We start from the raw sequence: 144,179 nt of genomic DNA, 5'->3' as shown, positions 1-144,179 counted from the left end.
AACCATATGCAAGCTCCTCCTCCTCCTCGTCGCTTATAACCTCACCACTGTATTTTTCTTGTTGCATGATTTGCTGAAGACATCTACTAGAACTAAATTCTGGAAGTTGAGAAAATGAATCTGGGTATGGCAATGCTCTAGTTGTTCGACTCTTTCTAAAATTCAAACGATCTCGGTCTCTTTCCTTCTTTGCGACCCTATATCTCTCGATCCATTTCTGCATAGCACTTAAGTTGAGGATGCAAAATTTTTTAATCTTCTTTCGCAATGCCATATCCATTGTTCTCTAAAGCCCTTGTCCCCTTGAGGATCTTCCCCAACAAGCTGATCATCCTCTTCTTGTGTCCACAAACATGGCATATCAGGGTTTGACGTACTAAGAAATTATGTTATGTATACAAGAGATTCAAGCCATCCCACTGAACAAAACCTTTCAATGTCATCATAAATCTCTTGAGGAAAAACATCCATCGACTATGAACAACACCTCCTATAGCAACCTTGTTAACCACATGAACAAGTAGGTACAATTGAATGGTCAAGAAACTTGTTGGAAAGAATTTCTTCGCCATTGTAAATGCTTCAATGGAGTTTAGACGAGTTGCTTCCAACGTATTTCTTATAATCTCCTTCTTTGATATCCATCGTACCACTGCAGTAATCTTACATATTGTCGCTCTTATGTCTTCACCAAGGCAATCCTTAATGGCTATTGGCAGCACAAACTATAAGATTTGTGCCAGTCATGAGACTTCAAGCCACTAAGCTCTTCATCCTTTGTGAATGATCCCTTGAAGCAATGCATACAACTAGTGGGGGTACGAAACTCACTTATGCACTTCTTTACATGCCGCTACTCTTCTTTGGTTAAGACCCAAGGTACTCTAGGGAGAATCACTTTCCCATCAGGTCTGCGCCGTGCCCATAAGTGTTGCACATGCGATCCACCTCTTGTAGATCATCCCTTTGTGCCTTACTCTCTTTAGCACCTGTGATGGTTTTCCAAAGCATATCGGCTATGTTCTTGAAAATGTGCATAGGGTCAAGATGATGATTGACTAAAAGATCAATCCAGTATGGGAGTAGATGCAAGATGGATAGCCTTTTCATTCTGGGGGTGAACAACTTGGATCCACTTCCCATTCCCTCCTCCAATCACTTGGCTTTAGCACACGAGGAGGCCTCCCTAGAAATCTCTCTCTCGCAACTCATGGTTGTCGGGGAGATACTTTTTGTGGCCTTCGTAGACAACCTTCTTCAAAGCTATTGAGTACCAAGTCTCTAATCTAGGCCCACATAACCAGATATTGAAAGCCTTGCTAAACATGCTAATCATTATGATGAGATATGCAAATATTACAAAATGATTAAAATTGTAAAATTAAATCAGATCAAGAAATCTTAGAATAATTAACTTACCAAAGCACTCTCCATAGAGCTCAGCCAATCATGCATGGTCCAGATAAGTATTCCTCACACTGTTGCATCCCTATATCCAAAACCCTTAGATGCATAATGAACTTGGATACCATCCATAACGTCTGTAGCTCATCAACTAATGGAGTCAAGTAGATGTCCATGTTCTTAACCTTGTACTTCCCTAGAACTATGAAGGAAAGTAAAATGTGCCTAGTAACAGCTTTGTATAAGGGGGTAGTTAACTTTATTGTTAGAGACAAGAACTAAAGAAAGATAGGTCATAATAAGAGGAACAAAGTCTGTGTTCAGACCATCTGGAGATTCCTCATGGTTTGGCCGATATTTTGTAAAACAAATTCGACACCACTTTCGAGTGTTTTTTTTACATATCATCTCTATTTTGGTTAAAGAATGTGTTTTTAGAAAAAAAAAACTATCTTTATCTTTTTCGTACATGTTAATCAAACAAAATTTTTGTGGGCTATATTTTTAAAGCCTTGGTGTGGTTCTATGCAGGAAGAGAGAGAGAGAGGGAGATTTTGCTTAGAGACTTTTTGCAATTTGGGCCGACTGGTACTATTTACCAGCCAGATAGAGAACAAGATTGAAGCCCTCTAGAAACCATGTGGTAGAACCCAGAGAGTACGAGATCGAGAAGGAGGCATACCCGAGATAGCTGTGACATTAAGTGTGGAGGTTGGGTGGATGAGCATCAGAGAAAGCCCTAATTAGTGATTAACTCTCTAGATTTGCATAATTGTACTAGCGATTATTATTATTTTTGGATTGATTAGACTTCGAAACAATCATAGATATTGGATAAATCTCTTCTTTCTTATAAAGTGTGAAGTAATTTGTTAGATCTGGTCAGGTGCTATTATTTTGAATATTTGATAAATATTATGAATTTTTATGATTAACTAAATGGAACAAAATATGGGATATATTACATCTTAGCCCATTAAATACCAAAGGTAGAAGAAGAATCTAGAGTGGATAATATTACGGTGATATGTAGCTTTTCCAACATTGACTATGCTGCTCATTCATTTGCTCCTTAGGCTCCAAACGTTGAGAAGAAGGAGATAACTGAAATGAATGATGCGCTTTTCTATATATATGCAATGATGCTATGGTGAGCCAAGCTTATGCTGTCTACATGCATGTCTAGATCTTCACAACTTCATATATGCCCCATAGCTGTTGGCTGATTGGTTCCCCATGCCCTAACCTAATGTGATGCATGTCCTAAATGTTGTTGATTCCTTGTGTATTGTAGTAGGTGCTGTAACAATAGCACCATACAATGTTGCACATGCTATAACTACTGTGATTTAAGCTTGTTAACATTAATTTAACTGCTTGGTAAATGTTGGATTAATGCTTGAATGCCTAGAATGCCATGTCACCTATAAAGTCAATATTAGATAAAATGGGAAAAATCCCTCAAAATGGGAATGTATTTAAAAAATTTGTTTTGGCCATAACTTGCACATGCAAACTCCAAATTTGTTGGACAAAGTAGATCTAGATTCTACTTTTCAAGCTCTTTCCAATGATATGTCACATGAATATGTTTTGACAAACTTTTGGATGAGTTTACCATACCCCCACTTTTCTCATGGGAATGGGATTTTTCCAGCTTTATCTAATATTGACTTTATACACCAACTAGGTGTGCACGTGACATTGACTAGGTCTGGTCGGCTAGCAAAAAAACAGGCGCTCTTGGCTAGCAATCTACTACAACCAACCAGGGAAAAGACTATAGAACCCCCACATGGAGCAAAACTAGGAAAAATGGACAATGAGGAAAAAATGAAGAAACTCCTACACGAGTAGGCACACCCACAATAATGGCCACCACTCCCTACTACAACTGAGTAATATGTATAGACAAGAGATAACTGCTAACATCCCCTCTTAGCTCATGGATGTGGAACCAATCCTAGTGAGCTGGAGTGCTGATAGAGAATCCGCTGAGGTAGAAGCTTCATGAAGAGGTCCGCCATATTGTCCTTCATTGAACAAAAGACTAGCAAGATGTCACCAACAAAAATCTTCTCTCTAAAGGTATAGTTTCGGTAAGAAGATTTTGACTGAGGCAGAGCAATATTAGAGCCTTGTAGTTGTTGATGCCTTCATGTATCTTGCATATGAATTGATTATGACCTAGAATAAGGTAGTGTAACTTAGACAAAGTTGTGATTTGGAATGCAATACCACCATCAAGGTTGTTGAGTGGCAAAGACAGCCAAGTGAGGTTACTGATCCTAGCTATGGTATCGAGCAAAGGCCCAGTGGGTGCATTTGCCCCTAGATCTAGTGCTTGCAATAAGGTCAATGAGCCCAAGGTGCTTGGTATAGTGCTAGTCAAGTTGTTTTGTTATAAGTACAAGGATTCGAGGCTTTCGCAAGCTCCAATCTCAATGGGAATGCTTCCAATTATGCGGTTTCCAAAAGCAAAAAATAGGCCAAGATCTTGAATACTATCATATCCTGCAATAAGGTGCCATTAAGCTGATTCACTTGAAGCTGTAGTGTCACAAGGTTGGTGGAGTTGTACAGGGAGGTGGGAATGGGGCCATTTAGCGAGTTCAAGAAGAGCCTTAGATCGGTGAGAAGTTTCACATTCCCAATTTCTAAGGAGATATAGCCTTCTAGCTTGTTTTGATCAAGGTAGAGGGCAGAGAGACTGCAGCAATTTCTAAGTGGGGGGAATGGTGGTTGTTAGATTGTTGTCATTCATAAGTAGATCTATAAGGTTAGTGAACTTTCCCAACTCTGGGGGTATGGGATTGCTAAGATCATTACGAGAGAGAAGAATGTGAGGGACAAAGGACGACAGGACCAAATGTATGAGAGATCATAGCAAAACAACACAGCATGAAATGGGTGAGTGAGTGTATATATGATGGTGAGTGAAAATGTGTACAAGAGGTCCTCTAATGTGAGGAGACTCTGAGTAGAAGACCATTGCAGAAGCAGAGATGATGTCAGAGTTGAAGCACGGTCAATGAACGAAGGCTCGCATTGATGTGAGGCAAAGGCACTCCGTGAGATGGTCGGCGTCGAAGGCTCGCATCGGTGGATGTAGAGGAATTTCAAGGTGGTAGTGGGCAGAGGAAGATGAAGTGAGGATGATATAGATGTTGATGCAAACTCTAGTGATAAGGGTGCTAAACTCTAGTGATAAGGTGTTCTGGTACCTAAAAAGAGCTGAGAGGGCTGCCATCCCGAGTGGTGCAAGCTTTGGTGACAAGGGTGCTACAATACCTGAGGGGTGGTATGTGAGATGGTGAGCAGAGATGGTTGCTATCCCGAGAGGTAAACTGTTTAAGAAAAATGATGATATGTTGTAGAAGAGAGTGGGATGTTGTCCCAAGATGTGTACTGATGCTAAAACGTTGATGTGTTGTACAACAGCATAGAGTGGGTTGTTGTTCCAAAAGAGTGAACTGAAGATAAAATGCTAATGTGCTGAAGTGTAGCTATATAGGATATCCTCATCATTCATCACATTGTACCGCTCCATTGACCATATCAGGTACCATGTGATTATCTGTTGCTATGTTGTCGGTGCCTACATATCATCTGCTTCATCATCATTGGCTACTATCAGCTCTAGCACACCAGTGTTTCACATCATCTCATGGGATAGTAGCCTTCTTTGCTACATAGAGCATACTATCATTTCATATCAGTTCATGGGACAAGATCCCTCTGCCTACATATCATCTGCTTCATCATCATCGGCTACTATCAGTTCTAGCACACCAGTGTTTCACATCATCTCATGGGATAGTAGCCCTCTCTGCTACATAGAGCATACCATCATTTCATATCAGTTCATGGGACAACATCTCATGGGATAGTAGCCCTCTCTGCTACATAGAGCATACCATCATTTCATATCAGTTCATGGGACAACATCTCATGGGATAGTAGCCCTCTCATGGGATAGTAGCCCTCTCTGCTACATAGAGCATACCATCATTTCATATCAGTTCATGGGACAACATCCCTCTCTACTACATAGAGCATACTATTGTTTTACATTAGCTCATGGGACAACATCCCTCTCTGCTACACTTCAGCACATTAGCATTTTATCTTCAGTTCACTCTTTTGGAACAACAACCCACTCTATGCTATTGTACAACACATCAGCGTTTTAGCATCAGTACACATCTTGGGACAACATCCCACTCTCTTCTACAACATATCATCATTTTTCTTAAACAATTTACCTCTCGGGATAGCAGCCATCTCTGCTCACCATCTCACATCATCGGGACAGTAGCCATCTCTGCTCCTTACCACCCCTTAGGTATTATAGCACCCTTGTCACCAAAGCTTGCACCACTCGAGATGGCAGCCCTCTCTACTCTTTTTAGGTACCACAACACCCTTATCACTAGAGTTTAGCACCCTTATCACTAGAGGTTGCATCAACATATGTATCTCATCACTTCATCTTCCTCTGCCCACTACCACCTTGAAATTCCTCTGCATCCACTGACGCGAGCCTTTGACACCGACCACCTCACGGAGTGCCTTTGCCTCACATCAATGCGAGCCTTCATTCATTGACCGTGCTTGAACTCTGACATCATCTCTGCTTCCGCATTGGTCTTCTACTCAGAGTCTCCTCACATTAGAGGACCTCTTGTACATATTTTCACTCACCATCATATATACACTCACTCACCCATTTCATACTGTAAGTCAATATTAGATAAAGTGGGAAAAATCCCATTCCCATGAATAAAGTGGGGGTATGGTAAACTCATTCAAAAGTTTGTCAAAACATATTCATGTGACATATCATTGGGAAGAGCTTGAAAAGTAGAATCTAGATCTGCTTTGTCCGACAAATTTAGAGTTTGCATGTTCAAGTTATGGCCAAAATAAATTTTTTAAATACATTCCCATTTTGAAGGATTTTTCCCATTTTATCTAATATTGACTTCTGTGTTGTTTTGCTATGATCTCTCATACATTTGGTCCTTCATCCTTTTTCTGTCACATTCTCCTCTCTCGTAATGATCTTAGCAATCCCATACCCCCAGAGTTGGGAAAGCTCACTAACCTTATAGATCTACTTATGAATGACAACAATCTAACAACCACCATTCCCCCCACTTAGAAATTGTTGCAGTCTCTCTGTCCTCTACCTTGATCAAAACAAGCTAGAAGGCTATATCTCCTTAGAAATTGGGAACACGAAACTTCTCACCGATCTAAGGCTCTTCTTGAACTCTCTAAATGGCCCCATTCCCACCTCCCTGTACAACTCCACCAACCTTGTGACACTATAGCTTCAAGTGAATCAGCTTAATGGCACCTTATTGCTGGATATCATAGTATTCAAGAGCTTGGCTTATTTTTTTTTCTTTTGGAAACCGCATAATTGGAAGCAGTCCCATTGAGATTGGAGCTTGCGAAAGCCTCTGATCCTTGTACTTATAACAAAACAACTTGACTAGCACTATACCAAGCACCTTGGGCTCATTGGCCTTATTGTTGCAAGCACTAGATCTAGGGGCAAATGCACTCAATGGGCCTTTGCTCGATACCATAGCTAGGATCAGTAACCTCACTTGGCTGTCTTTGCCACTCAACAACCTTGATGGTGGTATTGCATTCCAAATCACAACTTTGTTAAGTTACAATACCTTATTCTAGGTCATAATCAATTCATAGGCAGGATACATGAAGGCATCAACAACTACAAGGCTCTAATATTGCTCCGCCTCAGCCAAAATCTTCTTACCGAAACTATACCTTTAGAGAGAACATTTTGGTTGGTGACATCTTGCTAGTCTTTTGTTCAATGAAGGACAATACGACAGACCTCTTCATGAAGCTTCTACCTCAGCGGATTCTCTGTCAGCACTCTAGCTCACTAGGATTCGTTCCACATCCACGAGCTAAGAGGGGATGTTAGTAGTTATCTCTTGTCTGTACATATTACTCAGTTGTAGTAGGGAGTGACGGCCATTATTGTGGGTGTGCCTGCCCGTGTAGGAGTTTCTTCATTTTTTCCTCATTGTCCATTTTTCCCAGTTTTGCTCCACGAGGGGGTTCTGTAGTCTTTTCCATGGTTGGTTGTAGTAGCTTGCTAGCCAAGAGGGCCTATTTTTTTGCTAGCCGACCAGACCTGGTCAATGTCACGTGCACACCTAGTTGGTGTATAGGTGACATGGCATTCTAGGCATTCAAGCATTAATCCAACATTTACCAAGTAGTTAAATTAATGTTAACAAGCTTAGATCAGAGTAGTTATAGCATGTGCAACATTGTATGGTGCTATTGTTGCAGCACCTACAACAATACACAAGGCATCAACAACATTTAGGACATGCATCACATTAGGTTAGGGCATGGGGAACCAATCAGCCAACAGCTATGGGGCATATATGAAGTTGTGAAGATCTAGACATGCATGTAGACACCATAAGCTTGGCTCACCAACATCATTCCATATATGTAGAAAAGCGCATCATTCATTTCAGTTATCTCCTTCTCAACGTTTCGAGCCTAAGGAGCAAGGGAATGAGCAGCATAGTCAGCATACGGTCAACATTCAACATTCAATTCATCTCTTGCGTCCTATATAAAGGAAAACCAACATCCAAAGGGTGGACCTCATCATTGGAGAAAGGAACAGTCAGCTATCATCATCATTCAGCATATCTCTCTCTTCTCAAGAAGGATACTCATTTAGGACATGCATAGATCTATTCATAGATTTCATTGTAACCATCGCATTGAATATAGCTACATTTTATTTGCATTGAAACCATTCTCTTTCTCTTAAGTGTTTCTAAGTGAAGTTTAGTTAAGCCTAAGGTTGTTTTACTACGATCAATCCCTCACATGTCACGTTGGTGTCAGAGCGTTACAGAGGGTAACCAACCTTAGTTCTTCCCTTAAGTCATTCAGTAAAGTATCATGACAGTTGCCTCCCCTTAGTTAAATCCATTTCTTAAGATCTTGCAGGCCATCCTTAGGGTTTTCCCCTTAAGCATGCATGAGTAACCCGTTCATTTACATTCTTCCATAGCATATAGGGTAGCACATGGCTTGCATCAGCATAGTAGTCATCCTAGCAGTCTAGTAAAGATAGTCAGTATAAAGTCTCTTGTTTCTGCAAGGCATACATGATTTACCCATGAGTTTTCTAGGGAAGAATGACATCCATCATCAAAGGAGTAAATGGAGTTTTGGGCTTCAAATGGCATCAATAGTGGGTTCTCTTCCATATAGGAAGACGGAAGTGGCTCCAACATCGCCTGAGGAGGTTCAGAGGTCCATGTGAAAGGATTCCACAGACAGGTGAGTGTGGTGATTCATGTTTTTCCAAGCAAATTTATCAGCATTTTCCATGTAGTTCCCGTAGTGGAGAAGCATTTGGCTCAAAGGATTCAACTCCTACAGTGGAACTCAATCCCGACAGAAGAGGACAAAATGGGGCAGTGGTTTCAGTGGGGGAGGATCAATAGAGGAGTCAAAGGGTTGTTAGGTGTACCACCTGGCAGTTTAGCCTTTCCAAAAAAAGGAAAAATATCCACTATTGTGATGAATGTTCATTCTCAAGTCATTCTTTAGGTTGAACTCCTAAAAGGTAAGAGGTGTGGTTTGTTGGATTTAAGGATGTCACCATTGTGATGAACATTCATCCTCAACTCCTCCTTTAAGTTAACCTCCTTAAAAGCATGAGGTGTGGATTATTAGATTTAGGGATGTCACCAAACTCTCATGATTGGAAGCCAACACCCTAACATATGTTTTAGCCATGTCTTTGTTTCTACCAAATCTTTATTGGTGATAGGCATACCACTTTTGTTACAATCTATCCCCAATATCTGTGACTCTTATCAATGACCGTTGTTGTTAAGAATTATTGAACACTCTCCTTCTCTAAGTTTTTATGCTTGAAGTTAGTTCTCATATCGAAATTTTTGTTGGGTTAGTTATCTTGTATTGGTTCTACAAAGCATCACAAATTTCTAAAGCAAAGAAAAGGTATTTTGCCATGGTTAGCAAGGTATTCTCATTAATGCCACTAATGATTGAGAGCGTATATAACACATATGCATGTCTACACTTTCAAGCCTCTAGAATAGTATGGTTTTACATGGCATCATTTGTTTGCATATCTTTTGCTACCAACTTTGGGTTTATCTCTGAAACTACTATCTGTAAAATAGGTCAAAATTTCACATGTGAACATCCCTACTAGTTTCATTCATCCTTGTCTTTAATCATGAGTGTTAGGGACCCACCTACCCCTTTTTAAAATCAAGGGTTGGACTCATCTTCAACATGTAGAGAGTGTAATTTATGCCCTCTACCTTAGTTTTCTCATCGATTTGTGGTGGGTTTGGTTTATTGGAAACCATTTCTCAAAAAAATTGTTTGTTAATAAAACGTACAAAAAAGTTGTGTTTAGAACCTAATGTTGTTATACCATATGTAAGTAAATCTATAATAATGGTGTAAACACAAAACCCTCACAAAATGAAAGATCAGTTTTTTAACATAGGTTAAGCACCATAGAAGACAAAGAAAACAAGTGAAGAAGTGTATGTAAAAGCTAACATGATGGTTGTGATTAGAGAGATAAAATGATGGTTGTGTTTAGAGAGGGAGAGAGAGAGAGAGACGGGGAGCACGGGTGGGTTATTTCTCGGCAGTGAAATCAATAATCAACGAAATGACCTTACTTGAATATTTATTTATTCGTCGCCTATACACTACTTTACAAAAAAGAAAACCCTGGATTACTGCATTGTATGCCATCCTAGAGACAGAACTCAACACTTCTCTGTTGTGGGCAGGCCTACAACAGAGATGCTCGAGCAGGTCTCCTCCCTCGCACAGCTCCATCACCACGTGAACGCACTCCTCGTCCTTGAAGCTCTCTTCCAGCCGAACCACGTTGGGATGACCCTTGAGCCTTTCCAGCGTCGCAACTTCCGTGCGCACATGGCGAAGCGCGCTCCCTGATTTGCGCACGGACTTGCAGGCGTACTGCTGGCCCGTGCGCTTGTGCGTGCACAGCCTCACAATGCCATCCACGCCCTCGCCCAACTGGCGGCCCAGCGCATAGGAGGAGCAGCTGCTGCTGCTGCTGTTACTTTCCATGTACGTACCTAAACTGTGCAAGATGATGAGAGAGAGCGTATGAGAAAGAAGTACACGATTATAGAAGGCAAAGAAAGGTGAAGAATCGCAAAGGATAAGATGGCAGAGACACAGTCGAGGTACTTTATATGTAGACAGACAGCAGTCGGACTTTCGTCGACGAGTCAAGCGGCCCGCATGGGCGACTCGGCGGACCGACAACATCATCCCTCCCTGATCGTCAACGTTCAAAAATTACACACTTTCTCCAAGGCCTTGTAAATTGTAACCAAACTAACAAACCTTCGACTCCAAACAAAAACTCTCGAGAGAAGTGCTTGTAGATTGTAAACAAACTAATAAAGCTTCGACCCCAAACAAAAGTTCAAACACAAACTCTCGAGAAGTAGTAAGCAGAGGGACCCCTCTCCGTGAGGGACTTTGTATTTCTCAAAACCACCCAAAAATCCAAGTGGCTTTCCCCTAAATCTAACCCTCTTCCTCATCCATCACTACCCCGATGATGCAATTCTCTGATCTTCGAAGCCCCAAAACCACCTTTGTTTTACTCCTCTGCTTTGCTTCACCTCTCTTCTTGCGTCGGGCGCACAAAACTCATCCTTGACTACTTTTTCGTAGCTGCGCAATTTGGCCACCTAACGGTCTTTATTGAAGCTTTAGTATATAAACCTTTCAAGGCTTTAAAACCTTAAAGCTTTTAAGCTCTTCTAAAGGCTTTCAATGCCCTCGACCCCCGACTCAGTTTTTGTAAATTTTCCCTTTCTCAGAAATTTTTGAGAAATTCCAAATTGCTTTTAGCTGTCCAAAAATACTTCTTTTTGCCTAAAATTCCCTTTTTAGCCTAAAAATTACACAAAAATAACCATTAAAATTTCCCCATAGCTTTTACGACAAAGCGACCATGTTATCGACCACTTATGCATGCTCCCGGGATTAAATCAAGGTAACATTATTTATTATTTCTTTTCGAGACTAACATATTTGTAAATTTCTTTTCGTCATAATATTTAGTACACAATCACAAAACGACTCTTCCATCCCCTCACAATCCACATCAACCATCCGAACATCTATAACTCATGGTAGAATGTATGCGACTCACTTATATATCCACACGCAACGCACACTTGCTTGAGGCATTGCTAAACATCTTTAATGAACAAACCTGAAGACGAATGGTCAAAGATCTCAACGAACGATCATGATGCATGTTTTGTCGTGATCCCCATTAGCAACGCTCAATATTTCCTCCCAATATTTAGTTTTGTCAACTCATGGAGCAACACGAAATCATATTTGGATAGAGAATCAAAGACGACATCGCCATAGCCCAAAGATCTCAACGAATGATCATGATGCATGTTTTGTCGTGATCCCCATTAGCAACACTCAATATTTCCTCCCAATATTTAGTTTTGTCAACTCATGGAGCAACACGAAATCATATTCGAATAGAGAATCAAAGACGACATCGCCATAGCCCATGAACACTTTTTATCTCACTTACATTTCCTTCAATCATCACACTTTACCCCTAAAAAGATATTTATCACGATGCATACACATGTCTTTCGAGGATTATAGAATCACACTTTTATTTTGTAGCACATCAACCACACTTGGAGATGACAACTCTTTTACTCCAATTTTCTATTCACATATCATTATAGCATCAAACTAATTCATAATACTTAGACATCCCTTTCTTGAATATATTTTTGAATTATTAACCTTTTTCGTCAAAACGTTAGACAATAATAACAAGCAAAGGTAATATTTATCGTAGATATTTAATCAAGTATGAAGGCCACCCCATCAAAGATTCTTGATGGCTACCAGGTCATACCCTCGCCACCTATCCATTGTGATTGCATCTTATGTTCATACTAGCTCATGATAATTATTTATGATTTTATGAGCAATTGAGAACAATTACTTGTTACCCCCGGGGCATGTTGTAGGGAGTTAATTCATGGAATATATATTCTCACATTTATCATTATTTATAAATTGGAGTTAATATATGAAATATGTATTCTCACGTTTTCCATTTTTATATATTCTCTTGGGATGCCTTTCTAAATCTACGATGATCGTAGTTTACTTGATGCATACGTAGGTGAATTTGTACATGTGTACATTGTCGTGATATTATAAGTGTAACCACTATGTGGATGGCATTATTTTGCTTTGGGATATTTTATTTTGGATGCGCCTTTTTATATCATCTACCAGGATTAATGTGCTTGATCAAGCTATGTGCACTGGTACAATGTCTACCAGGATTAATGTATTTAATTAGCTGTGTGCACTGGTATGATATAATCAAAATTAATGTGCTTAATAGGCTGTGTGCAGTGATGATGACTAATATTATTTTGGATGAAGGTAATGATTGAGTGACTGATTATGTGTTAATGGTGGAACATGTGTTGGACCACTATGAGATATTTTGGAAGACATGTGAACACCTTTTATGGTTTCATATTTTGTTATCAATATTTTTGTAAGGCTAAGGCTTCATACCTTTGTACATACCAAATAGTATTTTATGCCCAAGACTTTATATCATTGCTTGCTATATTTTTGTAGAGCTGGCATGCTCATAAACTCATAAGCACTTGTGCTTCCAATAGGCCTAAAATTACACAAAAATAACCAACAAAAGTTCTAAAAATTCCCCATAGCTCTTGCGACAAATTGGCCATGTTATAGACCACTTACACATGTTGGGTTAAATTCAAGTAACTATTTTTCATTATTTCTTTTTAAGCCTTACATATTTGTAACTTTATTTTTGCCAAAATATTTAGTACATAATCGCAATGACTCTTCCGTCGCCTCACAATCTATGACAACCATCCGAACTTCTACAACTCATGGCAGAATGTATGTGACTCACTTATATATCCGCATGCAATGCACACTTAATCAAGGTATTGTTACACATATTTAATGACAGACCTGAAGACAAATGGTCAAAGATCTAGACGAACGATCATGAAGCATGTTTTGTCATAATCGCCATTGGAAACACTCACATATTTCCTCCTAATATTCAATTTTGTCAAGTCATGGAACAACACGGAATTATTCATGGATACAGAATCAAAGACGACACCACCATAGCCCATGAACCCTTTTTTTCTCACTTACATTTCCTTCAATCTCACTTACCCCCCCACCCCCTAAAAAGATATTTATCGCGATGCATACACATGTCTTTCGAAGATTATAGAATCACACTTTATTTTGTAGCACATCGAGATGATAACTCTTTTACTCCAATTTTCTTTTCACATATCATTATAGCATCAAACTAATTCATAATACTTATACATTCTTTTCTTGAATACATTTTTGAATTATTAACCTTTTTTTTAATAACTTTCAACAACAATAATAAAGGTAATATTTACCATTAGATATTTAATCAAGTATAAAGGCCACCCCATCAAAGATTCTTAACGGTTACCTCATCATGCCCTCGTCGCCACCTATCCATCCTTGATTCCATCTTATGTTCATACTAGCCCACACTACTACAAAAGATGACTCATTTTCGACACTTGGTATTTGACGATTTACGCGCCGTCGATATGTGCATCGATATAAACATCAAAATGAGCGTCGAAATGAATGTCCAAATAAGCGTCGAAATAGGTATCGAAATTTTAAATTTTCTTATTTTTAATTTCTTAAAAATTTGATTGTGCAAAAAAAGAAAACATTGACAAAAACCAAGTATTTGTTAGTAAATAACATTGAGATAAAATGTTATAGCTCATCATCGACTCTCTCATCCTCAGCTAGATCCATGGCTTCAAATACATCTATTTCTAAAAATACCTCTCCATGTGCATCTTCATCAATAGGTGTAGCCTCCGAATCGTCCTCTTCTATTTCAAGCATTAGAGATGGTTGTGTTGAAAGTTGTTCTTAGTTCTCTTCTTCGAATTCTGGATTAGTTATTGTGTTTGCTTCTGTTCAAGTGCTAGTAATTGTTGAATTACTATACCTTCATTTGATCCTTCTTCTAGTTGTTCAACTCGATCAATATCTATTTCTTGTGCTTCTTGAGTGGGTTCCTCAACCTCTACTTCATCTGAAATTTCCATATCTTCAAATATTATTTACTTTGTGGATCAATTTGGATTACAAACAACCACGTATGATCTCTCGGGTCCACCTTGAAGATAACCTACTGTGACAATGCTTTGGTAGCACAAATGTGTCCCTTTGGTTTGTCCATATCTTTGTGGAGTCTACTTGAATAAATCCGCTCGTATCTCTGTGCATGGTTGCTTGTGGTCCTTAAGTCACTACCTTGAACCACTTCACATAAAAAATGAACATAGAAAACTTTCTGAACCCAGTTCCTTGATAACGTCTTGTATCGTTCCACAGTAATCAAGCATGCCAACTTCACAACTTAGATCACTTGCACTAGAACGACTTTCTTGCATGAAATTTGTGTTGACACTGCAATCAAATGTTATTCTCTTCTTATCTATTTGCTCCACTCAAAAGACACGACCGCATGACCAAAGTGCACCAATTTGTGATATTGCAAGCAAAAGAAGATCATGAAATTATATCAAGAACAAAAACTTATACAAGACTATGTCTTACGGTTTCTTGTGTACATATAAAAACTCACTTACATGGTAATCACAACCATATGCAAGCTCCTCCTCCTCCTCGTCGCTTATAACCTCACCACTCTGTTTTTCTTGTTGCATGATTTGTTGAAGACATCTACTAGAACGAAATTCTGGAAGTTGAGAAAATGAATCTGGGTATGGCAATGCTCTAGTTGTTCGACTATTTCTAAAATTCAAACGATCTCGGTCTCTTTCCTTCTTTGCAACCCTATATCTCTCCATCCGTTTCTGCATAGCACTTAAGTTGAGGATGCAAAATTTATTAATCTTCTCTCACAATGCCATATCCATTGTTCTCTAAAGCCCTTGTCCCCTTGAGGATCTTCCCCAACAAGTTGATCATCCTCTTCTTGTGTCCACAATCGTGGCATATCAGGGTTTGACGTACTAAGAAATTATGTTATGTATACGAGAGATTCAAGCCATCCCATTGAACAAAACCTTTCAATGTCTTCATAATCACTCGAGGAAAAACATCCATCGACTATGAACAACACCTCCTATAGCAACCTTGTTAACCACATGAACAAGTAGGTACAATTGAATGGTTAAGAAGCTTGTTGGAAAGAATTTCTTCGCCATTGTAAATGCTTCAATGGAGTTTAGACGAGCTGCTTCCAACGTATTTCTTATAATCTCCTTCTTTGATATCCATCGTACCACTGCGCTAATCTTGTATATTGTCGCTCTTAGGTCTTCACCAAGGCAATCCTTAATGGCTATTGGCAGCACAAATTATAAGATTTGTGCCAGTCATGAGACTTCAAGCCACTAAGCTCTTCATCCTTTGTGAATGATCCCTTCAAGCAATGCATACAACTAGTGGGAGTACAAAACTCACTTATGCACTTCTTTACATGCCGCTGCTCTTCTTTCGTTAAGACCCAAGGTGCTCTAGGGAGAATCACTTTCCCATCAGGTCTGCTCCGCGGCCATAAGTGTTGCACATGCGATCCACCTCTTGTAGATCATCCCTTTGTGCCTTGCTCTCTTTAGCACCATTGATGGTTTTCCAAAGCATATCGGCTATGTTCTTGAAAATGTGCATAGGGTCAAGATGATGATTGACTAAAAGATCAATCCAGTGATGCAAGATGGATAGCCTTTTCATTTTGGGGGTGAACAACTTGGATCCACTTCCCATTCCCTCCTCCAATCACTTGGCTTTAGCACACGAGGAGGCCTCCCTAGAAATCTCTCTCTCGCAACTCATGGTTGTCGAGGAGATGCTTTTTGTGGCCTTCGTAGACAACCTTCTTCAAAGCTATTGAGTATCAAGCCTCTAATCTAGGCCCACATAACCAGATATTGAAAGCCTTGCCAAACATGCTAATCATTATGATGAGATATGCAAATAATACAAAATGATTAAAATTGTAAAATTAAATCAGATCAAGAAATCTAAAAAAAAATTAACTTACCAAAGCACTCTCCATAGAGCTTAGCCAATCATGCATGGTCCACATAAGTATTCCTCGCACTATTGCATCCCTGTATCCAAAACCCTTAGATGCATCATGAACTTGGATACCATCCATAACGTCTGTAGCTCATCAACTAATGGAGTCAAGTAGACGTCCATGTTCTTAACCTTGTACTTCATTAGAACTATGAAGGAAAGTAAAATGTGCCTAGTAATAGATTTGTATAAGGGGGTAGTTAACTTTATTGTTAGAGACAAGAACTAAAGAAAGATAGATCATAATAAGAGGAACAAAGTCTGTGTTCAGATCATTTGGAGATTCCTCATGGTTTGGTCGATATTTTGCAAAACAAATCTGACACCACTTTCGAGTGTTTTTTTTACATATCATCTCTATTTTGGTTAAAGAATGTGTTTTTAGAAAAAAAAACTATCTTTATCTTTTTCGTACATGGTAATCAAACAAAATTTTTGTGGGCTATATTTTCAAAGCCTTGATGTGGTTCTATGCAGGAAGAGAGAGAGAGAGGGAGATTTTGCTCAGAGACTTTTTGCGATTCGAGCCGACCGGTACTGTTTACCCGTCGGATAGAGAACAAGATTGAAGCCCTCTAGAAACCATGTGGTAGAACCTAGAGAGTACGAGATCAAGAAGGAGGCATTCCCGAGATAGCTGTGACATTAAGTGTGGACAAGCATCGGAGAAAGCCCTAGATTGGCTAGATTTTTTGTTGGTGATTAACTCTCTAGATTTGCATAATTGTATTAGCGATTATTATTATTTTTGGATTGATTAGACTTCGAAACAATCATAGATATTGGATAAATCTCTTCTTTCTTATAAAGTATGAAGTAATTTGTTAGATCTGGTCAGGTGCTATTATTTTTGAATATTTGATAAATATTATGAATTTTTATGATTAACTAAATGGAACAAAATATGGGATGTATTACATCTCAGCCCATTAAATACCAAAGGTAGAAGAAGAATCTAGAGTGGATAATATTACGGTGATATGTAGCTTTTCCATCATTGTTGAAATGAGTTAGAAAAGGTGTTCGGCTTCCCGCTCTCCTCTAATTGTGATAAATATAGAAATCATGTCATTTCCATTATAGGACCTACCTTGTAGAAGAAACGCCTAGAATCAAAGATGATTTTCTTAGATGTTCATAATCCACCACTGCTTTTACCACTCTTTTGCTTCTTAACCGTGAGTCGGCAGGTCCATACACACAAGAAGAGAATTCAAATAGGACAGGATTGTCCATTAATATGAGCATGGAAAGATGAAGAAATCCCATCATGTCGAGAATAAGAAACCATGGAATGGATAGGCAAAGCCCCATCATGTATAAAAACATCATGAAGATCGTCATGGACCATAATGGCATCATCAAGAAATATATCATGAAAATCAGCAACATGTGAATCATCAATATCGCATAAAAGAGCAGCATGTCAATGCTCATTGTGAGGTGAAAAAAAGAAAGAAAACCGGGCCTCTATAGCTCTTCCACCTTGCAAACTTGGAATAACACACATGAACGGGGGCACCACCAGCCACCGGCTCGAACACTCCTCACTCTTCACCACCCAACCCATGCCAGACAGACAGCACCAAACAGGGGCACAATAGACAAAGATAAACACCCAGCAATATATTTCCAGAAAACACTTCATACAAGCTTCTCCCGACACAGAAGCCTTACTCACACAACTCACAAGCACTTACTCAGACCTGTCAGCCGAGGATACACCACATCCCCAATCACCACAAACCTCTCGCCTGCCTGCTGTACCAATCACACCAGAATGAACCCAGCCACTCACTCTAGAAGGCGCCCACACTAGCTACCTGTCAACTCTCTGCAGCCCATCTACTCTGCATGTGTCGTCAGCAGCAGCTCGACCATCATCTCTCTCTCTCTCTGTGCTGATCCTCTGTCAGCTCGCAACAAACCCACTTCCTCTTGCAGCTTATCTGCCCTGCTACTACCGGCCCACCACCAAGCAGCAACACTGTCCCCTCTGTGCTTTACTCGGCACCCTGCTCTGTCCACAACCCTGTCTTCAGCACCTACCTGTGCTTTCGCATCCCGCTTCACCCATGCGGCCCTCTCTGCCTCTGCGTTGAAACCCTCTTCACTTACGCGGCCCACACCAGCCCCCGTAGATCACTTGTCCACAACCACACTTCCAGCTCATTCTCATCACCTCCAAGGCCTCCCAGTAGCTCTACGCCAAGCCACCCACTTACATGTCCTCTCTACTGTAGCCTGGCCCCTTAGTGCTCGCCAGCAGCCATACACAAAAGCCTCCTGTCCTCTGGCAACTCTCCCCGTGTCAGTCAGCTGCGCTACCCACTTCTCTTCTGCGCATCCAACTGCTGTTCTGCCCATAGTTTCCTTTGCTACCACAGACGACGCCCTCTGCAACTGACGTACCCAGCCGCCGCCCTGCAGCACCTCCTAGCCTGCTAAATCCAGGGCTCTAGTCAGCAGAAGCCGACGGCTCTCCACACTACCTCTTCTCTTGCGCTGGCAGCCACGCCATCCTCTGCAATTGTGAGCTCTCCAAGACCTAACACCTTCACCAGCCCACGCTCAGTTTCTCTGCGCACTCACTACAGTCACCTAGATGCCACCTTTCCCCTTCATCTCTGCGCCACCACAGACGCTAACCAGCCTTGCCTTCTCCTCTCGCACCTGCAGCAACTGTGCTGCTTTTTGACGTGCCAGCCGCCAGCCGCACCTTTCTCTGTCAGCAGCTACGCTGCTCTTCACACGGGAGGTCTCCAGCTGCTACATGACGGACACACACCCCAGCTGCGCCTGCTCTGCAACACCTGCAGTTGCGCCCAAGAGAGCCTCTTTTGCTCTGTCTTCCAGCCGCGCCCCAGAGCAGACCAAACAAGGCGACTTTTTATTTTCTGTCTTCGCCAGCTTTCCGCCAACTTCCAGAAGGTGCGCTGGCGGCCACTCTTTCCTCCACGTAGCTTTTCAATAATTAGCTATATTGATTTTTTTTTTTTTTTGTAAGGCCTAATGGATGGCCACCCTCACTCTCTTCACACCAATGCTAATGGTTGCATACACTGTTTCAAATGCAACTTAGTGCCCGCGGCCCTTGGACGCATACACATTTCAAGGCAACATTAATCCCCCATGCTTCCACATTTTCAAACACAACCAGGTGCCCATTGTATTTTGACGTGCCCACACATATCAAGCGGCCAAACAGCTGAAACCATCTCCATCGAACCATGTTCCGGATAGGCCTGTAACAAGCCCAAGACAGATCCGTCCACCCTGTACACCTGGCAACCCCCTCCAAATCAAACTCTCCACACAAGCCATGCACACGTATGTACACAAGCCATTAAAACCACTCAGAAAAACGCCTGACATACTTTGCCACCCCCCCATCTGCTAGAGCATTCATGCTGAGCAGCAAAAGCATATGTCCAGTAGCTATCCACCAGGATCAAAAGGGAACATCTGCTCACCATCCCATTCCCCAGCATCTCTGAAACACCATGGCTTTTTCACTGTATACCATACATCAACCATAGCCACAAAATCATTTCCATTCATCATCATCAGCATTTACAGACTCTGACCACATCAAGCCTTTGCTCTTCACCCACAACCAACCTCCTCGTTTTCAAAACCTGTGGCATTCAAGCATCTAGCATCCCATCCATCAATACCAATGAAGGCCAGGTTCCAGCATCTTGACCTTTCTGCACACTAAAATCCACATCCTCTCCAATGGGAGTGTCCACCAGCACTTCCAGCTCCTGAAATTCAGGTATCTCTTCACAACCATACAGCTTAGCTGGTTCAGAATCCTTATCCTCCATGGACTTTGCTTTTAGCATCTCAGCAACCCGCAAAGAAGCCTTTGTCACACTCTCGACCATATTTGCATCCATCTCCACCTCTGGCTCCTGTTCATCAAGGCTAGCAACTTCCCAGATATCATCCTCAGGCACAATACTTTCCTCACAACGCCCTTCATCAGTCAAATCCACATGCATACCTTCTTGAGTGCTGCCAACCCCCCTGGTATCATCGTCCAAAGACTCCCCAGCACGTAATGCATCCACCATCCATTCCAGCTGTCCAAGAAAATCCATAATGATAGGATCTTCCTCCACGCTCTCCACATCTGCATCACAAGCCATCTTCACTTCATCAGAAGTCTGTACCCGGCCTTTGAGGTTCCTGTCTAATCAGACTTTGCATAGGACTCTTATCCACCTCAACCAAATTTACCTGCATATCCCTTGCAGCAAACACAACACCTTCATACGGATAAATACCCATCTCCATCTACTTCATACGGATAAATACCCATCTTCATCTACTTCAAAATCTTGCCTTCCTTTTCCCTAGCAACCCTAACTGCATCATCAAATGATCTGGGATTCTTTAACTCAACCCTGACCCTCAAATGAGGTAGCAGACCATCAATAAACAAGCTCTTCTTTAGAAACATAGGAGGAACTTCCTGCTTTAATGTCATACACCACTTATCCCACAAACATATAAATACCTTCACAAAATCATCCAGTGATTCAAGATGCTCAGCTCCTGCCAAAGCACACTAGGATCCTCCGCTTGCTGAAAATGCTCCAAAAGGCCTTCCTTCAATCTCTCCAAGGTCAAAACACCAGCATCCTGTGCTTCAAAATCCTTAAGCCAGCTTTGGGCATCTCCCTTCAAGAAAATCCTTATTAACTTCAGAACCTGCTCTTCATCTGTCATGTGGTTGCTAATGCATGCCAACTCCATCTGTTCCAAAAAGTCACACACATATTCAGCCTCCCTGCCATGAAACTCCGGATAGGACCACATCATGACAACCTGTAACAATCCCTGAGCTCAGTGGAACACACGCCCTTCTTGGCAAAGAACAATGCCAGAGCAACTCCTCAGTAGGGGCACCAGAAGGATGTGAAGTGAAAAAAAGAAAGAAAACCAGGCCTCTACAGTTCTTCCACCTCGCAAACTTGGAATAACACACACGAACGGGGGCACCACCAGCCACCGGCTGGAACACTCCTCACTCTTCACCACCCAACCCACGCCAGACAGACAGCACCAAACAGGGGCACCATAGACAAAGATAAACACCCAGCAATATATTTTGAGAAAACACTTTATACAAGCTTCTCCCGACACAGAAGCCTTACTCACACAATTCACAAACACTTACTCAGACCTGTCAGCCAAGGATACACCACATCCCCAATCACCACAAACCTCTCGCCTGCCTGCTGTACCAATCACACCAGAATCAACCCGGCCACTCACTCTAGAAGGCGCCCACACCAGCTACCTGAACTCTCTGCAGCCCATCTACTCTGCATGTGTCGTCAGCAGCAGCTCGACCATCATCTCTCTCACAAACACTTACTCAGACCTGTCAGCCGAGGATACACCACATCCCCAATCACCACAAACCTCTCGCCTGCCTGCTGTACCAATCACACCAGAATGAACCCGGCCACTCACTCTAGAAGGTGCCCACACCAGCTACCTGTCAACTCTCTGCAGCCCATCTACTCTGCATGTGTCGTCAGCAGCAGCTCGACCATCATCTCTCTCTCTCTCTCTATGCTGATCCTCTATCAGCTCGCAACAAACCCACTTCCTCTTGCAACTTATCTGCCCTGCTACCGGCCCACCACCAAGCAGCAACACTGTCCCCTCTGTGCTTCACTCGGCACCCTGCTCTGTCCACAACCCTGTCTTCAGCACCTACCTGTGCTTTCGCATCCGGCTTCACCCATGCGGCCCTCTCTGCCTCTGCGTTGAAACCCTCTTCACTTACGCGGCCCACACCAGCCCTCGTAGATCACCTGTCCACAACCACACTTCCAGCTCATTCTCATCACCTCCAAGGCCTCCCAGTAGCTCTACGCCAGGCCACCCACTTACATGTCCTCTCTACTGTCACCTAGCCCCTTAGTGCTCGCGAGCAGCCATACACAAAAGCCTCCTGTCCTCTGGCAGCTCTCCCCGTGTCAGTCAGCTGCGCTACCCACTTCTCTTCTGCGCATCCAATTGTTGTTCTGCCCACAATTGCCTTTGCTACCACACAGACGACGCCCTCTGCAAACAACTGACGTACCCAGCCGCTGCAGCACCTCCTAGCCTGCTAAATCCAGGGCTCTAGTCACCAGCCGCGACGGCTCTCCACACTACCTCCTCTCTTGCGCTGGCAGCCACGCCATCCTCTGCAATTGTGAGCGCTCCAAGACCTAACACCTTCACCAGCCCACGCTCAGCTTCTCTGCGCACTCACTACAGTCACCTAGACGCCACCTTTCCCCTTCATCTATTGGCCACCACACAGACGCTAACCAGCCTTGCCTTCTCCTCTCGCACCTGCAGCAGCTGTGCTGCTTTTTGATGTGCCAGCCGCCAGCCGCACCTTTCTCTGTCAGCAGCTATGCTGCTCTTCACACAGGAGGTCTCCAGCTGCTACACGACGGCCACACACCCCAGCTGCGCCTGCTCTGCAACACCTGCAGGTGCGCCCAAGAGAGCCTCTTTTGCTCTGTCTTCCAGCCGCGCCCGAGAGCAGACTAAACAAGGCGACTTTTTATTTTCTGTCTTCGCCAGCTTTCCGCCAACTTCCAGAAGGTGCGCTGGCAGCCACTCTTTCCTCCACGTAGCTTTTCAATAATTAGCTATATTGATTATTTTATTATTATTTTTTTGTAAGGCCTAATGGATGGCCACCCTCACTCTCTTCACACCAATGCTAATGGTTGCATACACTGTTTCAAATGCAACTTAGTGCCCGTGGCCCTTGGACGCATACACATTTCAAGGCAACATTAATCCCCCATGCTTCCACATCTTCAAACACAACCAAGTGCCCATTGTATTTTGACGTGCCCACACATATCAAGCGGCCGAACAGCTGAAACCATCTCCATCGAACCATGTTCCGGATAGGCCTGCAACAAGCCCAAGACAAATCCGTCCACCCTATACACCTGGCAATGCCCTCCAAATCAAACTCTCCACACAAGCCATGCACACGTATGTACACAAGCCATAAAAACCACTCAAAAAAACGCCTGACACTCATCATCAATAGAAGTATCATTTTCACCACCACGATTATGAAGAGTATCATCAATAGAAGTATCATATTCACCACCATGATTATGAAGAGAATCCAAGAACTGCATAATCGTTGCATCATCATCTCACAAAAAAAAAGAGCATCATGACAATGGTCATCATCAATAAGATATCATATTCACTAGTGATTATATCAAGAGAAGCTAAGAATTTCATAATCATCATGACAAAAAGAATCATCACAAGTAAGCACGTCATCCATGCACAATTCATGGTCTAGAAGAACACCATCAATATGATTAATATCATGAGAACCTAAAGAACCATCAAATAAGATCACACCAATGTGATCACCACCATCATGCATAGTAGGCTCACAACAACAAATGGAACCTCCAAATCTTGATCACAAGTAACTAGAACATCTACAAGACTCGTATATCTGCATCAATGCTAGCCAAAACTAGCTTCTTGAGATCATCATCAAGAGCTTAATGAAATCTTCTACGGCATCATAACACTTCTCACTATACATGATCTCCTCATGTGTAAAAGCATCATTGTAAATATGAGAAGAAACATGGCTATCATCAACCACATCTAAAATACATCATGTGATGAAGTAGACTCAATCACATATGAGTCACACATAGCCTACTCCTCTCCGTGTAAATAATGTCACAAAGAGCTCTCCCACAAAAGACATGTGTGCTACCACAGTTTTGCACATCCATAAATTGGTTAAATTGAAACATGGATATGCCCTCCAATATGGACTCATGATACATGTCCTCATGTCCATGTGACATAGCATCATCACTCCCAACATAGGAAGTAAAGCCATGCATGCTCATATCTGGACCATCCGCCAAACCTTGAGAATCAACTATTGCAAAGAGAGAGACATCGGAAAACTCTTCTTCCCTCTTGGTTCTCCCATGCACCCTCAACCTCCATCGTATCCATACCAACCGTATGGTAAGCAAGGTCAACATCGTTGTCTAACTTTGAGTCACTCCCATAAGTCTCCTCTAGTTCCTCTAGAGCTAATTGCAATATAGCTACCAAGGTCAACATCAATGTCTCAACTTTGAGTCACTCTCGTAAGTCTCCTCTAGTTCCTCTATAGCTAACTCCAATATAGCTATCCTCTTAAAATAGCTAGAATATAATTTGTGTCCACCCCCCTCATAATAGTCATAGGCATCATCTAGGGTATCTCAAAAACCCACCAATTTCTCTCTAGCTTTCTCCAATTTCTTGGATGATGAGGGTCTCTTTAGGGATTTGATAATGCTAATAAATCCACCATGCAAAAAATACTCACACTTGTCACCCTTTCAACAAGGCTCACACAAATATGAGCACACTTTTGTTTTACGATCCCTCTCTAAGAAAATGACACACCTCCTCCTCTTCTTCTTTCCCATCACACAAGACATTGAGATGCAAGGCTGTCACATCAATGCACCATGCTAACAAAAGACCAAGCATGCACATGACAAGGAGTGCTTGGCGCTATGCCAAGATCAATGCCATGCACAGATATCCAAGAATTAAAATGATGTAGCATGCTTATACACATCACTCCCATCTCTCCTCCCTTTAAAAAATTTAGCACTTGTCTATCTCCAACACATTAACCAAATAACTCTCTCTTTTTCATGTAAACTTTAGAAATTAAAGTATAAATTTGAAAGAACCTACAGAGCTCGTGCTACTGGATGATCTGCTTGACAAAGAAGTCCAAGGAAATCTACATCCAGCTAATCAAGCAAGACATGTTGCTCTATAAATGAGAATTCTACATTAGATAGTCTAGACCCCTTTCTCTATAGTCCTTCCAGTTATGGATGGATCCGGACAGCAAAATCATGATACCACCACCTTTTATTTTTGTTTCTTCGCTTTTTTTGCTACTGCGTGGCAATTTCTTGCTTCTACAAGCAGGCATGCTTCATAATCTTTAGAGAAATTGCATAGCATCTTCATCAACCATATAGTGCCAAGACAAAACCATCGTGCTAGGAATCAATGAAGCACGATTGTCGTGTTGACATAGAATTGTCAACATGAAGGATGCATATACACACGCTCAAAAAATTGTCAACATGAAGGATGCATATACACACACGATTGCTCCAAAAATTTTCATATCTTCTTGTATTACATGAGAGATAAATATTATATTACTTACCTCATCCTGAGAAGATGAGAGGTAGCTCATAGGTACACAGAGGTACCTGTGCTCTAAAAAAACACAATCAAAGGGTACATCTTCCTAAGGCTAAAACACTATACAAATGTGAATAGAATAAGATCAATGATGTCTTTAATAATATCTATGCTAATGTGCATGTGCATCCACTAACATATGGGTATTCTGCAAAACGACTTCCATTTTCCATGTTCAAGCCTTTTATCTTACTCCTGTGTTGGCTATCTACCGATGGCATTTCCAGTGAGTGTTCTTTGTAACTTCTTCTACAGGTGGAGCACAACAACAATGACTCTTATTAAGCCCAACAATTGGTGTTTTAAACTTCATTTATGGCAACTAAGAGCGAGGTTCTTCTAGAGGTGGAGCACAACAATGACTCTTATTAAGCCAATGATTTGTGTTTTAAACTTCCTTTATGGTAGACTGAGAGTGAGGTTATAACACTCACCATGGGCATTGATGCCGTGCCACAGAAATGACTCACATTGGGAGCCATGTTTAGAGAATTTGTGGGAGGATGAGCTCATGAAAGAGGAATATCAAGGTGCTAAAGAAGAATATGAGCTAGAAGAAGAAGAGGATGAACTCATAGAAGATAAAGTCAGTGAGCATACCGAGGATAACTACCTACAGTCGGAGCCACCTTTAATTTCCTCGAAAGCAACTAGGAATCTCTTGTTTTTCAGCCTTCTAATTTTTGGATTAGGTGCATATTTTCCTTTGCCACATCATGTAGCAGTGTTTGGCTTAGCCGGTCATGCAGCGATGCTCATCTACCAGCATCTTCAAGTCCAGTTGGCCTTACGAGTGTGTCATTACCTCAATAGTTATATCGATCGTATCCCTCAAGTACCCAAAGTTTCATGGTAAAAGGAAGAAGGATTTAAATACACGTCACAAATTTTGAAAACATCTGGCCTAGAAAATGGCATGTGTTAGCTACCCTTTAAGTTATATTTTCACATTAATGAACCATGGGAGATGTAATAAGACATACAGTATACATGTGCAAGGAACTCATATTGTAATAGAATATAACTACAGTTCTATAGTAATATAAACTATTCTAGAATCAAACAACTATATCTTGGTTTTACAGTTCTACAGTAATACAGACTATTTCTAGAATCAAACAACTATATCTTGATGTTCTTTTGTGTAATGAGCTTTATCTTTGTTTTATGTGCAAACCTTAGTATATGTGTTGGATGACCCCCAACACTTTTGGTGATCTTGTTATTACTTTCATTCTTCATAGTGGGCAATAATGTGGCTGCCCTCCTTATGATACAATGTTTCTATTTTTGGCTAATGGTAGTCATATCCCTGACACCCGCATCAATGCACCCTGATGAGGGAGGCACATGCCCCCTTCCATGCCTCCATGCATGTTTCCTATCTCCACTTTGCAAATCCCCAAGGTCACGTGGGGTGTGATGATGTAAACAATTCTACCAGTCTCACCACTCACTAATAACTATAAAGAAAAGGAAGAGGAGGAGATGAAGAGGGAGTTGGGGTTCTCTCTAGGAAGTATACATGATCCCTACCTAGAATTACAAGCCTTTTGTTCACTGTCACTATCTGCTGAGCTATTTGACTACCTTTCACTACATAAGTCTTCAAGTCAGCCACACTCACCTCACACCATAATACTCCAGCAACTCATTGTAAAAACATAAACAAGATGTGAGCCATGCCAACCATATGTTCATTCGTCTCATGAGATTCTACAATACATGAACTATCATCCTCCTAGCTCAAAGAGGAGATTCTACAATACATAAACTATCATCCTCCCAGCTCAAAGAGCAAATTCTACAATACATAAACTATCATCCTCCTAGCTCAAAGAGGAGATATAAACCACACAATATGCTAGGCCTATCTCTAGGGGTGGAGTCATTCGATAATACACACATTGTGCACTCTATAGCTACAACCTCATGGTAATTGCAATTGGTTGGCTCCTTGATGATCATTCAGTTCTTCATGGGCTGGGTTATTAGAATAGGCATAGATTGGGTGATTGCCATCTTTTGAGGGGCAATCAAAGGCTTGCCACCATGATGTACTACCTTTTTGTACTATATGAATATACAGAAACTCAACTATCTCACTCTCTTGTCTCCATCAGTCTTGCTTGTGCTTCGCAGAGCAAGTTGTTCTAGGATGGTGTTTAGGGTTGAAACAAGACTCCCAGAGCTTCCACATGTAACATCTTTCCAGGTGCGCCAAGAAGGCTTGCTTGTAGAGCAGATCCCTAAACCATCTACGTGCCTAGTGGGCTACCCACAATATTGCATATTAAGGGGTAGGCCTCCAAAGAAGCAAATATCAAATGAGGAGCTAGAGGTCTACTTCTAAAAAAGAGAGGCCAAGGGATGGCAGCCCCAATCAGGGATGATGGAGCGGCTACCATGGAGTCCTCTTGGGGGTTCAAGACTAGAAGATGCCAAGTCTTGCCACATAGAAAATTTCCCAAAATCTACTGGGGAAGAGGGCAAGGAGGAGGGGAAGCAAATGGGAGTGTGGCTTCAAGATGTCTACATATTTTTGGGATTCCAAGGCCCTGAATCCCCCTCTAGATCCCCCTCTAATGCATGTACTCTATCAATGAGACCAACTCATAAGGTGTAATGATGTCCCAACCATCTCCATGGGTACCCCAATATCTTGTAATCTCTTTATCAGGACCATGTCAAAAGCTTTGCAAAAATCCACAAAGTAATAATAGATCCTCTGTCCATGGGCTTTTCCCTCCTTTATAATAGCCTAGAGTCTAAATATATCCTCTGTCCATGGGCTTTTCCCTCCTTTATAATAGCCTAGAGTCTAAATATATGATCTAAGGTGGTGGAGTGCCCCATCTAAAGCCAACCTATCCTGGTGCTCTAAGCCTTTTCTCCTTAGCCCATCTACTGCTAACTTTATGCTCCAAGATAGATCTATAGATCTTGGCCAAAGTATGGCCAGTCTCATGATGTTCTTGTAATTACTGGGATCCATGGGGTCTCTCATTTTCAAAACGCACACTATAGTACTAGAGGACCAATTTGTGGGTAAGCCCTCACCTAGTGCTCCAAGATGCTATAATCTTGAACAAACCCTATTTGTGTATCATGCACTATCCTAGGAAGAAGTGGCTGCACTTAATCATTGATCACTATAACAAACCCCCCCTTAGTGAGACGCGGCCAAAATGACACATTTTTCCAAACGCGTAGCTTAAGCGATGACAAACATCACTTAAGCGACGCATTTTAAATGTCAAAAAATGGCATCACATAGCCTGTCTCAATATGGGTTGCATAAAAAACAAATAATAATGCCTCATATAAGCGATGCTAGCAAACTGCATTACGTCGTGTAAGCGACGTCATTTATAGAGGTCCATCGCACTTACATGACACTCTGGGATTTTTTATTTTTATTTTAACCCAAAAGAGATGGCTCCTATGAATTCACAGGAGCCATCTCCTTTGTCTACATTGCTTCCCTCCACCTGCATCCAGATGTTTGCCAAGCCCATCACCGATGCCCTTCTCCACCCATCCACACCCCCGGTTGCTTCGTCTATCCAGGTATGTCAATACTAAATATAGACATTCTCTCCTACTATTGGAGTTGAAAATGAGCATCTTGTTCCCATGTTGTCCCCTTGCTTGCATATCCCTCTCCCTTAACACAATGATGACTTCTTACTAGGGTTGATCAAGGCACCTAACTGAAGCTGCACATCCTATTCCCAAGAAGCCACTGAGGTACTCCTTTGAGGACCTAACTTTCATGGGTTAAAAGCTAAGGATTTACCTAATGCATGCTTGAACTTCCTAATGCTTCCTAAATTTGCAATTGTCTTGCTTCAATGCCCTTGTGGTGCAAGTATGATGCCCCTAATGTTGAGGATTCACCTAATCCATGCTTGACCTTCCTAATGCTTGTGTTTACCTTGCTTCAATGCCCTTGTGGTGCAAGTACGATGCCCCTAGGGTGGAGGTTGATCCTCATGCAATGAAGTAGGGTGGGTGCTGTGGCTACTAGTCCTTGTAGGGCTACTAGTCAAGGGTATTTGGGAACATCATTTTTTGATATATGCTTTATGGGACATGCAGTGCTCGTCACGTGGCTACACCTGCTGCTCTGATACCAATGTGACATGGCAGAAGTCTTTGTGCCTTAATCGCAGCCCTTAAGCACCCTATAGGTGTTGGAATGGGCAGCGAAAAATGAGAAACACCTAAGAGAAATGAAACACATAAGTGTTGAGAGAGAAACATTGTATAAACTCTACTATGTACACTGTATATTGGGTACAAAACTAGTGTGGGGGGTGATGTGCTGTATATACATGTAGGAGCAACCAGTCAGCCAATAGGAACTAGGCTAACAGCCCTTGAATAGGCCCACGATTGGATAATATCGAGTCGGCCAGCAAAAGCCAGGCAGCTAGCCCACCATGAGCACCACCTAGTCGGCCCCATGACTGTGACATGCGAGGGATTGATCATAGTAAAACAATCTTAGGCTTCACTTAGAAACACTTAAGAGAAAGAAAATGGTTTCAACGCAAATGCAATATAGCTATATTAAATGTGATGTTTACAATAAGATCTATGTATAAATCTATCCTAAATGAGTATCCTTCTTAAGAAGAGAGAGATATGATAAATGGTGATGATGACTGACTGTTCCTTTCTCCAATGTTGAGGTCCACCCTTTTGATGTTGGTTTTCCTCTATGTAGGAGGCAAGAGATGAACTGAATGCCAAATGCTAACTATATGCTGACTATGCCTGATTCTCTTGCTCCTTAGGCTGGAAACGGTGAGGAGAAGGAGATAATTGAAATGAATAATTCACTTTTCTATTTATATGGAATGATGCTTCTGGTTGGCCAGGCTTATGCCATCGACCTGCATGTCTGGATCTTCACGACCTCATATAAGCCCCATCGATGTTGTTGATTGGTTTCCCATGCCCCATCTATTGTCGACTGGTTCATCATGCCCCGACGTGATCTGATGCATGTCCTAAATTTTGTTGATGCCTTGTGTACTGATGTAGGTGCTATAAAAAATAGGGCCATACAATGCTACACACTGTAACTACTATGATCTAAGCTTGTTAACATTGATTTAACTGCTTAGTAAATGTTGGATTAATGCTTGAATGCCTAGAATTCCATATCACATGTACACCAACTAGGTGTGCACGTGACATTCCCCTTTGGCTAAACTGCCAGGTGGTACACCTAACAACCCTTTGACTCCTGTATTGATCCTCCCCCACTGAAACCACTACCCCATTTTGTCCTCTTTTGTCCGGATTGAGTTCGACTATAGGAGTTGAATCCTTTGAGCCAAATGCTTCTCCACTACACAGGAACTACATGGAAAATACTGATAAGTCTGCTTGGAAAAACGTGAATCACCATTGACCTGTCTGTGGAATCCTTTCACATGGACCTCTGAACCTCCTCAGGCAATGTTGGAGCCACTTCCGTCTTCTTATATGGAAGAGAACCCCTATTGATGCCATTTGAAGCCCAAAACTCCATTTACTCCTTTGATGATGGATGTCATTCTTCCCTAGAAAACTCATGGGTAAATCATGTATGCCTTGCAGAAACAAGATACTTAGACTGATTATCTTTATTGGACTGTTAGGATTACTATGCTGATGCAAGCCATGTGCTACCCTATATGCTATGGAAGAATGTAAATGAATGGGTTACTCATGCATGCTTAAGGGGAAAACCCTAAGGATGGCCTGCAAGATCTTAAGAAATGGATTTAACTAAGGGGAAGCAACTGTCGTGATACTTTACTGAATGACTTAAGAGAAGAACTAAGGTTGGTTACCCTCTGTAATGCTCTGACACCAATGTGACATGCGAGGGATTGATCGTAGTAAAACAACCTTAGGCTTAACTAAACTTCACTTAGAAACACTTAAGAGAAAGAGAATGGTTTCAATGCAAAAAAAAATGCAGCTATATTCAATGCGATGGTTACAATGAAATCTATGAATACATCTATGCATGTCCTAAATGAGTATCCTTCTTGAGAAGAGATAGATATGCCGAATGATGATGATAGCTGACTGTTCCTTTCTCCAATGATGAGGTCCACCCTTTGGATGTTGGTTTTCCTTTATATAGGATGCAAGAGATGAATTGAATGTTGAATGTTGACCGTATGCTGACTATGCTGCTCATTCCCTTGCTCCTTAGGCTTGAAACGTTGAGAAGAAGGAGATAACTGAAATGAATGATGCGCTCTTCTATATATATGGAATGATGCTGGTGAGCCAAGCTTATGGTGTCTACATGCATGTCTAGATCTTCACAACTTCATATATGCCCCACAGCTGTTGGCTGATTGGTTCCCCATGCCCTAACCTAATGTGATGCATGTCCTAAATGTTGTTGATGCCTTGTGTATTGTTGTAGGTGCTGTAACAATAGCACCATACAATGTTGCACATGCTATAACTACTGTGATCTAAGCTTGTTAACATTAATTTAACTGCTTGGTAAATGTTGGATTAATGCTTGAATGCCTAGAATGCCATGTCACCTATACACCAACTAGGTGTGCACGTGACATTGACCAGCTCTGGTCGGCTAGCAAAAAAATAGGCCCTCTTGGCTAGCAAGCTACTACAACCAACCAGGGAAAAGACTACAGAACCCCCACATGGAGCAAAAGTGGGAAAAATGGACAATGAGGAAAAAATGAAGAAACTCCTACACGGGCAAGCACACCCACAATAATGGCCGTCACTCCCTACTACAACTGAGTAATATGTACAGAAAAGAGATAACTGCTAACATCCCCTCTTAGCTCGTGGGGGGATGTGGAACCAATCCTAGTGAGCTGCTGGAGTGCTGACAGAGAATCCGCTGAGGTAGAAGCTTCATGAAGAGGTCCACCATATTGTCCTTCATTGAACAAAAGACTAGCAAGATGTCACCAACCAAAATCTTCTCTCTAAAGGTATAGTTTCGGTAAGAAGATTTTGACTGAGGCGGAGCAATATTAGAGTCTTGTAGTTGTTGATGCCTTCATGTATCCTGCCTATGAATTGATTATGAGTCATGACCTAGAATAAGGTAGTGTAACTTAGACAAAGTTGTGATTTGGAATGCAATACCACCATCAAGGTTGTTGAGTGGCAAAGACAGCCAAGTGAGGTTACTGATCCTAGCTATGGTATCGAGCAAAGGCCCACTGAGTGCATTTTCCCCTAGATCTAGTGCTTGCAATAAGGTCAATGAGCCCAAGGTTCTTGGTATAGTGTTAGTCAAGTTGTTTTGTTATAAGTACAAGGATCGAAGGCTTTCGCAAGGTCCAATCTCAATGGGAATGCTTCCAATTATGCGATTTCCAAAAGCAAAAAAAAAAAGCCAAGCTCTTGAATACTATGATATCCAGCAATAAGGTGCCATTAAGATGTATCATTTGAAGCTGTAGTGTCACAAGGTTGGTGGAGTTGTACAGGGAGGTGGGAATGGGGCCATTTAGAGAGTTCAAGAAGAGCCTTAGATTGGTGAGAAGTTTCACGTTCCCAATTTCTAAGGAGATATAGCCTTCTAGCTTGTTTTGATCAAGGTAGAGGGCAGAGAGACTGCAGCAATTTCTAAGTGGGGGGAATGGTGGTTGTTAGATTGTTGTCATTCATAAGTAGATCTATAAGGTTAGTGAGCTTTCCCAACTCTAGGGGTATGGGAGTGCTAAGATCATTACGAGAGAGGAGAATGTGAGGGAAAAAGGACGAAAGGACCAAATGTATGAGAGATCATAGCAAAACAACACAGAATGAAATGGGTGAGTGAGTGTATATATGATGGTGAGTGAAAATATGTAAAAGAGGTCCTCTAATGTGAGGAGACTCTGAGTAGAAGACCAATGCAGAAGCAGAGATGATGTCAGAGTTGAAGCACGGTCAATGAACGAAGGCTCGCATTGATGTGAGGCAAAGGCACTCCGTGAGGTGGTCGGTGTTGAAGGCTCGATGCAGAGGAATTTCAAGGTGGTAGTGGGCAGAGGAAGATGAAGTGATGATACAAATGCGGATGCAAACTCTAGTGATAAGGGTGCTAAACTCTAGTGATAACGGTGTTGTGGTACCTAAAAAGAGTAGAGAGGGCTGCCATCCCGAGTGGTGCAAGCTTTGGTGACAAGGGTGCTACAATACCTGAGGGGTGGTAAGGAGTAGAGATGGCTACTGTCCCGATGATGTGAGATGGCTGATATCCCGAGAGGTAAGCTGTTTAAGAAAAATGATGATATATTGTAGAAGAGAGTGGGATGTTGTCCCAAGATGTGTACTGATGCTAAAACGCTGATGTGTTGTACAACAGCATAGAGTGGGTTGTCGTTCCAAAAGAGTGAACTGAAGATAAAATGCTAATGTGCTGAAGTGTAGCAGAGAGGACTGTTGTCCCATGAGCTAATGTAAAACAATGGTATAGAGAGGGATGTTGTCCCATGAACTGATATGAAATGATGGTATGCTCTATGTAGCAGAGAGGGCTACTATCCCATGAGATGATGTGAAACACTGGTGTGCTAGAGCTGATAGTAGCCGATGATGATGAAGCAGATGATATGTAGGCACCGGGGCAACATAGCGGGCAACATAGCAACAGATAACCACATGGTACCTGATATGGTCAATGGAGCGGTACAATGTGATGAATGATGAGGATATCCTATATATAGTAAGTGGGGCTGTTGTGGTCAGCTAGAGGCCAGGGGCTGTTGGCCACAATAAGACCCACAAAAGAAATAATAAAACCAAAAAATTCCAAAAAACTTTCCTTTTTAGGGCTAGATAAATACCATTTTCACACAGAGAAGAGTGTCAAGGCTGGTATAGTTTGTGAGTGTAGTTGGGATATGGCCGATGAGCTTGTTACGAGCTAGGAAGAGAGATTGGAGGCTTGTGAATGAGCTAAACTCATATGGTATGGGGCCTGTAAAATAGTTGCAATATACAAAAAGATAAACTAAGCTACAACAGTTTACAAGGCTTGATAGTTCTCTGCCACTAAGACTGTTTGGGCCCAAGAGAAGGTATTTTAAGGTTGGAATTATGTAAAGGTCAAGAGGAACATGCCCTATTAGAGCATTGCTATCAAGACATAATGCTTGTATGGTTGTAGAGTTGCCAAGAGCTTTGGGGATAGACCTAGTCAATTGATTCTGAGAGAGATCTATGAGAGAAATCTGAGGCACTGTGACATGAAGTGGATTGATCGTAGTAAAACAACCTTATCCTTAACTAAACTGCACTTAGAAATACTTAAGAGATAGAGAATGGTTTTAATGCAATGCAATGCAGCTATATTAAATGCAATGGTTACAACTGCAATGCAACTATATTAAATGAAATGGTTACAACTGAGATCTAAAAAGATCTATGATGATGATGATGCTAACTTTGACTGAATGGTTCTGAATGCTGACTTAAAATGTTATATTGTTGAATGTTGAATGAAGAATTGAATGTTATGACTGCTTCTTCTCTTAGTGGGCTCTATGGCTAGATACTGAAGAGAAAGAGAGGATGGTGACTATGAATGATTCCCCTGCTTCTTAGGCTAGAAACGTTGAGAAGAAGGAGATGATTGGAATGAATGATGTGTTTTCTTTATATATGGATTTGTGCTGTTGGTCGGCCAAGATAATGTTGTTGGCATGTTTGTCTCGATCCTCCACGACCTCATAAATTCCCAAAAGCCTCTTTCTATTCTATTAGATGGTTCTACAATCCTTGACATGCTGTGATGCATGCCCTAAATGCTTTTAATGCCTTATGTACTGTTATAGATGTTGTAGAAGCCCCACACACAATGCTGCACATGCTACAAATATTGTGATCTATGCTTGGGTACATGATTTAACTATTGTAAATGCTTGGCTAGGCTATGGTACATGCTGGAGATGCTCTTTATTCTTGAATGCCATGCTTAATGCTCATGAGTGTTACAAGACACTAAGCAAACATAAATGAGCAAGCCCTAAACTCGAGTGACTGCAAAAACTATACAGTGCTCTACGTGATATGGTCTAGACCTCGATGTCAATGTCGTGTTGGAGATATGGTGTTTTGGTTATGGTGGTTATGATGTCCCTAGTCAATGACCTCCACTAGGACAAGATCAGCTAAGGGTCAATAGTGGTCAGTTCGTGTCAGCTAAGTGTCACGATAAGTCAGCTGAAAGTGTAGAAGGGTAGAAATAAGACTTTTGGGCCATTTAGGGTCAAATCTAATAGCCAGAAGTCTATGAGAGTCAGACAGAGTTTTGTGAGCTGGAGGATGTCAAATAGAGTTTTGTGAGCTAGAGGATGTCAAACAGGGTCAGTTGGAGATCAACTGATGTTAGATAAGGGACTGAAAGATAAAAATAGATTATTACTGAAAGAAACATACAAATCCATAATTACTGCGAAAAGAAATGTTCAAACCAATCTTCCTCCTTGTTGAAAGGGTAACTCGCTCTGATACCATGTTGACAGATATGAGAAAGAGCAAGAGAGAAAGAGAGGTACACAAGACATCACTCCCAAAGTAGTGTGTATTATTGATAGTGTAGAGGTATATATATGTGTGAGATCTATGTCAAGCTAGGATGAACTATATATAGTCCAACAGAGATAATATTGATAATGACAGCATGCATGGTTTTACTTCTTATATTAGGAGTGACGATGATGTGTCACATGAACATGAGGGCGTGCATTATGAATCCCTCTAAAATAGTTGTTGGACTAAAGATAGGCCCTATTTTTTTGCCTTGATGTGGCAATGGAGAGCTCCGTTTGTGTTATGGAAGGCTCACTATTGGCAGCACTATTGGTAGACTCATTACTTGCTAAAGTGCCACTTTTAGCATCTTCATGAACTCTTTAACTATTTTTCGCTTCTTGTCATAATTTTGTTAAATTTAAAAGAGGATGTCAAGTCTTTACCTAAATTTCCTTTTTCCAAAAAAAGGAAAAATATCCACTATTGTGATGAATGTTCATTCTCAAGTCATTCGTTAGGTTGAACTCCTAACAGGTAAGAGGTGTGCTTTGTTGGATTTAAGGATGTCACCATTGTGATGAACATTTATCCTCAACTCCTCCTTTAAGTTAACCTCCTTAAAAGCACGAGGTGTGGATTATTAGATTTAGGGATGTCACCAAACTATCATGATTGGAAGCCAACACCCTAACATATGTTTTAGCCATGTCTTTGTTTCTACCAAATCTTTATTGATAGGCATACCAATTTTGTTGGCATCTATCCCCAATATCTGTGACTCTTATCAATGACCGTTGTTGTTGAACACTCTCCTACTCTAAGTTTTTATGCTTGAAGTTAGTTCTCATATAGAAATTTTTGTTGGGTTAGTTATCTCTAATCATATGAGTGTTAGGGACCCTCCTACCCCTTTTTAAAATCAAGGGTTGGACTCATCTTCAACATGTAGAGAGTGTAATTTATGCCCTCTACCTTAGTTTTCTCATCGATTTGTGGTGGGTTTGGTTTATTGGAAACCATTTCTCAAAAAAATTGTTTGTTAATAAAACGTGCAAAGAAGTTGTGTTTAGAACCTAATGTTGTTATACCATATGTAAGTAAATCTATAATAATGGCGTAAACACAAAACCCTCACAAAATGAAAGATCAGTTTTTTAACATAGGTTAAGCACCATAGAAGACAAAGAAAACAAGTGAAGAAGTGTATGTAAAAGCTAACATGATGGTTGTGATTAGAGAGATAAAATGATGGTTGTGTTTAGAGGGGGAGAGAGAGAGAGAGAGACGGGGAGCACGGGTGGGTTATTTCTCGGCAGTGAAATCAATAATCAACGAAATGACCTTACTTGAATATTTATTTATTCGTCGCCTATACACTACTTTACAAAAAAGAAAACCCTGGATTACTGCATTGTTCTCCTCAACCATATATCTGAATTAGGGCCTAGAGACAGAACTCAACACTTCTCTGTTGTGGGCAGGCCTACACATCAAAACTTGTGCAAGGTGAACTCTAAAAGGGTTTATCCCCCCCAAAAAAAAGAATGGTTCTCCCTTCCCATATTGCACCACAAGAAGCTCCTAATAACTGTGCTCAGTGTCCAGCCCCTAATTCCTTCGTTAACTAACAGCTTAGAGTTAAGCATTCCTGTTGCAGGCTGTTGCCGGCGTTTTTAGTTGGACTTGTACTCTGGGTATGATGCTGTTGCACATGATCTTGTAGCCAAGGGTGAGCCAGCTGCTGCAGGTCCCTGAGTCTCATCCGTCTGTAGGGGTTCCGCTGCAGCATTCCCTTGATAAGCTCCTTGGCTGGGGCTGAGATGGACGGCCAGGGCTCCCTCTTCAGATCCAGCCTCCCTCGCTTCACGGCCTCGAAGATGTCCGCGGTGGTATCCCCGTCGAAGCCGCACAGCAACATGTGGAGTAGCACGCCCAAGCTCCACACGTCCACCTTCTGGTCGTGGGTGCCGGTGAGCAGGATCTCGGGAGCGAGGTAGCATGGCGTGCCCTCCACGTCGTCGAAGACTCGACGGTGGGAGAAGTCAGCAGAGGCGCCGAAGTCCGCGAGCTTGAGGTGGGAGTAACTTCTTCCTCGATCAGCGAAGAGCACGTTCTCTAGCTTGAGGTCCCTGTGCATGACACCTTGGTCGTGGCAGAAGGACACCCCTCTCACGATGGCCGCGAAAGCCTCAGCTGCCTGGGACTCCGGCAGGCGCCCATTGCTGGTGTTGTCCCTGAGATGCTCGAGCAGGTCTCCTCCCTCGCACAGCTCCATCACCACGTGAACGCACTCCTCGTCCTCGAAGCTCTCTTCCAGCCGAACCACGTTGGGATGACCCTTGAGCCTTTCCAGCGTCGCAACTTCCGTGCGCACATGGCGAAGGGCGCTCCCTGATTTGCGCACGGACTTGCAGGCGTACTGCTGGCCCGTGTGCTTGTGCGTGCACAGCCTCACAATGCCATCCACGCCCTCGCCCAACTGGCGGCCCAGCGCATAGGAGGAGCAGCTGCTGCTGCTGCTGTTACTTTCCATGTACGTACCTAAACTGTGCAAGATGATGAGAGAGAGCGTATGAGAAAGAAGTACACGATTATAGAAGGCAAAGAAAGGTGAAGAATCGCAAAGGATAAGATGGCAGAGACACAGTCGAGGTACTTTATATGTAGACAGACAGCAGTCGGACTTTCGTCGACGAGTCAAGCGGCCCGCATGGGCGACTCGGCGGACCGACAACATCATCCCTCCCTGATCGTCAACGTTCAAAAATTACACACTTTCTCCAAGGCCTTGTAAATTGTAACCAAACTAACAAACCTTCGACTCCAAACAAAAACTCTCGAGAGAAGTGCTTGTAGATTGTAAACAAACTAATAAAGCTTCGACCCCAAACAAAAGTTCAAACACAAACTCTCGAGAAGTAGTAAGCAGAGGGACCCCTCTCCGTGAGGGACTTTGTATTTCTCAAAACCACCCAAAAATCCAAGTGGCTTTCCCCTAAATCTAACCCTCTTCCTCATCCATCACTACCCCGATGATGCAATTCTCTGATCTTCGAAGCCCCAAAACCACCTTTGTTTTACTCCTCTGCTTTGCTTCACCTCTCTTCTTGCGTCGGGCGCACAAAACTCATCCTTGACTACTTTTTCGTAGCTACGCAATTTGGCCACCTAACGGTCTTTATTGAAGCTTTAGTATATAAACCTTTCAAGGCTTTAAAACCTTAAAGCTTTTAAGCTTTTCTAAAGGCTTTCAATGCCCTCGACCCCCGACTCAGTTTTTGTAAATTTTCCCTTTCTCAGAAATTTTTGAGAAATTCCAAATTGCTTTTAGCTTTCCAAAAATACTTCTTTTTGCCTAAAATTCCCTTTTTAGCCTAAAAATTACACAAAAATAACCATTAAAATTTCCCCATAGCTTTTACGACAAAGCGACCATGTTATCGACCACTTATGCATGCTCCCGGGATTAAATCAAGGTAACATTATTTATTATTTCTTTTCGAGACTAACATATTTGCAAATTTCTTTTCGTCATAATATTTAGTACACAATCACAAAATGACTCTTCCATCCCCTCACAATCCACATCAACCATCCGAACATCTACAACTCATGGTAGAATGTATGCGACTCACTTATATATCCACACGCAACGCACACTTGCTTGAGGCATTGCTAAACATCTTTAATGAACAAACCTGAAGACGAATGGTGAAAGATCTCAACGAACGATCATGATGCATGTTTTGTCGTGATCCCCATTAGCAACGCTCAATATTTCCTCCCAATATTTAGTTTTGTCAACTCATGGAGCAACACGAAATCATATTCGGATAGAGAATCAAAGACGACATCGCCATAGCCCAAAGATCTCAACGAATGATCATGATGCATGTTTTGTCGTGATCCCCATTAGCAACACTCAATATTTCCTCCCAATATTTAGTTTTGTCAACTCATGGAGCAACACGAAATCATATTCGAATAGAGAATCAAAGACGACATCGCCATAGCCCATGAACACTTTTTATCTCACTTACATTTCCTTCAATCATCACACTTTACCCCTGAAAAGATATTTATCACGATGCATACACATGTCTTTCGAGGATTATAGAATCACACTTTTATTTTGTAGCACATCAGCCACACTTGGAGATGACAACTCTTTTACTCCAATTTTCTATTCACATATCATTATAGCATCAAACTAATTCATAATACTTAGACATCCCTTTCTTGAATATATTTTTGAATTATTAACCTTTTTCGTCAAAACGTTAGACAATAATAACAAGCAAAGGTAATATTTATCGTAGATATTTAATCAAGTATGAAGGCCACCCCATCAAAGATTCTTGATGGCTACCAGGTCATACCCTCGCCACCTATCCATTGTGATTGCATCTTATGTTCATACTAGCTCATGATAATTATTTATCATTTTATGAGCAATTGAGAACAATTACTTGTTACCCCCGGGGCATGTTGTAGGGAGTTAATTCATGGAATATATATTCTCACATTTATCATTATTTATAAATTGGAGTTAATATATGAAATATGTATTCTCACGTTTTCCATTTTTATAAATTCTCTTGGGATGCCTTTCTAAATCTACGATGATCATAGTTTACTTGATGCATACGTAGGTGAATTTGTACATGTGTACATTGTCGTGATATTATAAGTGTAACCACTATGTGGATGGCATTATTTTGCTTTGGGATATTTTATTTTGGATGCGCCTTTTTATATCATCTACCAGGATTAATGTGCTTGATCAAGCTATGTGCACTGGTACAATGTCTACCAGGATTAATGTATTTAATTAGCTGTGTGCACTGGTAAGATATAATCAAAATTAATGTGCTTAATAGGCTGTGTGCAGTGATGATGACTAATATTATTTTGGATGAAGGTAATGATTGAGTGACTGATTATGTGTTAATGGTGGAACATGTGTTGGACCACTATGAGATATTTTGGAAGACATGTGAACACCTTTTATGGTTTCATATTTTGTTATCAATATTTTTGTAAGGCTAAGGCTTCATACCTTTGTACATACCAAATAGTATTTTATGCCCAAGACTTTATATCATTGCTTGCTATATTTTTGTAGAGCTGGCATGCTCATAAACTCATAAGCACTTGTGCTTCCAATAGGCCTAAAATTACACAAAAATAACCAACAAAAGTTCTAAAAATTCCCCATAGCTCTTGCGACAAATTGGCCATGTTATAGACCACTTACACATGTTGGGTTAAATTCAAGTAACTATTTTTCATTATTTCTTTTTAAGCCTTACATATTTGTAACTTTATTTTTGCCAAAATATTTAGTACATAATCGCAATGACTCTTCCGTCGCCTCACAATCTATGACAACCATCCGAACTTCTACAACTCATGGCAGAATGTATGTGACTCGCTTATATATCCGCATGCAATGCACACTTATTCAAGGTATTGTTACACATATTTAACGACAGACCTGAAGACAAGCGATCATGAAGCATGTTTTGTCATAATCGCCATTGGAAACACTCACATATTTCCTCCTAATATTCAATTTTGTCAAGTCATGGAACAACACGGAATTATTCACGGATACAGAATCAAAGACGACACCACCATAGCCCATGAACCCTTTTTTTCTCACTTACATTTCCTTCAATCTCACTTACCCCCCCACCCCCTAAAAAGATATTTATCGCGATGCATACACATGTCTTTCGAAGATTATAGAATCACACTTTATTTTGTAGCACATCAACCACACATTTGAGATGATAACTCTTTTACTCCAATTTTCTTTTCACATATCATTATAGCATCAAACTAATTCATAATACTTATACATTCTTTTCTTGAATACATTTTTGAATTATTAACCTTTTTTTTACACTACAAGAGCTTGAGGACATACCGACGCCAAAATACCGACGCAAATGTCGAACGTCGGTATGTCCGTCGCGTCATGTTGGAGGAGACAAGCATGGCGGGGCTTTTTTAAATTTTCGTGTCCCGTCGCGTATACCGACGCTTATTCCGACGTCTATACCGACGCATATTCCGTAGCATATACCGACGTATATTCCGACGCATATTCCGTAGCATATACCGGCGCTCGTAAGTTTTTCACAGCCGAGAGCCTATTTTCTGGTTTTTTCGCAGAAGAAGCGCAAGTGGAAGCGAATTAAGGTGCTTTCTCTCCCTCTTCTCTTTCTCTCTCTCTCCTCTTTTTTCCTCTCTCCTCTTTTCTCCTTCTTTCTTCTTTTCTCCTCTTCTCCTTCTCCTAACATGTTATTGCAATTGCTTTTAGTTTTTAATTCAAGAATTAGGACGTTTAGGGTTTTGTGTTTTTTTGGCTCTCTATGCATGTTGAGAGCTCTCTATGTATGCATAGATCTCCTAATGCATGCATAGAGATTTTAGGGTTTTGTATTAGTTCTTTTTCTTGTGTTTAATTTACTAATTAGTTTGTTTAATATTTTGTTTTGCAGCTCTTTCACCTCACCAATCTTTCACCAATCCTCTCCTTCAGCTTTGCAAAAAAGAGGTAGATCCTCTTTCGATTTTTCTTGTTTATGCTATTTTTTATGAATTTTTGCATCTCTGTTTTATGGTTTAGGGTTAGTTTTGGGTTCTTGTAAGCTTACACATAGGATTAATTTAATATCTATGCATAAAACCTATAATAAGCTTGCAATCTCTATTATTCATGTACGTAAAACAAGATCATGTTTATTACACCATTGGGTGATGGGATTAAGGGTTAGCATAGTGCATAAGGCATATAGCATAGAGCTTATGCATAGAGCTTATGCATAAGTCTTGCATAGAGCGTATGCAAGAGACTTATGCATAGAGCGTATGCATAAGACTTATGCATAGAGTTTATGCATATGGCTTATGCATAGAGCGTACGCATAAGACTTATGCATATGGCTTATGCATAGAGCTTATGCATAAGGCTTATGCATAGAGCGTGTGCATAAGGCTTATGCATAGAGCGTAATTGCATAGAGCGTGTGCATAAGGCTTATAGCATAGAGCTTATGCATAGAGCTTATGCATAAGTCTTGCATAGAGCGTATGCATAAGACTTATGCATAGAGCGTATGCATAAGACTTATGCATATGGCTTATGCATATGGCTTATGCATAGAGCTTATGCATAAGGCTTATGCATAGAGCGTGTGCATAAGGCTTATGCATAGAGCGTAATTGCATAGAGCGTAATTGCATAGAGCATGTGCATAAGGCTTATGTGAAAGGGATTGTTGAAATGCAATTGCAAATGCCTTGATTGTGGTTAACAAATGCTTATGCAAATGCCATGGTGAGGGCATTGTGAATTGTTGGTTTGTGTTGGAGCTTTTGGATGATGGATTGAGGCATGAGTCCATGCTTTATTGATGAGTTCTAAATTGTAAAAGGGCATGAGTCATGCTCAATACTTGTAAGCCAACAAACTTGTTCTATCATTTGATATTATCCACATCATTTTGTACCTACACTCACCATTGCAACCACTTCAAGTTTCTATAGAATCTAGCAATGTGTGAGGGTACCTTGGCATTGGTTGGAGAGGCCAAGGGGAGAATGGCTTGAACTCTTTGTGCCGTGATTGCTTGGTAAAGCGGTACAAAGGGGGATTAGGTACACCGGTGTGAAGAAATGGCCTCAACCTTCACCTTGGAGGAAAACTCGGTGAAGGGGTGAGAAGAGCTTGGCCGAGAGATCGGCAAGCTTCAACGCACGTCCTCAACAATCCTCACCATCGACTTTGTGGATGCATTTGGGCAATGGGGCCCCTTTTCCGTCATATTGTGTGGATATTGCAAATGCATATGATCTTTCATGACATTGTGGGATACAAAGAGTATTGCGTACAAGTTTTAAGAAGTTTAGGGTTTAGGGTGAGATTTGGTTCCAATTACAAAGGAGACTCTGGCGAAATTTACAAAACCGTAATTCAGTCCTAGGGCTTTTGGGATTAGGTCCGAGCTTATGGCTTATGCATAAGACTTGTGCATAGAGCGTGTGCATATGGCTTATGCATAAGACTTATGCATAGAGCGTGTGCATAAGGCTCATGCATATGGCTTATGCATAGCATAGAGCTTATGCATAAGACTTATGCATAAGGCTTATGCATAGAGCTTATGCATAAGTCTTGTAGCCTTATTATGCAAGCTTATACTTATAATATGGGCGTAGATTATTGCATAAGGCCTTTATAAACAGCTATTTATGAATAGAGATAGCTTCTCTCTCCATCCTTGTTCAAATTCTATTTAATTTTGTATGGAGAGGAGATAAGCTGATTTGTGTTTAATGAGCTGCATGTACATGTTATCCTGCTAGATGGAGCCTCTCAATCTTGAAGAGAGAATAGCGTGTCCATGCATGCGATGTAAGTACCAAATCTTTCGAAAACGAAGGATTTGCAACGAGCATGTTCATGACGCTGGCATATTTCCAATGGAGCGCTTGCAAAATTTACGGTTTCAATCGTACAACCAAGCAAGTGTGCAGCCGCATCTTGATAACATTACGCCTGTGAATTCTCGTCCCCAACAAAGGATGAGGATATCGCAGGAGGGAGTGACAGATGGAGCTCAATTAACAGCACCCGAGGGAATGGAAGAAGGTCAGGAAATGGAAGAAGGTCCAATGGAAGAAATGTTGGATGCCTTCATCGAGCAACAAGAAGCTCTCTTCGAGGAGCATGAACATGAAGATCATCAACCACGACATTCTCAACGGTCAAATTATGAACCAGAGGAAGAGGCCATGCGTAAACTTGGCATGTCCTGGGATGAAGAGGCTCTCTATCTTTCACCAACTCCTCTATTGGGGTGATCTCCTTATAAACCATTTGCTTGACCCGATGCATATTTTCAAGAATGTAGCTGACATTCTGTGAAAGACCATGACAGGAAAAAAGGATACTAAAGGCCAAAGGGATGACTTGGAAGAGATTGGTTGTATGCAAGAGTTGTGGGCTCGCACTAGACCCAATGGAGCATTGTGAGCAGGTTGTCTTTAAAGCGGATCCAAAAGATCCACGCTGGCTGTTTGTGGTTCAAGTCGCCCCCCGCAGTAAGCAAATTTTTGAAGAATTTGAGCTACAACAAGGTGATGTGGATGCACATGGTAATAGAGAGCAGCAAGAACAAGCCGAGATCAACAATGAAGAGGAGCAAGCAAAGGAAGAGGAGCAACTAGAGCAAGATCCAAATGAAGAGGTGCAAACCAAGGAAGCTGAAAAACAAGTTGAGGAAGAAGACATAGATGATGAAGACATCCTTCATCAAGGGACTTTTAATGATGAGGATGCTGAAATGTACATAGACATAGATCTCTTTGGGGCTACTGATCTTAATGAGGATGATAGAATAGATAACGATTTTTAAAATGATGTATCTCAATGATTATGCAAATAGTTATGACATATTTGTAATGGGTTTATGACATTGAAGGTCCATTCATTGTTTACCATTGTTAATGTTTACCATCATAATCACTACTGTAGGAGAAAGTTGATATAGTTTTACCAATGTTGTTTATCATTGTTAATGTTTATCTTATGGTTCTTTCATTCATTGTTTACCGTGTAATTTTCATTTCGTACAAGTTTGTCATATGGTTTTTTGTCCAACAGGCCATGGGTGACTCACCGGCCTACGACTACAGTCCAGATTTCTCATTTAATCCTACACCGCAGGGCATGAGTCCCCAGCAGTTATATGGTTTTCTTTCGTCCATGACTCCAGAGCAGAGAGCCATGGCTCAGAGTTATTGGGGTTCTGGAGCAGGGACATCTGCCTCACCATCTGGCTTCCCGACGCCAGTTCCCACACCCGTGGGTACGACAGCAGCTCCCACACCTCATACCACACAGCCTTCCACTCCTCTTACAGCTCGATCTACCACCTCTTCACATAGACGGCGCTCACGTAGTAGGTCTTCAGGGGGAGGTTGTTGTGGTGGTAGTGCCACAGATGCTGTGACACCACCACCACGTGAGCGTCGTCCTTCGCTCTCATCTGTTGATAGCACACCCATAGGGTCACCTTCCACTCCCTGGGGTGCACATGACCATGACAACAGCAAGATTTACACAATTAGGGATGGGGCACCAATAATGGATAGTGCAGGGAAAGCAATGAAGACACGCATTCGACAATTGTGCACTATACAGTTTCATGACTCTGTCATGACTAAATGGGATCAGCAAGACAAGGGGAAGAAAAATTATATAAACACAAAGATAAAGCAAGAGTTCCAGCCATTTGACCCTATGAATGTCGTCTCTAATGAGTGGATACAGTATACAGCTCGCATTTTGATGGGGCATCGTAGGTCAGAGGCGAGGGACGCATTTAGAGAGGGGAAGGAGAAACCTGTTTGGCTAGATGACAGGGAGTGGGCAGCCATTGCTCAGGAGCTCACCGAGACACCAGACAGGTTTCAACAACAAAGAGAGGCGGCAAGGGCAAGACTCCAAACAATAGGGGCTTCTCATCTCGGGAGTGGTGGTTACGAAACCATGCGCCATGAATTCGTAAGTGTTTGTAGCAATTTTATTTATTTAAATGTATGTTTGTGGACTAAATGTTGATTTCTAAAAGTTATAATTGTTAATCGTGTGTGCAGGAGTTGGCCATGAATCGCCCACCAAGTAGGCGAGAGGAGAAGTACGCTCACAAACATGGCCTTGTGGCCTTGTTTGAGATGCTTGAAGAAGAAGGAGAGACCGTCAATTGGGAGGCATTACCATGATGTAAGATGACCTTCAAACTAATGAAATATGATCAAAACATTCTTGAGTATTAATGTTTAATTTAATTTCTTGTTTGTCGATCAGGAGAATATGCAAACGAGCACGGTTGTTTGTGTGCTCTATTGTAGACAGAATGGTGCTGTCTGTTGCTGTTGTTGATCCTGCACATTGCAGGCAGCTAGGCAACAGCCAGGCAACACTATTCTGTCCAAAAAAAAATTTCTGCTACAGCGTCGGTATATGCCCCGGTACCGACGTCGCTATATTCATTGGTATTTTCGTCGGTATTAACGTCGGTACAGATGTTGGTATAAGCGCCGGTATAGACACCGGTATAGACGTCGGTATAGGTGCCGGGTGTATTACCCGACAGTTATACCGACGCTGTGGTTCCGGCGCATATACCGGCGCTTATACCGATGACGTGGCTTTTTTACACCCCGTTAAATAGCACCGGTACAAGCCCCGGTATTAGGCTAACATGTAGTAGTGTTAATAACTTTCAACAACAATAATAAAGGTAATATTTACCATTGGATATTTAATCAAGTATAAAGGCCACCCCATCAAAGATTCTTAATGGTTACCTCATCATGCCCTCGTCGCCACCTATCCATCCTTGATTCCATCTTATGTTCATACTAGCCCACACTACTACAAAAGATGACTCATTTTCGACACTTGGTATTTGACGATTTACGCGCCGTCGATATGTGCATCGATATAAACGTCAAAATGAGCGTCGAAATGAATGTCCGAATAAGCGTCGAAATAGGTATCGAAATTTTAAATTTTCTTATTTTTAATTTCTTAAAAATTTGATTGTGCAAAAAAAGAAAACATTGACAAAAACCAAGTATTTGTTAGTAAATAACATTGAGATAAAATGTTATAGCTCATCATCGACTCTCTCATCCTCAGCTAGATCCATGGCTTCAAATACATCTATTTCTAAAAATACCTCTCCATGTGCATCTTCATCAATAGGTGTAGCCTCCGAATCGTCCTCTTCTATTTCAAGCATTAGAGATGGTTGTGTTGAAAGTTGTTCTTAGTTCTCTTCTTCGAATTCTGGATTAGTTATTGTGTTTGCTTCTGGTTCAAGTGCTAGAAATTGTTGAATTACTACACCTTCATATGATCCTTCTTCTAGTTGTTCAACTCGATCAATATCTATTTCTTGTGCTTCTTGAGTGGGTTCCTCAACCTCTACTTCATCTGAAATTTCCATATCTTCAAATATTATTTACTTTGTGGATCGATTTGGATTACAAACAACCACGTATGATCTCTCGGGTCCACCTTGAAGATAACCTACTGTGACAATGCTTTGGTAGCACAAATGTGTCCCTTTGGTTTGTCCATATCTTTGTGGAGTCTACTTGAATAAATCCGCTCTTATCTCTGTGCATGGTTGCTTGTGGTCCTTAAGTCACGACCTTGAACCACTTCACATAAAAAATGAACATAGACAACTTTCTGAACCCAGTTCCTTGATAACGTCTTGTGTCGTTCCATAGTAATCAAGCATGCCAACTTCACAACTTAGATCACTTGCACTAGAACGACTTTCTTGCATGAAATTTGTGTTGACACTGCAATCAAATGTTGTTCTCTTCTTATCTATTTGCTCCACTCAAAAGACACGACCGCATGACCAAAGTGCACTTATTTGTGATATTGCAAGCAAAAGAAGATCATGAGATTATATCAAGAACAAAAACTTATACAAGACTATGTCTTACGGTTTCTTGTGTACATATAAAAACTCACTTACATGGTAATCACAACCATATGCAAGCTCCTCCTCCTCCTCGTTGCTTATAACCTCACCACTCTGTTTTTCTTGTTGCATGATTTGTTGAAGACATCTACTAGAACGAAATTCTGGAAGTTGAGAAAATGAATCTGGGTATGGCAATGCTCTAGTTGTTCGACTATTTCTAAAATTCAAACGATCTCGGTCTCTTTCCTTCTTTGCAACCCTATATCTCTCGATCCGTTTCTGCATAGCACTTAAGTTGAGGATGCAAAATTTATTAATCTTCTCTCGCAATGCCATATCCATTGTTCTCTAAAGCCCTTGTCCCCTTGAGGATCTTCCCCAACAAGCTGATCATCCTCTTCTTGTGTCCACAATCGTGGCATATCAGGGTTTGACGTACTAAGAAATTATGTTATGTATACGAGAGATTCAAGCCATCCCATTGAACAAAACCTTTCAATGTCTTCATAATCTCTCGAGGAAAAACATCCATCGACTATGAACAACACCTCCTATAGCAACCTTGTTAACCACATGAACAAGTAGGTACAATTGAATGGTCAAGAAGCTTGTTGGAAAGAATTTCTTCGCCATTGTAAATGCTTCAATGGAGTTTAGACGAGCTACTTCCAACGTATTTCTTATAATCTCCTTCTTTGATATCCATCGTACCACTGCACTAATCTTGTATATTGTCGCTCTTAGGTCTTCACCAAGGCAATCCTTAATGGCTATTGGCAGCACAAACTATAAGATATGTGCCAGTCATGAGACTTCAAGCCACTAAGCTCTTCATCCTTTGTGAATGATCCCTTCAAGCAATGCATACAACTAGTGGGAGTACAAAACTCACTTATGCACTTCTTTACATGCCGCTGCTCTTCTTTCGTTAAGACCCAAGGTGCTCTAGGGAGAATCACTTTCCCATCAGGTCTGCTCCGCGGCCATAAGTGTTGCACATGCGATCCACCTCTTGTAGATCATCCTTTTGTGCCTTGCTCTCTTTAGCACCATTGATGGTTTTTCAAAGCATATCGGCTATGTTCTTGAAAATGTGCATAGGGTCAAGATGATGATTGACTAAAAGATCAATCCAGTGATGCAAGATGGATAGCCTTTTCATTCTGGGGGTGAACAACTTGGATCCACTTCCCATTCCCTCCTCCAATCACTTGGCTTTAGCACACGAGGAGGCCTCCCTAGAAATCTCTCTCTCGCAACTCATGGTTGTCGGGGAGATACTTTTTGTGGCCTTCGTAGACAACCTTCTTCAAAGCTATTGAGTATCAAGCCTCTAATCTAGGCCCACATAACCAGATATTGAAAGCCTTGCCAAACATGCTAATCATTATGATGAGATATGTAAATAATACAAAATGATTAAAATTGTAAAATTAAATCAGATCAAGAAATCTAAAAAAAATTTAACTTACCAAAGCACTCTCCATAGAGCTCAGCCAATCATGCATGGTCCACATAAGTATTCCTCGCACTGTTGCATCCCTGTATCCAAAACCCTTAGATGCATCATGAACTTGGATACCATCCATAACGTCTGTAGCTCATCAACTAATGGAGTCAAGTAGACGTCCATGTTCTTAACCTTGTACTTCACTAGAACTATGAAGGAAAGTAAAATGTGCCTAGTAATAGATTTGTATAAGGGGGTAGTTAACTTTATTGTTAGAGACAAGAACTAAAGAAAGATAGATCATAATAAGAGGAACAAAGTCTGTGTTCAGATCATTTGGAGATTCCTCATGGTTTGGTCGATATTTTGCAAAACAAATCTGACACCACTTTCGAGTGTTTTTTTTACATATCATCTCTATTTTGGTTAAAGAATGTGTTTTTAGAAAAAAAAACTATCTTTATCTTTTTCGTACATGGTAATCAAACAAAATTTTTGTGGGCTATATTTTCAAAGCCTTGATGTGGTTCTATGCAGGAAGAGAGAGAGAGAGGGAGATTTTGCTCAGAGACTTTTTGCGATTCGGGCCGACCGGTACTGTTTACCCGTCGGATAGAGAACAAGATTGAAGCCCTCTAGAAACCATGTGGTAGAACCCAGAGAGTACGAGATCGAGAAGGAGGCATACCCGAGATAGCTGTGACATTAAGTGTGGACAAGCATCGGAGAAAGCCCTAGATTGGCTAGATTTTTTGTTGGTGATTAACTCTCTAGATTTGCATAATTGTATTAGCGATTATTATTATTTTTGGATTGATTAGACTTCGAAACAATCATAGATATTGGATACTTCTTTCTTATAAAGTATGAAGTAATTTGTTAGATTTGGTCAGGTGCTATTATTTTTGAATATTTGATAAATATTATGAATTTTTATGATTAACTAAATGGAACAAAATATGGGATGTATTACATCTCAGCCCATTAAATACCAAAGGTAGAAGAAGAATCTAGAGTGGATAATATTACGGTGATATGTAGCTTTTCCACCATTGTTGAAATGAGTTAGAAAAGGTGTTCGGCTTCCCGCTCTCCTCTAATTGTGATAAATATAGAAATCATGTCATTTCCATTATAGGACCTACCTTGTAGAAGAAACGCCTAGAATCAAAGATGATTTTCTTAGATGTTCATAATCCACCACTGCTTTTACCACTCTTTTGCTTCTTAACCGTGAGTCGGCAGGTCCATACACACAAGAAGAGAATTCAAATAGGACAGGATTGTCCATTAATATGAGCATGGAAAGATGAAGAAATCCCATCATGTCGAGAATAAGAAACCATGGAATGGATAGGCAAAGCCCCATCATGTATAAAAACATCATGAAGATCATCATGGACCATAATGGCATCATCAAGAAATATATCATGAAAAGCAGCAACATGTGAATCATCAATATCGCATAAAAGAGCAGCATGTCAATGCTCATTGTGAGGTGAAAAAAAGAAAGAAAACCGGGCCTCTACAGCTCTTCCACCTCGCAAACTTGGAATAACACACATGAACGGGGGCACCACCAGCCACCGGCTGGAACACTCCTCACTTTTCACCACCCAACCCATGCCAGACAGACAGCACCAAACAGGGGCACAATAGACAAAGATAAACACCTAGCAATATATTTCCAGAAAACACTTCATACAAGCTTCTCGCGACACAGAAGCCTTACTCACACAACTCACAAACACTTACTTAGACCTGTCAGCCGAGGATACACCACATCCCCAATCACCACAAACCTCTCGCCTGCCTGCTGTACCAATCACACCAGAATGAACCCGGCCACTCACTCTAGAAGGCGCCCACACCAGCTACCTGTCAACTCTCTGCAGCCCATCTACTCTGCATGTGTCGTCAGCAGCAGCTCGACCATCATCTCTCTCTCTCTCTGTGCTGATCCTCTGTCAGCTCGCAACAAACCCACTTCCTCTTGCAGCTTATCTGCCCTTCTACTACCGGCCCACCACCAAGCAGCAACACTGTCCCCTCTATGCTTCACTCGGCACCCTGCTCTGTCCACAACCCTGTCTTCAGCACCTACCTGTGCTTTCGCATCACCCATGCGGCCCTCTCTGCCTCTGCGTTGAAACCCTCTTCACTTACGCGGCCCACACCAGCCCTCGTAGATCACCTATCCACAACCACACTTCCAGCTCATTCGCATCACCTCCAAGGCCTCCCAGTAGCTCTACGCCAGGCCACTCACTTACATGTCCTCTCTACTGTCGCCTAGCCCCTTAGTGCTCGCCAGCAACCATACACAAAAGCCTCCTATCCTCTGGTAGCTCTCCCCGTGTCAGTCAGCTGCGCTACCCACTTCTCTTCTGCGCATCCAACTGCTGTTCTGCCCACAGTTTCCTTTGCTACCACAGACGACGCCCTCTGCAACTGACGTACCCAGCCGCTGCAGCACCTCCTAGCCTGCTAAATCCAGGACTCTAGTCACCAGCCGACGACTCTCCACACTACCTCTTCTCTTGCGCTGGCAGCCACGCCATCCTCTGCAATTGTGACCTCTCCAAGACCTAACACCTTCACCAGCCCACGCTCAGCTTCTCTGCGCACTCACTACAGTCACCTAGATGCCACCTTTCCCCTTCATCTCTGTGCCACCACAGACGCTAACCAGCCTTGCCTTCTCCTCTTGCACCTGCAGCAACTGTGCTGCTTTTTGACGTGCCAGCTGCCAGCCGCACCTTTCTCTGTCAGTAGCTACGCTGCTCTTCACACAGGAGGTCTCCAGCTGCTACACGACGGACACACACCCCAGCTGCGCCTGCTCTGCAACACCTGCAGTTGCGCCCAAGAGAGCCTCTTTTGCTCCGTCTTCCCGGGCTGCACCCGAGAGCAGACCAAACAAGGCGACTTTTTATTTTCTGTCTTCGCCAGCTTTCCGCCAACTTCCAGAAGGTGCGCTGGCGGCCACTCTTTCCTCCACGTAGCTTTTCAATAATTAGCTATATTGATTATTTTATTATTATTTTTTTGTAAGGCCTAATGGATGGCCACCCTCACTCTCTTCACACCAATGCTAATGGTTGCATACACTGTTTCAAATGCAACTTAGTGCCCGCGGCCCTTGGACGCATACACATTTCAAGGCAACATTAATCCCCCATGCTTCCACATCTTCAAACACAACCAGGTGCCCATTGTATTTTGACGTGCCCACACATATCAAGCGGCCGAACAGCTGAAACCATCTCCATCGAACCATGTTCCGGATAGGCCTGCAACAAGCCCAAGACAAATCCGTCCACTCTGTACACCTGGCAACGCCCTCCAAATCAAACTCTCCACACAAGCCATGCACACGTATGTACACAAGCCATTAAAACCACTCAGAAAAACGCCTGACATACTTTGCCACCCCCCCATCTGCTAGAGCATTCATGCTGAGCAGCAAAAGCATATGTCCAGTAGCTATCCACCAGGATCAAAAGGGAACATCTGCTCACCATCCCATTCCCCAGCATCTCTGAAACACCATGGCTTTTTCACTGTATACCATACATCAACCATAGCCACAAAATCATTTCCATTCATCATCATCAGCATTTACAGACTCTGACCACATCAAGCCTTTGCTCTTCACCCACAACCAACCTCCTCGTTTTCAAAACCTGTGGCATTCCTGCATCTAGCATCCCATCCATCAATACCAATGAAGGCCAGGTTCCAGCATCTTGACCTTTCTGCACACTAAAATCCACATCCTCTCCAATGGGAGTGTCCACCAGCACTTCCAGCTCCTGAAATTCAGGTATCTCTTCACAACCATACAGCTCAGCTGGTTCAGAATCCTTATCCTCCATGGACTTTGCTTTTAGCATCTCAGCAACCCGCAAAGAAGCCTTTGTCACACTCTCGACCATATTTGCATCCATCTCCACCTCTGGCTCCTCTTCATCAAGGCTAGCAACTTCCCAGATATCATCCTCAGGCACAATACTTTCCTCACAACGCCCTTCAGCAGTCAAATCCACATGCATACCTTCTTGAGTGCTGCCAACCCCCCTGGTATCATCGTCCAAAGACTCCCGAGCACGTAATGCATCCACATCATCCATTCCAGCTGTCCAAGAAAATCCATAATGATAGGATCTTCCTCCACGCTGTCGTGACGTGTGCGGTCTAGCCGGGAACACACTGGGTGTCTGGCTGTGAGAGTAGTGGTTGAACTTCAAGGGGCATCACCAGCAAAAGCTAGAACCATCATAAATTTAAGACTCAGCCATACATGGGTAGTCAAAGCAAACGAAAGCCTCATGATCCAAGCCAAAAACTGGCTTTAACATAGCTTGATTCATAAAGCTCAACACATCAAACCCAGAAAAACATCTCATAGGTATATACATCCAAGATTCACGGCCAGCATTGGCACCATAGTTCATATCAAAGACAAGGCTGACATCATCATAACATGTCATAAACATAGGACCTCAACTTTATGAACCATCACATCATATTCACAATACTGAGCCTTCAAGGCTTATGCATTCACTTTGCATTCCCTCTGATCATAGACACATCAACAATATTTGCCACATGGAGGACCCGCATCAACCTCACAACTTTGCACCACTGTGGCTTTGACATCTGCAAAGTGAATGCATAAGCCTTCAAGGCTTATGCATTCACTTTGCATTCCCTCTGATCATAGACACATCAACAATATTTGCCACGTGGAGGACCCGCATCAACCTCACAACTTTGCACCACTGTGGCTTTGACATCTGCATATAAGAACATTCCAATAATTCTAATGTACTCCTTCAAGCTAGGGATAAGGAAGCCTGTACAGTCAAAGGAACAAGGAGAAGAACGACCATTTCAACTCTGCATTCGGGTAGACCAAAGCACAGAAAAGAAGAGTGATTTTGTTGCCAAATAGCTCGGACTCCGACATGTAATTTCCATCCTTTCCCAATATCTGCAGATCACTCGGTCCGCATCAACCTCCGCACGCCTTTGTACTTCGCGCTGCAGACGACGACCACTTTATTCTCCACAGCGGCCCCCCAGAGAGTCTCCCAGCTCTTTGTTCTTCCCAGCTCTTTGTTCTTCTGCAGTGCCTGTGGTTGCAGCTCGCCACTCAAACACCAGACACGAGGCTCTCTCCCTGTTGCGCCAGTGTGACTGCCCCAGGCGACTCTCTCTACAGTCCTTCAGAGCAGAATCGTGCAAAATGAGCTCCCTTCTACAGCGCCAGCCCATCAGCCACACCGCAGCAAAGCTGCTCCTTCCTCTCTTTAACCTTTGCGCTCCCCGCTTCTTTACAGGCCAGTCACCCTCTTTCTTCGCTTCCTCTCTGCCTGCGTGCTACAGGGGGCTGGCAGCTCTGCTCTTCTCTTCGTCTGCACCAACCACCGCCTACACTACCCCAGTGCACCTCTCGTGCCTTCACACAGTCGCCAGTCCTCACAACGGTGGCCTATCCACGTTTGTACTCTGTCGCCTCCTATCCACACCTACGCACCCAAGGCCTCTGGCCCCCGACGACTGCCTCTCTCTCCTCTTTTTTCTTCCTGCAGAATCCCCCCCCCGCCAACCTTCTGGAGGCCTTCACCCTTCGAGATGTCTGTGCTGGCCGCCTCCAGAACCTCCACGTCCCCCCTTGCCACTTAATATTATATATATATATATATATTATTTTGCCTAAGATGGCCACCTTATTCTCCTTTTCACACCATGTCAAGGCATATTGGCCTCATCATCTTTAATTGCCCATGCCTCATGCCTTCGAATACTGACTCACGAGTGCCCATTGTATTTGGACGCGCCCACAAATTCAGACGACGGAGCAGCTGAAACCATCCCGAGCTGACCTCTCACCGGACAGGCTTGTAACAAGTTCAAAATAAAAGCCATCTACCCTGTACACCTGGCAACGCCCTCAAAAGCAAAACCTTCACACACGCCATACATCCCATATGTACACAGGCACTTAATCCCATGCATCTGGATTTGCATTTAATAGCCTCACATGCATGGTTTCACACCATAGACGTGCTGTGGCACGACATCCACCCCCTCTAAACCTGCACATCCTCTGGTATGTGCCACACAGGTCCTGTATCTGAGCAATCACATCTGAATGATTCTGCTTTCCCACCTGGATCAAATACCAATCGCTTTTGGCATATGTGCCATATCCTTTGCTCATATGAAGCCCTATCCTCACTTAGATTCTCTGCATATGCATAATTATCCTCATCATTCAAAGTGGGATGCTCTTCAAAATGATTTGCTTCAAAATTTTCCTCAGGCCATGTTTGAAGCCTTTGCACCACATATTGTATGGCCACACCAAGTAACAACTGCATTAACAGCATGGAACACACACTTGGTAACATCCCATCCAAATCTACCGTGCCCGGATCCAGCTCACCCACTGACAAACATTCATTCTTCTCATCCAAAGACGGAAAAGCATCAACACATACAAAGTCCAACAAGGCATCATCGAGAATAGCCTCCAGATCTAAATCAATCTCATCACAATCATTTGGCTTACATAACACCTGCTCATCCTCACTTGCAACCAACAGTTGACTAGCATCAAGCATAGAAGAGCCCAAAGCTGATGGGGATCTATTATATACCATGAAATCATCCAATGCATCATCTAAGATAGCATCCAATCCAGGATCAATCGCATTGAAGCCATTATCATCTTGCAATCCCACATGTTGATTATCATGAACATTCATACCCCCATAGCTATATCCATTTGGTTGCTCATATGCAGCCTCATGAGGCTCTGTGACCACACTTTGCATATCCTGCATGTTATCTCCCAGTATTTCTTGATACCTGTCTGCAGATGGGCTTAGAATTATGGGTCCCTCACCCGTGTACCCTTGAATCTGTATATCATTGAACCCTGTATGATCCAAAAAGACAGATTCAATTTCCCTCTCCAAATCATCATCATAAACAGGCTTCCAAGCTCGAGATTGTTGCTCACAAATGTGGTTGCAAGGTAACCCTGACACTGATGACATAGCATCACCCTGTTTATTGTTGGAACACCCTGTTAGCATTCCAGAATAACCCAAATCCAAAGAACCTTGGCAACCAGCTTCAGAAGCAACATCACTGTTGGAATCACCCATATCACTCACCCCCTCTAAATCAATCACACATACTTGTGGCCCGTCTGCATATTCATGTACATCATCCTGCTTATAAGCATCATAACCAGATAAGAATGCAGTAATGATAGCATCTTCTTCTTGTCTTAGATCTTCAAACTCTGCAATCATGCTTTCAGCAAGAAGCATTGGTTCCTGCTGTTCTTCACACATATGATACGACACCTGAGGAATACCCTTCAAATGAGCACTTTCGTCATGAGAATCCTCAAGTTTACACAGCTTACATGCTTCACAGCCCAAGAGGAAACTATTAGTGATGTCCTCTTCCCCGTGTATTGGGTCTGGAGCACCTGTCCTGAAGCTCTCTGAATCAAGTGTCTCCTCAAGCATAGGCATACACACATCATTTGGTATGATCATAGGACCCTATATGTCTGCACCCTCAAACAAGGAAGACAGATTATACTTGCAGAGTTCACCCATTGCATCTTTATGAGGCTATAGCAAAGCATCCCTTTTTGCATTGTGAAGGCCTTGTTGCTCACTAATGGCTTTTTGCAGTCCCAATTTAGCATAAACAGCCTCCACAATCTCTGTATCAACCTTGAATAGCAATTGATTGTCTTCCATAAGACATGCATCGACAATCGCTTCTAAATTGGCTCGAATTGTTGCTGGAACACTATCACAGCTCACATTATACCTGGAACTCGCATAAATAAGTGCATCTGCAAAATCACTCCATCGTTTGGAGTGATACTCTGCTAGTTCCAGCACTTCATCTTTTAAATCAGGACTTACAAGGTATGCAAAAGATGCAATCATCATGTTTTCTGGAACCCCTTGATTCTTCATCTCTGTCTCATAACACCTTAGATAGCTTTCTGGATCGTAACCATCAAATATATTGACCCTGTCATATACCAATTGCACCGCAATTTCCACCGCTTCTTCCTGAATTCGCTTTTCTTCTTCAATCTTCCTGAACCGCTCTTCAAGCTCTTTCATCTTTGCATATAAATGCTCCATTTTGCTAGCCATCTCTACATACTCTCACCCCAGTGGTTTCACGTCGGGTTCACCAAAGCTGTCGTGACGTGTGCGGTCTAGCCGGGAACACACTGGGTGTCTGGCTGTGAGAGTAGTGGTTGAACTTCAAGGGGCATCACCAGCAAAAGCTAGAACCATCATAAATTTAAGACTCAGCCATACATGGGTAGTCAAAGCAAACGAAAGCCTCATGATCCAAGCCAAAAACTGGCTTTAACATAGCTTGATTCATAAAGCTCAACACATCAAACCCAGAAAAACATCTCATAGGTATATACATCCAAGATTCACGGCCAGCATTGGCACCATAGTTCATATCAAAGACAAGGCTGACATCATCATAACATGTCATAAACATAGGACCTCAACTTTATGAACCATCACATCATATTCACAATACTGAGCCTTCAAGGCTTATGCATTCACTTTGCATTCCCTCTGATCATAGACACATCAACAATATTTGCCACATGGAGGACCCGCATCAACCTCACAACTTTGCACCACTGTGGCTTTGACATCTGCATATAAGAACATTCCAATAATTCTAATGTACTCCTTCAAGCTAGGGATAAGGAAGCCTGTACAGTCAAAGGAACAAGGAGAAGAACGACCATTTCAACTCTGCATTCGGGCAGACCAAAGCACAGAAAAGAAGAGTGATTTTGTTGCCAAATAGCTCGGACTCCGGCATGTAATTTCCATCCTTTCCCAATATCTGCAGATCACTCGGTCCGCATCAACCTCAGCACGCCTTTGTACTTCGCGCTGCAGACGACGACCACTTTATTCTCCACAGCGGCCCCCCAGAGAGTCTCCCAGCTCTTTGTTCTTCCCAGCTCTTTGTTCTTCTGCAGTGCCTGTGGCTGCAGCTCGCCACTCAAACACCAGACACGGGGCTCTCTCCCTGTTGCGCCAGTGACTGCCCCAAGCGACTCTCTCTACAGTCCTTCAGAGCAGAATCGTGCAAAATGAGCTCCCTTCTACAGCGCCAGCCCATCAGCCACACCGCAGCAAAGCTGCTCCTTCCTCTCTTTAACCTTTGCGCTCCCCGCTTCTTTACATGCCAGTCACCCTCTTTCTTCGCTTCCTCTCTACCTGCGTGCTACAGGGGGCTGGCAGCTCTGCTCTTCTCTTCGTCTGCACCAACCACCGCCTACACGACCCCAGTGCACCTCTCGTGCCTTCACACAGTCGCCAGTCCTCACAACGGTGGCCTATCCACGTTTGTACTCTGTCGCCTCCTATCCACACCTACGCACCCAAGGCCTCTGGCCCCCGACGGCTGCCTCTCTCTCCTCTTTTTTCTTCCTGCAGAATCCCCCCCCCCACCAACCTTCTGGAGGCCTTCACCCTTCGAGATGTCTGTGCTGGCCGCCTCCAGAACCTCCACGTCCCCCCTTGCCACTTAATATTATATATATATATATATATTATTTTGCCTAAGATGGCCACCTTATTCTCCTTTTCACACCATGTCAAGGCATATTGGCCTCATCATCTTTAATTGCCCATGCCTCATGCCTTCGAATACTGACTCACGAGTGCCCATTGTATTTGGACGCGCCCACAAATTCAGACGACGGAGCAGCTGAAACCATCCCCAGCTGACCTCTCACCGGACAGGCTTGTAACAAGTTCAAAATAAAAGCCATCTACCCTGTACACCTGGCAACGCCCTCAAAAGCAAAACCTTCACACACGCCATACATCCCATATGTACACAGGAACTTAATCCCATGCATCTGGATTTGCATTTAATAGCCTCACATGCATGGTTTCACACCATAGACGTGCTGTGGCACGACAACGCTCTCCACATCTGCATCACAAGCCATCTTCACTTCATCAGAAGTATGTACCCCATCCTCCTCCCTTGCAGAATCTAGCAAAAAATCATACTCTAGGCATCCTGTATCCAGCTCCTTTTCCTTCTCATCATCAGCCAATCCCAAGGCATCATCCCCTTTGCTTCCCTGTGCATACATATCATCCAAGTCCAAATGCAAATGATCTTCAATAGAACCTTTCAAATCACTGTCCTGTACAGCTATGACCTCCCTATCCAGAGAAGAATCCACTGGCAACTTCTCATCTGTACTTTGCTCCTTCACCTGCTTTTCATCCACCTTCTTTTCATCCACCTGCACATGCTTAAAAAACTTTGGGAAAAAATCAGAAGGCACATAAAACATCCCCCTTTGCACCTGTATCAGCCTTTGAGGTTCCTGTCTAATCAGACTTTGCATAGGACTCTTATCCACCTCAACCAAATTTACCTGCATATCCCTTGCAAAGCAGACACAACACCTTCATACGGATAAATACCCATCTCCATCTACTTCATACGGATAAATACCCATCTTCATCTACTTCAAAATCTTGCCTTCCTTTTCCCTAGCAACCCTAACTGCATCATCAAATGACCTGGGATTCTTTAACTCAACCCTGACCCTCAAATGAGGTAGCAGACCATCAATAAACAAGCTCTTCTTTAGAAACATAGGAGGAACTTCCTACTTTAATGTCATACACCACTTATCCCACAAACATATAAATACCTTCACAAAATCATCCAGTGATTGCCCACGAACCTGCTTCAAGATGCTCAGCTCCTGCCAAAGCACACTAGGATCCTCCGCTTGCTGAAAACGCCCCAAAAGGCCTTCCTTCAATCTCTCCAAGGTCAAAACACCAGCATCCTGTGCTTCAAAATCCTTAAGCCAGCTTCGGGCATCTCCCTTCAAGAAAATCCTTATTAACTTCAGAACCTGCTCTTCATCTGTCACGTGGTTGCTAATGCATGCCAACTCCATCTGCTCCAAAAAGTCACACACATCTTCACCCTCCCTGCCATGAAACTCCGGATAGGACCACATCATGACAACCTGTAACAATCCCTGAACTCTCCTCAGTGGAATACATGCCCTTCTTGGCAAAGAACAATGCCAGAGCAACTCCTCAGTGGGGGCACCAGAAGGATGTGAGGTGAAAAAAAGAAAGAAAACCAGGCCTCTACAGCTCTTCCACCTCGCAAACTTGGAATAACACACACGAACGGGGGCACCACCAACCACCGGCTGGAACACTCCTCACTCTTCACCACCCAGACAGACAGCACCAAACAGGGGCACCATAGACAAAGATAAACACCCAGCAATATATTTCCAGAAAACACTTCATACAAGCTTCTCCCGACACAGAAGCCTTACTCACACAACTCACAAACACTTACTCAGACCTGTCAGCCGAGGATACACCACATCCCCAATCACCACAAACCTCTCGCCTGCCTGCTGTACCAATCACACCAGAATGAACCCGGCCACTCACTCTAGAAGGCGCCCACACCAGCTACCTATCAACTCTCTGCAGCCCATCTACTCTGCATGTGTCGTCAGCAGCAGCTCGACCATCATCTCTCTCACAAACACTTACTCAGACCTGTCAGCCGAGGATACACCACATCCCCAATCACCACAAACCTCTCGCCTGCCTGCTGTACCAATCACACCAGAATGAACCCGGCCACTCACTCTAGAAGGTGCCCACACCAGCTACCTGTCAACTCTCTGCAGCCCATCTACTCTGCATGTGTCGTCAGCAGAGCAGCTCGACCATCATCTCTCTCTCTCTCTCTGCTGATCCTCTATCAGCTCGCAACAAACCCACTTTCTCTTGCAGCTTATCTGCCCTGCTACCGGCCCACCACCAAGCAGCAACACTGTCCCCTCTGTGCTTCACTCGGCACCCTGCTCTGTCCACAACCCTGTCTTCAGCACCTACCTGTGCTTTTGCATCCGGTTTCACCCATGCGGCCCTCTCTGCCTCTGCGTTGAAACCCTCTTCACTTACGCGGCCCACACCAGCCCTCGTAGATCACCTGTCCACAACCACACTTCCAGCTCATTCTCATCACCTCCAAGGCCTCCCAGTAGCTCTACGCCAGGCCACCCACTTACATGTCCTCTCTACTGTCGCCTAGCCCCTTAGTGCTCGCCAGCAGCCATACACAAAAGCCTCCTGTCCTCTGGCAGCTCTCCCCGTGTCAGTCAGCTGCACTACCCACTTCTCTTCTACGCATCCAATTGCTGTTCTGCCCACAGTTGCCTTTGCTACCACACAGACGACGCCCTCTGCAAACAACTCACGTACCCAGCCGCTGCAGCACCTCCTAGCCTGCTAAATCCAGGGCTCTAGTCACCAGCCGCGACGGCTCTCCACACTACCTCTTCTCTTGCGCTGGCAGCCACGCCATCCTCTGCAATTGTGAGCTCTCCAAGACCTAACACCTTCACCAGCCCACGCTCAGCTTCTCTGCGCACTCACTACAGTCACCTAGACGCCACCTTTCCCCTTCATCTATGCGCCACCACAGACGCTAACCAGCCTTGCCTTCTCCTCTCGCACCTGCAAGCAGTTGTGCTGCTTTTTGACGTGCCAGCCGCCAGCCGCACCTTTCTCTGTCAGCAGCTACGCTGCTCTTCACACGGGAGGTCTCCAGCTGCTACACGACGACCACACACCCCAGCCTGCTCTGCAACACCTGCAGTTGCGCCCAAGAGAGCCTCTTTTGCTCTGTCTTCCAGCCGCGCCCGAGAGCAGACCAAACAAGGCGACTTTTTATTTTCTGTCTTCGCCAGCTTTCTGCCAACTTCCAGAAGGTGCGCTGGCAGCCACTCTTTCCTCCACGTAGCTTTTCAATAATTAGCTATATTGATTATTTTATTATTATTTTTTTGTAAGGCCTAATGGATGGCCACCCTCACTCTCTTCACACCAATGCTAATGGTTGCATACAGTGTTTCAAATGCAACTTAGTGCCCGCGGCCCTTGGACGCATACACATTTCAAGGCAACATTAATCCCCCATGCTTCCACATCTTCAAACACAACGAGGTGCCCATTGCCTGCAACAAGCCCAAGACAAATCCGTCCACCCTGTACACCTGGCAATGCCCTCCAAATCAAACTCTCCACACAAGCCATGCACACGTATGTACACAAGCCATAAAAACCACTCAGAAAAACGCCTGACACTCATCATCAATAGAAGTATCATTTTCACCACCACGATTATGAAGAGTATCATCAATAGAAGTATCATATTCACCACCACGATTATGAAGAGAATCCAAGAACTGCATAATCGTTGCATCATCATCTCACAAAAAAAAAGAGCATCATGACAATGGTCATCATCAATAAGATATCATATTCACTAGTGATTATATCAAGAGAAGCTAAGAATTTCATAATCATCATGACAAAAAGAATCATCATAAGTAAGCACGTCATCCATGCACAATGCATGGTCCAGAAGAACACCATCAGTATGATTAATATCATGAGAACCTAAAGAACCATCAAATAAGATCACACCAATGTGATCACCACCATCATGCATAGTAGGCTCACAACAACAAATGGAACCTCCAAATCTTGATCACAAGTAACTAGAACATCTACAAGACTCGTATATCTGCATCAATGCTAGCCAAAACTAGCTTCTTGAGATCATCATCAAGAAGCTTAATGAAATCTTCTACGGCATCATAACACTTCTCACTATACATGATCTCCTCATGTGTAAAAGCATCATTGTAAATATGAGAAGAAACATGGATATCATCAACCACATCTAAAATACATCATGTGATGAAGTAGACTCAATCACATATGAGTCACACATAGCCTACTCCTCTCCATGTAAATAATGTCACAAAGAGCTCTCCCACAAAAGACATGTATGCTACCACAGTTTTGCACATCCATAAATTGGTTAAATTGAAACATGGATATGCCCTCCAATATGGACTCATGATACATGTCCTCATGTCCATGTGACATAGCATCATCACTCCCAACATAGGAAGTAAAGCCATGCATGCTCATATCTGGACCATCCGCCAAACCTTGAGAATCAACTATTGCAAAGAGAGAGACATCGGAGAACTCTTCTTCCCTCTTGGTTCTCCCATGCACCCTCCATCGTATCCATACCAACCGTATGGTAAGCAAGGTCAACATCGTTGTCTAACTTTGAGTCACTCCCATAAGTCTCCTCTAGTTCCTCTAGAGCTAATTGCAATATAGCTACCAAGGTCAACATCAATGTCTCAACTTTGAGTCACTCTCGTAAGTCTCCTCTAGTTCCTCTATAGCTAACTCCAATATAGCTATCCTCTTAAAATAGCTAGAATATAATTTGTGTCCACCCCCCTCATAATAGTCATAGGCATCATCTAGGGTATCTCAAAAACCCACCAATTTCTCTCTAGCTTTCTCCAATTTCTTGGATGATGAGGGTCTCTTTAGGGATTTGATAATGCTAATAAATCCACCATGCAAAAAATACTCACACTTGTCACCCTTTCAACAAGGCTCACACAAATATGAGCACACTTTTGTTTTATGATCCCTCTCTAAGAAAATGACACACCTCCTCTTCTTCTTCTTTCCCATCACACAAGACATTGAGATGCAAGGCTGTCACATCAATGCACCATGCTAACAAAAGACCAAGCATGCACATGACAAGGAGTGCTTGGCGCTATGCCAAGATCAATGCCATGCGCAGATATCCAAAAATTAAAATGATGTAGCATATACACATCACTCCCATCTCTCCTCCCTTTAAAAAATTTAGCACTTGTCTATCTCCAACACATTAACCAAATAACCCTCTCTTTTTCATGTAAACTTTAGAAATTAAAGTATAAATTGGTGCATATTTTCCTTTGCCACATCATGTAGCAGTGTTTGGCTTAGCCGGTCATGCAGCGATGCTCATCTACCAGCATCTTCAAGTCCAGTTGGCCTTACGAGTGTGTCATTACCTCAATAGTTATATCGATCGTATCCCTCAAGTACCCAAAGTTTCATGGTAAAAGGAAGAAGGATTTAAGTACACGTCACAAATTTTGAAAACATCTGGCCTAGAAAATGGCATGTGTTAGCTACCCTTTAAGTTATATTTTCACATTAATGAACCATGGGAGATGTAATAAGACATACAGTATACATGTGCAAGGAACTCATATTGTAATAGAATATAACTACAGTTCTATAGTAATATAAACTATTTCTAGAATCAAACAACTATATCTTGGTTTTACAGTTCTACGGTAATACAGACTATTTCTAGAATCAAACAACTATATCTTGATGTTCTTTTGTGTAATGAGCTTTATCTTTGTTTTATGTGCAAACCTTAGTATATGTGTTGGCTGACCCCCAACACTTTTGGTGATCTTGTTATTACTTTCATTCTTCATAGTGGGCAATAATGTGGCTGCCCTCCTTATGATACAATGTTTCTATTTTTGGCTAATGGTAGTCATATCCCTGACACCCGCATCAATGCACCCTGATGAGGGAGGCACATGCCCCCTTCCATGCCTCCATGCATGTTTCCTATCTCCACTTTGCAAATCCCCAAGGTCACGTGGGGTGTGAGGATGTAAACAATTCTACCAGTCTCACCACTCACTAATAACTATAAAGAAAAGGAAGAGGAGGAGATGAAGAGGGAGTTGGGGTTCTCTCTAGGAAGTATACATGATCCCTACCTAGAATTACAAGCCTTTTGTTCACTGTCACTATCTGCTGAGCTATTTGACTACCTTTCACTACATAAATCTTCAAGTCAGCCACACTCACCTCACACCATAATACTCCAGCAACTCATTGTAAAAACATAAACAAGATGTGAGCCATGCCAACCATATGTTCATTCGTCTCATGAGATTCTACAATACATGAACTATCATCCTCCTAGCTCAAAGAGGAGATTCTACAATACATAAACTATCATCCTCCCAGCTCAAAGAGCAGATTCTACAATACATAAACTATCATCCTCCTAGCTCAAAGAGGAGATATAAACCACACAATATGCTAGGCCTATCTCTAGGGGTGGAGTCATTCGATAATACACACATTGTGCACTATATAGCTACAACCTCATGGTAATTGCAATTGGTTGGCTCCTTGATGATCATTCAGTTCTTCATGGGCTGGGTTATTAGAATAGGCATAGATTGGGTGATTGCCATCTTTTGAGGGGCAATCAAAGGCTTGCCACCATGATGTACTACCTTTTTGTACTATATGAATATACAGAAACTCAACTATCTCACTCTCTTGTCTCCATCAGTCTTGCTTGTGCTTCGCAGAGCAAGTTGTTCTAGGATGGTGTTTAGGGTTGAAAGAAGACTCCCAGAGCTTCCACATGTAACATCTTTCCAGGTGCGCCAAGAAGGCTTGCTTGTAGAGCAGATCCCTAAACCATCTACGTGCCTAGTGGGCTACCCACAATATTGCATATTAAGGGGTAGGCCTCCAAAGAAGCAAATATCAAACGAGGAGCTAGAGGTCTACTTCTAAAAAAGAGAGGCCAAGGGATGGCAGCCCCAATCAGGGATGATGGAGCGGCTACCATGGAGTCCTCTTGGGGGTTCAAGACTAGAAGATGCCAAGTCTTGCCACATAGAAAATTTCCCAAGTCTTGCCACATAGAGGTCTACTTCTAAAAAAGAGAGGCCAAGGGATGGCAGCCCCAATCAGGGATGATGGAGCGGCTACCATGGAGTCCTCTTGGGGGTTCAAGACTAGAAGATGCCAAGTCTTGCCACATAGAAAATTTCCCAAAATCTAAAAGCACCTATTGGGGAAGAGGGCAAGGAGGAGGGGAAGCAGATGGGAGTGTGGCTTCAAGATGTCTACATATTTTTGGGATTCCAAGGCCTTGAATCCCCCTCTAATGCATGTACTCTATCAATGAGACCAACTCATAAGGTGTAATGATGTCCCAACCATCTCCATGGGTACCCCAATATCTTGTAATCTCTTTATCAGGACCATGTCAAAAGCTTTGCAAAAATCCACAAAGTAATAATAGATCCTCTGTCCATGGGCTTTTCCCTCCTTTATAATAGCCTAGAGTCTAAATATATCCTTTGTCCATGGGCTTTTCCCTCCTTTATAATAGCCTAGAGTCTAAATATATGATCTAAGGTGGTGGAGTGCCCCATCTAAAGCCAACCTATCCTGGTCCTCTAAGCCTTTTCTCCTTAGCCCATCTACTGCTAACTTTATGCTCCAAGATAGATCTATAGATCTTGGCCAAAGTATGGCCAGTCTCATGATGTTCTTCTCACCTAGTGCTCCAAGATGCTATAATCTTGAACAAACCCTATTTGTGTATCATGCACTATCCTAGGAAGAAGGGGCTGCACTTAATCATTGATCACTATAACAAACCCCCCCTTAGTGAGACGCGGCCAAAATGACACATTTTTCCAAACGCGTAGCTTAAGCGATGACAAACATCACTTAAGCGACACATTTTAAATGTCAAAAAATGGCATCACATAGCCTGTCACAATATGGATTGCATAAACAACAAATAATAATGCCTCATATAAGCGATGCTAGCAAACTGCATTACGTCGTGTAAGCGACGTCATTTATAGAGGTCCATCGCACTTACATGACACTCTGGGATTTTTTATTTTTATTTTAACCCAAAAGAGATGGCTCCTATGAATTCACAGGAGCCATCTCCTTTGTCTACATTGCTTCCCTCCACCTGCATCCAGACGTTTGCCAAGCCCATCGCCGATGCCCTTCTCCACCCATCCACACCCCCGGTTGCTTCGTCTATCCAGGTATGTCAATACTAAATATAGACATTCTCTCCTACTATTGGAGTTGAAAATGAGCATCTTGTTCCCATGTTGTCCCCTTGCTTGCATATCCCTCTCCCTTAACACAATGATGACTTCTTACTAGGGTTGATCAAGGCACCTAACTGAAGCTGCACATCCTATTCCCAAGAAGCCACTGAGGTACTCCTTTGAGGACCTAACTTTCATGGGTTAAAAGCTAAGGATTTACCTAATGCATGCTTGAACTTCCTAATGCTTCCTAAATTTGCAATTGTCTTGCTTCAATGCCCTTGTGGTGCAAGTATGATGCCCCTAATGTTGAGGATTCACCTAATCCATGCTTGACCTTCCTAATGCTTGTGTTTACCTTGCTTCAATGCCCTTGTGGTGCAAGTACGATGCCCCTAGGGTGGAGGTTGATCCTCATGCAATGAAGTAGGGTGGGTGCTGTGGCTACTAGTCCTTGTAGGGCTACTAGTCAAGGGTATTTGGGAACATCATTTTTTGATATATGCTTTATGGGACATGCAGTGCTCGTCACGTGGCTACACCAGCTGCTCTGATACCAATGTGACATGGCAGAAGTCTTTGTGCCTTAATCGCAGCCCTTAAGCACCCTATAGGTGTTGGAATGGGCAGCGAAAAATGAGAAACACCTAAGAGAAATGAAACACAGAAGTGTTGAGAGAGAAACATTGTATAAACTCTACTATGTACACTGTATATTGGGTACAAAACTAGTGTGGGGGGATGATGTGCTGTATATACATGTAGGAGCAACCAGTCAGCCAATAGGAACTAGGCTGACAGCCCTTGAATAGGCCCACGATTGGATAATATCGAGTCGGCTAGCAAAAGCCAGGCAGCTAGCCCACCATGAGCACCACCTAGTCGGCCCCATGACTGTGACATGCGAGGGATTGATCATAGTAAAACAATCTTAGGCTTCACTTAGAAACACTTAAGAGAAAGAAAATGGTTTCAACGCAAATGCAATACAGCTATATTAAATGTGATGTTTACAATAAGATCTATGTATAAATCTATCCTAAATGAGTATCCTTCTTAAGAAGAGAGAGATATGATAAATGGTGATGATGACTGATTGTTCCTTTCTCCAATGTTGAGGTCCACCCTTTTGATGTTGGTTTTCCTCTATGTAGGAGGCAAGAGATGAACTGAATGCCAAATGCTAACTATATGCTGACTATGCCTGATTCTCTTGCTCCTTAGGCTGGAAACGGTGAGGAGAAGGAGATAATTGAAATGAATAATTCACTTTTCTATTTATATGGAATGATGCTTCTGGTTGGCCAGGCTTATGCCATCGACCTGCATGTCTGGATCTTCACGACCTCATATAAGCCCCATCGATGTTGTCGATTGGTTTCCCATGCCCCATCTATTTGTCGACTGGTTCATCATGCCCCGACGTGATCTGATGCATGTCCTAAATTTTGTTGATGCCTTGTGTACTGATGTAGGTGCTATAAAAAATAGGGCCATACAATGCTACACACTGTAACTACTATGATCTAAGCTTGTTAACATTGATTTAACTGCTTAGTAAATGTTGGATTAATGCTTGAATACCTAGAATTCCGTATCACATGTACACCAACTGGGTGTGCACGTGACATTCCCCTTTGGCTAAACTGCCAGGTGGTACACCTAACAACCCTTTGACTCCTGCATTGATCCTCCCCCACTGAAACCACTACCCCATTTTGTCCTCTTTTGTCCGGATTGAGTTCGACTATAGGAGTTGAATCCTTTGAGCCAAATGCTTCTCCACTACACGGGAACTACATGGAAAATGCTGATAAGTCTGCTTGGAAAAACGTGAATCACCACTGACCTGTCTGTGGAATCCTTTCACATGGACCTCTGAACCTCCTCAGGCAATGTTGGAGCCACTTCCGTCTTCTTATATGGAAGAGAACCCCTATTGATGCCATTTGAAGCCTAAAACTCCATTTACTCCTTTGATGATGGATGTCATTCTTCCCTAGAAAACTCATGGGTAAATCATGTATGCCTTGCAGAAACAAGATACTTAGACTGATTATCTTTATTGGACTGCTAGGATTACTATGCTGATGCAAGCCATGTGCTACCCTATATGCTATGGAAGAATGTAAATGAATGGGTTACTCATGCATGCTTAAGGGGAAAACCCTAAGGATGGCCTGCAAGATCTTAAGAAATGGATTTAACTAAGGGGAAGCAACTGTCATGATACTTTACTGAATGACTTAAGAGAAGAACTAAGGTTGGTTACCCTCTATAATGCTCTGACACCAATGTGACATGCGAGGGATTGATCGTAGTAAAACAACCTTAGGCTTAACTAAACTTCACTTAGAAACACTTAAGAGAAAGAGAATGGTTTCAATGCAAAAAAAAATGCAGCTATATTCAATGCGATGGTTACAATGAAATCTATGAATAGATCTATGCATGTCCTAAATGAGTATCCTTCTTGAGAAGAGATAGATATGCCGAATGATGATGATAGCTGACTGTTCCTTTCTCCAATGATGAGGTCCACCCTTTGGATGTTGGTTTTCCTTTATATAGGATGCAAGAGATGAATTGAATGTTGAATGTTGACCGTATGCTGACTATGCTGCTCATTCCCTTGCTCCTTAGGCTTGAAACGTTGAGAAGAAGGAGATAACTGAAATGAATGATGCGCTCTTCTATATATATGGAATGATGCTGGTGAGCCAAGCTTATGGTGTCTACATGCATGTCTAGATCTTCACAACTTCATATATGCCCCATAGCTGTTGGCTGATATGTTCCCCATGCCCTAACCTAATGTGATGCATGTCCTAAATGTTGTTGATGCCTTGTGTATTGTTGTAGGTGCTGTAACAATAGCACCATACAATGTTGCACATGCTATAACTACTGTGATCTAAGCTTGTTAACATTAATTTAACTGCTTGGTAAATGTTGGATTAATGCTTGAATGCCTAGAATGCCATGTCACCTATACACCAACTAGGTGTGCACGTGACATTGACCAGGTCTGGTCGGCTAGCAAAAAAATAGGCCCTCTTGGCTAGCAAGCTACTACAACCAACCAGGGAAAAGACTACAGAACCCCCACATGGAGCAAAACTGGGAAAAATGGACAATGAGGAAAAAATGAAGAAACTCCTACACGGGCAGGCACACCCACAATAATGGCCGTCACTCCCTACTACAACTGAGTAATATGTACAGAAAAGAGATAACTGCTAACATTCCCTCTTAGCTCGTGGGGGGATGTGGAACCAATCCTAGTGAGCTGCTGGAGTGCTCACAGAGAATCCGCTGAGGTAGAAGCTTCATGAAGAGGTCCACCATATTGTCCTTCATTGAACAAAAGACTAGCAAGATGTCACCAACCAAAATCTTCTCTCTAAAGGTATAGTTTCGGTAAGAAGATTTTGACTGAGGCGGAGAAAAATTAGAGTCTTGTAATTGTTGATGCCTTCATGTATCCTGCCTATGAATTGATTATGAGTCATGACCTAGAATAAGGTAGTGTAACTTAGACAAAGTTGTGATTTGGAATGCAATACCACCATCAAGGTTGTTGAGTGGCAAAGACAGCCAAGTGAGGTTACTGATCCTAGCTATGGTATCAAGCAAAGGCCCACTGAGTGCATTTTCCCCTAGATCTAGTGCTTGCAATAAGGTCAATGAGCCCAAGGTGCTTGGTATAGTGTTAGTCAAGTTGTTTTGTTATAAGTACAAGGATCGAAGGCTTTCGCAAGGTCCAATCTCAATGGGAATGCTTCCAATTATGCGATTTCCAAAAGCAAAAAAAAAAAGCCAAGCTCTTGAATACTATGATATCCAGCAATAAGGTGCCATTAAGATGAATCATTTGAAGCTGTAGTGTCACAAGGTTGGTGGAGTTGTACAGGGAGGTGGGAATGGGGCCATTTAGAGAGTTCCAGAAGAGCCTTAGATTGGTGAGAAGTTTCACGTTCCCAATTTCTAAGGAGATATAGCCTTCTAGCTTGTTTTGATCAGGGTAGAGGGCAGAGAGACTGCAGCAATTTCTAAGTGGGGGGAATGGTGGTTGTTAGATTGTTGTCATTCATAAGTAGATCTATAAGGTTAGTGAGCTTTCCCAACTCTAGGGGTATGGGAGTGCTAAGATCATTACGAGAGAGGAGAATGTGAGGGAAAAAGGACGAAAGGACCAAATGTATGAGAGATCATAGCAAAACAACACAGAATGAAATGGGTGAGTGAGTGTATATATGATGGTGAGTGAAAATATGTACAAGAGGTCCTCTAATGTGAGGAGACTCTGAGTAGAAGACCAATGCAGAAGCAGAGATGATGTTAGAGTTGAAGCACGGTCAATGAACGAAGGCTCGCATTGATGTGAGGCAAAGGCACTCCATGAGGTGGTTGGTGTTGAAGGCTCGATGCAGAGGAATTTCAAGGTGGTAGTGGGCAGAGGAAGATGAAGTGATGATGATACAGATGAATTTCAAGGTGGTAGTGGGCAGAGGAAGATGAAGTGATGATGATGCAGAGGAATTTCAAGGTGGTAGTGGGCAGAGGAAGATGAAGTGATGATGATACAGATGCGGATGCAAACTCTAGTGATAAGGGTGCTAAACTCTAGTGATAAGGGTGTTGTGGTACCTAAAAAGAGTAGAGAGGGCTGCCATCCCGAGTGGTGCAAGCTTTGGTGACAAGGGTGCTACAATACCTCAGGGGTGGTAAGGAGTAGAGATGGCTACTGTCCCGATGATGTGAGATGGCTGATATCCCGAGAGGTAAGCTGTTTAATAAAAATGATGATATATTGTAGAAGAGAGTGAGATGTTGTCCCAAGATGTGTACTGATGCTAAAAGCTGATGTGTTGTACAACAGCATAGAGTGGGTTGTCGTTCCAAAAGAGTGAACTGAAGATAAAATGCTAATGTGCTGAAGTGTAGCAGAGAGGGCTGTTGTCCCATGAGCTAATGTAAAACAATGGTATAGAGAGGGATGTTGTCCCATGAACTGATATGAAATGATGGTATGCTCTATGTAGCAGAGAGGGCTACTATCCCATGAGATGATGTGAAACACTGGTGTGCTAGAGCTGATAGTAGCCGATGATGATGAAGCAGATGATATGTAGGCACCGGGGCAACATTGCGGGCAACATAGCAACAGATAACCACATGGTACCTGATATGGTCAATGGAGCGGTACAATGTGATGAATGATGAGGATATCCTATATATAGTAAGTGGGGCTGTTGTGGTCAGCTAGAGGCCAGGGGCTGTTGGCCACAATAAGACCCACAAAAGAAATAATAAAACCAAAAAATTCCAAAAAACTTTCCTTTTTAGGGCTAGATAAATACCATTTTCACACAGAGAAGAGTGTCAAGGCTGGTATAGTTTGTGAGTGTAGTTGGGATATGGCCGATGAGCTTGTTACGAGCTAGGAAGAGAGATTGGAGGCTTGTGAATGAGCTAAACTCATATGGTATGGGGCCTGTAAAATAGTTGCAATATACAAAAAGATAAACTAAGCTACAGCAGTTTACAAGGCTTGATAGTTCTCTGCCACTAAGACTGTTTGGGCCCAAGAGAAGGTATTTTAAGGTTGGAATTATGTAAAGGTCAAGAGGAACATGCCCTATTAGAGCATTGCTATCAAGACATAATGCTTGTATGGTTGTAGAGTTGCCAAGAGCTTTGGGGATAGACCTAGTCAATTGATTCTGAGAGAGATCTATGAGCGAAATCTGAGGCACTGTGACATGAAGTGGATTGATCGTAGTAAAACAACCTTATCCTTAACTAAACTGCACTTAGAAATACTTAAGAGATAGAGAATGGTTTTAATGCAATGCAATGCAGCTATATTAAATGCAATGGTTACAACTGCAATGCAACTATATTAAATGAAATGGTTACAACTGAGATCTAAAAAGATCTATGATGATGATGATGCTAACTTTGACTGAATGGTTCTGAATGCTGACTTAAAATGTTATATTGTTGAATGTTGAATGAAGAATGGAATGTTATGACTGCTTCTTCTCTTAGTGGGCTCTATGGCTAGATACTGAAGAGAAAGAGAGGATGGTGACTATGAATGATTCCCCTGCTTCTTAGGCTAGAAACGTTGAGAAGAAGGAGATGATTGGAATGAATGATGTGTTTTCTTTATATATGGATTTGTGCTATTGGTCGGCCAAGATAATGTTGTTGGCATGTTTGTCTCGATCCTCCACGACCTCATAAATTCCCAAAAGCCTCTTTCTATTCTATTAGATGGTTCTACAATCCCTGACATGCTATGATGCATGCCCTAAATGCTTTTAATGCCTTATGTACTGTTATAGATGTTGTAGAAGCCCCACACACAATGCTGCACATGCTACAAATATTGTGATCTATGCTTGGGTACATGATTTAACTATTGTAAATGCTTGGCTAGGCTATGGTACATGCTGGAGATGCTCTTTATTCTTGAATGCCATGCTAAATGCTCATGAGTGTTACAAGACACTAAGCAAACATAAATGAGCAAGCCCTAAACTCGAGTGACTGCAAAAACTATACAGTGCTCTACGTGATATGGTCTAGACCTCGATGTCAATGTCGTGTTGGAGATATGGTGTTTTGGTTATGGTGGTTATGATGTCCCTAGTCAATGACCTCCACTAGGACAAGATCAGCTAAGGGTCAATAGTGGTCAGTTCGTGTCAGCTAAGTGTCACGATAAGTCAGCTGAAAGTGTAGAAGGGTAGAAATAAGACTTTTGGGCCATTTAGGGTCAAATCTAATAGCCAGAAGTCTATGAGAGTCAGACAGAGTTTTGTGAGCTGGAGGATGTCAAATAGAGTTTTGTGAGTTAGAGGATGTCAAACAGGGTCAGTTGGAGATCAACTGATGTTAGATAAGGGACTGAAAGATAAAAATAGATTATTACTGAAAGAAACATACAAATCCATAATTACTGCGAAAAGAAATGTTCAAACCAATCTTCCTCCTTGTTGAAAGGGTAACTCGCTCTGATACCATGTTGACAGATATGAGAAAGAGCAAGAGAGAAAGAGAGGTACACAAGACATCACTCCCAAAGTAGTGTGTATTATTGATAGTGTAGAGGTATATATATGTGTGAGATCTATGTCAAGCTAGGATGAACTATATATAGTCCAACAGAGATAATATTGATAATGACAGCATGCATGGTTTTACTTCTTATATTAGGAGTGACGATGATGTGTCACATGAACATGAGGGCGTGCATTATGAATCCCTCTAAAATAGCTGTTGGACTAAAGATAGGCCCTATTTTTTTGCCTTGATGTGGCAATGGAGAGCTCCGTTTGTGTTATGGAAGGCTCACTATTGGCAGCACTATTGGTAGACTCATTACTTGCTAAAGTGCCACTTTTAGCATCTTCATGAACTCTTTAACTATTTTTCGCTTCTTGTCATAATTTTGTTAACTTTAAAAGAGGATGTCAAGTCTTTACCTAAATTTCCTTTTTCCAAAAAAAGGAAAAATATCCACTATTGTGATGAATGTTCATTCTCAAGTCATTCGTTAGGTTGAACTCCTAACAGGTAAGAGGTGTGCTTTGTTGGATTTAAGGATGTCACCATTGTGATGAACATTTATCCTCAACTCCTCCTTTAAGTTAACCTCCTTAAAAGCATGAGGTGTGGATTATTAGATTTAGGGATGTCACCAAACTATCATGATTGGAAGCCAACACCCTAACATATGTTTTAGCCATGTCTTTGTTTCTACCAAATCTTTATTGATAGGCATACCAATTTTGTTGGCATCTATCCCCAATATCTGTGACTCTTATCAATGACCGTTGTTGTTGAACACTCTCCTACTCTAAGTTTTTATGCTTGAAGTTAGTTCTCATATAGAAATTTTTGTTGGGTTAGTTATCTCTAATCATATGAGTGTTAGGGACCCTCCTACCCCTTTTTAAAATCAAGGGTTGGACTCATCTTCAACATGTAGAGAGTGTAATTTATGCCCTCTACCTTAGTTTTCTCATCGATTTGTGGTGGGTTTGGTTTATTGGAAACCATTTCTCAAAAAAATTGTTTGTTAATAAAACGTGCAAAGAAGTTGTGTTTAGAACCTAATGTTGTTATACCATATGTAAGTAAATCTATAATAATGGCGTTAACACAAAACCCTCACAAAATGAAAGATCAGTTTTTTAACATAGGTTAAGCACCATAGAAGACAAAGAAAACAAGTGAAGAAGTGTATGTAAAAGCTAACATGATGGTTGTGATTAGAGAGATAAAATGATGGTTGTGTTTAGAGGGGGAGAGAGAGAGAGAGACGGGGAGCACGGGTGGGTTATTTCTCGGCAGTGAAATCAATAATCAACGAAATGACCTTACTTGAATATTTATTTATTCGTCGCCTATACACTACTTTACAAAAAAGAAAACCCTGGATTACTGCATTGTATGCCATCCTAGAGACAGAACTCAACACTTCTCTGTTGTGGGCAGGCCTACACATCAAAACTTGTGCAAGGTGAACTCTAAAAGGATTTTTCCCCCCCAAAAAAAAGAATGGTTCTCCCTTCCCATATTGCACCACAAGAAGCTCCTAATAACTGTGCTCAGTGTCCAGCCCCTAATTCCTTCGTTAACTAACAGCTTAGAGCTAAGCATTCCTGTTGCAGGCTGTTGCCGGCGTTTTTAGTTGGACTTGTACTCTGGGTATGATGCTGTTGCACATGATCTTGTAGCCAAGGGTGAGCCAGCTGCTGCAGGTCCCTGAGTCTCATCCGTCTGTAGGGGTTCCGCTGCAGCATTCCCTTGATAAGCTCCTTGGCTGGGGCTGAGATGGACGGCCAGGGCTCCCTCTTCAGATCCAGCCTCCCTCGCTTCACGGCCTCGAAGATGTCCGCGGTGGTATCCCCGTCGAAGGGCGGATAGCCGCACAGCAACATGTGGAGTAGCACGCCCAAGCTCCACACGTCCACCTTCTGGTCGTGGGTGCCGGTGAGCAGGATCTCGGGAGCGAGGTAGCATGGCGTGCCCTCCACGTCGTCGAAGACTCGACGGTGGGAGAAGTCAGCAGAGGCGCCGAAGTCCGCGAGCTTGAGGTGGGAGTAACTTCTTCCTCGATCAGCGAAGAGCACGTTCTCTAGCTTGAGGTCCCTGTGCATGACACCTTGGTCGTGGCAGGACACCCCTCTCACGATGGCCGCGAAAGCCTCAGCTGCCTGGGACTCCGGCAGGCGCCCATTGCTGGTGTTGTCCCTGAGATGCTCGAGCAGGTCTCCTCCCTCGCACAGCTCCATCACCACGTGAACGCACTCCTCGTCCTCGAAGCTCTCTTCCAGCCGAACCACGTTGGGATGACCCTTGAGCCTTTCCAGCGTCGCAACTTCCGTGCGCACATGGCGAAGGGCGCTCCCTGATTTGCGCACGGACTTGCAGGCGTACTGCTGGCCCGTGCGCTTGTGCGTGCACAGCCTCACAATGCCATCCACGCCCTCGCCCAACTGGCGGCCCAGCGCATAGGAGGAGCAGCTGCTGCTGCTGCTGTTACTTTCCATGTACGTACCTAAACTGTGCAAGATGATGAGAGAGAGCGTATGAGAAAGAAGTACACGATTATAGAAGGCAAAGAAAGGTGAAGAATCGCAAAGGATAAGATGGCAGAGACACAGTCGAGGTACTTTATATGTAGACAGACAGCAGTCGGACTTTCGTCGACGAGTCAAGCGGCCCGCATGGGCGACTCGGCGGACCGACAACATCATCCCTCCCTGATCGTCAACGTTCAAAAATTACACACTTTCTCCAAGGCCTTGTAAATTGTAACCAAACTAACAAACCTTCGACTCCAAACAAAAACTCTCGAGAGAAGTGCTTGTAGATTGTAAACAAACTAATAAAGCTTCGACCCCAAACAAAAGTTCAAACACAAACTCTCGAGAAGTAGTAAGCAGAGGGACCCCTCTCCGTGAGGGACTTTGTATTTCTCAAAACCACCCAAAAATCCAAGTGGCTTTCCCCTAAATCTAACCCTCTTCCTCATCCATCACTACCGCGATGATGCAATTCTCTCATCTTCGAAGCCCCAAAACCACCTTTGTTTTACTCCTCTGCTTTGCTTCACCTCTCTTCTTGCGTCGGGCGCACAAAACTCATCCTTGACTACTTTTTCGTAGCTGCGCAATTTGGCAACCTAACGGTCTTTATTGAAGCTTTAGTATATAAACCTTTCAAGGCTTTAAAACCTTAAAGCTTTTAAGCTTTTCTAAAGGCTTTCAATGCCCTCGAGACCCCCGACTCAGTTTTTGTAAATTTTCCCTTTCTCAGAAATTTTTGAGAAATTCCAAATTGCTTTTAGCTTTCCAAAAATACTTCTTTTTGCCTAAAATTCCCTTTTTAGCCTAAAAATTACACAAAAATAACCATTAAAATTTCCCCATAGCTTTTACGACAAAGCGACCATGTTATCGACCACTTATGCATGCTCCCGGGATTAAATCAAGGTAACATTATTTATTATTTCTTTTCGAGACTAACATATTTGCAAATTTCTTTTCGTCATAATATTTAGTACACAATCACAAAATGACTCTTCCATCCCCTCACAATCCACATCAACCATCCGAACATCTACAACTCATGGTAGAATTAGCTCTTGCGACAAATTGGCCATGTTATAGACCACTTACACATGCTGGGTTAAATTCAAGTAACTATTTTTCATTATTTCTTTTTAAGCCTTACATATTTGTAACTTTATTTTTGCCAAAATATTTAGTACATAATCGCAATGACTCTTCCGTCGCCTCACAATCTATGACAACCATCCGAACTTCTACAACTCATGGCAGAATGTATGTGACTCGCTTATATATCCGCATGCAATGCACACTTAATCAAGGTATTGTTACACATATTTAATGACAGACCTGAAGACAAATGGTCAAAGATCTGGACGAACGATCATGAAGCATGTTTTGTCATAATCGCCATTGGAAACACTCACATATTTCCTCCTAATATTCAATTTTGTCAAGTCATGGAACAACACGGAATTATTCACGGATACAGAATCAAAGACGACACCACCATACCCCATGAACCCTTTTTTTCTCACTTACATTTCCTTCAATCTCACTTACCACCCCACCCCCTAAAAAGATATTTATCGCGATGCATACACATGTCTTTCGAAGATTATAGAATCACACTTTATTTTGTAGCACATCAACCACACATTTGAGATGATAACTCTTTTACTCCAATTTTCTTTTCACATATCATTATAGCATCAAACTAATTCATAATACTTATACATTCTTTTCTTGAATACATTTTTGAATTATTAACCTTTTTTTTAATAACTTTCAACAACAATAATAAAGGTAATATTTACCATTGGATATTTAATCAAGTATAAAGGCCACCCCATCAAAGATTCTTAATGGTTACCTCATCATGCCCTCGTCGCCACCTATCCATCCTTGATTCCATCTTGTGTTCATACTAGCCCACACTACTACAAAAGATGACTCATTTTCGACACTTGGTATTTGACGATTTACGCGCCGTCGATATGTGCATCGATATAAACATCAAAATGAGCGTCGAAATGAATGTCCGAATAAGCGTCGAAATAGGTATCGAAATTTTAAATTTTCTTATTTTCAATTTCTTAAAAATTTGATTGTGCAAAAAAAGAAAACATTGACAAAAACCAAGTATTTGTTAGTAAATAACATTGAGATAAAATGTTATAGCTCATCATCGACTCTCTCATCCTCAGCTAGATCCATGGCTTCAAATACATCTATTTCTAAAAATACCTCTCCATGTGCATCTTCATCAATAGGTGTAGCCTCCGAATCGTCCTCTTCTATTTCAAGCATTAGAGATGGTTGTGTTGAAAGTTGTTCTTAGTTCTCTTCTTCGAATTTTGGATTAGTTATTGTGTTTGCTTCTGATTCAAGTGCTAGTAATTGTTGAATTACTATACCTTCATTTGATCCTTCTTCTAGTTGTTCAACTCGATCAATATCTATTTCTTGTGCTTCTTGAGTGGGTTCCTCAACCTCTACTTCATCTGAAATTTCCATATCTTCAAATATTATTTACTTTGTGGATCGATTTGGATTACAAACAACCACGTATGATCTCTCGGGTCCACCTTGAAGATAACCTACTGTGACAATGCTTTGGTAGCACAAATGTGTCCCTTTGGTTTGTCCATATCTTTGTGGAGTCTACTTGAATAAATCCGCTCTTATCTCTGTGCATGGTTGCTTGTGGTCCTTAAGTCACTACCTTGAACCACTTCACATAAAAAATGAACATAGAAAACTTTTTGAACCCAGTTCCTTGATAACGTCTTGTATCGTTCCACAGTAATCAAGCATGCCAACTTCACAACTTAGATCACTTGCACTAGAACGACTTTCTTGCATGAAATTTGTGTTGACACTGCAATCAAATGTTATTCTCTTCTTATCTATTTGCTCCACTCAAAAGAGACGACCGCATGACCAAAGTGCACCAATTTGTGATATTGCAAGCAAAAGAAGATCATGAAATTGTATCAAGAACAAAAACTTATATACAAGACTATGTCTTACGGTTTCTTGTGTACATATAAAAACTCACTTACATGGTAATCACAACCATATGCAAGCTCCTCCTCCTCCTCGTCGCTTATAACCTCACCACTGTATTTTTCTTGTTGCATGATTTGCTGAAAGACATCTACTAGAATGAAATTCTGGAAGTTGAGAAAATGAATCTGGGTATGGCAATGCTCTAGTTGTTCGACTCTTTCTAAAATTCAAACGATCTCGGTCTCTTTCCTTCTTTGCGACCCTATATCTCTCGATCCATTTCTGCATAGCACTTAAGTTGAGGATGCAAAATTTATTAATCTTCTTTCGCAATGCCATATCCATTGTTCTCTAAAGCCCTTGTCCCCTTGAGGATCTTCCCCAACAAGCTGATCATCCTCTTCTTGTGTCCACAATCGTGGCATATCAGGGTTTGACGTACTAAGAAATTATGTTATGTATACAAGAGATTCAAGCCATCCCACTGAACAAAACCTTTCAATGTCTTCATAAATCTCTTGAGGAAAAACATCCATCGACTATGAACAACACCTCCTATAGCAACCTTGTTAACCACATGAACAAGTAGGTACAATTGAATGGTCAAGAAACTTGTTGGAAAGAATTTCTTCGCCATTGTAAATGCTTCAATGGAGTTTAGACGAGTTGCTTCCAACGTATTTCTTATAATCTCCTTCTTTGATATCCATCGTACCACTGCACTAATCTTGTATATTGTCGCTCTTATGTCTTCACTAAGGCAATCGTTAATGGCTATTGGCAGCACAAACTATAAGATTTGTGCCAGTCATCATGAGACTTCAAGCCACTAAGCTCTTCATCCTTTATGAATGATCCCTTCAAGCAATGCATACAACTAGTGGGAGTACGAAACTCACATATGCACTTCTTTACATGCCGCTGCTCTTCTTTGGTTAAGACCCAAGGTGCTCTAGGGAGAATCACTTTCCCATTAGGTCTGCTCCGCACCCATAAGTGTTGCACATGCGATCCACCTCTTGTAGATCATCCCTTTGTGCCTTGCTCTCTTTAGCACTTGTGATGGTTTTCCAAGCATATCGGCTATGTTCTTGAAAATGTGCATAGGGTCAAGATGATGATTGACTAAGAGATCAATCCAGTATGGGAGTAGACGCAAGATGGATAGCCTTTTCATTCTGGGGGTGAACAACTTGGATCCACTTCCCATTCCCTCCTCCAATCACTTGGCTTTAGCACACGAGGAGGCCTCCCTAGAAATCTCTCTCTCGCAACTCATGGTTGTCGGGGAGATACTTTTTGTGGCCTTCGTAGACAACCTTCTTCAAAGCTATTGAGTACCAAGTCTCTAATATAGGCCCACATAACCAGATATTGAAAGCCTTGCCAAACATGCTAATCATTATGATGAGATATGGAAATAATACAAAATGATTAAAATTGTAAAATTAAATGAGATCAAGAAATCTTAGAATAATTAACTTACCAAAGCACTCTCCATAGAGCTCAGCCAATCATGCATGGTCCACATAAGTATTCCTCACACTATTGCATCCCTATATCCAAAACCCTTAGATGCATCATGAACTTGGATACCATCCATAACGTCTGTAGCTCATCAACTAATGGAGTCAAGTAGACGTCCATGTTCTTAACCTTGTACTTCCCTAGAACTATGAAGGAAAGTAAAATGTGCCTAGTAACAGCTTTGTATAAGGGGGTAATTAACCTTATTGTTAGAGACAAGAACTAAAGAAAGATAGATCATAATAAGAGGAACAAAGTCTGTGTTCAGACCATTTGGAGATTCCTCATGGTTTGGCCGATATTTTGTAAAACAAATTTGACACCACTTTCGAGTGTTTTTTTTTACATATCATCTCTATTTTGGTTAAAGAATGTGTTTTTAGGGAAAAAAAACTATCTTTATCTTTTTCGTACATGTTAATCAAACAAAATTTTTGTGGGCTATATTTTTAAAGCCTTGATGTGGTTCTATGCAGGAAGAGAGAGAGAAAGGGAGATTTTGCTCAGAGACTTTTTGCGATTTGGGCCGACTGGTACTATTTACCCGCCAGATAGAGAACAAGATTGAAGCCCTCTAGAAACCATGTGGTAGAACCCAGAGAGTACGAGATCGAGAAGGAGGCATACCCGAGATAGCTGTGACATTAAGTGTGGAGGTTGGGTGGATGAGCATCAAAGAAAGTCCTAATTGGTGATTAACTCTCTAGATTTGCATAATTGTACTAGCGATTATTATTATTTTTGGATTGATTAGACTTCGAAACAATCATAGATATTGGATAAATCTCTTCTTTCTTATAAAGTGTGAAGTAATTTGTTAGATCTGGTCAGGTGCTATTATTTTTGAATATTTGATAAATATTATGAATTTTTATGATTAACTAAATGGAACAAAATATGGGATATATTACATCTTAGCATATTAAATACCAAAGGTAGAAGAAGAATCTACAGTGGATAATATTACGGTGATATGTAGCTTTTCCAACATTGACTGTGCTGCTCATTTCCTTGCTCCTTAGGCTCCAAACATTGAGAAGAAGGAGATAACTGAAATGAATGATGCGCTTTTCTATATATATGTAATGATGCTGGTGAGCCAAGCTTATGCTGTCTACATGCATGTCTAGATCTTCACAGCTTCAGATATGCCCCATAGCTGTTGGCTGATTGGTTCCCCATGCCCTAACCTAATGTGATGCATGTCCTAAATGTTGTTGATGCCTTGTGTATTGTTGTAGGTGCTGCAACAATAGCACCATACAATGTTGCACATGCTATAACTACTGTGATTTAAGCTTGTTAACATTAATTTAACTGCTTGGTAAATGTTGGATTAATGCTTGAATACCTAGAATGCCATGTCACCTATAAAGTCAATATTAGATAAAATGGGAAAAATCTCTCAGAATGGGAATGTATTTAAAAAATTTGTTTTGGCCATAACTTGCACATGCAAACTCCAAATTTGTCGGACAAAGTAGATCTAGATTCTACTTTTCAAGCTCTTTCCAATGATATGTCACATGAATATGTTTTGACAAACTTTTGGATGAGTTTACCATACCCCCACTTTTCTCATGGGAATGGGATTTTTTTCCACTTTATCTAATATTGACTTTATACACCAACTAGGTGTGCACGTGACATTGACCAGGTCTGGTCGGCTAGCAAAACAACAGGCCCTCTTGGCTAGCAAGCTACTACAACCAACCAGGGAAAAGACTATAGAACCCCCACATGGAGCAAAACAACAGACCCTCTTAGCTAGCAAGCTACTACAACCAACTAGGTGTGCACGTGACATTGACCAGGTCTGGTCGGCTAGCAAAACAACAGGCCCTCTTGGCTAGAAAGCTACTACAACCAACCAGGGAAAAGACTATAGCACCCCCACATGGAGCAAAACTAGGAAAAATGGACAATGAGGAAAAAATGAAGAAACTCCTACACGGGCAGGCACACCCACAATAATGGCCATCACTCCCTACTACAACTGAGTAATATGTACAGACAAGAGATAACTGCTAACATCCCCTCTTAGCTCATGGATGTGGAACCAATCCTAGTGAGCTGGAGTGCTGACAGAGAATCCGCTGAGGTAGAAGCTTCATGAAGAGGTCCACCATATTGTTCTTCATTGAACAAAAGACTAGCAAGATGTCACCAACCAAAATCTTCTCTCTAAAGGTATAGTTTCGGTAAGAAGATTTTGACTGAGGCGGAGCAATATTAGAGCCTTGTAGTTGTTGATGCCTTCATGTATCCTGCCTATGAATTGATTATGACCTAGAATAAGGTAGTGTAACTTAGACAAAGTTGTGATTTGGAATGCAATACCACCATCAAGGTTGTTGAGTGGCAAAGACAACCAAGTGAGGTTACTGATCCTAGCTATGGTATTGAGCAAAGGCCCACTGAGTGCATTTGCCCCTAGATCTAGTGCTTGCAATAAGGTCAATGAGCCCAAGGTGCTTGGTATAGTGCTAGTCAAGTTGTTTTGTTATATAAGTACAAGGATCCGAGGCTTTCGCAAGCTCCAATCTCAATGGGAATGCTTCCAATTATGCGGTTTCCAAAAGCAAAAAAATAAGCCAAGATCTTGAATACTATGATATCCTGCAATAAGGTGCCATTAAGCTAATTCACTTGAAGCTATAGTGTCACAAGGTTGGTGGAGTTCTATAGGGAGGTGGGAATGGGGCCATTTAAAGCGTTCAAGAAGAGCCTTAGATCGGTGAGAAGTTTCACGTTCCCAATTTCTAAGGAGATATAGCCTTCTAGCTTGTTTTGATCAAGGTAGAGGGCAGGGAGACTGCAGCAATTTCTAAGTGGGGGGAATGGTGGTTGTTAGATTGTTGTCATTCATAAGTAGATCTATAAGGTTGTCATTCATAAGTAGATCTATAAGGTTAGTGAACTTTCCCAACTTTGGGGGTATGGGATTGCTAAGATCATTACGAGAGAGGAGAATGTGAGGGAAAAAGGACGATAGGACCAAATGTATGAGAGATCATAGCAAAACAACACAACATGAAATGGGTGAGTGAGTGTATATATGATGGTGAGTGAAAATATGTACAAGAGGTCCTCTAATGTGAGGAGACTCTGAGTAGAAGACCAATGCAGAAGTAGAGATGATGTCAGAGTTGAAGCACGGTCAATGAACGAAGGCTCACATTGATGTGAGGTAAAGGCACTCCGTGAGATGGTCGGTGTCGAAGGCTCGCATCGGTGGATGTAGAGGAATTTCAAGGTGGTAGTGGGCAGAGGAAGATGAAGTGATGATGATATAGATGTTTATGCAAACTCTAGTGATAAGGGTGCTAAACTCTAGTGATAAGGTGTTGTGGTACCTAAAAAGAGCAGAGAGGGCTGCCATCCCGAGAGTGGTGCAAGATTAGGTGACAAGGGTTCTAGAATACCTGAGGGGTGGTATGTGAGATGGTGAGCAGAGATGGTTGCTATCCCGAGAGGTAAATTGTTTAAGAAAAATGATGATATGTTGTTGAAGAGAGTGGGATGTTGTCCCAAGATGTGTACTGATGCTAAAACGCTGATGTGTTGTACAACAGCATAGAGTGGGTTGTTGTTCCAAAAGAGTGAACTGAAGATAAAATGCTAATGTGCTAAAGTGTAGCTATATAGGATATCCTCATCATTCATCACATTGTACCACTCCATTGACCATATCAGGTACCATGAGATTATCTGTTGCTATGTTGTCGGTGCCTACATATCATCTGCTTCATCATCATCGGCTACTATCAGCTCTAGCACACCAGTGTTTCACATCATCTCATGGGATAGTAGCCCTCTCTGCTACATAGAGCATACCATCATTTCATATCAGTTCATGGGACAACATCCCTCTCTACTACATAGAGCATACTATTGTTTTACATTAGCTCATGGGACGACAGCCCTCTATGCTACACTTCAGCACATTAGCATTTTATCTTCAGTTCACTCTTTTGGAACAACAACCCACTCTATGCTGTTGTACAACACATCAGCGTTTTAGCATCAGTACACATCTTGGGACAACATCCCACTCTCTTCTACAACATATCATCATTTTTCTTAAACAGTTTACCTCTCGGGATAGCAGCCATCTCTGCTCACCATCTCACATCATCGGGACAGTAGCCATCTCTGCTCCTTACCACCCCTCAGGTATTATAGCACCCTTGTCACCAAAGCTTGCACCACTCAAGATGGCATCCCTCTCTGCTCTTTTTAGGTACCACAACACCCTTATCACTAGAGTTTAGCACCCTTATCACTAGAGTTTGCATCAACATCTGTATCTCATCACTTCATCTTCCTCTGCCCACTACCACCTTGAAATTCCTCTGCATCCACTGACCCAAGCCTTTGACACCGACCACCTCACGGAGTGCCTTTTCCTCACATCAATGCGAGCCTTCGTTCATTGACCGTGCTTCAACTCTGACATCATCTCTGCTTCTGCATTGGTCTTCTACTCAGCGTCTCCTCACATTAGAGGACCTCTTGTACATATTTTCACTCACCATCATATATACACTCACTCACCAATTTCATGCTGTGTGGTTTTGCTATGATCTTTTATACATTTGGTCCTTTCGTCCTTTTTCTGTCACATTCTCCTCTCTCGTAATGATCTTAGCAATCCCATACCCCCAGAGTTGGGAAAGCTCACTAACCTTATAGATCTACTTATGAATGACAACAATCTAACAACCACCATTCCCCCCACTTAGAAATTGCTGCAGTCTCTCTGCCCTCTACCTTGATCAAAACAAGCTAGAAGGCTATATCTCCTTAGAAATTGGGAACGTGAAACTTCTCACCGATCTAAGGCTCTTCTTGAACTCTCTAAATGGCCCCATTCCCACCTCCCTGTACAACTCCACCAACCTTGTGACACTACAGCTTCAAGTGAATCAGCTTAATGGCACCTTATTGCTGGATATCATAGTATTCAAGAGCTTGGCTTATTTTTTTTTCTTTTGGAAACCGCATAATTGGAAGCAGTCCCATTGAGATTGGAGCTTGCGAAAGCCTCCGATCCTTGTACTTATAACAAAACAACTTGACTAGCACTATACCAAGCACCTTGGGCTCATTGACCTTATTGTTGCAAGCACTAGATCTAGGGGCAAATGCACTCAGTGGGCCTTTGCTCGATACCATAGCTAGGATTAGTAACCTCACTTGGCTGTCTTTGCCACTCAATAACCTTGATGGTGGTATTGCATTCCAAATCACAACTTTGTCTAAGTTACAATACCTTATTCTAGGTCATAATCAATTCATAGGCAGGATACATGAAGGCATCAACAACTACAAGGCTCTAATATTGCTCCGCCTCAGCCAAAATCTTCTTACCGAAACTATACCTTTAGAGAGAACATTTTGGTTGGTGACATCTTGCTAGTCTTTTGTTCAATGAAGGATAATACGACAGACCTCTTCATGAAGCTTCTACCTCAGCGGATTCTCTGTCAGCACTCCAGCTCACTAGGATTGGTTCCACATCCACGAGCTAAGAAGGGATGTTAGTAGTTATCTCTTGTCTGTACATATTACTCAGTTGTAGTAGGGAGTGACGGCCATTATTGTGGGTGTGCCTGCCCGTGTAGGAGTTTCTTCATTTTTTCCTCATTGTCCATTTTTCCCAGTTTTGCTCCATGAGGGGGTTCTGTAGTCTTTTCCATGGTTGGTTGTAGTAGCTTGCTAGCCAAGGGGGCCTATTTTTTTGCTAGCTGACCAGACCTGGTCAATGTCACGTGCACACCTAGTTGGTGTATAGGTGACATGGCATTCTAGGCAGTCAAGCATTAATCCAACATTTACCAAGTAGTTAAATTAATGTTAACAAGCTTAGATCAGAGTAGTTATAGCATGTGCAACATTGTATGGTGCTATTGTTGCAGCACCTACAACAATACACAAGGCATCAACAACATTTAGGACATGCATCACATTAGGTTAGGGCATGGGGAACCAATTAGCCACAACAGCTATGGGGCATATATGAAGTTGTGAAGATCTAGACATGCATGTAGACACCATAAGCTTGGCTCACCAGCATCATTCCATATATATAGAAAAGCGCATCATTCATTTCAGTTATCTCCTTCTTCTCAACGTTTCGAGCCTAAGGAGCACGGGAATGAGCAGCATAGTCAGCATACGATCAACATTCAACATTCAATTCATCTCTTGCGTCCTATATAAAGGAAAACCAACATCCAAAGGTTGGACCTCATCATTGGAGAAAGGAACAGTCAGCTATCATCATCATTCAGCATTTTAGGACATGCATAGATCTATTCGTAGATTTCATTGTAAACATTGCATTGAATATAGCTGCCTATTATTTGCATTGAAACCATTCTCTTTCTCTTAAGTGTTTCTAAGTGAAGTTTAGTTAAGCCTAAGGTTGTTTTACTACGATCAATCCCTCGCATGTCACATTGGTGTCAGAGCGTTACAAAGGGTAACCAACCTTAGTTCTTCCCTTAAGTCATTCAGTAAAGTATCATGACAGTTGCTTCCCCTTAGTTAAATCCATTTCTTAAGATCTTGCAGGCCATCCTTAGGGTTTTCCCATTAAGCATGCATGAGTAACCCATTCATTTACATTCTTCCATAGCATATAGGGTAGCACATGGCTTGCATCAGCATAGTAGTCATCCTAGCAGTCCAGTAAAGATAGTCAGTCTAAAGTATCTTGTTTCTGCAAGGCATACATGATTTACCCATGAGTTTTCTAGGGAAGAATGACATCCATCATCAAAGGAGTAAATGGAGTTTTGGGCTTCAAATGGCATCAATAGTGGGTTCTCTTCCATATAAGAAGACGGAAGTGGCTCCAACATCGCCTGAGGAGGTTCAGAGGTCCATGTGAAAGGATCCCACAGACAGGTCAGTGGTGATTCACGTTTTTCCAAGCAGATTTATATTTTCCATGTAGTTCCCGTAGTGGAGAAGCATTTGGCTCAAAGGATTCAACTCCTATAGTGGCACTCAATCCCGACAGAAGATGTCACGTAGGCTGTAATGCCTGTTTGACTGACGGCAGACCGGATGGCCATATCCGGGGTTCAGTGGGAGAGGACGCCCATGCGGAGTCATGGGCGGCCAGGCTAGTGTGGACGGCAGGCCACACACTATATAGCCTGGGGGATGAGGGGCAATCCTCATTCTTCCTCTATGGCTGGGTGGTGAGCCAGAGGCCGTCCCCTCTCGTGGTAACGCCCGTAGCGGCGTTACGGATATCTAACACTGGTATCAGAGCATGGTTCGAAGGGATCGTGAGAGTCTGCGCGCGAACGGGGGACCGGAGCCCACTCGGTGGTTTTCATCCACAATCTCCTCACCCTTATCTACACAAGGGAATGTGTGGAGGAAGGAGGGCCAAGACTCTTGAAGGGAAGAACTCTTTCTCTCTCCCTCTCATTCTCTCTCCCCGTCACACACAGCATTGAGGTAAGCAAAATTTGTTTTGTTTTCATTTTTCTTGTGTTTTTCTGCGTTGAATCGCTTCGCAATATTCTGCGTTGAAGGTTTTCAATAGAAAAGCCTGTGTGGAGGTGGGGGGGGGGCGCTGACCAACCCCCACAAAAAAAAACCGTATGCATTAAGGGAGGCGCAGACCACCCCCACGACCAGGTGTGTGTGTGTGGGGGCGAAGCTGCAACTCCGTGTGCAGAAGCGGCGAAAACCAGCCAGCCCCAGCACGCCTTGGGGCGCAGACCAACCCCACAAAACAGTGTGTGGGGGGTGGGGCGGCGAAAATCAGCCAGCCCCAGCAAGCCTTGGGGCGCAAACAAAGGCAAATGGCGTGGAAGTGTGGGCGCAAACAAAGGCAAATGGCGGGGTGGGGATAACACCCGTCAGGTCGCCCAGCACCCTTCACCACCGGCGGAATGAACACGGCTGGACGGTCATCAAGACGCAGAGCGGAGGGCGAAGATCAGCCGTAGCAGAGCTGAGCTATGGTGACGGTGTTTGTGGGGCGCGAGCTTCAGTAGCCTCCAGACTATCTGGCAACGTCGCCTTCTGGCCTAACACGACCAAGCCAGCCAGGCCGGCGGCGGCCAGCGGGGGCGGCAGCCAGCCAGGCCCAGGCGGCCAGCCATGGGCGGCGGCGCCGGCCAGCCATGGCGGCAGCGGCGGCGGCCGGCCAGAAATGGCACCAGCCAACCCACCAAACAGCCGGCGATAAATGCCCAGCACACGCCAGACGCCCACCAGCGGCCTGAAGAAGGGAAAAAAAAAAGAGGGAATTAAAAAAAAAACATTTATTTTTTTTAAAATAAAAATAATTTTCATTATTCATTTTTGTGAATTATATGAGAAAATTCAAAGAACCCTCTTTCTCGGCTGGGGAAGAAAATCATCCCCGCAAGAAATAATCCCGGCAAGGGATAAGTGTTTCCGGAGTTAATTTTGTTATGAGTTGCAGGCATATTTTCTCGTGGATCGGAGCATCCCGGAAGCGTCCTTGTAGAGGCTCGCAACGCAACAAATCGACAGGCGACCGTAAAGGGGGGTGACTATTATTCTCTCTCCACCATTGCTCATTTTTATTAGCGTTTTTTTAGTAATTTTTGAGTTCTCGCATTATTTTTTGCAAGAATTAAAAATGTCTGCTAGGCGTAGTGTGTCTCCACTGCCTTCTACTTCTCTAGGTTTTTCCAGTCTCTTGTCCTCGGTCGCGGGTTTGACCCCGACCGAATTGTCAGGCCGTACACGCCCGACCGTTGTTCGGTCTGGAGCGCGCTTATCGATCACTCGTGATCCGCCAGCGCCCTCCTCGTCTATTGACCCTGCCTTAGGACCCAGCGAGCCCGCAGCGGCCGCATTGGCTGATGACCCCTTTCTGGCCGATGAGCCAGAGGACATGAACACTGTCGTCGCCGAGGGGACCGAGGAGGACCTCTTGGATTATGACGACGATGACTATGACCTACTGGACCCTGCTGATGTCCTGACAGAGACGAAGCTCTCTAGTGGACTGTTTAAATATCTTAATGCCAAATTGAATACTATGGGTAAAGTCCAGGCTGATTTAGTCACGATGCTACAGAGCATCTCCACACGGTTAGATGCACTGATAGCCGCCTCGGCTAATACTCCGACTCCTCGTGGTAGCCGAGCGCCTACAGCACGGGTGAGCGTAGCCTCGCCAGTGGTTGCAGGAGTACAGGCCGATGCGCCTGCGGGGCCGTCCGTAGCGACAGCTTCGTCGTTGTTAAAAGACTTAAAGCCGCCTAGTTTTGGTGGCGAGGAAAAGGAGAGAAACAAGGACTCAGTCAATATGTTTCTAGCGAAGTGGTCAGATTTGCACGCGCTGCGACAGCAGCCTAGCCGTATACAGCCCGTAGAGGCTAGCCTCTCTTTAACCGGCAAAGCGTACAAGTGGTGGATGAGTCTGACAACTCGCCCTGCCACTTGGACGGAATTTGAAACAATGTTTCGAAAAGAATTTTTGCCTGTTAATGAGGCAGAGAGAAGCTGGGAGTTATGGGACAAGTGCTCGATGGAGAACAAATCCCTAACTCAGTACATCTCAAACTACAGGGAGATAGTACTCAAGTTAAAGGGAATCGATGCATTCCAGACATTGTGAGGCTTTAAGAGAGGCCTCAAAGATGATTACCTTGAGTACGTAGAACCCCTACAGCCTAAAGACTTAGCAGAGGCAATTCAATATGCACAGATATTTGATGACATCAAGCGCCGTAGTGCGCGTGGTGGTTCTAGCAGGGCCGAGGGTAGTGAAAAGAGGAGGTCAGGCCTCAAAAGAAAAGGGTTCCGCAGTGAGAAACAAGGGGATAGGACGGACCAGGAAGGACAGGGTGGTCATTGGTCTAAAAAACCGCGACCATCCAGAAAAAAAAGAGACACCGAAAACCAAAAGAAAGAGCAATATATTAAAGCGCGAAAGGAAAATCGCTGTTTTAATTGCAATGAAGTAGGACACACAAAGGCTGAGTGTCCAAAGCCTAAAGCCAGCACGAGTGGCAACGAGCCCAAAAAAGATGGTAAATCTTCTAGGCAGTTGCATACAGTGCAGAGACTCCCTCTCAGTTCCGCAGAGTTCAGAGAGGTGACAGTGTGTCATTGTGATGAGCATCACGCTTGTTCAGTGACACCAGCGATGTGGCAGCCTACTGTAGGTCCGCATGACATGGTGTGCATGTATGGCACCATAGGTGGCCGTAGAGTCACACTTTTTATTGATGATGGAGCTAGTCACAACTTCTTGAAGTACTCGTTAGTCAAGAAATTGGGATTGACTGAGACCCGGAGTGATCATGAATATACTGTTGGCCTAGCCAACGGATATGACAAAACGGTATGGGATACCGTAGTATTGGGGGTCCCATTATCTATGCAGGACTACAAGGCTCCGCTTGACTTTCAGGTCATGCACTTAGCCAGAGCAGACGTATATCTAGGCAGGGAGTGGCTGTATGGCTTGGGCCCTAGTCTAGCTCGGAATTACTTACATAACACGCTATGTTTTGAGCATGGAGGTAGAGTCATCACCCTGTAGGGCAACCGTACTGTCCCTGCCACACCACTTATTTCCTCCATGGAGTTGTGTACAGCGGTCCGCAGAGACCAGATAGCAGAGGTATATGCTTGTTACCCTCTTTTGAATTCTGTTTCTGTAGATGAAACGATAAATGATGTTTGCGTAGACAAACAAGAAAAACAAAATAACCTTGGACGAGACCCACTATTTGAAAACCCTGTTTGGCATGCATGTGATTCAAACAAGAAAAAATCCAAAGTGAATGAGACATTAAAGAAAAAGTACGTAGATACTTTAACGAATTTATTAGAGGAATTTCAGGATGTTTTTCCTGATGATTTACCAGATGGTTTACCACCATCTAGGGAAGTAGACCATGGCATCGACGTTATGCCAGGATCAAAACCTATAAGCAAACCTGCTTATAGATTAAGCCACTCCGAGGCACAGGAGGTGGAAAAACAATTAACGGAATATCTGAACAAAGGCTTTATTCGGCCTAGTTCAAGTCCGTGGGCATCGCCTATTCTTCTGGTAAAGAAGAAAGACGGATCTATGCGGATGTGCATAGACTATAGGGCTCTTAATCAGATAACGATTAAGAACAAGTATCCGATGCCACGCATGGATGAGTTGTTTGATCAACTCTATGGATCGAGATACTTCACAAAAATAGACCTGAGATCTGGGTATCATCAGGTTAGAATAAAAGCAGAAGATGTTGCGAAGACAGCATTTAGGACCCGTTTCGGGCATTTTGAGTTTTTGGTTATGCCATTTGGGCTAACCAATGCTCCAGCGACGTTTATGACGCTGATGGAAAGTATTTTACGTCCATATCTGGGAAAATTCGTAGTAGTTTTCCTAGATGATATTCTTGTGTACAGTAAGACACAGAAAGAACACATAGAGCATTTGCGTCTAGTGTTCAAGTTGTTGCGAGAGCACAAATTATTTGCAAAGAAAAGCAAATGTGAATTTTTTGAAACAAAAATTCACTACCTTGGCCATATTATATCCGCCGATGGTACGCGGATGGAGCCAGAAAAAGTAGAGGCTATTCTTAAATGGCCAGCGCCGAAGAATCTCGAGGAACTGCAGATTTTTCTTGGCATGTCGAGGTTCTACCGACAGTATGTGAAGGACTACGCGAAGATCGCAGTCCCGTTGACGGACCCGTTATTACGGTCAAAAACAAAGAACATTAGTTGGGGGGACGCCCAACAGAAAAGCTTTGATAAGCTCAAGGTGACCGTTAGCAGCTGCACCTGTTTTGACAATTGTCGATCCGAATGAGCCGTTTGTTTTGGAAACAGACGCTAGTAATGAGGCCATTGGGGCCGTACTTATGCAAAAGGGACGCCCAATTGCATTTGAAAGTAAAAAGTTAGATCGTGCGCAGCGTAACTACTTGGCTTACGAGCGAGAGTTACTAGCGATAGTTCATGCACTGAAAAAGTGGAGACACTATTTATATGGTGCCACTTTTGAGGTCCGGACGGACCATGAAAGTCTGAAATGGCTTTCAAGTCAAAATGAACTGAAGGGTAGAAAAGCTCGGTGGACGGAGATTCTACAAGAGTTTGACCTTCAGATACGTTACCAGAAAGGTAAGTATAACGTGGTGGCAGATGCACTTAGTCGTATGCCACAGATTAATGAACTTAGTTTCACAGTCTTCAAGAATGATTTCTTGGAGTCCCTACGTGGTTTATGTGAGCATGATCCATCTTTTACAGAGGTCTGGCGCGCTGTACGCGTACGCACTTCTTCACAGACGCGACCACCTCCCTCGTTGGCACGTATAGCTAGTCCGAAGAGACTGGCCGAAGGTGCAACGGGAAGGGAAGCGAGAGTTAGTCCGGAGAGACTAGCCGTGTCTTCTGGGTATAGTTTGGAACCGGAGAGTTCTGACGTAGGCCCTTCATCACCTTTGACTGCCACGGCTTCAAAGGGGAGTGATAAACTTCGTCGGGGGGAGAAATATGCTAATTACTCCATTGACGACGGGTACTTACTCTATAAGGGTAGAATATGTGTACCAACTATTGGTGACTTTCGGGCCCAAATTCTTAAAGAAAGTCATGATAGTCCAAGTGCGGGTCATCTCGGGATTCAGAAGACCTATGCACTAGTAAAAAGACAGTTTTATTGGCCTAGTTTGTTTAAGGATGTCCAGACTTATGTGCTGAAATGCAATAAGTGCCAGGTCAATAAACATGAACGTCTTAAGGTTGGAGGACTACTCCATCCGCTGGAGATTCCTCAAGGGAAATGGGAAAGCATTTCTATGGATTTCATTACTGGTTTACCCAAGACGAGTCGAGGGAATGACTCGGTGTGGGTGGTAGTGGACAGGTTAACTAAAATGGCAAAGTTTATTGCCACGAAGAAAACTGTTAAAACGCCAGAGTTGGCAAAACTCTTTATTGAACATCTCTACAAGCTATATGGCCTGCCCGCAGATATAGTGTCGGATAGAGATAGAAAGTTCAACAGTCATTTTTGGAGGGAAGTCTTCAAAAAGCTGGATACTACTCTGAGTATGAGTACGGCAGATCATCCGGAGTCTGATGGTCAAACTGAAAGAGTTAACCAAATTCTAGAGGATATGTTGCGTTCTTATGTTAGTAAGAAGCAATCTAATTGGGAAGAGTACTTACCCTTACTGGAGTTTGCCTATAATAGCTCCAAACACTCAGCGACTGGATTTACACCATTCATGTTAATGTATGGATTCCAGCCGAGATCTCCAATGGCTGTAGGCCTAGAAAAGGAGAAGATTCAATCTGTCATCAAGGATTTCCTTGAAGATATGAATGATATGCTCAGAGCCGCACGTGAGAGCATTCGTAGCGCTCAGGATCGCGCTAAAACTTATGAGGATAAAGGACGAAGAAAGGTGACCTTTGCAGAAGGTGACTTTGTATTCCTCAAGGTTCCTGCGCAGTCAGAAACCATGAAAACGGGAAAGTGTGATAAACTTTCTCCAAGATATTGTGGTCCTTTTAAAATCCTTAAGAAGATTGGGGACGTAGCATATAAACTTGAGTTACCGGAGAGTTCTCAAGTCCATCCTGTCTTCCATGTCAGTAAACTGAAGAAATCAGTTCACGGGTTAGAGAACGCAGTTTCTCCAGAGATTTTGGTGGACTTGATAGAGCCACCAAAGATACCACATGAACCTGAAAAGATTCTACAGTATCGTGATAGATAGACCCGACATAAAGTGTACCAGGAGGTACCTGTTAAATGGACAGATAGGGATGAGGAGGTAGCTACCTGGGAACGCCGTAGTGCAATTTCCAAAAGGTTTCCCCAGTTTGTTTTCGAGGACGAAAACTCTTCTTAAGGGGGGGGTAATGTCACGTAGGCTGTAATGCCTGTGACCGACGGCAGACCGGATGGCCATATCCGGGGTTCAGTGGGAGAGGACGCCCATGCGGAGTCATGGACGGCCAGGCTAGTGTGGACGGCAGGCCACACACTATATAGCCTGGGGGATGAGGGGCAATCCTCATTCTTCCTCTATGGCTGGGTGGTGAGCCAGAGGCCGTCCCCTCTCGTGGTAACGCCCGTAGCGGCGTTACGGATATCTAACAGAAGAGGACAAAATGGGGCAGTGGTTTCAGTGGGGGAGGATCAATAGAGGAGTCAAAGGGTTGTTAGGTGTACCACCTGGCAGTTTAGCCTTTCCAAAAAAAGGAAAAATATCCACTATTGTGATGAATGTTCATTCTCAAGTCATTCTTTAGGTTGAACTCCTAAAGATAAGAGAAGGATCAATAGAGGAGTCAAAGGGATGTTAGGTGTACCACCTGGCAGTTTAGCCTTTCCAAAAAAAGGAAAAATATCCACTATTGTGATGAATGTTCATTCTCAAGTCATTCTTTAGGTTGAACTCCTAAAAGGTAAGAGGTGTGGTTTGTTGGATTTAAGGATGTCACCATTGTGATGAACATTCATCCTCAACTCCTCCTTTAAGTTAACCTCCTTAAAAGCATGAGGTGTGGATTATTAGATTTAGGGATGTCACCAAACTCTCATGATTGGTGGAAGCCAACACCCTAACATATGTTTTAGCCATGTCTTTGTTTCTACCAAATCTTTATTGGTGATAGGCATACCACTTTTGTTACAATCTATCTCCAATATCTGTGACTCTTATCAATGACCGTTGTTGTTAAGAATTATTGAACACTCTCCTTCTCTAAGTTTTTATGCTTGAAGTTAGTTCTCATATCGAAATTTTTGTTGGGTTAGTTATCTTGTATTGGTTCTACAAAGCATCACAAATTTCTAAAGCAAAGAAAAGGTATTTTGCCATGGTTAGCAAGGTGTTCTCATTAATGCCACTAATGATTGAGAGCGTATATAACACATATGCATGTCTACACTTTCAAGCCTCTAGAATAGTATGGTTTTACATGGCATCATTTGTTTGCATATCTTTTGCTACCAACTTTGGGTTTATCTCTGAAACTACTATCTGTAAAATAGGTCAAAATTTCACATGTCACTACAAGACAATGCTGCCATACACGCGTTTCATACATGCGATAAATTACGAACGCGTGTATGGTCGCGCTTGTATTTGAATAAAATCGGGCGCGTGTATTTTAGCATTTAACTTCGCGTGTATATTTGCATTTATCAACGCGTGTATAAACGCGTTTATATACACGCAGTAATACACGCATAAATACACGATAATATTCATGGGATAATACTCGCTATTATACACGGAAAAATACACGCCACTATACACGGATTAATACACGCATGGCAGAGAAAAACTGAAAAAAAACTGAATTCCTTAACAAAATTAAAAACTATTTTCCTTAAACCATCTCATAGTACATTACAGTATACATCATTACACAATCCCACTACATGCATTTACAACAATGAAGTATATTCAAAAATAAATCATGCATATGAGATGATAGAAATGTCATCAATTTAGAACATACAGTGACGGATTGGTTAGGGTTCGATCTCATCTTCAATAAGATCCATCCTTGTCAAACGATCAACATCAATATCCATTTGATCAATTGGTAAGGCTACGATTAAATTTATTCCACTATCGATATTCTGTACTCCATTGATAATGGTATCGATGTCCTGATCATCCTCATCATCATCACCATCATCCTCAATGGTAGGGTCATTCTCATGATCATGAGAAATGGCATGCTCATCCTCATTATCACGATCATCTCTTATTTCTTGATCATCGATCACAACATCTTCAATGGCATGTTCGACGTCATCTTCATTGCGGCTTGTTACATCCTCCATATGCTCCATATCAGTGAATGTATTATACATCACTTTGGAACGTGGTGCAATAGGGATGACGTACCACCATTTGATGTCATGCACCATTGGTAGATAGATAACCTACTCAAATACACACAGTACAGTAATTAATTAGCATATCAAAAGTCAAGGGGTACGCGAGCTTAGATATATATGTACATGAAACACATTAGTAAAAAAATGCATACCTGCTCACATTGTTGTGGCGATACGAGCCTATCTTTCTTTGTTTGCCAGAACTTTGTAGAGTCAATAGTTACATATCCACTTGCATGGCGTTTTATCGTTGCATCAGGCCCTTTTTCCACCACGTTCATTTGCCATTTGACATCCAAAACATACACAAAGAAGCGACGAAAGTCAAGCCTAAATATGTCTTGGATTATGCCACAATAATCATCCATTTTTCTATTAGCTCCCTCAAAGCTACTAATGACACCGCAATCTTGTGTATTTCTCTTTTCATCAATTCTTTGTGTTCGAAAATGCTTGCCTTCACACCATATAGCATTGAACATAGTGCACTGGACCAAAATAGAGGCAATATTTGTGTAAGCAATGTGAATAAATATTAAAAGAAAATCACTTACAACTAATGCAAAACATTAGTTCTATGTACCTTTGACATGCATCCTCGTGCATACTCCCATTCTTCCGCCGTGATATGCAGCCCCTCGTCACTCTCTGCTCTCTCCATTTCCTCATGCAACCAATCAACATGGATATCATTCGGAAGTGTTGCTAGATGCTTAGGGTACGCCTTCCGAGAGCCATGTTGCCTCCGAAAGAGAGCTCTTTCTGCTTGCCTTTTTGTCTTTGCATCCTCATATCTTGTAACCCATCTGCTCATCACATCACTATTAAGGATACAAGTGAAATTGAGATCATCAATCAATGTTCTGTCAATTACTTTACTCTGTCCTTTTCCTTGAGGCACAATAGAGGTCATCCTCAAGTCCTCTTCATTGCTCCATAGTCGTGGCAAAGAGCTGTCCACCTGACCAAGAAATTTTGAAATATATACAAGAGACTCTTGTATCAACCAACCCTCGGCCATGCTTCCTTCAGGCCTTGCACTTTGCCTCACAAAGTCTTTTAAGGTCTTCATGAAACGCTCTAGGAAAAACATCCAACGTGCATGCACAGTACCACATAAAGCAATTTCGTCCACTAAATGCACAATGAGATGTAGTTGACTTGTGAGAATGGTTCGCGGAAAAGTCTCCTCTACCAAACAAACCACCTCCACTGCCATAACACGCGCATCATCCAACGTGGCTGGATCAATTGCTTTGGAACTAACATATCTGAAAAATAAATAAATAGTACGTTATACCTCATGCACGTTCATTTTGCAAGGTATAATGAAGGGTGATCTGAGCATGGGTTTTACATACCTCACAAGCTCGCCCATCTTATAAATACATTTTTTCAAACTCTTATTCGCACAATGGTCGATGCTAGTAGGTAGTATGAACTGCGCACATAAGAGCACATTTATGGTTTATGGCATTACAAAATTTAATTTCAACGTACGTACAAGACTTGGAAAACACTTACTTGAAGCATCTTGTGCCAATCGTGGGACTTCAACCCATATAGTTGCTCAACGCCTCTTTTCTTAGTGGTTGTAAAGGCTCCCTTCAATGATCTCATGCATCCAGTGGGAGTACGCAAAGTGGTGATGGCCTGCTTTACCTGCTTCTCCTCTTTCTTTGATATAATCCATGGTGCAGGCGGAAGACGAACGTGCCCACCCACCTCTCGTGGCCAAGCTTGACGCATACGTCCTGCGACCCGCAAGTCCTCACGTACGCTAACATTGTCTCGTTTACCAGTAATATGTTCCCAAATACCAGATCCCACATTCTTGAAGATGTGCATGGGATCAAGAAGATGGTTGATCTTAAGATGGGTCCAATATGGCAGCCGGAAAAAAATGGAGTACCTGCACAAGGGATTGCTCTATGTGACCTTTAATCCAATTAGAGACTACACAAAACAAGATTGAAAAAACATCACTATACCTGTTCATGCCATCTGGAGGAAGAATAGTTGTAGACTCCCAAATACGCTTCCAATCTTTTGCACGAAGTGTTTGTGGAGGAATGTTACTCTTACTAGCAACATATTTAGGATGATATGAGGGGAGAAATCGATGATGATTATCGAATATAGTCTTACACAAACCATCAGCATACTCATGTACTAACGAAGGGCCACAAACAGGACATGCATGTTTACCCGATGTTTTCAAACCTGTTAAAATATAAATAAAAGTTAGAATAATAAAGTCAAACCGTCTAATTAATATATATAGCCAATAGTAATAGAGTAGGGAGGTAATTAGAATTCTTACCAGAACAATCGCTGTATCCTGGAAAGTCATGCATTGTCCACATCAACACTGCTTTTAAGTCGAAGTGTCGAGAGGAGGGAGGCCTACTAATGTCCACCACCGCAACACCTCTCCATAGTTCCTCCAACTCATCAATCAGTGGTTCAAGATAAACATCCATATGCTTGACTTTATGTTTCCCTGGAATTAGAAGGGATAACATAAGATGTCCCTTCTTGATCGCCATTGATGGTGGAAGGTTATAATTCACCAGCACAACTGGCCACACGCTGTACGCGGTGCTTTTGAAACCAAATGGATTCACTCCATCCATACCCAGGCCAAGTCTCAAGTTTCTGGGCTCTGTTTTAAAGCTGGGCCACTCATCTTCAATATGCTTCCAAGCAGGAGTGTCTGCGGGAATTCTCCACATGCCATCATCCGATCGATGTGAGGAATGCCATGACATGAGCTCTGCTATGGATTTGCACTTGAACATGTGTTTGATGCGAGGAATTATAGGAAAGTGTCGCAAGACTTTACGAGGTACATCAAAACTCTTCATATCTGTTCTGTACCTTGCTTCACCACAAGTGGGACATGTCAGAGCCTCCTTATGCGTCCCACGAAAGAGAATGCAATCATTGACGCATGCATGTATTTTATCATAATCCAGTCCTCCAAGAGATGTCACATAGCGCCTCGCTATGTCTCTTGAGGTGGGCAGTCTATTTTCCTTTGGAAGCATGTTTGACAATAGCCTGCATCCAATATCATCAATTATAATTAGTCTTAAATCCTAAACCTTAAACCACTAATTCAAATTTATAAGTTAGAATGCTTACTTCAACAATGCGTCAAGACTTGCATTGCTCCATCCATAAACTGTTTGTATATTAAGTAGTTCAAGGGAAGCACGTAAAACTGAGAATGTGCACCCTTCAAACACCGGTGTCGATGAAGCTTTATAAAGATGCTCTTGTTCCATATCATCGTCGTCCATACCTTTGGGATCATCCTTAAAAAGATTCCGCACCATATCATCAAGCACCTCCTCTTCCACAACTTCGTGGGGTGCAGGGCTATTGTCGTCCCTTTCCCACTCATCTCTGACATTAGATCCCGAAGCTCCAGCATCATCTCGTCGATGCTTTACGTGCTCTCGTCGCGCGTAGGGTACCATGTTAGGGTGTGGTACTGCATCCTGCTTCAATTTATCAAATTATATGTTACAACTCTATTAATTTAATTTGGATACCATGAGTCATTTGAATACCATCAATTTACATCTACTCACCTCTAAACCTGTTTGATTCCATTCTCCATACATGGAGATGTGATTCAAGGTAATTCGACGTGCTCGTACAATGCATCCTTGACATCGATTACACATACATTTGATCCGTTGTCCCAACCACACATCGCGATTACGATGACGCATTGTCTCATCTTCCCCAGAACTGCTTGAAGAGGTTGATGACATCCTGTGTACAAACCAGAAAACACAAACTCATTATATATTTTTAATGAAAGCACAAAAACGCGTGTATTCACGCGGCTATCTCCTAAAACTTGCGTGTATAAACGCGGCTACTTCCTAAAAAACGCGTGTATTCACGCGGCTAATTTCTGCAAAATGCGTGTATAAACGCAGCTAAAATCATGTACACGCGAATATACCTGCGTTGATAAACGCGAACATAAACGCGGCCATAAACGCGGCGGCATATTTAAACTAAAAATAGCCCGCCTTCCCCAAATATAGATTTTGAACTTAGAAATCAACAGTGCATGCGTTTTCGCCTGTTTTCGCCTCTTCCAACAGCAAGGAGGGAGCAGAGAAAGGAGCACACACACGGGAGAAGGAGGGAGCAGAGAAGGAGCAGAGAGGACTCACTTTTTCAGAGGTGAGTCACTTTGTCCTGTGCCTTGTCTCTTTTGTCAGATTTGTTTACTTTGCTCTTTGCTCTTTGGGTTTGTCTTTTTGCACACGATTGGGTTGCTGCATCCTGACAGGGGCGACAATGGCTGGTCCTTTTATAAGGACATTCTGTTTTTGTCGGGGGGTCGGTCTTTTCGAGAAATTTTTTTCGCAGGTCGCGTGTACGAACGCGTGTAGGAGCGCGTGTAACCTGTCTGCAGAGTTTTTCCACGCGCATATACACGCGTTTTTTGTCGGGTATATACACGCGTTTTTTGACGGGTGTATACACGCGTTTCTGCAGACAGAAAACTGCGGCGTTTCAGATTTCATGGTTTGCAGGCATTTGACTTGTGTAATGACAATGTGTGAGTCAAGAGACAGCCCATGATGTACATGATGATGTTTGTTGCAGGTTCTTTATGGATATTTCAGGTTCTTCATCCGATCCATTTGCGTATAGCAATTGGTTGATGGAGATGATGAATCACTTTGGGCGCCAACCTGGTCCGGTTGAGCTTACAGAGTATATGTATGCCCATCCCCCTCCTTCCCTGCCTGGTGTCTATACCCCTACCGCGAGTATCCAGGGCACTCCAGTGCCGTCTATTCCTCCGAGTCCGACGAGACGGCATGCAGCTTCTCCTCTTCCACATCCACCGAGGAGACATACCTCGTCCCAGACACACTCACGTACACCCTCACAGCCACCATCACGTGCTCCCTCAGAGCCACCGTCACGTCAGGGCTCACAGCCACCGTCACGTAGACAATCCCCCAGTCGTGACTCCACCCGCAGCAGTAGGAAGAGTGGGAGTGGAGGATGCGGCGGGTGCTTTGGTGGGGGAGGTGGGGGAGGTGGGGGAGGTAGTAGGGCACGGGATGAGAGAGGAGATAGAGGGAGAAGAGTTAGAGGAGACAGTTCGGAAGAGGAGGAGATGAGAGAGATGGAGAGAGTGGTTTGCTATGATGTGACGGATAGGGGCGGGATAGTGATGGATGCGAGGGGGAGGGAGGTAATGGAGTACATGCGTGGGGTAGTATCAAACTCATATAGAAATTGTTTTATTAAGTTTAAAGATCAAAATAGCCGATTAGTTGGGGAGGTGATAGAGGCTGTACACAGTCGGTACCCCAATCCCCCACATGCTACATTCTCGGATGTATGGGGAAGGACGCGAATAAGGGAGATCTTAAGTAATAAAAGATCTCACCTTAAAAAACTCGCGTACGATGACCGGCTAAATGTAGCTGCGGGTGGCTATCCTGCCGAGAAACCTGCCACTGCGCACAAACGCGAGTGGAAGGAGGCAAAGAAACGAGCAGAGGGTGGCGTGAAGAGCAGGCAGCATGTGGAGGCACGACGGATCCAGATGGAGACCGTTGGATCTTTGCATTTCGGATCTGGCGGCGTCGAGTCATGGGAGGCAGAGTTCGTAAGTATCCTGTCACTTTATTTGATTGTTTACTTAATTCATTGATTCTATGAATTGTTTTAATCTTACAAATTGTGTTGATTATGATACAGCGACGGGTTACGGGGAGGAAGCCCACAACCCACGATACTGCGTATGCTCGCCGGCATAGCAGACGTGACACGTGGGCCATCTTCAGAGCCGAGGGACGTATTACGGACGCGCAGTTTGAGTTGGCCATGAGACCATACGGTCGACAGGTACTTGAAAATTCGTAACGAATGGTTTTGGTTTATTGAATTGCATATATATATATATATACTTATATACTATATATTACTTGAACAGGCACAAGCTGCTGATGATCCACCGGCCGCCGCTGCAGAGGGTGGACGTGAGCACTACTCCTCGGACATTCCGACCGATGCGAGCTCATCTGAGCATGAGGGGAGCACTGAGTCATCATCTGGGTCTGAGTAGTACTCAGATTTGTAGTATCACATTCCATATTTAGGATGTGATTGTATATATTTTTTTGTAAACTCAAGCCATGGGCTACTTCGAGATATGGACTCCCTTGTATACATGTATGAAATTTTGATAGTAATATTGAATTGATTGATCGATAGTATTACATTCATGGCTGTCTTGAATCGTGTAATGACAATGTATGCATTCATGTTGTTCTTGTCTTAATCTCCCTCGTGCATATGTTCTTCGTGGATGGTCTAATGGGATGGTCTAATGCACCAAAAACCCTAAACCAGAGAGTGCTATTGGGTGCTGGAATGCTGGAACAGTATTCAGGCACCAAATAGCACTCTCTGGATTTTTTTTTTTGCTCTCTGTTCGCGTGTATTAACGCGTCAAAACTGCTAAAAATTGCGTGTATCTACGCGGATACACTGGAAATTACGCGTGTATAAACGCGTATAAACTGGCAATAACGCGTGTATAAGGGCATCTAAATAAAAGAAACGCGTGTATAGACGCAAGTAAAAACGCGTCTGGGACATTGGAACTGAACAGGATGCGGCTATACACCCGTGTATAACCGCGTCTAATAGAATAAGAGGCGTGTATACTGGCGTGTATTAACGCGTCTGCGAAAAATAACGCGGCTACACACCCGTGTATACGCGCGTCTGAGAGGTACTGTACACGCATTTTTACACGCATGTCTCTGGCCGCGATTATACACGCGCTGATACACGGGCCCGCTACTTTTTTTCACAAGTCATTTTTAGCGGCTAAGAGCACGGGTATGAGCCCAATCCCTTGTAGTGTGTGAACATCCCTACTAGTTTCATTCATCCTTGCCTTTAATCATGAGTGTTAGGGACCCACCTACCCCTTTTTAAAATCAAGGGTTGGACTCATCTTCAACATGTAGAGAGTGTAATTTATGCCCTCTACCTTAGTTTTCTCATCGATTTGTGGTGGGTTTGGTTTATTGGAAACCATTTCTCAAAAAAATTGTTTGTTAATAAAACGTGCAAAAAAGTTGTGTTTAGAACCTAATGTTGTTATACCATATGTAAGTAAATCTATAATAATGGTGTAAACACAAAACCCTCACAAAATGAAAGATCAGTTTTTTAACATAGGTTAAGCACCATAGAAGACAAAGAAAACAAGTGAAGAAGTGTATGTAAAAGCTAACATGATGGTTGTGATTAGAGAGATAAAATGATGGTTGTGTTTAAAGAGGGAGAGAGAGAGAGAGACGGGGAGCACGGGTGGGTTATTTCTCGGCAGTGAAATCAATAATCAACGAAATGACCTTACTTGAATATTTATTTATTCGTCGCCTATACACTACTTTACAAAAAAGAAAACCCTGGATTACTGCATTGTATGCCATCCTAGAGACAGAACTCAACACTTCTCTGTTGTGGGCAGGCCTACACATCAAAACTTGTGCAAGGTGAACTCTAAAAGGGTTTATCCCCCCAAAAAAAAGAATGGTTCTCCCTTCCCATATTGCACCACAAGAAGCTCCTAATAACTGTGCTCAGTGTCCAGCCCCTAATTCCTTCGTTAACTAACAGCTTAGAGCTAAGCATTCCTGTTGCAGGCTGTTGCCGGCGTTTTTAGTTGGACTTGTACTCTGGGTATGATGCTGTTGCACATGATCTTGTAGCCAAGGGTGAGCCAGCTGCTGCAGGTCCCTGAGTCTCATCCGTCTGTAGGGGTTCCGCTGCAGCATTCCCTTGATAAGCTCCTTGGCTGGGGCTGAGATGGACGGCCAGGGCTCCCTCTTCAGATCCAGCCTCCCTCGCTTCACGGCCTCGAAGATGTCCGCGGTGGTATCCCCGTCGAAGGGCGGATAGCCGCACAGCAACATGTGGAGTAGCACGCCCAAGCTCCACACGTCCACCTTCTGGTCGTGGGTGCCGGTGAGCAGGATCTCGGGAGCGAGGTAGCATGGCGTGCCCTCCACGTCGTCGAAGACTCGACGGTGGGAGAAGTCAGCAGAGGCGCCGAAGTCCGCGAGCTTGAGGTGGGAGTAACTTCTTCCTCGATCAGCGAAGAGCACGTTCTCTAGCTTGAGGTCCCTGTGCATGACACCTTGGTCGTGGCAGGACACCCCTCTCACGATGGCCGCGAAAGCCTCAGCTGCCTGGGACTCCGGCAGGCGCCCATTGCTGGTGTTGTCCCTGAGATGCTCGAGCAGGTCTCCTCCCTCGCACAGCTCCATCACCACGTGAACGCACTCCTCGTCCTCGAAGCTCTCTTCCAGCCGAACCACGTTGGGATGACCCTTGAGCCTTTCCAGCGTCGCAACTTCCGTGCGCACATGGCGAAGGGCGCTCCCTGATTTGCGCACGGACTTGCAGGCGTACTGCTGGCCCGTGCGCTTGTGCGTGCACAGCCTCACAATGCCATCCACGCCCTCGCCCAACTGGCGGCCCAGCGCATAGGAGGAGCAGCTGCTGCTGCTGCTGTTACTTTCCATGTACGTACCTAAACTGTGCAAGATGATGAGAGAGAGCGTATGAGAAAGAAGTACACGATTATAGAAGGCAAAGAAAGGTGAAGAATCGCAAAGGATAAGATGGCAGAGACACAGTCGAGGTACTTTATATGTAGACAGACAGCAGTCGGACTTTCGTCGACGAGTCAAGCGGCCCGCATGGGCGACTCGGCGGACCGACAACATCATCCCTCCCTGATCGTCAACGTTCAAAAATTACACACTTTCTCCAAGGCCTTGTAAATTGTAACCAAACTAACAAACCTTCGACTCCAAACAAAAACTCTCGAGAGAAGTGCTTGTAGATTGTAAACAAACTAATAAAGCTTCGACCCCAAACAAAAGTTCAAACACAAACTCTCGAGAAGTAGTAAGCAGAGGGACCCCTCTCCGTGAGGGACTTTGTATTTCTCAAAACCACCCAAAAATCCAAGTGGCTTTCCCCTAAATCTAACCCTCTTCCTCATCCATCACTACCGCGATGATGCAATTCTCTCATCTTCGAAGCCCCAAAACCACCTTTGTTTTACTCCTCTGCTTTGCTTCACCTCTCTTCTTGCGTCGGGCGCACAAAACTCATCCTTGACTACTTTTTCGTAGCTGCGCAATTTGGCAACCTAACGGTCTTTATTGAAGCTTTAGTATATAAACCTTTCAAGGCTTTAAAACCTTAAAGCTTTTAAGCTTTTCTAAAGGCTTTCAATGCCCTCGAGACCCCCGACTCAGTTTTTGTAAATTTTCCCTTTCTCAGAAATTTTTGAGAAATTCCAAATTGCTTTTAGCTTTCCAAAAATACTTCTTTTTGCCTAAAATTCCCTTTTTAGCCTAAAAATTACACAAAAATAACCATTAAAATTTCCCCATAGCTTTTACGACAAAGCGACCATGTTATCGACCACTTATGCATGCTCCCGGGATTAAATCAAGGTAACATTATTTATTATTTCTTTTCGAGACTAACATATTTGCAAATTTCTTTTCGTCATAATATTTAGTACACAATCACAAAATGACTCTTCCATCCCCTCACAATCCACATCAACCATCCGAACATCTACAACTCATGGTAGAATGTATGCGACTCACTTATATATCCACACGCAACGCACACTTGCTTGAGGCATTGCTAAACATCTTTAATGAACAAACCTGAAGACGAATGGTCAAAGATCTCAACGAACGATCATGATGCATGTTTTGTCGTGATCCCCATTAGCAACGCTCAATATTTCCTCCCAGTATTTAGTTTTGTCAACTCATGGAGCAACACGAAATCATATTCGGATAGAGAATCAAAGACGACATCGTCATAGCCCAAAGATCTCAACGAACGATCATGATGCATGTTTTGTCGTGATCCCCATTAGCAACACTCAATATTTCCTCCCAATATTTAGTTTTGTCAACTCATGGAGCAACACGAAATCATATTCGAATAGAGAATCAAAGACGACATCGCCATAGCCCATGAACACTTTTTATCTCACTTACATTTCCTTCAATCATCACACTTTACCCCTGAAAAGATATTTATCACGATGCATACACATGTCTTTCGAGGATTATAGAATCACACTTTTATTTTGTAGCACATCAACCACACTTGGAGATGACAACTCTTTTACTCCAATTTTCTATTCACATATCATTATAGCATCAAACTAATTCATAATACTTAGACATCCCTTTCTTGAATATATTTTTGAATTATCAACCTTTTTCGTCAAAACGTTAGACAATAATAACAAGCAAAGGTAATATTTATCGTAGATATTTAATCAAGTATGAAGGCCACCCCATCGAAGATTCTCGATGGCTACCAGGTCATACCCTCGCCACCTATCCATTGTGATTGCATCTTATGTTCATACTAGCTTATGATAATTATTTATGATTTTATGAGCAATTGAGAACAATTACTTGTTACCCCCGGGGCATGTTATAGGGAGTTAATTCATAGAATATATATTCTCACATTTATCATTATTTATAAATTGGAGTTAATCTATGAAATATGTATTCTCACATTTTTCATTTTTATAAATTCTCTTGGGATGCCTTTCTAAATCTACGACGATCGTAGTTTACTTGACGCATACGTAGGTGAATTTGTACATGTGTACATTGTCTTGATATTGTAAGTGCTATTATTTTGCTTTGGGATATTTTATTTTGGATGCGCCTTTTATTTTGGATGCGCATTTTTTATCAAGCTATGTGCAATGGTACAATGTCTACCAGGATTAATGTATTTAATTAGCTGTGTGCACTGGTATGATATAATCAAAATTAATGTGCTTAATAGGCTTTGTGCAGTGATGACTAATATTATTTTGGATGAAGGTAATGATTCAGTGACTGATTATGTGTTAATTGTGGAACATGTGTTGGACCACTATGAGATATTTTGGAAGACATGTGAACACCTTTTATGGTTTCATATTTTGTTATCAATATTTTTGTAAGGCTAAGGCCTCATACCTTTGTACATACCAAATAGTATTTTATCATTATGCCCAAGACTTTATATCATTGCTTGCTATATTTTTGTAGAGCTGGCATGCTCATAAACTCAAAAGCACTTGTGCTTCCAATAGGCCTAAAATTATACAGAAATAACCAACAAAAGTTCTAAAAATTTCCCATAGCTCTTGCGACAAATTGGCCATGTTATAGACCACTTACACATGTTGGGTTAAATTCAAGTAACTATTTTTCATTATTTCTTTTTAAGCCTTACATATTTGTAACTTTATTTTTGCCAAAATATTTAGTACATAATCGCAATGACTCTTCCATCGCCTCACAATCTATGACAACCATCTGAACTTCTACAACTCATGGCAGAATGTATGTGACTCGCTTATATATCCGCATGCAATGCACACTTATTCAAGGTATTGTTACACATATTTAATGACAAACCTGAAGACAAATGGTCAAAGATCTGGACGAACGATCATGAAGCATGTTTTGTCATAATCGCCATTGGAAACACTCACATATTTCCTCCTAATATTCAATTTTGTCAAGTATAGCCCATGAACCCTTTTTTTCTCACTTACATTTCCTTCAATCTCACTTACCCCCCCCACCCCCTAAAAAGATATTTATCGCGATGCATACACATGTCTTTCAAAGATTATAGAATCACACTTTATTTTGTAGCACATCAACCACACATTTGAGATGACAACTCTTTTACTCCAATTTTCTTTTCACATATCATTATAGCATCAAACTAATTCATAGTACTTATACATTCTTTTCTTGAATACATTTTTGAATTATTAACCTTTTTTTTAAAGAACTTTCAACAATAATAATAAGCAAAGGTAATATTTACCATTAGATATTTAATCAAGTATAAAGGCCACCCCATCAAAGATTCTTAATGGCTACCTGATCATGCCCTCGCCACCTATCCATCCTTGATTCCATCTTATGTTCATACTAGCCCATGATGATTAGTTACACTACTACAAGATGACTCATTTTTAACACTTGGTATTTGACGGTTTACACGCCATCGATATGTGCATCGATATAAACATCAAAATGAGCGTCGAAATGAATGTCGGAATAAGCGTCGAAATAGGTATCGAAATTTTAAATTTTCTTATTTTTAATTTCTTAAAATTTGATTGTGCAAAAAAAGAAAACATTGACAAAAACTAAGTATTTCTTAGTAAATAACATTGAGATAAAATGTTATAGCTCATCATCGACTCTCTCATCCTCAGCTAGATCCATGGCTCCAAATACATCTATTTCTAGAAATACCTCTCCATCTGCATCTTCATCAATACGTGTAGCCTCCGAATCGTCCTCTTCTATTTCAAGCATTAGAGGTGGTTGTGTTGAAAGTTGTTCTTCGTTCTCTTCTTCGAATTCTGGATTAGTTATTGTGTTTGCTTCTGGTTCAAGTGCTAGTAATTGTTTAATTACTATACCTTCATTTGATCCTTCTTCTAGTTGTTCAACTCGATCAATATCTATTTCTTGTACTTCTTGAGTGGGTTCCTCAACCTCTACTTCATCTGAAATTTCCACATCTTCAAATATTGTTTACTTTGTGGATCTATTTGGATTACAAACAACCATGTAATCTCTCGGGTCCACCTTGAAGACAACCTACTGACAATGCTCTGGTAGCACAAATGTGTCCCTTTGGTTTGTCCATATCTTTGTGGAGTCTACTTGAATAAATCCGCTCTTATCTCTGTGCATGGTTGCTTGTGGTCCTTAAGTCACTACCTTGAACCACTTCACATCAAAAATGAACACAGAAAACTTTCTGAACCCAGTTCCTTGATAACGTGTTGTATCGTTCCACAGTAATCAAGCATGCCAACTTCACAACTTAGATCACTTGCACTAGAACGACTTTCTTGCATGAAATTTGTGTTGACACTGCAATCAAATGTTATTCTCTTCTTATCTATTTGCTCCACTCAAAAGAGACGACCGCATGACCAAAGTGCACCAATTTGTGATATTGCAAGCAAAAGAAGATCATGAAATTGTATCAAGAACAAAAACTTATATACAAGACTATGTCTTACGGTTTCTTGTGTACATATAAAAACTCACTTACATGGTAATCACAACCATATGCAAGCTCCTCCTCCTCCTCGTCGCTTATAACCTCACCACTGTATTTTTCTTGTTGCATGATTTGCTGAAAGACATCTACTAGAATGAAATTCTGGAAGTTGAGAAAATGAATCTGGGTATGGCAATGCTCTAGTTGTTCGACTCTTTCTAAAATTCAAACGATCTCGGTCTCTTTCCTTCTTTGCGACCCTATATCTCTCGATCCATTTTTGCATAGCACTTAAGTTGAGGATGCAAAATTTATTAATCTTCTTTCGTAATGCCATATCCATTGTTCTCTAAAGTCCTTGTCCCCTTGAGGATCTTCCCCAACAAGCTGATCATCCTCTTCTTGTGTCCACAATCGTGGCATATCAGGGTTTGACGTACTAAGAAATTATGTTATGTATACAAGAGATTCAAGCCATCCCACTGAACAAAACCTTTCAATGTCTTCATAAATCTCTTGAGGAAAAACATCCATCGACTATGAACAACACCTCCTATAGCAACCTTGTTAACCACATGAACAAGTAGGTACAATTGAATGGTCAAGAAACTTGTTGGAAAGAATTTCTTCGCCATTGTAAATGCTTCAATGGAGTTTAGACGAGTTGCTTCCAACGTATTTCTTATAATCTCCTTCTTTGATATCCATCGTACCACTGCACTAATCTTGTATATTGTCACTCTTATGTCTTCACCAAGGCAATCCTTAATGGCTATTGGCAGCACAAACTATAAGATTTGTGCCAGTCATGAGACTTCAAGCCACTAAGCTCTTCATCCTTTGTGAATGATCCCTTGAAGCAATGCATACAACTAGTGGGAGTACGAAACTCACTTATGCACTTCTTTACATGCCGCTACTCTTCTTTGGTTAAGACCCAAGGTGCTCTAGGGAGAATCACTTTCCCATCAGGTCTGCTCCGCGCCCATAAGTGTTGCACATGCGATCCACCTCTTGTAGATCATCCCTTTGTGCCTTGCTCTCTTTAGCACCTGTGATGGTTTTCCAAAGCATATCGGCTATGTTCTTGAAAATGTGCATAGGGTCAAGATGATGATTGACTAAAAGATCAATCCAGTATGGGAGTAGACGCAAGATGGATAGCCTTTTCATTCTGGGGGTGAACAACTTGGATCCACTTCCCATTCCCTGCTCCAATCACTTGGATTTAGCACACGAGGAGGCCTCCATAGAAATCTCTCTCTCGCAACTCATGGTTGTCGGGGAGATACTTTTTGTGGCCTTCGTAGACAACCTTCTTCAAAGCTATTGAGTACCAAGTCTCTAATCTAGGCCCACATAACCAGATATTGAAAGCCTTGCCAAACATGCTAATCATTATGATGAGATATGGAAATAATACAAAATGATTAAAATTGTAAAATTAAATGAGATCAAGAAATCTTAGAATAATTAACTTACCAAAGCACTCTCCATAGAGCTCAGCCAATCATGCATGGTCCACATAAGTATTCCTCACACTATTGCATCCCTATATCCAAAACCCTTAGATGCATCATGAACTTGGATACCATCCATAACGTCTGTAGCTCATCAACTAATGGAGTCAAGTAGACGTCCATGTTCTTAACCTTGTACTTCCCTAGAACTATGAAGGAAAGTAAAATGTGCCTAGTAACAGCTTTGTATAAGGGGGTAGTTAACCTTATTGTTAGAGACAAGAACTAAAGAAAGATAGATCATAATAAGAGGAACAAAGTCTGTGTTCAGACCATTTGGAGATTCCTCATGGTTTGGCCGATATTTTGTAAAACAAATTGGACACCACTTTCGAGTGTTTTTTTTTACATATCATCTCTATTTTGGTTAAAGAATGTGTTTTTAGGGAAAAAAAACTATCTTTATCTTTTTCGTACATGTTAATCAAACAAAATTTTTGTGGGCTATATTTTTAAAGCCTTGATGTGGTTCTATGCAGGAAGAGAGAGAGAGAGGGAGATTTTGCTCAGAGACTTTTTGCGATTCGGGCCGACTGGTACTATTTACCCGCCGGATAGAGAACAAGATTGAAGCCCTCTAGAAACCATGTGGTAGAACCCAGAGAGTACGAGATCGAGAAGGAGGCATACCCGAGATAGCTGTGACATTAAGTGTGGAGGTTGGGTGGATGAGCATCAAAGAAAGTCCTAATTGGTGATTAACTCTCTAGATTTGCATAATTGTACTAGCGATTATTATTATTTTTGGATTGATTAGACTTCGAAACAATCATAGATATTGGATAAATCTCTTCTTTCTTATAAAGTGTGAAGTAATTTGTTAGATCTGGTCAGGTGCTATTATTTTTGAATATTTGATAAATATTATGAATTTTTATGATTAACTAAATGGAACAAAATATGGGATATATTACATCTTAGCATCTTAAATACCAAAGGTAGAAGAAGAATCTAGAGTGGATAATATTACGGTGATATGTAGCTTTTCCAACATTGACTGTGCTGCTCATTCCCTTGCTCCTTAGGCTCCAAACGTTGAGAAGAAGGAGATAACTGAAATGAATGATGCGCTTTTCTATATATATGCAATGATGCTATGGTGAGCCAAGCTTATGCTGTCTACATGCATGTCTAGATCTTCACAGCTTCAGATATGCCCCATAGCTGTTGGCTGATTGGTTCCCCATGCCCTTACTGTGATTTAAGCTTGTTAACATTAATTTAACTGCTTGGTAAATGTTGGATTAATGCTTGAATACCTAGAATGCCATGTCACCTATAAAGTCAATATTAGATAAAATGGAAAAAATCTCTCAAAATGGGAATGTATTTAAAAAATTTATTTTGGCCATAACTTGCACATGCAAACTCCAAATTTGTCGGACAAAGTAGATCTAGATTCTAATTTTCAAGCTCTTTCCAATGATATGTCACATGAATATGTTTTGACAAACTTTTGGATGAGTTTACCATACCCCCACTTTTCTCATGGGAATGGGATTTTTTTCCACTTTATCTAATATTGACTTTATACACCAACTAGGTGTGCACGTGACATTGACCAGGTCTGGTCGGCTAGCAAAACAACAGGCCCTCTTGGCTAGCAAGCTACTACAACCAACCAGGGAAAAGACTATAGAACCCCCACATGGAGCAAAACAACAGACCCTCTTAGCTAGCAAGCTACTACAACCAACTAGGTGTGCACGTGACATTGACCAGGTCGGCTAGCAAAACAACAGGCCCTCTTGGCTAGCAAGCTACTACAACCAACCAGGGAAAAGACTATAGAACCCCCACATGGAGCAAAACTAGGAAAAATGGACAATGAGGAAAAAATGAAGAAACTCCTACACGGGCAGGCACACCCACAATAATGGCCATCACTCCCTACTACAACTGAGTAATATGTACAGACAAGAGATAACTGCTAACATCCCCTCTTAGCTCATGGATGTGGAACCAATCCTAGTGAGCTGGAGTGCTGACAGAGAATCTGCTGAGGTAGAAGCTTCATGAAGAGGTCCACCATATTGTCCTTCATTGAACAAAAGACTAGCAAGATGTCACCAACCAAAATCTTCTCTCTAAAGGTATAGTTTCGGTAAGAAGATTTTGACTGAGGTGGAGCAATATTAGAGCCTTGTAGTTGTTGATGCCTTCATGTATCCTGCCTATGAATTGATTATGACCTAGAATAAGGTAGTGTAACTTAGACAAAGTTGTGATTTGGAATGCAATACCACCATCAAGGTTGTTGAGTGGCAAAGACAGCCAAGTGAGGTTACTGATCCTAGCTATGGTATCGAGCAAAGGCCCACTGAGTGCATTTGCCCCTAGATCTAGTGCTTGCAATAAGGTCAATGAGCCCAAGGTGCTTGGTATAGTGCTAGTCAAGTTGTTTTGTTATATAAGTACAAGGATCCGAGGCTCTCGTAAGCTCCAATCTCAATGGGAATGCTTCCAATTATGCGGTTTCCAAAAGCAAAAAAATAAGCCAAGATCTTGAATACTATGATATCCTGCAATAAGGTGCCATTAAGCTAATTCACTTGAAGCTATAGTGTCACAAGGTTGGTGGAGTTGTACAGGGAGGTGGGAATGGGGCCATTTAAAGCGTTCAAGAAGAGCCTTAGATCGGTGAGAAGTTTCACGTTCCCAATTTCTAAGGAGATATAGCCTTCTAGCTTATTTTGATCAAGGTAGAGGGCAGGGAGACTGCAGCAATTTCTAAGTGGGGGGAATGGTGGTTGTTAGATTGTTGTCATTCATAAGTAGATCTATAAGGTTGTCATTCATAAGTAGATCTATAAGGTTAGTGAACTTTCCCAACTTTGGGGGTATGGGATTGCTAAGATCATTACGAGAGAGGAGAATGTGAGGGAAAAAGGACGAAAGGACCAAATGTATGAGAGATCATAGCAAAACAACACAACATGAAATGGGTGAGTGAGTGTATATATGATGGTGAGTGAAAATATGTACAAGAGGTCCTCTAATGTGAGGAGACTCTGAGTAGAAGACCAATGCAGAAGCAGAGATGATGTCAGAGTTGAAGCACGGTCAATGAACGAAGGCTCACATTGATGTGAGGTAAAGGCACTCCGTGAGATGGTCGGTGTCGAAGGCTCGCATCAGTGGATGTAGAGGAATTTCAAGGTGGTAGTGGGCAGAGGAAGATGAAGTGATGATGATATAGATGTTGATGCAAACTCTAGTGATAAGGGTGCTAAACTCTAGTGATAAGGTGTTGTGGTACCTAAAAAGAGCAGAGAGGGCTGCCATCCCGAGAGTGGTGCAAGATTAGGTGACAAGGGTTCTAGAATACCTGAGGGGTGGTATGTGAGATGGTGAGCAGAGATGGTTGCTATCCCGAGAGGTAAATTGTTTAAGAAAAATGATGATATGTTGTTGAAGAGAGTGGGATGTTGTCCCAAGATGTGTACTGATGCTAAAACGCTGATGTGTTGTACAACAGCATAGAGTGGGTTGTTGTTCCAAAAGAGTGAACTGAAGATAAAATGCTAATGTGCTAAAGTGTAGCCTAAAAATTACACAAAAATAACCATTAAAATTTCCCCATAGCTTTTACGACAAAGCGACCATGTTATCGACCACTTATGCATGCTCCCGGGATTAAATCAAGGTAACATTATTTATTATTTCTTTTCGACACTAACATATTTGCAAATTTCTTTTCGTCATAATATTTAGTACACAATCACAAAATGACTCTTCCATCCCCTCACAATCCACATCAACCATCCGAACATCTACAACTCATGGTAGAATGTATGCGACTCACTTATATATCCACACGCAACGCACACTTGCTTGAGGCATTGCTAAACATCTTTAATGAACAAACCTGAAGACGAATGGTCAAAGATCTCAACGAACGATCATGATGCATGTTTTGTCGTGATCCCCATTAGCAACGCTCAATATTTCCTCCCAATATTTAGTTTTGTCAACTCATGGAGCAACACGAAATCATATTCGGATAGAGAATCAAAGACGACATCGTCATAGCCCAAAGATCTCAACGAACGATCATGATGCATGTTTTGTCGTGATCCCCATTAGCAACACTCAATATTTGCTCCTCAAAATGGGAATGTATTTAAAAAATTTATTTTGGCCATAACTTGCACATGCAAACTCCAAATTTGTCGGACAAAGTAGATCTAGATTCTACTTTTCAAGCTCTTTCCAATGATATGTCACATGAATATGTTTTGACAAACTTTTGGATGAGTTTACCATACCCCCACTTTTCTCATGGGAATGAGATTTTTCCCACTTTATCTAATATTGACTTTATACACCAACTAGGTGTGCACGTGACATTGCCTAGGTCTGGTCGGCTAGCAAAAAAAGAGGCGCTCTTGGCTAGCAATCTACTACAACCAACCACGGAAAAGACTATAGAACCCCCACATGGAGCAAAACTAGGAAAAATGGACAATGAGGAAAAAATGAAGAAACTCCTACACGGGCAGGCACACCCACAATAATGGCCACCACTCCCAACTACAACTGAGTAATATGTACAGACAAGAGATAACTGCTAACATCCCCTCTTAGCTCATGGATGTGGAACCAATCCTAGTGAGCTAGAGTGCTGACAGAGAATCCGCTGAGGTAGAAGCTTCATGAAGAGGTCCGCCATATTGTCCTTCATTGAACAAAAGACTAGCAAGATGTCACCAACGAAAATCTTCTCTCTAAAGGTATAGTTTCGGTAAGAAGATTTTGACTGAGGCAGAGCAATATTAGAGCCTTGTAGTTGTTGATGCCTTCATGTATCTTGCATATGAATTGATTATGACCTAGAATAAGGTAGTGTAACTTAGACAAAGTTGTGATTTGGAATGCAATACCACCATCAAGGTTGTTGAGTGGCAAAGACAGCCAAGTGAGGTTACTGATCCTAGCTATGGTATCGAGCAAAGGCCCACTGAGTGCATTTGCCCCTAGATCTAGTGCTTGCAATAAGGTCAATGAGCCCAAGGTGCTTGGTATAGTGCTAGTCAAGTTGTTTTGTTATAAGTACAAGGATCGGAGGCTTTCGCAAGCTTCAATCTCAATGGGAATGCTTCCAATTATGCGGTTTCCAAAAGCAAAAAATAGGCCAAGATCTTGAATACTATGATATCCTGCAATAAGGTGCCATTAAGCTGATTCACTTGAAGCTGTAGTGTCACAAGGTTGGTGGAGTTGTACAGGGAGGTGGGAATGGGGCCATTTAGAGAGTTCAAGAAGAGCCTTAGATCGGTGAGAAGTTTCACATTCCCAATTTCTAAGGAGATATAGCCTTCTAGCTTGTTTTGATCAAGGTAGAGGGCAGAGAGACTGCAGCAATTTCTAAGTGGGGGGAATGGTGGTTGTTAGATTGTTGTCATTCATAAGTAGATCTATAAGGTTAGTGAACTTTCCCAACTCTGTGGGGGTATGGGATTGCTAAGATCATTACGAGAGAGGAGAATGTGAGGAACAAAGGACGACAGGACCAAATGTATGAGAGATCATAGCAAAACAACACAGCATGAAATGGGTGAGTGAGTGTATATATGATGGTGAGTGAAAATATGTACAAGAGGTCCTCTAATGTGAGGAGAATCTGAGTAGAAGACCATTGCAGAAGCAGAGATGATGTCAGAGTTGAAGCACGGTCAATGAACGAAGGCTCGCATTGATGTGAGGCAAAGGCACTCCGTGAGATGGTTGGCGTCGAAGGCTCGCATCGGTGGATGTACAGGAATTTCAAGGTGGTAGTGGGCAGAGGAAGATGAAGTGAGGATGATATAGATGTTGATGCAAACTCTAGTGATAAGGGTGCTAAACTCTAGTGATAAGGTGTTCTGAAACCTAAAAAGAGCAGAGAGGGCTGCCATCCCGAGTGGTGCAAGCTTTGGTGACAAGGGTGCTACAATACCTGAGGGGTGGTATGTGAGATGGTGAGCAGAGATGGTTGCTATCCCGAGAGGTAAACTGTTTAAGAAAAATGATGATATGTTGTAGAAGAGAGTGGGATGTTGTCCCAAGATGTGTACTGATGCTAAAACGTTGATGTGTTGTACAACAGCATAGAGTGGGTTGTTGTTCCAAAAGAGTGAACTGAAGATAAAATGCCAATGTGCTGAAGTGTAGCTAGATAGGATATCCTCATCATTCATCACATTGTACCGCTCCATTGACCATATCAGGTACCATGTGATTATCTGTTGGTATGTTGTCGGTGCCTACATATCATCTGCTTCATCATCATCGGCTACTATCAGCTCTAGCACACCAGTGTTTCACATCATCTCATGGGAGAGTAGCCCTCTCTGCTACATAGAGCATACTATCATTTCATATCAGTTCATGGGACAAGATCCCTCTGCCTACATATCATCTGCTTCATCATCATCGGCTACTATCAGCTCTAGCACACTAGTGTTTCACATCATCTCATGGGATAGTAGCCCTCTCTGCTACATAGAGCATACCATCATTTCATATCAGTTCATGGGACAACATCTCATGGGATAGTAGCCCTCTCATGGGATAGTAGCCCTCTCTGCTACATAGAGCATACCATCATTTCATATCAGTTCATGGGACAACATCTCATGGGATAGTAGCCCTCTCATGGGATAGTAGCCCTCTCTGCTACATAGAGCATACCATCATTTCATATCAGTTCATGGGACAACATCCCTCTCTACTACATAGAGCATACTATTGTTTTACATTAGCTCATGGGACAACAGCCCTCTCTGCTACACTTCAGCACATTAGCATTTTATCTTCAGTTCACTCTTTTGGAACAACAACCCACTCTATGCTATTGTACAACACATCAGCGTTTTAGCATCAGTACACATCTTGGGACAACATCCCACTCTCTTCTACAACATATCATCATTTTTCTTAAACAGTTTACCTCTCGGGATAGCAGCCATCTCTGCTCACCATCTCACATCATCGGGACAGTAGCCATCTCTGCTCCTTACCACCCCTTAGGTATTATAGCACCCTTGTCACCAAAGCTTGCACCACTCGAGATGGCAGCCCTCTCTACTCTTTTTAGGTACCACAACACCCTTATCACTAGAGTTTAGCACCCTTATCACTAGAGGTTGCATCAACATCTGTATCTCATCACTTCATCTTCCTCTGCCCACTACCACCTTGAAGTTCCTCTGCATCCACTGACGCGAGCCTTTGACACCGACCACCTCACGGAGTGCCTTTGCCTCACATCAATGCGAGCCTTCATTCATTGACCGTGCTTGAACTCTGACATCATCTCTGCTTCCGCATTGGTCTTCTACTCAGAGTCTCCTCACATTAGAGGACCTCTTGTACATATTTTCACTCACCATCATATATACACTCACTCACCCATTTCATACTGACATGTTGTTTTGCTATGATCTCTCATACATTTGGTCCTTCATCCTTTTTCTGTCACATTCTCCTCTCTCGTAATGATCTTAGCAATCCCATACCCCCCGAGTTGGGAAAGCTCACTAACCTTATAGATCTACTTATGAATGACAACAATCTAACAACCACCATTCCCCCCACTTAGAAATTGCTGCAGTCTCTCTGCCCTCTACCTTGATCAAAACAAGCTAGAAGGCTATATCTCCTTAGAAATTGGGAACGTGAAACTTCTCACCGATCTAAGGCTCTTCTTGAACTCTCTAAATGGCCCCATTCCCACCTCCCTGTACAACTCCACCAACCTTGTGACACTAGAGCTTCAAGTGAATCAGCTTAATGGCACCTTATTGCTGGATATCATAGTATTCAAGAGCTTGGCTTATTTTTTTTTCTTTTGGAAACCGCATAATTGGAAGCAGTCCCATTGAGATTGGAGCTTGCGAAAGCCTCCGATCCTTGTACTTATAACAAAACAACTTGACTAGCACTATACCAAGCACCTTGGGCTCATTGACCTTATTGTTGCAAGCACTAGATCTAGGGGCAAATGCACTCAGTGGGCCTTTGCTCGATACCATAGCTAGGATCAGTAACCTCACTTGGTTGTCTTTGCCACTCAACAACCTTGATGGTGGTATTGCATTCCAAATCACAACTTTGTCTAAGTTACAATACCTTATTCTAGGTCATAATCAATTCATAGGCAGGATACATGAAGGCATCAACAACTACAAGGCTCTAATATTGCTCCGCCTTAGCCAAAATCTTCTTACCGAAACTATACCTTTAGAGAGAACATTTTGGTTGGTTACATCTTGCTAGTCTTTTGTTCAATGAAGGACAATACGACAGACCTCTTTATGAAGCTTCTACCTCAGCGGATTCTGTGTCAGCACTCCAGCTCACTAGGATTCGTTCCACATCCACGAGCTAAGAGGGGATGTTAGTAGTTATCTCTTGTCTGTACATATTACTCAGTTGTAGTAGGGAGTGACGGCCATTATTGTGGGTGTGCCTGCCCGTGTAGGAGTTTCTTCATTTTTTCCTCATTGTCCATTTTTCCCAGTTTTGCTCCATGAGGGGGTTCTGTAGTCTTTTCCATGGTTGGTTGTAGTAGCTTGCTAGCCAAGAGGGCCTATTTTTTTGCTAGCCGACCAGACCTGGTCAATGTCACGTGCACACCTAGTTGGTGTATAGGTGACATGGCATTCTAGGCATTCAAGCATTAATCCAACATTTACCAAGTAGTTAAATTAATGTTAACAAGCTTAGATCAGAGTAGTTATAGCATGTGCAACATTGTATGGTGCTATTGTTGCAGCACCTACAACAATACACAAGGCATCAACAACATTTAGGACATGCATCACATTAGGTTAGGGCATGGGGAACCAATCAGCCAATAGCTATGGGGCATATATGAAGTTGTGAAGATCTCGACATGCATGTAGACACCATAAGCTTGGCTCACCAGCATCATTCCATAGAAGACAAAGAAAACAAGTGAAGAAGTGTATGTAAAAGCTAACATGATGGTTGTGATTAGAGAGATAAAATGATGGTTGTGTTTAGAGAGGGAGAGAGAGAGAGAGAGACGGGGAGCACGGGTGGGTTATTTCTCTGCAGTGAAATCAATAATCAACGAAATGACCTTACTTGAATATTTATTTATTCGTCGCCTATACACTACTTTACAAAAAAGAAAACCCTGGATTACTGCATTGTATGCCATCCTAGAGACAGAACTCAACACTTCTCTGTTGTGGGCAGGCCTACACATCAAAACTTGTGCAAGGTGAACTCTAAAAGGGTTTATCCCCCCCAAAAAAAAGAATGGTTCTCCCTTCCCATATTGCACCACAAGAAGCTCCTAATAACTGTGCTCAGTGTCCAGCCCCTAATTCCTTCGTTAACTAACAGCTTAGAGCTAAGCATTCCTGTTGCAGGCTATTGCCGGCGTTTTTAGTTGGACTTGTACTCGGGGTATGATGCTGTTGCACATGATCTTGTAGCCAAGGGTGAGCCAGCTGCTCTGCAGGTCCCTGAGTCTCATCCGTCTGTAGGGGTTCCGCTGCAGCATTCCCTTGATAAGCTCCTTGGCTGGGGCTGAGATGGACGGCCAGGGCTCCCTCTTCAGATCCAGCCTCCCTCGCTTCACGGCCTCGAAGATGTCCGCGGTGGTATCCCCGTCGAAGGGCGGATAGCCGCACAGCAACATGTGGAGTAGCACGCCCAAGCTCCACATGTTGCTTTGCGGATAGCCGCACAGCAACATGTGGAGTAGCACGCCCAAGCTCCACACGTCCACCTTCTGGTCGTGGGTGCCGGTGAGCAGGATCTCGGGAGCGAGGTAGCATGGCGTGCCCTCCACGTCGTCGAAGACTCGACGGTGGGAGAAGTCAGCAGAGGCGCCGAAGTCCGCGAGCTTGAGGTGGGAGTAACTTCTTTCTCGATCAGCGAAGAGCACGTTCTCTAGCTTGAGGTCCCTGTGCATGACACCTTGGTCGTGGCAGAAGGACACCCCTCTCACGATGGCCGCGAAAGCCTCAGCTGCCTGGGACTCCGGCAGGCGCCCATTGCTGGTGTTGTCCCTGAGATGCTCGAGCAGGTCTCCTCCCTCGCACAGCTCCATCACCACGTGAACGCACTCCTCGTCCTCGAAGCTCTCTTCCAGCCGAACCACGTTGGGATGACCCTTGAGCCTTTCCAGCGTCGCAACTTCCGTGCGCACATGGCGAAGGGCGCTCCCTGATTTGCGCACGGACTTGCAGGCGTACTGCTGGCCCGTGCGCTTGTGCGTGCACAGCCTCACAATGCCATCCACGCCCTCGCCCAACTGGCGGCCCAGCGCATAGGAGGAGCAGCTGCTGTTGCTGCTGTTACTTTCCATGTACGTACCTAAACTGTGCAAGATGATGAGAGAGAGCGTATGAGAAAGAAGTACACGATTATAGAAGGCAAAGAAAGGTGAAGAATCGCAAAGGATAAGATGGCAGAGACACAGTCGAGGTACTTTATATGTAGACAGACAGCAGTCGGACTTTCGTCGACGAGTCAAGCGGCCCGCATGGGCGACTCGGCGGACCGACAACATCATCCCTCCCTGATCGTCAACGTTCAAAAATTACACATTTTCTCCAAGGCCTTGTAAATTGTAACCAAACTAACAAACCTTCGACTCCAAACAAAAACTCTCGAGAGAAGTGCTTGTAGATTGTAAACAAACTAATAAAGCTTCGACCCCAAACAAAAGTTCAAACACAAACTCTCGAGAAGTAGTAAGCAGAGGGACCCCTCTCCGTGAGGGACTTTGTATTTCTCAAAACCACCCAAAAATCCAAGTGGCTTTCCCCTAAATCTAACCCTCTTCCTCATCCATCACTACCGCGATGATGCAATTCTCTCATCTTCGAAGCCCCAAAACCACCTTTGTTTTACTCCTCTGCTTTGCTTCACCTCTCTTCTTGCGTCGGGCGCACAAAACTCATCCTTGACTACTTTTTCGTAGCTGCGCAATTTGGCCACCTAACGGTCTTTATTGAAGCTTTAGTATATAAACCTTTCAAGGCTTTAAAACCTTAAAGCTTTTAAGCTTTTCTAAAGGCTTTCAATGCCCTCGAGACCCCCGACTCAGTTTTTGTAAATTTTTCCTTTCTCAGAAATTTTTGAGAAATTTCAAATTGCTTTTAGCTTTCCAAAAATACTTCTTTTTGCCTAAAATTCCCTTTTTAGCCTAAAAATTACACAAAAATAACCATTAAAATTTCCCCATAGCTTTTACGACAAAGCGACCATGTTATCGACCACTTATGCATGCTCCCGGGATTAAATCAAGGTAACATTATTTATTATTTCTTTTCGAGACTAACATATTTGCAAATTTCTTTTCGTCATAATATTTAGTACACAATCACAAAATGACTCTTCCATCCTGTTAAAACCCTAAGATCTCTCTAGATAATTGTTATGCATAAATCAGGCATAAACTCAACCACCCAACCACCCCCGGAGCCCAAGGGATGCACACATGAATAATGAATGAAATACATCATACCTCTACCTTGATGTCCCATACCATCAAGAGGTATAACACAATCCAATAGCATATAGCTAAAGTGTGAAATGGTAGAAGAGTAGATATGAACCTCTACACAAGAGAGCATAACATAGCCTTGGCCTCATGGAGCCCAAACCTCCAAGCCTCCAAGCCCCCTTGAGTGTGCCCCATGCCCCTATTATATAGGAGGGCTCTCAAGTGACTCTTGACTTTCCATTCCTCATGTGTGACCCTTGGATGCCTGACCCTAACCTTAAACCTTAAGGTTAGTCCTAACCCATGCTCCACTAGAGCTTGTTCCCATGCTCCCATGCTCACAAGCCTAATGTGGGTTAGCCTCCTAGTATATGCACACATAATGTGTATATAACATAGCACACATAATGTACATATAACATACTTCCCCTCTCTCAAAACATTGCACTCTTGCAATGAAAATAAGGAGAACTGCGCTGAACAATCTCAACCGACTCCCAAGTCGAATCCTCAATTTCCCTATCTTTCCACCTAATTTTAACCTCAGGGATTAGTCAACTACAAAGTTTCCTTTCCCTGAATTCAAGTACCTTATCAGGTTCATGTGGAACATAGGATAATACATCGACTTCAACGAATTCTTGAGGAGTAACTGTGTCATCCTCACCTCCCAGTTTTCCTTTCAATCTATCGATATGAAAGACTGGACGAACTCTAACAATTGGAGGTAGTTTTAGTTCATACGCAACCGTGCCAATCCGATATATAACTCGAAATGGACCACAATATTTAGGAGATAAATTCAAGCATTTTTCCATTGACAAAGTCTGAAAATCTTTAGGAACATTAAAATAAACTAACGCTCCTGGTTCAAAAGACCGAGATGAGCGTCCCCTATCAGCATAAAACCGTGCCCTACCATGAGCACTCCTGATAGAATCCCGAGCTTCGGTCAGAATTTCCTACATATCTCGCAAGAAATCCCTCGATGCATCAAGCTCGATGTCCTTAAGACTGACATCAATAGGTGCCCTGAGTTGATACCCATACATAAGTATGCACGGACTAAAATAATAGCCGTAAATTTAGAACTGTTATAGGAAAATTCCATCATTGAAATATTTTCCAATATGATGATTTTCTAGAGACATGCACGAAGTATATACTCTACAATTTGATTCATACACTCTGTTTGCCCATCAGACTACTGCGGATGATCAGAACAATTCACATTCAAATTAACTTCCTCGTTGTAAACCATTCGGAATAAAGTAGGAAAACATGGCATTATAACAGCAGAAACCAGGGATTCATCGGCGCCCCGACATATCCACATCTGCATATGGAATAATCAACGTCTCGAGTTACCCATATCAACATAGAAAGTCATCAACGTCTCGATGAGTCACATATGTCCATCCGTAAACCTATCAGGTTGATTGTGTAAATCACCTAAAGTACGGAACTAGAGAAAGAAATGCCAACAAAGGAAGAATCCAAATTTCCTTATCCGAACACAACAAGATAAACTTGTTTGAACTCTAAAGAAAGAGATTTCAACAAGTGAAAATGCCGATGAGATTACCCTCATCAAAACATGCAGGCTATAGATAAAAGAAATTTATCTAGAGAATGCCCACACTATAACTTCTAGTGAATTTAGAAAATAAGATTGTCTTTGAATGTTGAGGTCAACATGCTAAGTGATGTAAGCAAAGTAACAATCTTGAGCCCAAATTATCCCATAAGATAATATATGTGAGGGATCACTAGCGTCCCATACCACCATGATACCACTCATACATATCTTAACAATTTGAAACTCCCTAGTATGCCGTCTAGGAAATATGAATAAAAATCCTGTATAAAAGGAATAAAATGGCCTTATCCAGACTTTCACATACTAAACCTGTCTCTATATACTCGAGACTACATCAAGGAATAACTCCTTCTGAGTACATCATCAGAAAAGAAATTGAATTATTGGCGCCTTTCTAATGATAACTACCCAAAACACAATAAAGTTAGGGTAGAAAAATAACTCACCTAGATATATAAACAACTAGGTATCCGAGTTTGAATATATACAAGAGTATAAGAAATATACTCCAAAATTATGTGCAAAAAACGAAGGCAAATGCTACCTTCAAAGCACATGTAAATATTCAAAAGATCAAAAGATCCTTATAAAACCATGGATAAAAGCATAGAAGCTCCTTAAATCCATAAATAGCATAGTTGATCATAAGAATCAATGCATACCATCTATGGACATTAATCATGCCAAAAGAAGCATTAAAATTGGTGGCCAACTCATCAATCTGGAGCATATGAACAGTGTGTTGTTTAAATAAAACTCCAAAGTAAGAAAGTGAAACACATGTGTGTCGCACTCAATAAAAAACCCCTAGACACAAGTGATCTAGGCAAAACCTGATGAGTCCATATAAAACTTGGAAAACATCCAATAAAAATCCACCAAAACTAACCGATCAACTAACCCATGATAGAGGCTTAAGAAATTAAGCACAAGCCACACTTAAATAAGTGCAAAATAAATTATCATGGAAAAGTGTCAAAGGTGAAACACACTTTGAACGTAAATTATAGCCATCAAAAGAAATTAAGGAACATGTCCAAAAAGAATGGCTAAAAAATGGTAAAAAATCATGAATACATCGTTTAGAATTAATCCAAACATAAATATCCATTAATACGAGATATAATCGTATTAATAATATGCGAATAACACGCATCTATCTAATGTCAGTACGAGAAAACGTACTTCAACATTAAATAACCCTCGAAAATATTAAATTCTCGAGAAAAAGAATTATCATGATTTTTTTCTAGTTTTTCCTAATTTATAGGATCTCAAAATATGATAATTTTGAATTCTACAAAACCTATCTTATGGCATTCCAAACCTATATTTTTCCAGAAAATTTTTAGCAATTAAATTTGCCAAAATACCATTGATATTTAAAAAATATCAATTTTTAGGATTTCTAAAAATAATTTCAGAATATTCCTAATTTTCCCTGAGAATCCCATCGTTCACGAAATTTCCAATTCCGCCCGATAATTCTCAAATCCAATGAAAATTTTTAATTTTAATGGATTTTTCTAATTTTTTGGGTCAAAAAATATATTTTTAAAGGAATTTGAATGGTCATGAGCGCCCGAATGGACACACCACATGCCAAACACCAACCCCACATTTTTCCAAAATTTAAAATAACCTTTGTCTAATTTTCCACTAATTTTTAAGAATTTTTTAAAATTTTTAAATTATCCCGAACGCATTTAGAATATGAACGGTCAAAAAATTTCGGAATTCCAACGGTTTTCCCGGAATACGGAAAGCCAAAAGTTTTGGGAAAATGAAAAGACCAAAAAAATCGGAATGTGAAAGGTCAAAGGTTTCCGGAATACGGAAGGTCAAAAGTTTTTCCGGAATTCGGAAAGCCAAAAGGTTTCGGGAAAACGGAAAGCCAAAGGTTTTCCGGAAGTTGAAAAGCCAAAATTTTTTAATAAAAATTTTCCAAGAATTTTCAGAGATTTTTTAACCTCAAATTCCAATTTTTCTGAATTTTTCAGGCTTTTTCTAAGCTTTTTTTTTGAAATAAATCCAAAAGCTTTTTTTTGAAAATAAAAAACTCATTTTTTTAAAAAAATGAAAAAATGAAAAAAAATAACTTTTATGGCTTATAGCCAACTTGATTTTTTTAAGGGGGGGGCGATTTTTTTCGCCCGCCGGCTGCAGCGCAGCCCCCCCTCCGGCCGCCTGCGCCAAAAAAAATGAGAGAGGGAGTGAAAACTCCCTCCTCTTTCCTCTTCTCCCCTCTTTCCTCTCCCTCTTCTTCCTTCCAATCTCTTTCTCCTCCCCTCTGTTAATCACAGATTACTTTAATCCATGATTAAAGTTTTTAATTAAACTTTCTTTAATCATAATTATCATTAATTATGATTAATGTTTAAAAAAATCATTTTGAAGAGATTCTCACAGAAAAAAGAAGGAAAAATCAGATTTTGAGAGATGGAGAGAGTCCCACGCACACGGGAGAGCATCTCATGCATCAACACGCTGTCCCCTATTGAACTTCAGTAGAAATTGACAAAAATTTGATCGCATTCCCGCGAAAAAACCCCGCAAAAAAATGTATAAAAATACATTTTCAATCAAAAAAATGCTCAAAAAATTCCTAAAAAATTAGGAAAAATTTCTAAAAAATTCTAGAAATTCAGGGAATCCATCCTACAAAAATATCCACCATAAACCATATGGTATTTTTGTAAAAAAATTCCATTAATACTTGATTTTAACCATAAAAAATAGGGAAAAATAGCATTAACTCACGAAATTTCCCCGCAACGTCGATTCGTCCATTGAATTGTAGTAATACATGTTCCAATCACCAAATCGATGATCCATGTGCAATTCATCAACACAAATCAACAAAAAATAACATTTTATTAGTAAATATTAAAATTTACTAAAAAAAATCAACAATTAAATAGAGATTGCTCTGATACCACTGTTAAAACCCTAAGATCTCTCTAGATAATTGTTATGCATAAAACATGCATAAATCAGGCATAAACTCAACCACCCAACCACCCCCGAGCCCAAGGGATGCACACATGAATAATGAATGAAATACATCATACCTCTACCTTGATGTCCCATACCATCAAGAGGTATAACACAATCCAATAGCATATAGCTAAAGTGTGAAATGGTAGAAGAGTAGATATGAACCTCTACACAAGAGAGCATAACATAGCCTTGGCCTCATGGAGCCCAAACCTCCAAGCCTCCAAGCCCCCTTGAGTGTGCCCCATGCCCCTATTATATAGGAGGGCTCTCAAGTGACTCTTGACTTTCCATTCCTCATGTGTGACCCTTGGATGCCTGACCCTAACCTTAAACCTTAAGGTTAGTCCTAACCCATGCTCCACTAGAGCTTGTTCCCATGCTCCCATGCTCACAAACCTAATGTGGGTTAGCCTCCTAGTATATGCACACATAATGTGTATATAACATAGTACACATAATGTACATATAACACATCCCCTCACAATCCACATCAACCATCCGAACATCTACAACTCATGGTAGAATGTATGCGACTCACTTATATATCCACACGCAATGCACACTGGCTTGAGGCATTGCTAAACATCTTTAATGAACAAACCTGAAGACGAATGGTCAAAGATCTCAACGAACGATCATGATGCATGTTTTGTCATGATCCCCATTAGCAACGCTCAATATTTCCTCCCAATATTTAGTTTTGTCAACTCATGGAGCAACACGAAATCATATTCGGATAGAGAATCAAAGACGACATCGCCATAGCCCAAAGATCTCAACGAATGATCATGATGCATGTTTTGTCGTGATCCCCATTAGCAACACTCAATATTTCCTCCCAATATTTAGTTTTGTCAACTCATGGAGCAACATGAAATCATATTCGAATAGAGAATCAAAGATGACATCGCCATAGCCCATGAACACTTTTTATCTCACTTACATTTCCTTCAATCATCACACTTTACCCCTGAAAAGATATTTATCACGATGCATACACATGTCTTTCGAGGATTATAGAATCACACTTTTATTTTGTAGCACATCAGCCACACTTGGAGATGACAACTCTTTTACTCCAATTTTCTATTCACATATCATTATAGCATCAAACTAATTCATAATACTTAGACATCCCTTTCTTGAATATATTTTTGAATTATTAACCTTTTTCGTCAAAACGTTAGACAATAATAACAAGCAAAGGTAATATTTATCGTAGATATTTAATCAAGTATGAAGGCCACCCCATCGAAGATTCTCGATGGCTACTAGGTCATACTCTCGCCACCTATCCATTGTGATTGCATCTTATGTTCATACTAGCTCATGATAATTATTTATGATTTTATGAGCAATTGAGAACAATTACTTGTTACCCCCGGGGCATGTTATAGGGAGTTAATTCATGGAATATATATTCTCACATTTATCATTATTTATAAATTGGAGTTAATCTATGAAATATGTATTCTCACGTTTTCCATTTTTATAAATTCTCTTGGGATGCCTTTCTAAATCTACGATGATCGTAGTTTACTTGATGCATACGTAGGTGAATTTGTACATGTGTACATTGTCTTGATATTATAAGTGTAACCACTATGTGGATGGCATTATTTTGCTTTGGGATATTTTATTTTGGATGCGCCTTTTTATATCATCTACCACGATTAATGTGCTTGATCAAGCTATGTGCACTGGTACAATGTCTACCAGGATTAATGTATTTAATTAGCTGTGTGCACTGGTATGATATAATCAAAATTAATGTGCTTAATAGGCTGTGTGCAGTGATGATGACTAATATTATTTTGGATGAAGGTAATGATTGAGTGACTGATTATGTGTTAATGGTGGAACATGTGTTGGACCACTATGAGATATTTTGGAAGACATGTGAACACCCATTATGGTTTCATATTTTGTTATCAATATTTTTGTAAGGCTAAGGCTTCATACCTTTGTACATACCAAATAGTATTTTATGCCCAAGACTTTATATCATTGCTTGCTATATTTTTGTAGAGCTGGCATGCTCATAAACTCATAAGCACTTGTGCTTCCAATAGGCCTAAAATTACACAAAAATAACCAACAAAAGTTCTAAAAATTCCCCATAGCTCTTGCGACAAATTGGCCATGTTATAGACCACTTACACATGTTGGGTTAAATTCAAGTAACTATTTTTCATTATTTCTTTTTAAGCCTTACATATTTGTAACTTTATTTTTGCCAAAATATTTACATAATCGCAATGACTCTTCCGTCGCCTCACAATCTATGACAACCATCCGAACTTCTACAACTCATGGCAGAATGTATGTGACTCGCTTATATATCCGCATGCAATGCACACTTAATCAAGGTATTGTTACACATATTTAACGACAGACCTGAAGACAAATGGTCAAAGATCTGGACGAACGATCATGAAGCATGTTTTGTCATAATCGCCATTGGAAACACTCACATATTTCCTCCTAATATTCAATTTTGTCAAGTCATGGAACAACACGGAATTATTCACGGATACAGAATCAAAGACGACACCACCATAGCCCATGAACCCTTTTTTTCTCACTTACATTTCCTTCAATCTCACTTACCCCCCCACCCCCTAAAAAGATATTTATCGCGATGCATACACACGTCTTTCGAAGATTATAGAATCACACTTTATTTTGTAGCACATCAACCACACATTTGAGATGATAACTCTTTTACTCCAATTTTCTTTTCACATATCATTATAGCATCAAACTAATTCATAATACTTATACATTGTTTTCTTGAATACATTTTTGAATTATTAACCTTTTTTTTAATAACTTTCAACAACAATAATAAAGGTAATATTTACCATTGGATATTTAATCAAGTATAAAGGCCACCCCATCAAAGATTCTTAATGGTTACCTCATCATGCCCTCGTCGCCACCTATCCATCCTTGATTCCATCTTAAGTTCATACTAGCCCACACTACTACAAAAGATGACTCATTTTCGACACTTGGTATTTGACGATTTACGCGCCGTCGATATGTGCATCGATATAAACATCAAAATGAGCGTCGAAATGAATGTCCGAATAAGCGTCGAAATAGGTATCGAAATTTTAAATTTTCTTATTTTTAATTTCTTAAAAATTTGATTGTGCAAAAAAAGAAAACATTGACAAAAACCAAGTATTTGTTAGTAAATAACATTGAGATAAAATGTTATAGCTCATCATCGACTCTCTCATCCTCAGCTAGATCCATGGCTTCAAATACATCTATTTCTAAAAATACCTCTCCATGTGCATCTTCATCAATAGGTATAGCCTCCGAATCGTCCTCTTCTATTTCAAGCATTAGAAATGGTTGTGTTGAAAGTTGTTCTTAGTTCTCTTCTTCGAATTCTCGATTAGTTATTGTGTTTGCTTCTGGTTCAAGTGCTAGAAATTGTTGAATTACTACACCTTCATTTGATCCTTCTTCTAGTTGTTCAACTCGATCAATATCTATTTCTTGTGCTTCTTGAGTGGGTTCCTCAACCTCTACTTCATCTGAAATTTCCATATCTTCAAATATTATTTACTTTGTGGATCGATTTGGATTACAAACAACCACGTATGATCTCTCGGGTCCACCTTGAAGATAACCTACTGTGACAATGCTTTGGTAGCACAAATGTGTCCCTTTGGTTTGTCCATATCTTTGTGGAGTCTACTTGAATAAATCCGCTCTTATCTCTGTGCATGGTTTCTTGTGGTCCTTAAGTCACGACCTTGAACCACTTCACATAAAAAATGAACATAGACAACTTTTTGAACCCAGTTCCTTGATAACGTCTTGTGTCGTTCCAGAGTAATCAAGCATGCCAACTTCACAACTTAGATCACTTGCACTAGAACGACTTTCTTGCATGAAATTTGTGTTGACACTGCAATCAAATGTTGTTCTCTTCTTATCTATTTGCTCCACTCAAAAGACACGACCGCATGACCAAAGTGCACTAATTTGTGATATTGCAAGCAAAAGAAGATCATGAGATTATATCAAGAACAAAAACTTATACAAGACTATGTCTTACGGTTTCTTGTGTACATATAAAAACTCACTTACATGGTAATCACAACCATATGCAAGCTCCTCCTCCTCCTCGTTGCTTATAACCTCACCACTCTGTTTTTCTTGTTGCATGATTTGTTGAAGACATCTACTAGAACGAAATTCTGGAAGTTGAGAAAATGAATCTGGGTATGGCAATGCTCTAGTTGTTCGACTATTTCTAAAATTCAAACGATCTCGGTCTCTTTCCTTCTTTGCAACCCTATATCTCTCGATCCGTTTCTGCATAGCACTTAAGTTGAGGATGCAAAATTTATTAATCTTCTCTCGCAATGCCATATCCATTGTTCTCTAAAGCCCTTGTCCCCTTGAGGATCTTCCCCAACAAGCTGATCATCCTCTTCTTGTGTCCACAATCGTGGCATATCAGGGTTTGACGTACTAAGAAATTATGTTATGTATACGAGAGATTCAAGCCATCCCATTGAACAAAACCTTTCAATGTCTTCATAATCTCTCGAGGAAAAACATCCATCGACTATGAACAACACCTCCTATAGCAACCTTGTTAACCACATGAACAAGTAGGTACAATTGAATGGTCAAGAAGCTTGTTGGAAAGAATTTCTTCGCCATTGTAAATGCTTCAATGGAGTTTAGACGAGCTGCTTCCAACGTATTTCTTATAATCTCCTTCTTTGATATCCATCGTACCACTGCACTAATCTTGTATATTGTCGCTCTTAGGTCTTCACCAAGGCAATCCTTAATGGCTATTGGCAGCACAAACTATAAGATATGTGCCAGTCATGAGACTTCAAGCCACTAAGCTCTTCATCCTTTGTGAATGATCCCTTCAAGCAATGCATACAACTAGTGGGAGTACAAAACTCACTTATGCACTTCTTTACATGCCGCTGCTCTTCTTTCGTTAAGACCCAAGGTGCTCTAGGGAGAATCACTTTCCCATCAGGTCTGCTCCGCGGCCATAAGTGTTGCACATGCGATCCACCTCTTGTAGATCATCCCTTTGTGCCTTGCTCTCTTTAGCACCATTGATGGTTTTCCAAAGCATATCGGCTATGTTCTTGAAAATGTGCATAGGGTCAAGATGATGATTGACTAAAAGATCAATCCAGTGATGCAAGATGGATAGCCTTTTCATTCTGGGGGTGAACAACTTGGATCCACTTCCCATTCCCTCCTCCAATCACTTGGCTTTAGCACACGAGGAGGCCTCCCTAGAAATCTCTCTCTCGCAACTCATGGTTGTCGGGGAGATACTTTTTGTGGCCTTCGTAGACAACCTTCTTCAAAGCTATTGAGTATCAAGCCTCTAATCTAGACCCACATAACCAGATATTGAAAGCCTTGCCAAACATGCTAATCATTATGATGAGATATGCAAATAATACAAAATGATTAAAATTGTAAAATTAAATCAGATCAAGAAATCTAAAAAAAAATTAACTTACCAAAGCACTCTCCATAGAGCTCAGCCAATCATGCATGGTCCACATAAGTATTCCTCGCACTGTTGCATCCCTGTATCCAAAACCCTTAGATGCATCATGAACTTGGATACCATCCATAACGTCTGTAGCTCATCAACTAATGGAGTCAAGTAGACGTCCATGTTCTTAACCTTGTACTTCACTAGAACTATGAAGGAAAGTAAAATGTGCCTAGTAATAGATTTGTATAAGGGGGTAGTTAACTTTATTGTTAGAGACAAGAACTAAAGAAAGATAGATCATAATAAGAGGAACAAAGTCTGTGTTCAGATCATTTGGAGATTCCTCATGGTTTGGTCGATATTTTGAAAAACAAATCTGACACCACTTTCGAGTGTTTTTTTTACATATCATCTCTATTTTGGTTAAAGAATGTGTTTTTAGAAAAAAAAACTATCTTTATCTTTTTCATACATGGTAATCAAACAAAATTTTTGTGGGCTATATTTTCAAAGCCTTGATGTGGTTCTATGCAGGAGAAGAGAGAGAGAGGGAGATTTTGCTCAGAGACTTTTTGCGATTCGGGCCGACCGGTACTGTTTACCCGTCGGATAGAGAACAAGATTGAAGCCCTCTAGAAACATTGTGGTACAACCCAGAGAGTACGAGATCGAGAAGGAGGCATACCCGAGATAGCCGTGACATTAAGTGTGGACAAGCATCAGAGAAAGCCCTAGATTGGCTAGATTTTTTGTTGGTGATTAACTCTCTAGATTTGCATAATTGTATTAGCAATTATTATTATTTTTGGATTGATTAGACTTCGAAACAATCATAGATATTGGATAAATCTCTTCTTTCTTATAAAGTATGAAGTAATTTGTTAGATCTGGTCAGGTGCTATTATTTTTGAATATTTGATAAATATTATGAATTTTTATGATTAACTAAATGGAACAAAATATGGGATGTATTACATCTCAGCCCATTAAATACCAAAGGTAGAAGAAGAATCTAGAGTGGATAATATTACGGTGATATGTAGCTTTTCCACCATTGTTGAAATGAGTTAGAAAAGGTTTTCGGCTTCCCGCTCTCCTCTAATTGTGATAAATATAGAAATCATGTCATTTCCATTATAGGACCTACTTGTAGAAGAAACGCCTAGAATCAAAGATGATTTTCTTAGATGTTCATAATCCACCACTACTTTTACCTCTCTTTTGCTTCTTAACCGTGACTCGGCAGGTCCATACACACAAGAAGAGAATTCAAATAGGACAGGATTGTCCATTAATATGAGCATGGAAAGATGAAGAAATCCCATCATGTCAAGAATAAGAAACCATGGAATGGATAGGCAAAGCCCCATCATGTATAAAAACATCATGAAGATCATCATGGACCAGAATGGCATCATCAAGAAATATATCATGAAAATCAGCAACATGTGAATCATCAATATCGCATAAAAGAGCAGCATGTCAATGCTCATTGTGAGGTGAAAAAAAGAAAGAAAACCGGGCCTCTACAGCTCTTCCACCTCGCAAACGTGGAATAACACACATGAACGGGCACCACCAGCCCCACCGGCTGGAACACTCCTCACTCTTCACCACCCAACCCACGCCAGACAGACAGCACCAAACAGGGGCACCATAGACAAAGATAAACACCCAGCAATATATTTCCAGAAAACACTTCATACAAGCTTCTCCCAACACAGAAGCCTTACTCACACAACTCACAAACACTTACTCAGACCTGTCAGCCGAGGATACACCACATCCCCAATCACCACAAACCTCTCATCTGCCTGCTGTACCAATCACACCAGAATGAACCCAGCCACTCACTCTAGAAGGCGCCCACACTAGCTACCTGTCAACTCTCTGCAGCCCATCTACTCTGCATGTGTCGTCAGCAGCAGCTCGACCATCATCTCTCTCTCTCTGTGCTGATCCTCTGTCAGCTCGCAACAAACCCACTTCCTCTTGCAGCTTATCTGCCCTGCTACCGGCCCACCACCAAGCAGCAACACTGTCCCCTCTGTGCTTCACTCGGCACCCTGCTCTGTCCACAACCCTGTCTTCAGCACCTACCTGTGCTTTCACATCCGGCTTCACCCATGCGGCCCTCTCTGCCTCTGCGTTGAAACCCTCTTCACTTACGCGGCCCACACCAGCCCTCGTAGATCACCTGTCCACAACCACACTTCCAGCTCATTCTCATCACCTCCAAGGCCTCCCAGTACCTCTACGCCGCCAGGCCACCCACTTACATGTCCTCTCTACTGTCGCCTAGCCCCTTACTGCTCGCCAGTAGCCATACACAAAAGCCTCCTGTCCTCTGGCAGCTCTCCTCGTGTCAGTCAGCTGTGCTACCCACTTCTCTTCTGCGCATCTAACTGCTGTTCTGCCCACAGTTTCCTTTGCTACCACCACAGACGACGCCCTCTGCAACTGACGTACCCAGCCGCTGCAGCACCTCCTAGCCTGCTAAATCCAGGGCTCTAGTCACTAGCCGACGGCTCTCCACACTACCTCTTCTCTTGCGCTGGCAGCCACGCCATCCTCTGCAATTGTGAGCTCTCCAAGACCTAACACCTTCACCAGCCCACGCTCAGCTTCTCTGCACACTCACTACAGTCACCTAGATGCCACCTTTCCCCTTCATCTCTGCGCCACCACAGACGCTAACCAGCCTTGCCTTCTCCTCTCGCACCTGCAGCAACTGTGCTGCTTTTTGACGTGCCAGCCGCCAGCCGCACCTTTCTCTGTCAGCAGCTATGCTGCTCTTCACAACGGGAGGTCTCCAGCTGCTACATGACGGACACACACCCCAGCTGCGCCTACTCTGCAACACCTGTAGTTGCGCCCAAGAGAGCCTCTTTTGCTCTGTCTTCCAGCCGCGCCCGAGAGCAGACCAAACAAGGCGACTTTTTATTTTCTGTCTTCGCCAGCTTTCCGCCAACTTCCAGAAGGTGCGCTGGCGGCCACTCTTTCCTCCACGTAGCTTTTCAATAATTAGCTATATTGATTATTTTATTATTATTTTTTTGTAAGGCCTAATGGATGGCCACCCTCACTCTCTTCACACCAATGCTAATGGTTGCATACACTATTTCAAATGCAACTTAGTGCCCGCGGCCCTTGGACGCATACACATTTCAAGGCAACATTAATCCCCCATGCTTCCACATCTTCAAACACAACCAGGTGCCCATTGTATTTTGACGTGCCCACACATATCAAGCGGCCGAACAGCTGAAACCATCTCCATCGAACCATGTTCCGGACAGGCCTGCAACAAGCCCAAGACAAATCCGTCCACCCTGTACACCTGGCAACGCTCTCCAAATCAAACTCTCCACACAAGCCATGCACACGTATGTACACAAGCCATTAAAACCACTCAGAAAAACGCCTGACATACTTTGCCACCCCCCCATCTGCTAGAGCATTCATGCTGAGCAGCAAAAGCATATGTCCAGTAGCTATCCACCAGGATCAAAAGGGAACATCTGCTCACCATCCCATTCCCCAGCATCTCTGAAACACCATGGCTTTTTCACTGTATACCATACATCAACCATAGCCACAAAATCATTTCCATTCATCATCATCAGCATTTACAGACTCTGACCACATCAAGCCTTTGCTCTTCACCCACAACCAACCTCCTCGTTTTCAAAACCTGTGGCATTCCTGCATCTAGCATCCCATCCATCAATACCAATGAAGGCCAGGTTCCAGCATCTTGACCTTTCTGCACACTAAAATCCACATCCTCTCCAATGGGAGTGTCCACCAGCACTTCCAGCTCCTGAAATTGAGGTATCTCTTCACAACCATACAGCTCAGCTGGTTCAGAATCCTTATCCTCCATGGACTTTGCTTTTAGCATCTCAGCAACCCGCAAAGAAGCCTTTGTCACACTCTCGACCATATTTGCATCCATCTCCACCTCTGGCTCCTGTTCATCAAGGCTAGCAACTTCCCAGATATAATCCTCAGGCACAATACTTTCCTCACAACGCCCTTCATCAGTCAAATCCACATGCATACCTTCTTGAGTGCTGCCAACCCCCCTGGTATCATCGTCCAAAGACTCCCCAGCACGTAATGCATCCACATCATCCATTCCAGCTGTCCAAGAAAATCCATAATGATAGGATCTTCCTCCACGCTCTCCACATCTGCATCACAAGCCATCTTCACTTCATCAGAAGTCTGTACCCCATCCTCCTCCCTTGCAGAATCTGGCAAAAAATCATACTCTAAGCATCCTGTATCCAGCTCCTTTTCCTTCTCATCATCAGCCAATCCCAAGGCATCATCCCCTTTGCTTCCCTGTGCATGCATATCATCCAAGCCAAATGCAAATGATCTTCAATAGAACCTTTCAAATCACTGTCCTGTACAGCTATGACCTCCCTATCCAGAGAAGAATCCACTGGCAACTTCTCATCTGTACTTTGCTCCTTCACCTGCTTTTCATCCACCTTCTTTTCATCCACCTACACATGCTTAAAAAACTTTGGGAAAAAATCGAAAGGCACATAAAACATCCCCCTTTGCACCTGTATCGGCCTTTGAGGTTCCTGTCTAATCAGACTTTGCATAGGACTCTTATCCACCTCAACCAAATTTACCTGCATATCCCTTGCAGCAGACACAACACCTTCATACGGATAAATACCCATCTCCATCTACTTCATACGGATAAATACCCATCTTCATCTACTTCAAAATCTTGCCTTCCTTTTCCCTAGCAACCCTAACTGCATCATCAAATGATCTGGGATTCTTTAACTCAACCCTGACCCTCAAATGAGGTAGCAGACCATCAATAAACAAGCTCTTCTTTAGAAACATAGGAGGAACTTCTTGCTTTAATGTCATACACCACTTATCCCACAAACATATAAATACCTTCACAAAATCATCCAGTGATTGCCCACGAACCTGCTTCAAGATGCTCAGCTCTTGCCAAAGCACACTAGGATCCTCCGCTTGCTGAAAACGCTCCAAAAGGCCTTCCTTCAATCTCTCCAAGGTCAAAACACCAGCATCCTGTGCTTCAAAATCCTTAAGCCAGCTTCGGGCATCTCCCTTCAAGAAAATCCTTATTAACTTCAGAACTTGCTCTTCATCTGTCACGTGGTTGCTAATGCATGCCAACTCCATCTGCTCCAAAAAGTCACACACATCTTCACCCTCCCTGCCATGAAACTCCGGATAGGACCACATCATGACAACCTGTAACAATCCCTGAGCTCTCCTCAGTGGAACACATGCCCTTCTTGGCAAAGAACAATGCCAGAGCAACTCCTCAGTGGGGGCACCACAGAAGGATGTGAGGTGAAAAAAAGAAAGAAAACCAGGCCTCTACAGCTCTTCCACCTCGCAAACTTGGAATAACACACACGAACGGGGGCACCACCAGCCACCACCGACTGGAACACTCCTCACTCTTCACCACCCAACCCACGCCAGACAGACAGCACCAAACATGGGCACCATAGACAAAGATAAACACCCAGCAATATATTTCCAGAAAACACTTCATACAAGCTTCTCCCGACACAGAAGCCTTACACAACTCACAAACACTTACTCAGACCTGTCAGCCGAGGATACACCACATCCCCAATCACCAGAAACCTCTCGCCTGCCTGCTGTACAAATCACACCAGAATGAACCCGGCCACTCACTCTAGAAGGCGCCCACACCAGCTACCTGTCAACTCTCTGCAGCCCATCTACTCTGCATGTGTCGTCAGCAGCAGCTCGACCATCATCTCTCTCACAAACACTTACTCAGACCTGTCAGCCGAGGATACACCACATCCCCAATCACCACAAACCTCTCGCCTGCCTACTGTACCAATCACACCAGAATGAACCCGGCCACTCACTCTAGAAGGCGCCCACACCAGCTACCTGTCAACTCTCTGCAGCCCATCTACTCTGCATGTGTCGTCAGCAGCAGCTCGACCATCATCTCTCTCTCTCTGTGCTGATTCTCTATCAGCTCGCAACAAACCCACTTCCTCTTGCAGCTTATCTGCCCTGCTACTACCGGCCCACCACCAAGCAGCAACACTGTCCCCTCTGTGCTTCACTCGGCACCCTGCTCTGTCCACAACCCTGTCTTTAGCACCTACCTGTGCTTTTGCATCCGGCTTCACCCATGCGGCCCTCTCTGCCTCTGCGTTGAAACCCTCTTCACTTACGTGGCCCACACCAGCCCTCGTAGATCACCTGTCCACAACCACACTTCCAGCTCATTCTCATCACCTCCAAGGCCACCCAGTAGCTCTACGCCAGGCCACCCACTTACATGTCCTCTCTACTGTCGCCAAGCCCCTTAGTGCTCACCACAGCCATACACAAAAGCCTCCTATCCTCTGGCAGCTCTCCCCGTTTGTCAGTCAACTGTGCTACCCACTTCTCTTCTGTGCATCCAATTGCTGTTCTGCCCACAGTTGCCTTTGCTACCACAGACGACGCCCTCTGCAATTGACGTACCCAGCCGCTGCAGCACCTCCTAGCCTGCTAAATCCAGGGCTCTAGTCACCAGCCGATGGCTCTCCACACTACCTCTTCTCTTGCGCTGGCAGCCACGCCATCCTCTGCAATTGTGAGCTCTCCAAGACCTAACACCTTCACCAGCCCACGCTCAGCTTCTCTGCGCACTCACTACAGTCACCTAGACGCCACCTTTCCCCTTCATCTATGCGCCACCACAGACGCTAACCAGCCTTGCCTTCTCCTCTTGCACCTGCAGCAGCTGTGCTGCTTTTTTGACGTGCCAGCCGCCAGCCGCACCTTTCTGTGTCAGCAGCTACGCTTCTCTTCACACGGGAGGTCTCCAGCTGCTACACGACAGCCACACACCCCAGCTGCGCCTGCTCTGCAACACCTGCAATTGCGCCCAAGAGAGCCTCTTTTGCTCTGTCTTCCAGCCGCGCCCGAGAGCAGACCAAACAAGGCGACTTTTTATTTTCTGTCTTCGCCAGCTTTCCGCCAACTTCCAGAAGGTGCGCTGGCAGCCACTCTTTCCTCCACGTAGCTTTTCAATAATTAGCTATATTGATTATTTTATTATTATTTTTTTGTAAGGCCTAATGGATGGCCACCCTCACTCTCTTCACACCAATGCTAATGGTTGCATACACTGTTTCAAATGCAACTTAGTGCCCGCGGCCCTTAGACGCATACACATTTCAAGGCAACATTAATCCCCCATGCTTCCACATCTTCAAACACAACCAGGTGCCCATTGTATTTTGACGTGCCCACACATATCAAGCGGCCGAACAGCTGAAACCATCTCCATCGAACCATGTTCTGGATAGGCCTGCAACAACAAGCCCCAAGACAAATCCGTCCACCCTATACACCTGGCAATGCCCTCCGAATCAAACTCTCCACACAAGCCATGCACACGTATGTACACAAGCCATAAAAACCACTCAGAAAAACGCCTGACACTCATCATCAATAGAAGTATCATTTTCACCACCACGATTATGAAGAGTATCATCAATAGAAGTATCATATTCACCACCACGATTATGAAGAGAATCCAAGAACTGCATAATCGTTGCATCATCATCTCACAAAAAAAAAGAGCATCATGACAATGGTCATCATCAATAAGATATCATATTCACGAGTGATTATATCAAGAGAAGCTAAGAATTTCATAATCATCATGACAAAAAGAATCATCACAAGTAAGCACGTCATCCATGCACAATGCATGGTCCAGAAGAACACCATCAGTATGATTAATATCATGAGAACCTAAAGAACCATCAAATAAGATCACACCAATGTGATCACCACCATCATGCATAGTAGGCTCACAACAACAAATGGAACCTCCAAATCTTGATCACAAGTAACTAGAACATCTACAAGACTCGTATATCTGCATCAATGCTAGCCAAAACTAGCTTCTTGAGATCATCATCAAGAAGCTTAATGAAATCTTCTACGGCATCATAACACTTCTCACTATACATGATCTCCTCATGTGTAAAAGCATCATTGTAAATATGAGAAGAAACATGGCTATCATCAACCACATCTAAAATACATCATGTGATGAAGTAGACTCAATCACATATGAGTCACACATAGCCTACTCCTCTCCGTGTAAATAATGTCACAAAGAGCTCTCCCACAAAAGACATGTGTGCTACCACAGTTTTGCACATCCATAAATTGGTTAAATTGAAACATGGATATGCCCTCCAATATGGACTCATGATACATGTCCTCATGTCCATGTGACATAGCATCATCACTCCCAACGTAGGAAGTAAAGCCATGCATGCTCATATCTGGACCATCCGCCAAACCTTGAGAATCAACTATTGCAAAGAGAGAGACATCGGAGAACTCTTCTTCCCTCTTGGTTCTCCCATGCACCCTCAACCTCCATCGTATCCATACCAACCGTATGGTAAGCAAGGTCAACATCGTTGTCTAACTTTGAGTCACTCCCATAAGTCTCCTCTAGTTCCTCTAGAGCTAATTGCAATATAGCTACCAAGGTCAACATCAATGTCTCAACTTTGAGTCACTCTCGTAAGTCTCCTCTAGTTCCTCTATAGCTAACTCCAATATAGCTATCCTCTTAAAATAGCTAGAATATAATTTGTGTCCACCCCCCTCATAATAGTCATAGGCATCATCTAGGGTATCTCAAAAACCCACCAATTTCTCTCTAGCTTTCTCCAATTTCTTGGATGATGAGGGTCTCTTTAGGGATTTGATAATGCTAATAAATCCACCATGCAAAAAATACTCACACTTGTCACCCTTTCAACAAGGCTCACACAAATATGAGCACACTTTTGTTTTACGATCCCTCTCTAAGAAAATGACACACCTCCTCTTCTTCTTCTTTCCCATCACACAAGACATTGAGATGCAAGGCTGTCACATCAATGCACCATGCTAACAAAAGACCAAGCATGCACATGACAAGGAGTGCTTGGCGCTATGCCAAGATCAATGCCATGCGCAGATATCCAAGAATTAAAATGATGTAGCATGCTTATACACATCACTCCCATCTCTCCTCCCTTTAAAAAATTTAGCACTTGTCTATCTCCAACACATTAACCAAATAACTCTCTCTTTTTCATGTAAACTTTAGAAATTAAAGTATAAATTTGAAAGAATCTACAGAGCTCGTGCTACTGGATGATCTGCTTGACAAAGAAGTTCAAGGCAATCTACATCCAGCTAATCAAGCAAGACATGTTGCTCTATAAATGAGAATTCTACATTAGATAGTCTAGACCCCTTTCTCTATAGTCCTTCCAGCTATGGATGGATCCGGACAGCAAAATCATGATACCACCACCTTTTATTTTTGTTTCTTCGCTTTTTTTGCTGCTGCGTGGCAATTTCTTGCTTCTACAAGCAGGCATGCTTCATAATCTTTAGAGAAATTGCATAGCATCTTCATCAACCAT

General features: G+C 42.2%; 1 protein-coding gene and 4 pseudogenes across 1 annotated transcript; 1 reads left to right on the top strand and 4 right to left on the bottom strand.

The window, feature by feature from the left end:
• Positions 1 to 38,149: 38,149 nt before the first annotated feature.
• Positions 38,150 to 39,058, bottom strand: LOC147633222 (calcium-dependent protein kinase 7 pseudogene; annotated as a pseudogene).
• A 7,817-nt stretch (positions 39,059 to 46,875) lies between these two features.
• On the top strand, positions 46,876 to 47,355 carry LOC147633221 (uncharacterized). The gene is made up of 2 exons (XM_086805821.1): positions 46,876 to 47,104; positions 47,197 to 47,355. The coding sequence occupies exons 1-2, from the start codon at positions 46,889 to 46,891 to the stop codon at positions 47,320 to 47,322; spliced, it is 342 nt and encodes a 113-aa protein (XP_086661947.1). The 5' UTR covers positions 46,876 to 46,888; the 3' UTR covers positions 47,323 to 47,355.
• A 29,691-nt stretch (positions 47,356 to 77,046) lies between these two features.
• LOC147633220 (calcium-dependent protein kinase 7 pseudogene) lies at positions 77,047 to 77,961 on the bottom strand (annotated as a pseudogene).
• A 28,140-nt stretch (positions 77,962 to 106,101) lies between these two features.
• On the bottom strand, positions 106,102 to 107,016 carry LOC147633219 (calcium-dependent protein kinase 7 pseudogene; annotated as a pseudogene).
• A 15,448-nt stretch (positions 107,017 to 122,464) lies between these two features.
• Positions 122,465 to 123,427, bottom strand: LOC147633218 (calcium-dependent protein kinase 7 pseudogene; annotated as a pseudogene).
• Between the last annotated feature and the right edge of the window lie 20,752 nt (positions 123,428 to 144,179).

The sequence above is a fragment of the Cibotium barometz genome, chromosome 12 (assembly GCF_041138505.1).
Source record: "Cibotium barometz isolate CiBa-2024 chromosome 12, ASM4113850v1, whole genome shotgun sequence".
NCBI classification, from domain to species: Eukaryota; Viridiplantae; Streptophyta; class Polypodiopsida; order Cyatheales; family Cibotiaceae; genus Cibotium; species Cibotium barometz.
The sequence above is the reverse complement of the archived record's forward strand: the minus strand, read 5'-3'. Positions and strand labels throughout refer to the sequence as shown.

Excerpts from the sequence above, each read along its gene's own strand:
- LOC147633221 (XM_086805821.1), top strand. The coding sequence starts at position 46,889 with ATGGGGCATCGTAGGTCAGAGGCGAGGGACGCATTTAGAGAGGGGAAG. Across the intron at positions 47,105-47,196 it reads AAACCATGCGCCATGAATTC|GAGTTGGCCATGAATCGCCC; the intron begins GTAAGTGTTTGT and ends TCGTGTGTGCAG.